Source organism: Triticum aestivum, chromosome 3A (assembly GCF_018294505.1).
Source record: "Triticum aestivum cultivar Chinese Spring chromosome 3A, IWGSC CS RefSeq v2.1, whole genome shotgun sequence".
NCBI lineage: Eukaryota > Viridiplantae > Streptophyta > Magnoliopsida > Poales > Poaceae > Triticum > Triticum aestivum.
In genome coordinates, this window is record NC_057800.1 from 376,891,045 (window position 1) to 377,035,223 (window position 144,179).

Consider the following 144,179-nt stretch of genomic DNA (forward strand, 5'->3'; position numbering starts at 1 on the left):
CATTTATTTAACTTATGCCAATTTTTGCAGGGGCTAGATATATTATTCCAGAGCTCCTTTATAATTGGCATAATATTTGGACATATATTAATATATATAGAAATATATTTCCAATGCAAATATTTATGCATTAATTCCAAATGCCCAAAATAAATGTCCATGAGCCACTAAAAATATTGGTTTGATTTTTATCTCTGTCCAATATTTCCAGAGAGCAACATGAGCATTTTCTTGGACCCTTTTGGAGAAATTTTTATTTGGGTCATTTTCAAATGATTCTGAGGGTTTCACAGATCCCCATTTCAAGTTTCTGATGAAAGAGTAAACATGATGCAACACTCTAATGCATGACTAGCTAGGGTGTGACAACTCACCCCCACTCAAAAGAATCTCGTCCCGAGATTTGGGTTCCTCCGGGAAGAATGCGGGGTACTCAAGTCGAAGACGATCCTCCCTTTCCCAAGTTGCTTCATCCTCAGAATGGTGCGACCATTGTACTTTGATTGGAACTCCATGGATGATATTGAAAAGCAGATTCTTCATGATGCCAACGACCTCTTCTTCAATTGAGTCATGGCCTTTGACTGGACTCAACGTCTTGGTCAGAATGCGATAGACAGTCCGTGGTACATACAACAATTCCTTCACGAGGAATTTGGTCCTTGGGGCTTGACCGAGCTTTAGCGGTTTCATTAGCACTTGCATGTAGTGATCTGAAAGCTCATGTTCATGATAGATCAGCAGCGCACCTTAATGGGGAGGACTGACAGGCAAGGCATGAAGCAATTCAGAGGTTGGTGCTTTGAAGTGAGTGTTATCTGTCATCCAGTCCAACTCCCAAGAAGTCACATCTTCAACATTTCCTCTGATGTGCAGCATCGCGTAGAACTGAAGAATTAGTTCTTCATTCCATTCTACGATGTCGGTGCGCAGCCCAGATTGATGAAGAACACTAAGGACTGGTGTGAAGCAAGGCAGTGATTCCATATCCACATGAGGAATATATGCATGATCAAATACTTTGTCCTTATCAAAAAGAAGTGAAGAATAAAAGTTAGCTTGGCTTGCAGTCTAGAAACGCTTCCTTCGCAGATGAGCAGTGTCATATGGATTTTAATCTGTGAAGAATACATGCTCACGAAAGAAGTCATCAGCCTTGAATTTTTGCTTCTTGGATAAGGGATTCTTCGGCTTGGGCTGAGGAGTGCCAGTCAAGGTCATCACAGCCTCAGGAATCACATTCTTCAGAACCACAGGCTGAGGAATTTCAGTTTCTGCTTCAGTAGCAGCATGGGTCTTCAATTCTTCATCAACATTAACACCAGCACTAGTGGCTGGAATTTCTGCACGAATAGAAGGAGTGGAGTGATGATCTGTAGAACCCATTTGAACTTCAGTGTGCACTGGGGACTGAGGGACTTGATGCAGTGGCGTGAAGAGCGGAGAGTTGGGGTGCTGACTATCCCAATAATCATCATTCAACATTGTAGTGGAGCACCCAATGTCCACGCCTTCATATTCTTCATTCAATTCTTCAATGTCTGCCTCTTCAGCTGTGAACCAAGGCATAGGCGATGAGATGACTAGGGTTGAAGGGATATTATCCGCTTCAATTTCTTTGTCCAACTGCTCTGAAGAAGTAGCAGAAGGAACATCTTCATCAAATCCGCTTGGGATCTCATAATCCTCACCAAAGGGAACGAGTTCCTTTGATGGCATGCTTCAAACTGGAATAGCATCAATTGGATTCTCAAAAGAGCTTGTCAATTTCTTCATATTCTTTGGTGCTGAAGAATCTGATGGAGCAAATGCTTTCCTTTTCTTCACTGCTGCTCACTCCACAGCCTTGGTTTTCTGCACTTCTGATGTAGAAGGAAGAAATGGACTTGGCGTTGGTGTAGGAGGAGTAGAGGAAATTGGTTCAGTAACCTTAGGTGCAACTGATGCAGTTGCCCTAGCATTTTCAGTTTCTCCAGGCACAGCGGTTGAAGCTTTAGCTGGCCTGGCTTGTTCTTCAGGTGCAACACTAGTGGTTGCCCTGGCAGTTTCATCAGAGGCTGGAATGGAGTCATCAGCCCTGGTACTAGCAGTTTCATCAGCAGCCTGATTTTCATTAGCGATGCTGGCATGTTCTTCAGTCGGCTGAGTAGAAGAGTCAGCCTGAGGAATTTAAATGTGCGTTTGAGTAGCAACATTGGAGGTCAATGTCTTTGCTAATTTCACAAATCTGACTTTGGCTCCCTTCCAATCTGCATGGTAGGCATCAAATTCATCACTAAGGTTTTTGATTTCAGATTGAACAACCACAAGTTCATCAGTTGTCATTTTGACAACGTTCTTCTTCAGAAAGCGCTCCTTCTTGTACTGCGCTTTCTTCAATTTCCTGACCTTTTCAAATTTCCATTTTTCCTCGCCTATGAAGGCGGTCAGCATGTGACTTTGGCCAGGAGTGAGGTTGACGTCAAGCATAGGAGTGTTGGGATCCTTGTGCCAGAGGTCAATGAATCGAGGATCAACTTTGGATGCAAAAGCAGAGGCACATCTGTGCATTTGGCTCTAGCGTCCCTTTGTTGTTTGTCTCTGGTGATTTCGGTGAGTTCATCATCATCAGCTTCATCATCAGTGGACGGTACTTGGAAGACGACCTGCTTCTTTTGAGGACTTGGTCTAGTTCCTCGTCCAGCAGTGGCCTTGGTCTTCAGCAATGTGGGGCCTATTGAAGAACTTGCAGGGGTTCCTGAGGCAATTGATTTTCCTGTGGTCCTTTGACATGAGGTGATATGCACAGGTGTTGAGGACTTTGTCGGAGGAGCTGAGGCTTTTGAAGCTTGAGGAACTGGGGCAGCTTGAGGAATTGGCCGTGAGGGCTTTGCAGAACTGGGTCGTGAGGGCATAGCTGAGGAGCTTGGCCATGAGGGCATTGAAGAAGAAGCACTGGGCTTATGTGCGGTCTTCTTAGGCATAGCCTTCTTGGGCTTGCTAGCAGAGGCCTCAGTAGAGGCAGCAACAGTATCTTCATTTAATTTCTTCAATGCCTCTTTTGCCATTTTGGCCAGTTTAGCTTGACGCTTGGCCCATTCAGCGGGAAATTCCTCACCTCGTCTGATGCTAGAGGGATCAGCAACTTGGCCTGGTGCCAATGGGGGTCTTGGTCATGGAGGGTGTACATTGAATTTCTTCATGTACATGGGAGTGACATAGTGATATTCCCTCCATTCTCTGGCACATATTCTTTCAATCTTTTGAATGCGCACCTTGCGCTCATTCTTCGTTTCCTTTCCATGAATTACCTCATCTAGAGTGCAATACCCTGCATAGATGTCATCAGGGATTTCAAAGGTAGTGTTGACTTCCAATTTCTTGCCTCCCTTCTGAGGTTTCTTGCCATCTGCCATTTTCTTCAGCTGAGGATTTTGAACTATTGAGTTCTCTGAAGAGGTATGCAGTTTTTCTTCGAGGAACGCCGCAAATGAGTTAAGTTGATGAGAACCTAGTGATTCAGAAGCGGACATGAGTACCTGTGAACAGAGTATAGGTGCGAAGAATTTGGAGAGGTCATATGCGTTCTCAGAAGTTTTTGCAAATAAGAACAAGTTTGAGGAATTTGACCAGATGAGTCTTGAGGAATTTCACTAAGCGTTCTTTGTCTTAGGTTCCAGAGTTGTATAGATTGAAAATCCACACAATTGAGGAATCTTGAAGAAAAACATGGCTTAGGGAGACAGATCAAGAACAAATGTTTGTGTGAGGTGTTTAGAGTGAAGATTGAAGAATAAACACCTTTTGAAGATTTTGAAGAAATCACTAGAATTAATAAGGGCAGTAAAAGTAGCTTTTAATTACCCTTGATGAAGAACACGACAAACTAGGAATGTAGATGGGAAGTTCGTTAGTCCAGATCTTCCACGCCCTAACTTGGCAGAGGAAGAAAACTACGATGGTGGTGGAGTGAAGAAATCCGCGGCCGGCGCGAGTACGACGATGACGAGGTCGAGGCAACAAAGCTCTTCCTCACCGGCGACGATGGTAGTAGCGGCGGCGCTAGGTTTTGAGAGCTCGAGCGAGGGAGTGAGGTCGAGCCGAGTAAAAACAGACTGAGGAAGGGAAGGGGGTATTTATAGCCACAGTGAACAATTGCTCGCCCGAGGAAAATGGACGAACGTGCCCCCTGACCTTTCTCATCCTTGTGACATGTGTCACCCATGTACAGAGAGGTGGAGATCGTGGGTGAATAGATAAGTACTATTGTGGGATGTGGAACGGTTTAGGCGGCAACAGCCAAAAATTAGATCAGAATATTTTAAAGTTTTGTTCGCAAATTCTTCAGCTGACAAGGACACAGTGAAGATTTTGAATGGGTTTCAAATAGAACGCTCATGAAGAATTTGTGAACAGACTGGGTTGAGTATAGCATAGAGGGGGAAGGGTCCGATCACATTCACTTAGAAGAAAGATCAATTGAAGAAATAGCTATAAGTGAAGGTTGTAGAGGACATAAACTCATATATAATATGTATAGTCAATGAAGAAAAACGACAGAGAGAGTGAAGACATTGCAAAGTTGAAGAAATCAGCTGAGGTATTTCAAGACTGAAGAAAAACTCAAATTGAAGATATTCTTTTGTTGGTGGCGTGACCCACCGTATAAGAATGCTGATTTCAGACACCGCGTACAATTGTCGTAGGGCTCTGAGAATAAAATTCTTCATTAATTTCTTCACACTTAGAGGGCTAGCCTTCATTGATTGAATAAAAACATTACTTCGTGTGTTGCACATCTATGTCATCAATTTGCATAAGTGTTAGCATGTGTGTCCTTTTCAATGGACATTCGAAGATTCTAAGATATTTAGCTCACACCGTAACTTGCTAAATCTCTTCTCATCTAAGGGCTTTGTGAAGATATCGGCTATCTGTTCTTCAGTCTTCACGTGCTCAATGGAGATGTCGCCCTTCAACACATGATCACGAAGAAAATGATGACGAATCTGAATGTGCTTTGTCTTTGAGTGCTGAACTGGGTTATGAGCAATCTTGATGGCACCCTCATTGTCACAATAGAGTGGCACATTCTTCACATTGATGTCGTAGTCCTTGAGAGTTCTCTTCATCCATAGCAATTGAGCACAGCACGAACCAACAGCAATGTACTCAGCTTCAGCAGTAGAAAGTGATACGTAGTTATGTTTCTTCGAAGACCAACACACCAAGGATCGTCCGACGAAATGGCATGTGCCTGATGTTGACTTGCGGTCCACACGATCACCAACATATTCAGAATCTGAATATCCAATGAGATCAAAAGCCGAGCCCTTGGGATACCATAATCCAAGTGTTGGAGTGTGAGCTAGATATCGAAGAATATGCTTCACAGCCTTATGGTGTGATTCCTTCGGTGTAGCTTGAGAACGGGCACACATGCAAACACTAAGCATAATATCTGGCCTAGATGCACATAAATACATTAAGGAGCCAATCATGGAGCGGTATACCTTTTGATCAAAGTCAATACCATTTCCATCACTGCATAGATGGCCATTTGTGGGCATAGGCATTTTGACGCCTTTGCAATCTTGCATGCCGAATTTCCTCAACACATCCTTGAGGTATTTCTCCTGAGATATGAAGATGCCATTTTGTTGTTGACGAATCTTAAGACCTAAGAAGAATTTCAGTTCTCCCATCATAGACTTTTGATATTCTTCACTCATCATATAGGAAAACTCATCACTGTAATGTTGGTCAGTACAGCCAAAAATGATATCATCAACATATATTTGACACACGAATAATTCATTGTCATAAGCTTTAGTGAAAAGAGTTGGGTTAAGTGAACCGGGTTTGAAGCCTTTCTTCATGAGGAATTCCTTCAAAGTGTCATACCACACCCGAGGGGCCTGCTTGAGGCCATAGAGGGCCTTATTGAGTCTGAAGACTTTGTCAGGATGCTTTGGATCCTCAAAACCGGGGGGTTGAGCAACATATACTTCTTCCTCAAGCTTACCATTGAGGAATGCACTTTTCACATCCATTTGATATAAGATGATATTATGATGGTTAGCATAAGGAAGTAATATGCGAATAGCTTCAAGTCTAGCAACAGGTGCAAAAGTTTCATCGAAATCAATTCCTTCAACCTGTGTGTAGCCTCGAGCTACAAACCGTGCATTATTCCTCACCAGAAGGCCATTTTCATCTTGCTTGTTGCGGTAGATCCATTTGGTGCCGATGATATTGTGCTTGCGAGGGTCTGGTCGCTTGACAAGTTCCCACACATTGTTGAGCTTGAACTGATGTAATCCCTCTTGCATCGCTTGAATCCACTCAGGCTCCAGAAATGCTTCATCTACCTTAGTGGGCTCTGTGATAGAGACAAAAGCAAAGTGCCCACAAAAGTTAGAAAAATGTGAAGCTTTTGAGCTTGTGAGATGACCTGGTGCTTTGATGTCGTTGATGATTCTCTCAATCTGCACTTCATTAGCAACGCGAGGATGAGCTGGTTGACGACGAGGAATTTGCTCAGCTTTTTCTTCAGAGCTATTTTCTTCAGGTGCACCAGCATGATGTTCTTCATGTTCTGGAATGACTTCTTTAGCTGATTCTTCAGTAGGAATGACATCCTCAGTAGCCTTGAGCTTAATGGACTCCTCAGGTGGTATTTAATCTATGACAGGAGGTAGGTGCTCTCTTTGCAAGCCATTAGTCTCATCGAACCGCACATCTATAGTTTTAGCAACCATGTGGTGATAGGTGTTCAAGACTCTGTAGGTGTGCGAGTCCTTACCATAACCAAGCATGAAATCTTCATGTGCTTTTGGTGCAAATTTAGAATTGTGATGCGGGTCTCTAATCCAACATTTAACACCGAAGACTTTGAAATTACTCACATTGGGTTTCTTGTCCGTGAGGAGTTCATATGAGGTCTTTCTGAAGAATTTGTGAAGATATACCCTATTGATGATGTGGAACGCAGTATCAATTGCCTCGGGCCATAAGTGATAAGGCGTCTTGTACTCATCAAGCATAGTGCAAGCCATCTCAACAAGAGTCTTGTTCTTGCACTCCACGACGCCATTCTGCTGAGGAGTATAGGTAGAAGATAACTCATGAGTAATACCAAGTTCATCAAGATAGTCATCAAGACCAGTGTTCTTGAACTCAGTTCCATTGTCTCTTCTGATGTGCTTGATCTTCACACCAAAGTTGGTTGAAGCCCTCGAGGAAAATCGTTTGAAGACTTCCTGCACTTCAGTTTTGTAAGTGATGATATGCACCCATGTATAATGAGAATAATCATCAACAATGACAAAGCCATACAGAGATGCAGCATTGGTAAATGTGGCATAATGAGTAGGGCCAAAGAGATCCATGTGAAGAAATTCAAATGGATGGGTGGTAGGCATGATGGTCTTTGAGGGATGCTTGACCTTGGTCATCTTTCTGGCTTCACAAGCTCCACACAAATGGTCCTTGAGGAATTTGACACCCTCGATGTCGATCACATGCTTCTTCTTTGCGAGCATGTGCAAGTTCCTCATGCCAGCATGACCAAGTCATCGATGCCATAGCCGGCCTTCTGAAGCTTTTGCAAGTAGACATGTAGCAGGTTGTATTCCTGTAGATAAATCAACAATTTACAAATCTCCTCTCCTAAAGCCTTCAAAGACTTTGGAACTGTCAACTTCCATGATCACAACACAGCGATACTTGCCAAAGACAACAACCATATCAAGATCACAAAGCATTGAGACAGACATGAGGTTAAACCCTAAGGACTCGACAAGCATGACTTTGTCCATGTGTCGATCCTTTGAGATTGCAACCTTACCTAGACCCAATACCTTGCTTTTGCCTTTGTTAGCATAGGTGATATGCTTCAGATACGATGGAGATAAAGCAGTGTCCATCAATAAGCTCCTGTCACCAGTCATGTTATTTGTACATCCACTATCAAGGACCCACACAGAGGCTTTGGGTTGATCATCCTGCAGATCAATTGGTGCATCTTACGATCTCATATACTTCATCAGTGAAGAATATGACATCAGTTTTATCGGATCAATTTCATCAAGCGATAGAACAGGTAAAGTAGTATGAGGACATGAGAAATGAAAATTCATTTCTTCATGCTTAGCTTGCATACTTTCAAGCATATTTAGGTCTCCAGCAAATTCTTCAGACGTTTAGGTTCGTCTGGAGACCTGACCTTGCATAAGAATTTAGTTCTTTTTCTTCACCACCTACATCTGGAGGGGTGGCAAAGAGTTCATCATTCTGCGAGTTCCATAAGACAAAGGTGACATAGATGCCAATCCACTTCGTTTCACATAATAGGGGTTAGGGTAAGCAAATGAGTAAGGAGAGAAATTCTTCGAGGATTTATGAACATAATGATTTGAAGAATAATGCACATATCCATAACCCTTAGCCTTTCCCTGAGAACCAGAGGTGTTATCACAATGATGTTCATATGAGGACTTTGATTCATATGAGGAATGTGGTCCATATGAGGACTTTGGTTCTTATGAAGAATTTGATCTGGGGTTCCTATTCTTCACAGGTGGTGTCATGATGACATTCACATGAAGATTTTCAAGGCACCTTCTGGGAACCCAGATTTTCTTCATATGAGAACCGTTCCTATAGTTAGTGCCAACATATCTAGCAAATACTTCACCATTCTGATTTCTAAACAGTTTATAATTGGAGTCAAATGACTCATCAGAAGAATATGAAGATTCACATGTAAAACCAGATAAAGCAGATGGATCCACTGAAGGTCCCTTTTAGCAACCCATGAGGTTTTGGGATACTGCTCAGGCTTCGAGTAGGTCCCATCAGCATTGAGTTTCCTCTCAAAGGCGATACCCTCTTTTCTAGGGTTCCTGTTGAGGATCTGCTTCTTAAGAACATCACAAAGAGCCTGATGCCCTTTGAGGCTTTTGTACATGCCCGTCACATACAATTCCTTCAGCCCTGCATGATCAGTGATACTAGCAGCATCCTCAGATGAGGAATTAATGATTGCAGAGACAGTTGAAGAATTTGCAGCAATATAAGCATTTGAACTTTTAGGTGAAGAATTAGCAGATTCATGTTCAATGCACTTGAAACATGGAGGATTGAATTCTTCCTGAGTAGCGCTGATTTGTTGAGCAAGTTATGAATCAGCTCCTTCTGAAGATCTTCATAACTCCCCCTTAGCTTCTCAAGATATTTCTTTCTTTGAAGAAATTCATAAGAAAGCTTCTCATGATCAGATAAGAGAGTGTTATGATGACTCTGAAGATTATCAAACTTAGTCTAAAGTCTCTGAAGACTTTCAGCGAAAGATTTCGACTGATTCATTTCTTCAGCCAACATATCATCGCTCTCATCTAGCATGTTTTGAAATTTTTCCAAAATCCTTTGTTGTTTAGTGGCAAGGGAAGCAAGTTTGGTATAGCTGGGTCCAAATTCATCACCAGATTCATCATCACTAGACTCAGATAGATAACATTCAGTTACCTTGGCACCTTTTGCCATAAGGCATGGTGCCGGGGGACTGATCCACGAGCACCTATGGGACCGGCGGACCGAGTCCCTTTCGGTTCGGCGGGGGCGAGGGTCGCACGAAGAGCGGATCGAGGCGAAGCACACGAGCAGTTTACCCAGGTTCGGGCCGCACGGATGCGTCAAACCCTACTCCTGCTTTGTGGTTTTTATTGAGTTCTTGCTCGGGAGCGCCGAGTGCTACAGTACACCCCAGCAGCTAACGAGACCGAGCGTGAGTGTTCTCTTCCTCCCCTCCCCCTTCGTTGCGCACGGGCCTCCTTTTATATGCTCAAGGGGTCACCGACAGGTGGCAACGTAGACAAGGGCAAAAATGGAAAAGTGTTGCGGTTGGTACAGCTACCTGCTACAGTGTATCATACCTAACCCTGATGGCAGGGGACCAGGGCATTAAATGCCCGTCTGCGTCGCCTAAATAGTGCAAAAGGGACCGCCAGGGACGCCACCGCTCGCCACGATGGCAATCTTGTCAGTGCCGCTTGCCACCGCGCACCGCTGGCTGCACAGCCTCCCGCCACATACGCCTGGAAGGGTCCCAGAGCGACACGTTGGTGGATGTGCTGGAGCGCGGCCACAGAGTGGTGGCTTGCCGCGGCAAGCGCCTTGCCGCGGTCGTTGTCTTGTCGCGTCCGGGAGCTTGTCGCTCACCGGGGCTTGCCGGGACGCGTGGCGCGTCAGGGCAAGTTCCTTGAGATACCTTGGTTGGCCTTCCCGGCAAGCTCCTCTTGCCGGGGTCTTGTCTCCTTGGCTTGGATACTTTGTCCTTGAATGGCTCCAAAGGAACCACGGAGGACCTTGGCGGTCACCCGGCAAGCCTTGCCGCGGGATGCTGCGACTGCCCGTGCACAAGTTCGGGATACTAAGGTACCCCTACTTTAGTACACCGATAGGAGCCCCCGGGCCTGGGCCATACACGGTGCCGAGCGCTGTTGGGCCAGGCCCAAAACAGGGCACGGGCACGCGCGGCCTAGGTTACGCCGTATCTCTCCCCGTATCCACCGCGCCCTTCCCGAACAGCACGCGTTGAATGCGGCGTCGTGGGAGAGATCGTGGGTGGTTTCTTTATTCGGAAAGGCAGAACGTCCGCCCCCTTCCTCTTTATAAGCAGGGGAAACAGGGGTAGTTCGCCCATTCGCCGGTTGCTACTCCAATCTCGGAAATCTCCGCCGCTCCCTCGTCTTCCCAAAGCTGAAAGAGAGCAGCGCCCCGCCCCCCATCGCCACCAGCACCACCAACGCCGTCGACCTCCTCCACCACTTCCGCCATGGCTCCAAGAACCGACAAGGGGAAGGTTGTGAAGTCGACCGAGGCGCAGCGGCTTGCGGCGCTGCGAAAGGAGCGGGCAATCTTCCCCCCAAGCTCGCTGCGAGGGAGCTGAAGGAGAATTACTACCTCTTCTAGTCGACAGAGACGCGAGCGCACCCGCGCACGAAGGTATTTCCAGCCGCCGCTTGGAAAACGGCTCCAAATGGATATCCATTCTTCGCCTTGTTCTTCTACTGCGGGTTGTACCCGCCTTTCTTTGGGTTTTTCTTCTTTTGATATTTTTCTCTTTTCTTGGATATTTGCTTGACTCTTTTCCCTTTCCGTCAGACCCATCTGCTGCGGAGCCGATAGAGACCGAGGTTGCCGCCGACGACGCCGCTGCCACCGAAAAAGTAGCCGGTGCTGATGATCCCGCCGGCGCAGAGGCCGCTAAAGCTGCAGCCGCAGAAGAGGGCGGGGGGTCTGGCAATTGCACTGACGGCCCTGAGGCCGCAGGAGCGCCAGACGCTACGCCAACCGCCGATCCCTCCGCTGCTGCCGCAGCGTCAGGCTCTGAAGAGCCCCAGCCAGGCATCTACTTGAAGGCCGGTGATGGCGTCTTCATCAACCTCCCCTGGGCGTCAAGCTCCAGGGCGCCGGTCGAAGGAGAGAGCTTCGACGGAGAGGTGCTCGCCTCCGTTGGGCTGACGCTAGTTGATGCGCCGAGCAGCAGCAGCGGCGAGCCTGAGGAGGAGCGGCTGCTGCGGAAGCTGTTGTCACTCTACCGCGCGCAGCAAGCCAAGCTGGAATCCCGCGAGGCGCTTGTTGCGAAGGAGGGAGTGGACATCGAGAAGCGCGTGGAGGAGCTCCGGGGTCTCAACCAGGAAGCTCTCCGGTCCCTGGCAGAGGAGCGGGAGCAACTCGCCGAAGAGCAGAAGGCCTTCTTCCTCAAGAAGGCCAAAGTTGAAGAGCAACAGCGGCTTGCCGCTGAGAAGCTGTCTGCGCAGGAGGGCGAGCTGGTGCAGCGGAAAGTTAACCTCGACAGCCACGAGGAGGAGCTTGCCGTGCGCGAGCAAAAATTCGGCGGAGCCCTTAAGCAAGAAGAGGATGCTGCCGCAGTTGCCGAGGCCGCCAAGAAGGAGCTGGAGACGAAGGTGGCGCAGCTGGAGGCCGATCTCAAGGCGAGTGTTGAAGAGCTTGCCGAGAAGGGCAAAGAGCTTAGCGCCGCCAAGGACTCCAACGCAGATCTTGAGTTGAAGCTGACCACTTTGACCAAGACGCTGGACGGCGCCAGGGAGCAGGAGGTGGCCTTGAAGGAGGAAATCAAGGCCGACAAGGCGCTGCTGGCGAGTGCTGCCGCCGCCCAGAAAGCTTTTAGGGAGAATGTGGAGCACTGGACGGAGGGTCTCGTGAATGTTGCCGCAGACATTGACAGGGAGCTGGCGCAGCTGGGGATGGAGGATCTCGGGTATCCCTCCGACGAGAACCTCCAACCCAGCGCCAAGCTCATCTTGTTCTTCAAAGGCGTGGCGGCGGCCCTCCAGCGGCTTCGGGAGAAGATCCCAAAGCAGCTGGCCGACGAGTCGCGTAAGATCTACGCGGGAGCTCTTCAAAAGGTGTTGGTGAAGGTGGCCTTCCGCAACCCGGGCCTCAACCTCACCAACGTCCTCAAGACCCTGCCGCCGGATGCTGATCTGGAGGCGCTCAAGACCCTTGTCGCACCCATTGTGGACAAGGTGAGCGGGATCAAGAGGATTGAGGGCGATCGCGTAGACTAGGCCGCCCGTTTTCTTCTTTTCTTGTCGCTGCTGGTCATGTTATGAGAACAATCTGTTAGAGCCGCGACAAGCTACCTTGTACTATAACTCTATTCCGGGTAATGATTGCAATGTTATTCCCTTTACTTGGTTCCTCCCTTTGTATGTTTTTGCCCTACGCTTTTTAGGGAACTTGCCGGTGCAGGCACCTTAGCCGCGAGCGCTGAGTGCGGAACGTCAGCAGCCTGCCGGCGGTGCCGCTACCGACAAGAAACCTTGTCGCAACTAGTCGCAGCTCACTTAAGTTGTTGAGCGGACTCGAAACAAAATAAGGGCGCAACTAGCTACGAGTTGGTTCCTCCGCGCACAGGTTTTCCATACAAAGTGCGATCGTTCAAGGGAGATAACTTAAAAATTTAAAAAATCTGATTGCTCAAACTTTGGCAACTTAGCTTTTCTGTCGTTTGCTTCCCGGTAAGGCGAAACTTTCTTGAACGACGCCTGGTCCATACCATTATCTTCTCCTCCCCCCCCCCAGCAAACTTGTGGGCGAGGGAACCTTCCTTTCCTTGAGAAAAAAGAAAGAAGAGAAAATAAAGATATGGAGCCTTACAGCTCGTTATCGCTTACCTGGGAGTAGATGCTGCACAAAGTGTCAGATCACATATGCAAAAAATAGAAAGCGTGATATTGACAAGATGTGCGGAGCACATGAGCTTTACTTATGCACGGGGTCTGCGCCCGGCTTTGTACAAAGGATTACATGCAACAGCGGCAAGACTTGTACAAAAGGTGTTTGCCGGAATAGGTTCCGGCAACCGCGCCTTACGGGTAAAACTTACGAAGATGCTCAATGTTCCAGGAATTGCTCACTGGAATGCTATCTTCGGTCTCAAGGCGGACAGCGCCAGGCCTAGTGACTCGTTTCACCCGGTAAGGGCCTTCCCACTTCGGCGTCAACTTGTTGGAATTCTTGGCAGACTGAACACGCCGAGGAACAAGGTCGCCTTCCTCGAGACATCTGGCGTTAACTTTGCGGCTATGGTAGCAGCGCAAAGCTTGCTGGTAGCGAGCAGCTCGTATAGCAGCCTGAAGACGGTCTTCCTCAAGGAGTAGCGCGTCACCTTGTCGCAGCTGCTCTTGCTCAAGCTCATCATAAGCGAGCACTCGAGGTGACCCGTATACGAGTTCCATGGGGAGAACTGCCTCTGCTCCATAGACTGGAGCGAAAGGTGTCTGGCCAGTGGCTCGATTTGGCGTCGTCCTGATCGACCAAAGAACCACCGGCAGCTCCTCGATCCAGTTTCTTCTACACTTGTGCAGCCTGTCGAAAGTTCTGGTCTTGAGCCCACGCAGCACTTCAGCATTTGCCCTCTCCGCTTGACCGTTGCTTCTCGGGTGAGCAACAGAAGCGAAGCAGACCTTGGCACCAAGATCTTGGACGTACTGCATGAAGGTGCGGCTCGTGAATTGCGTACCGTTGTCGGTGATTATCCTGTTAGGGATCCCGAAGCGGCAAACAATCGACCTAAAGAACTTGACTGCTGACTGTGCTGTCACCTTCCTCACTGCTTCCACTTCCGGCCACTTTGTGAACTTGTCGATTGCAATGTACAAGTACTCAAAGCCCCCGACTGCTCGGGGAAAGGGGCCGAGGATGTCGAGCCCCCAGACCGAAAATGGCCAGGATAAAGGGATCGTCTGGAGAGCTTGAGCTGGTTGGTGTATCTGCTTGGAATGGAACTGGCACGCTTCACACTTGGTTACTTGTGCAGTTGCATCCTGGAGGGCTGTCGGCCAAAAGAAACCTTGCCGGAATGCTTTGCCGGCAAGTGCTCTTGCGCCAATGTGGTGACCACATATGCCTCCATGTATTTCTGCCAACAGCTTTTGTCCGTCTTCCCGGCGAATACACTTCAATTTCACATCGTTGAGTCTTCTTCTGTACAGTGTGTTGTGGACAAACTGGTACATACTTGACTGCCGGGCTACTCTTTCCGCTTCTTCTTGCTCTTCGGGAAGTTCTCCTGTCTGGAGGAAACGGACAATCTGCTGTGCCCATGCTGGAGCTTGTGGCTCGACAACAAGGACTAAAGGCAAATCTGCTACTGCGGGAACATCCGCTTCAACGACGAGAACCTGCGGCTCCGCTGGAGCTTGACGTTCCCCGGCAAGCTTGCCGGAGCAAAACTTGTCGGGAGCTTCTGCTTCGACGGAACAAACCCTAGGGCTTGCCGGAGCAGACTGCTCCTCAACGCTTTTGGCGTTGATCTTGGCGACCTTCTTGGCGGCGGCTTCGGGAAGCTCTGCCGGAAAATAGTCACCAGAAATCAACTTCCTCTTCTTGCTCTGTCTAGTTGATGGCGTTACAGACGGTTGAGTCAGCCTGAGCACAAAGATCCCTGGTTCCACAGGTAACTTAAGTGCGGCGCACTTTGATAGGCCATCGGCAATGGCGTTCTGAGCTCTTGGAACATGCTCCATCTGTAGGCCATCAAAGTGCTCTTCTAGTTTTCTCACTTCATCAATATAGGCTTCCATCAATGGACTCTGATAACTCTTGTTCACTTGGCGGACGACAAGCTGTGAGTCACCCCTGACAATGAGCTTCTTGATCCCAAGGTCTGCCGAGATCCTGAGACCGGCAAGCAAGCCTTCATACTCTGCAGTATTGTTTGTTGCTTGCTCCTTGGGAAAGTGCATCTGGATTACGTACTCGAGGTGCTCTCCGGTGGGTGCGACAAGCAGCACGCCAGCGCCGGCGCCTTGCAGCGAAAAGGCACCGTCAAAGTACATCAGCCACTCTTTGCTTGCTTCCTCAACGGGGATGCTCGTTTCTGGAATTTCTTCATCTGGTGTTGGCGTCCATTCTGCTATGAATTCTGCCAATGCTTTGCTTTGGATAGTTGAAGTACTCTCAAACTTGAGGCCAAAGCTTGACAGTTCCAGTGCCCACTCAACAATCCTGCCTGTCGCTTCTGGATTCTGTAGTATCCTCTTCAGCGGAAAACGAGTGACAACTGTGATCTCATGTGCTTAGAAGTAATGGCGCAGCTTTCTCGAGGCCATGAGAAGGCTGAAAAGCAATTTCTGCACGCCAGAGTACCTTGACCTAGCTCCCTGCAGAAGGGAACTGACAAAGTAAACTGGGCGCTGTACCATTCTCTTCTGTATCTCCTCGCGTGTCTGCGCAGATCCATCCTTGTCGGGACCAGAGCTTGCCGGGGAAGCCCCCTGCTTGTCGCTGGATGCGCCTGTCGTGGTTGCTGGCTCGTCATCTGCCTCCCTCTCTGCTACTAACGCAACACTAACCACTTGATTGGTTGCCGCTATATACAGCAGCAACTTCTCTTGTGGCTTAGGTGCGACAAGTGTTGGAGTGGAGGACAGGTATCTCTTCAAGTCTTGCAGCGCAGCCTCCACTTCCGGAGTCCATTTCATTGGACCTGCCTTTTTCAATATTTTGAAAAACGGCAGGGCGCGCTCAGCAGACCTAGAGATAAACCTGCTGAGAGCAGCCACACAACCGGCAAGTCTTTGTACATCCTTGACGCGCTTTGGTGCTTCAATCTGCTCAATGGCCTTGATCTTGTCGGGATTGGCTTCGATTCCCCGCCGAGACACGAAGAACCCGAGAAGCTTGCCAGAGGGGACTCCAAACACACACTTCTCGGGGTTGAGCTTGAGGCTGATCTTGCGCAGATTTGCAAAGGTCTCGTCTAAATCTTGAATCAGAGTTGCCTTGTCCTTGCTCTTGACCACTATGTCATCCATGTAGGCTTCCACATTTCTGTGTATTTGTGGCTCAAGAGCGACATGGACTACTCTTGCAAATGTTGAACCAGCATTTTTTAAACCGAAAGGCATCCGTATGAAACAGTACGTGCCACATGGAGTGATGAATGCGGTCTTCTCCTCATCCTCTTCTGCCATGAAGATCTGATGGTATCCTGAGTATGCGTCAAGAAATGAAAGCAAGTCACATCCGGCCGTGGAGTCAACAATCTGGTCAATGCGCGGCAAAGGAAATGGGTCTTTGGGACAAGCTTTGTTAACATCGGTAAAGTCAATACAAAGTCTCCATTTCCCGTTCGCCTTGCGCACGACTACAGGATTGGCCAACCACGTAGGATGGAGCACTCCTCTGACAAGGCCTGCTGCTTCCAACTTCTTGATCTCTTCTGCGATGAATTCTTGGCGCTCCACTGCTTGCTTCCTGACCTTCTGCTTGACGGGCCACGCATGAGGACAAACGGCAAGATGGTGCTCAATTACTTTCCTGGGAACACCGGGGATGTCAGACGGTTGCCACGCAAACACGTCGACGTTCGCCCGCAGGAAAGCAATGAGCGCGCTTTCCTATTTAGGGTCGAGAGTGGCACCGATGGTGAAGGTACCACTAGTGTCGTCCTCCTTGGCGGACACCTTCTTGGTCTCTGGCGGAGCTGCCATTGTCTTCTTACACTTGCCGGTGGAGCTCGATGGTGCGTCCTCGACGGCAGCGCAGCACTCCGAAGAGGTGCGCTTGCCGGAGTGGGCATCAGAACTCTTGCCGGACTTGGTCTTCTTCTTCCCCCCGGGAGCTTCAACGGCAGGTGACTTGCGATCTGTTGCGGCTGCCGCTTCCCGGTAGATCTTGTCGGCGCAGATAAGAGCATCCTTCTTGTCGTCAGGGACAGAGATGACGCTTATCGGGCCTGGCATCTTCAGCATGTTGTATGCGTAGTGAGAGGTTGCCATGAACTTGGCGAGTGCTGGACGGTCGAGAATCCGATTGTAAGGCAATGGAAAATCGGCAACGTCAAAAGTGACCCTCTCAGTCCTGAAGTTCACCTCGCTGCCAAATGTTACTGGCAACGTGACCTTCCCCTTCGGCTTGCTCCTTCCCGGATTGATTCCTTGGAATGTGCCGGTCTCTTCAAGCTCGCTGTCAGGGATCTGGAGTTTCTGGAGTAGAGCGGAGGAGATCAGGTTCAAGCCGGCCCCGCCGTCAACTAGCATCTTAGTGACTTTGAGGTTGCGGATAGTTGGTGAAACCAACATCGGCAAGCACCCGACCGCAGTTGTGCGATCAGGGTGGTCCTCAATATCAAAGATGATAGGCGTGCTGGACCATTTCAGAAGATTGTGTGACTCGACAGGTGGTTCCGCCGCATTGACTTCCCGCACCCACTACTTGAGTTGGCGGTGCGAGGTATGCAGAGAAGCACCGCTGTCAACGCACAAGACCTCTGTGGCTTTCTGGAACTCCTGCTCACTGGTCTCGACATCATCCATGTCTTCGTCGTCGTCGTTGTCTTCATCCTTGTCGCGGCCGCGGGGAGGTCTGTCTCCTTGCCGCTGCTTGGCCTTGCCGCAGCGTCCTCCCCGGCCGGCACGCTTCTTGCCGGATTCTCCAGCGCCTCCTTGGGCCCTCTCCTTGTCGCGTCGCTCGTATTCAGCCTTTTGTTGCTGGACAAGCTGTTCGACCTTCTTGCAGTTCTGGAGGTCATGGCCCTTGGTGCGGTGGATCTTGCAGTACTGCTTGTCGGTGCCGTCCTGCTTGTCGGCGACCGCCACAGTCTGGCAGTTGGTGCATGCGCCAATCTCCTTGCCGGAGCTACCAGCTTTGCCTTTCTTGGTGCCACCTTCGTTGCCGGACTGCTCAATGACTAGCACATCTTTGCCTTTCTTCTTCCTGTTGTTCCGCCGCCGATTTTTCTTTGCCGGGGCAGCATCCTCGCTGTCAGATCCTCCTGCTCCTGTATTCTCTCCGGGGAGTTTCCTCCCTTCCTCAGCACGTGCACACTTGTCAGCCAGGGCATACAGCTCACTGACGTCTCTGATCTTGCACATCGCCATCTCCTCCCGCATCCTGCGGTTACGCACGTTCTGATGGAACGCGCTGATGACCGCGGCAGGGTGGACATCTGGGATGTTGTGCTATACACGGCTGAATCTCTGAATGTACTTGCGCAGGGGCTCTCCTTCCTTCTAGGCGAGCAGATGAAGGTCACTCTCTTGGCCATGGGGTTTGTGGCCGCCTGTAAAGGCGCCGACAAACTGATGGCATAGGTCTGCCCAGGAGGATATGGAGTCGTCCCGCAAGTGCATGAGCCAGGACCTGACGTTGGGCTTGAGCACCAGCGGGAAGTAGTTGGCAAGGATCTTGTCGTCCCGCCCCCCGGCAGCCTGCACCGCGATGGTGTAGATGCTGAGGAACTCCGACGGATGCGACTTGCCGTCGTACTTCTCTGGTACGTCTGGCTTGAAATTCTTCGTGTTGGGCCACTGGACTTGCCGCAGCTCATGAGTAAACGCAGGGCAACCTACCGCGTACGGCAAGTCGCCTGGTTCCCCTGGCGCATGCATGTCGACAGAGGGCCAAGCGCGCTAGTCTGATTGACGTCGCGCTTCTCTTCGGCGCTCGATGCGAGTACGAGCGTCTTCTTGCTGTCGTTCGTGAAGAACTTGGCGCTGATCGCGACGAGCTCGTGGATCTGATGACGCGGTGGAGTCGCTGTCGAGGTGGATCCGGCGAGTCGGCGATCTTGGCCTTCGGGGCGGAGAGTGCACAGTGGTTGCACCCCCACCGGTCTTGTCGCCACCGGCTCGTGCCTGGCTGACTTGCCGCGGCTGCGACGTGCTCGGCTGCCGTTGAGTGTCGCCATTGGCGAAGCCGATGAGACTCTGAATGGTGGCCCTCCAGTCGTCGATCTTGTCTGCCGTTGGAGGGTAGTCCAGGAGCAGTTGAGCTCGCGCCAAAGCTTCTGCTGTAGTGGCGGGTGGCGGTGGCGAACGGTGCGAGGAGCGGGATATGCTCGGACTTCTATCTATGTTAGAAGGAGCAGTATCCCGTCCAGGCGACCGTGCCTCGCTCGTGCCAGCATGTTGGCGTGCATGCTGGTCTTGAGCACTCCGAGATCCACCAGCTCGATCTTGCTCCAGCAAACGCATGGTACCGTGAGTACCATGACGCTGCCGGTCCCGTGCCTCCTGAGATGGGCGCAGTGCATGTACAGACGCCGAGGTCTTGGAGTGCGCCCGGTCGTTGTGTGAGCCGGCTACGCCGTCGATGGGCAGCGCGACCTTGTCCTTGGACCTGGCAGCACCGTGAGCTCCCTCGTCGACGCCCGTTCTTCCACCGGCATCTGCCCCATCAGGTGTTTGCTCCGGCAGTGGTGGGTTCGGCGCGGACGGAGCAGCCGCCTCCAAAGCCTTCTTCTTCGGCGGCATGTCGATGAAGATGATGAAGATCTAGCTCGTGTGAACGCCGGATCTGGTTCAGACAACCTCGACCCCCCTACCTGGCGCGCCAGAGATGCCGGGGGACTGATCCACGAGCACCTATGGGACCGGCGGACCGAGTCCCTTTCGGTTCGGCGGGGGCAAGGGTCGCACGAAGAGCGGATCGAGGTGAAGCACACGAGCAGTTTTCCCAGGTTCGGGCCGCACGGATGCGTCAAACCCTACTCCTGCTTTGTGGTTTTTATTGAGTTCTTGCTCGAGAGCGCCGAGTGCTACAGTACACCCCAGCAGCTAACGAGACCGAGCGTGAGTGTTCTCTTCCTGCCCCCCCTTCGTTGCACACGGGCCTCCTTTTATATGCTCAAGGGGTCACCGACATGTGGCAACGTAGACAAGGGCAAAAATGGAAAAGTGTTGCGGTTGGTACAGCTACCTGCTACAGTGTATCATACCTAACCCTGACGGCAGGGGACCAGGGCATTAAATGCCCGTCTGCGTCGCCTAAATAGTGCAAAAGGGACCGCCAGGGACGCCACCGCTCGCCACGATGGCAATCTTGTCAGTGCCGCTTGCCACCGCGCACCGCTGGCTGCACAGCCTCCCGCCACGTACGCCTGGAAGGGTCCCAGAGCGACACGTTGGTGGATGTGCTGGAGCGCGGGCACAGAGTGGTGGCTTGCCGCGGCAAGCGCCTTGCCGCGGTCGTTGTCTTGTCGCGTCCGGGAGCTTGTCGCTCACCGGGCCTTGCCGGGACATGTGGCGCGTCGCGGCAAGTTCCTTGAGATGCCTTGGTTGGCCTTCCCGGCAAGCTCCTCTTGCCGGGGTCTTGTCTCCTTGGCTTGGATACTTTGTCCTTGAATGGCTCCAAAGGAACCACGAAGGACCTTGGCGGTCACCCGGCAAGCCTTGCCGCAGGATGCTGCGACTGCCCGTGCACAAGTTCGGGATACTAAGGTACCCCTACTTTAGTACATCGACACATGGTGAAGAGGATGATGATTCCGGATTGAAGGTCATAGCCTTTCGCGATTCCATGAATTCCCCGGACTAGGGATCATGATGAGTTTGATGACCTTCATAGACCTCAGATAGACGGTCCCAGATGAGCTTCACATGGCAGAGATGCATAATGTTCCTGAACTGATTTTGCGACAAGACGGAGCGGATGATGTCTTTCATCATGAGGTTAAGTAGAGTGTACTTGGGAATATCATCAGCCTCCGCCATCTTGCATAGGTCAGTAAGACCAATCTCAGTGACGGTCCAAAGTTCGCTGTTGTCGAATTTCGGGTTCCGGGAAAACCCTTGAGGTTCGAACACTGGGACGCGCACGAAGATCTCCCCGCCTCTAGACCACACACTCAACGATCTCACGGCCTAGCTTCGACGGACCCAAAGAACACAGGACAAAAGATTTATACTCGTTCTGGCCACCGTTGTGGTGTAATACCCTACTCCAGTGTGGTGTGGTGGATTGCCTCTTGGACTATGGATGAACAGTTACAAGGGAAGAACAGCCTCATGAGGAGAGGTGTTCTTGTGCTTGGTGAGCTTGTGTGTTTGAGGATGATCTGGATCCTCCCTCTTCCCGTCTTCCTATGGTGGCTAGTCCTATTTATATTGGCCATGTTCCTCTTCCCAAATATTGAGCGGGAAGGGATCCCACAACGGCCAAATTCGAAGGGAGACAACAAGTACAAGTTATCCTGACAAAAGTAGTCATCGCCTGCCAAAGGCTCTGGTGGTGACGCCGTCTTGGGTTCCACGGTGACCTCCATCCTACCGTTCTGCTAGTCTTGGTCTTGTTGCACCGATATGGAAACCTTTGCCTGATGCCTTGGAACTCCTTGCATGCGCTTGCCTCCTTAGCACCAAAGAGGAAGCGAGGACACTGCACCTGCTGGCGCCCACCTGGCGCCCGCCTGGTCTCGATCATCATGGCTTACGTCATTGGAACGTCGCAAGGTTCGCCTTGCCTTGATCTCTCTGCCCCTCGCGAGCCAGCCTGGTGAGGCCACCCCTGAGGAGGTCTTGTGTCATCCACCTCGCGAGGCTTAGCTCCTCACGAGGGTCTTGGGTGTTTGCTGGTGAAGATGGGCCGTACGGGGCCGCTGGAGGAGCCACGTCATGGGCCGCAAGCAGGCAAGTCAGGGGACCCCCATTCTCAGAACGCTGACAATAACCCCCGGGCCCAACGCGCGCTCGGGCTTGGCTTCGAGGCAAAGCCAAAGGGCAAGTACGGAGCGCCACAGGCCCCAATAGCCTGCGGCCTTGGTTGACGCGTGGTGACTGATTAGATGTGGGTGTCTCCACTTCCCCACGCAGCCTCGGCAACTGCCCGACTTGACAAAAGACTGGCTAGGGCTACTCTCGTCTTCATTGCTTTCCTCCGCCTTGCTCCAGATCCCCTTTCTCGCCCCTGCTTCCAAAACCTCCAGATCTGCTCTGATCTCATTCCAAGCTTCCGTCCAATGGCGCCCCGAAAGACCAAGGTTGACTCGTCGCCCGCCTAGTACGAGTCGGGCCTGGAGGCGCCCAACGTGGCGAAGAACCTTTCCATCACGCAGCTGCTGACGGCGGGGGAGAACAACGAGAAGGGGGAGACCGTGCTCCGGGCAGGCTCTACCGTGCCCGAAGCCCCGAAGAGCTTCTTCTACCCCTTCTTCATGGGCAGCATCGCCGCCGGCCTAGTTCCCCCCTTCCCTGACTTCTTCTACGCGGTCCTCCAGTGCTACGGGTTACAGGCTCTTCATCTCCATCCCAACTCCATTCTTCTCTTGTCCATCTTTGCCTTCTACTTTGAGGCATACATCGGGGTGATGTCGTCCGTGGCATTGCTGTGCTACTTCTTCTACCTCCGGATCAATGAAGGCCACACCACGGGGTGCGCCAACTTCATCGCAGCCGGCAATGCCAACGCGATTTCGAAGACCGGGAAGAAGGCCGATGTCTTCAGGAGCAAGTGGGTTATGATGTATGCCAAGTGTGTCCACCCACTATTGAAGCTGCCGTCGGGGATGCCCCGGCCTGATGAGGGGTGGTCCTGCACCAAGCTTACCGACGAGGGGGCTAAGCTGGTGCTAGAGAAGATGAACACCGACCTGAGGCCGGGCAACACGAAGGTGGGGAAACTGACGGGGGCCATGCTCCTGAAGGAATTCTTGGTGCAGCGGGTGGCTCCTCTCCAGGCACACACGCGCCCCATGTGGATGCTTGTGGATAGGGAAGACAAGCTCCGCTTGAGCCCGAAGGCCTTGTCCGACGAGGAGCTAGCCGCGGCCCTCCATCTCTTGGTCGGAGATGACCAAGAGTATCCGCCGAATCCCCACGCTCCCTTGTTCCACCGGAAGGACGGGGCGCAGGTCGTGGGCGCCATGCCCACCTTTGACGGGGGCGGCCTAGTGCCACCAGCGCCTTCTGAGGTTCCTGCGGCGACGGTGGACGTATCTTCTGGTGAGTCCCGCAAGGAAGGAGAGGAGGAGGAGGATGACGACGAGGAGCACGACCCAGAGGTAGCCCCCGAGGAGATGGGGGAGACCTCCCCCTTGCGCAAGGCTGACATCCTCCGCTTCCTGCCCGAGGACGATGGAGAGGATGATATCCTCCTAGAGAAGGGGGAGCCGCCCGTGGTTCTGACGAAGAGCAGGTCAGCGTTGCTTTCTCGAGACGACGCTCCTGCCTCACTGTCGCCTGGAGCTGCCTCCGACCCAGCTGCTGCCCCTGCTTCTGCTCTCGGAGCTGGTGCGCCCGTGCCTCGGGTCGCAAAGCTCTCTGGCTTCATGCTCCCGAAGCAGAGGGACTATGCTGCGGTGGACCAGTAAGCGTTCTCATCCCGCCTTGTTCTTTCTTCTGATGCTTGCTTCTGACTCTTCTTCTTCGTTATGCAACTAGGCATGCGGCAAAGAGGGGAGGGGATGGCGAGGTGGTACCGCTTGAGCCAAGGTCGCCTCCTGCGGCCACACCCTTCTCCATGAGTGAAGGTGGAGACGGCGCTCGTGCTTCTTTAGCCCGATCATTCTCGCGAGGTTGGGTGGAGCATCCTCGGGAGAAGTCAGCCCCCGAGGCCCCGCTGGTCCCGGAGGTGCCGACGTCCGGCTCAGGTGCTGGGGTCCCAGGGGCTCAGGAGCCTCCTACCTCCCAGGCCATGGTGATGACGACGCCTCTTCCTCCTCCTTCTGTCGTGCTGCTGACCCCAGGTTCCTCCGCTTTTGCTGACGTCCTGGAGCGGGCCCTTTCTGAGATGGCCCGACTGCGAGAAGATCTTCAGGGCGCCGAACCCCTCCTGGCGGCTGGTCGCCTGGAGCTGGTCTCTAGCCGGCTTCATTCTGACATGTCCATTCGGGCGGCACTGAGACAGGCCGCGGCGACCTCCGAGGGGTAGAAGCGAGCAACCGCTCAGGCAACAGCTACTCGCGAGGCGGGGCTGAAGGATGTCGAGACCGCCCAAGGTCGCTACCAGGTGCTGGAGGCCGAGCTGAAGATCCTGCGTGAAGAGCATGCTGGAGATGCTCATGGCTGTAAGGCGGAGGAAGAGAGGATGAAGGCCAGGGAGGACGCCATCAAGGGTCGCGATGCCGAGCTAGAGCAGCTGGCGCAGGCGCATGCCGCTGAGCGCGGCCGGCTGGAGGAGCTGGAGCGAAAGGTGCAGGCGGAGAAAGACGAACTTGATGTCGAGGCAAAGGTTCTGGCCGAGGACCGCGCGGCCTTCGCGCTCCTCGAGAAGAGGTCTCACAAGGCTCTGAAGACACTCTATGAGAAGGGCTTGGAGAAGCCGCTGGCCACCGATGAGGACGTTCCTGCCCAGTTGCTTCCCTACTTGGTCGAGGCGCTTGAGGAAGTCGTGAGCGGCATCGACCCCATGGCAGAGGAAGAGGCTCGCGTCCTTTCTTCAGCCGTGCTGACGTGCATCTTCAGCCACCTCCATCTTCGCGATCCTGCCGCCCGCCTTGACGAGCTGCTGGAGCCTGTGGCCGACGAGCACTATGCAGCTGCCGCCGCAGCTGTGAAGGGTCAGGTGGAGGCCCTGATGCAGAGGTTCTGCGCCTTCGGCCCCGCGCCTCTGACCAGCGGTACAGGTGAAGGTGACGCCACCCAGGAGGGGGTGCCTCTTGCGGGCGCCGACGGTGTCCAGGGATGACTTGCTTGCGGCTCCTTTCCTGTTTAAACTCCTACATCATGTATCGTGCCTCGTGGAGGCGTTTAAACTTGTGCTTGATACTCGGAGAACAATATGTCTTGTAATATTTGCTTTGAGATTTTGTGATTTCCTTCCCATTTGCTTTAGTTTCTATGTCGGCAGAGCCCGACCCTGCGCATACCTCAGCCGCCATTGGGCCGACCAGATCACCAGGATGGACCAAGGAGTGAGGGGCTACGTGATCAGTTAGGCTCCTGAGTCGCGATGCTCAGGAGTCCCCCTTGATGTGCAAACAACTTGTGGAAAGGAGATGCAAGGGTAGGTCTAGTGTTCTACGTCGGTAGGGCCCGACCCCGCGCATACCTCAGCCGCCACTAGACCGACCGAATCACCAGGACGGACCAAGGTGTGAGGGGCTACGTGGTCAGTTAGGATCCTGAGTCGCGATGCTCAGGAGTCCCCCTTGACATTCAAACGACCTTCGTACCTTAGCTCCGCTTGGGAGAGCGCATGACGGCCAGGTCCGAGGGACCTGGCGGGGTGGCATACGCTTGGGCGTGACCCGAGCGCAGCCCCCGTGCCCAGCCCCCTCGCGCGACTCTCTCGAGGGGAGGTGTTGCGATGAGGCCAGACACCAAGCCCGGAGGCTCCCTAAGGTTGGTACGACCGTGAGGCCGCCGTCAGTTGTTTATCACCAGGACAGACCATGGCGCTTCCGCACATGCACGGGCATAGCCGCTCCTCGGCAGTGTCGACTGCCATCGCGGAGCATGGTGCTTCCACTGGTACGTGGGAGGGCCCCCCCTCTGAGTGGAGCCCCCGGGGCATGTACAGCCCCGCCCTGACACGTGGCTTGCACGACAGGGCTGGAGGAAGTGTATCTGGGCACTCGTGAGCCAGCGCAGGACTCACGAGGCCCTACCTCAAGGCGGGTTGCGCCTGGTCTTGGTTCTTGATGGCTGTGGCGTTCCTGCGAGATGGTTAGACAACCCGCGCCGAGTGGATTTCCTGAGGCTATCACACAAGAAGGCCAAGCACCAACGACCCCAGGAGGTGACATGAATGGGGCAGCCCACCAGACAAAGCTCAGCCGTTGGATTTATCGACGCTGCAGGGACAGGCCCGAGCACAGACATCGTGCCTAGCCTGCTTATGCGAAGGATCCTGAAGAAAGACAATCGGCGTGTGGCTCCCTTCGTGGGTGACAATCAAGCAGTTGATAACCATAGGTAGATAAAGCATGAGAAGCAAACTGGCTCAGGTAAATGCAGGAACAATACATGCCACTGGGTTGGACCTGAGCGGCCTGGGGATGATGCTGCCCGAGGGGCACTCCCAGCAGAGTGAACTGAAGATACAAGTAGATACATGCCGCAGGGGCAGACCCACACGGCCTGGGAATGATGCAGCCCAAGGGGCGCTCCCAGCTAAATGAACTTGGAAAGATGTCACCTGATTTGGTTGCTGAAGGGGTGTTGGGGTAGCTGAAGATGCAAAGCGAAGAAGTCGCCCCTCATGAGCCGTCGAGGCCCTAAGCCTCGGGAGGCTCTGGAGGCTCGGGTGGCCTTCGAAGGACCGTCTCCATCTCTGCCAGGACTACGTGATGCCTGTCCTCCTGACCCGCCATGATGCTCCGTAGGTTGCGCTAGAAGGCAGCAGCCACGCTCGGCAAGCCGAACGACATGCGAACGTAGTTGTGAGGTGGACCCTCGTAGCGTCCAACACGCGAAGGCCAGAAGCGCTCCTGAGATGCGGCCCGGTTGAGCCCAGGGATGTCGATGCAGGCGTGCAGCTCACCACCCTCGCCTGGGTGGGGAGCAATGCCAGGTGGGTGGCGGTCGCCGTGTATTGCTGTTGCTTCCTGAAGTTCCTGAGATGCCTCGTCGATGAAGTCCTGAGTGCCAGGTGCTCTTCGCCTGGCGCCCTCCCGAGGGAAGCGTGCCGCGAAGCACGCCTCCACGTGGTGTCCGAGCGCCTCCCTTGTGATGCTGGCCAGATCTGAGGCCCTCCAGAAGAGAGCCCCTGAGCCCTGCCAGAGGACAGCGTCGGGCGCGCCTCCCTATGCGAGGGAGGGAGGCGCCCCAGGCGCAAGTGTAGATCCTAAAGTGGTGTCGCTCCCTTGGGGTCCAGTGTGGAGCAGCTGCTTCTTGTTTTTGGGGTTGGCCTCAGGAGGGTATTGCGCTACGTTGCTGTCGGGGTCTTCGAGTGATGCAGCTTGGAAGGCGTGCTCGAGGGAGCACACCGTGTCTCTTTCTTCGCAGGGGATGGAGATGATTCCACCGCTTCCGAGCATCTTGAGGACGTTGTAGCCATGGTGGGCGACTGCCATGAATTTGGCCAGCGCTGGGTACCCGAGGATGGCATTGTACGACAGACGGATGTGGGCAACGTCGAAGTTGATAAGATCGGTGTGGTAGTTGTCACGCTGACCGAGGGTGACAGGGAGACGAACTTTCCCTATCGGGGTGGTAGAGCCGTCAGTCACTCCTGAGAAAGGCTTGGTAGGCTGTAGTTGATCGTATGGCGCTTGAAGGCTCTCGAAAGTCTCGATGGACAGGACATTGAGCCCTGCGCTGCCGTCGATGAGGGTCTTGGTGACTTGGACATTGCTGATGACGGGCGAAGAGAGCATTGGGAGAATGCCGGTCGTTGTCGCACACTTGAGCTGGTCTGCCGAGCTAAAGGTGAGGGCATACTTGGACCATCTGAGCAGGCGCGTGGCTTCGAGCATAGGGAGAACTGCGTTCACCTCACAAGCAAACTGCTTGAAGACTCACTGAGAAGCTGGAGCTTGAGCTCCGCCTAGGATACATGCGATAGCTCGCGGCTCTTGGAAGCCCCCAGCCCCCTCGTCCTGTTGATGGTCGTCGTTCCTTCTTGGCGGCGGCAGCGGAGGGAGACCAGGGTTGCCCTGAGGATGGTCCTCACGAGGCTGGTCCCTCCAGGTGCCCTCACGAGGCTGATCCTACCAACGATCCTTGCGAGGTTGGCCGCGCCACTCCTGGCGGGGCTCATGGTCGTCCCAACGTCCTCCACCGCGTCCACCTCCTCGGCCGTAGCCCCGGTCGTTGTGCTTGGGGCGTCGACCTAAGCGTCCATCTCGAATGGCCCTGAGCTCTTGACAGTCATTAGTGTTGTGCGTGCGCATGTTGTGGAAGGCGCAGAACATGCGGCTGCCCTTGGATGACTCGGGAAGATCTCGGATGTGCTTGGTGTCTGGTTTTGCCGAGAGCATGACCACTCCCTTGCGCTTCATATCCTTGACCTTGGCCTTCTTCTCCTCTGGGTCCGTAGTAGGGAGCTCGAGGAGGGAGAGGCACCCCTCCTCAGCTCTTGCACACTTGGTCGCGATGTCAAACAGCTCCAAGGTCGTGCACAACTCTTCATGGATGGCGAGCTCCTCCTTCATCTTGATGTCGCAGACACCGTGGGAGAACGCCGAGATGATGGCCTCGTCCGTTACCTTGGGGATCTTGATTCACGCGCTATTGAAGCGTTGGATGTATTTCTGCAGGGTTTCTCCTGGTTGTTCCTTGATGCGGCGTAGGTCACCCGCGACCGGGGGGCGGTCGCGAGTGCCCTGGAAGTTGGCGATGAAGCGGTCGTGCATTTCGTCCCAGGAGGAAATCGAGCCTGGGGGCAGGTTCAGGAGCCATGAGCGGGCACCGTCCTTGAGAGCCATGGGAAACCAGTTCGCCATAACCTTTTTGTCGCCGTAGGCCACTTCGATGCTCAGCTCGTAGAGCTACAGAAACTCCGCAGGGTCAGGGGTGCCATCGTAGCGAGGAGGCAAATTTGGCTTGAACTTGCACGGCCAGACGATGTCGCGCAACTCAGGAGTGAAGGCACGACAGCCCGACGTGGACACCGAGGCCCGTCGTGGAGGCAGAACTTGGTCGTGGTGCCCCTGCGCCGCCACGGCACGCGGCGCATGGCCTTGTCGCAGCAAGCAATCCTGGCGCAGCGGAGCAGGGAGTGGTGGAGTGTTTCCTTGTGGACGGGGAATCTCTTGGCAGCTTCTTTCTTCATGCGCGGGCACGTGGTGCTGTGGGTCGCGCCGCTGGGCCGCGCATCTTGGAGCAAGGATGTCGTCGTGACGCGGGGGAGGCTGAGGTGCTCCCTGAGCCGCACGCCTCGGCGCAAGGGTGCCATCTTGTTGCGGAGGAGGCGGAGGCGCTCCGTGAGCCACATCGCACGCAGCTGGGGGCGGGCGAGGCAGCGAGTGGGATGGTGTAGGAGAGCCTCCCGCGGCGCTGACGAGCTCGGCGATGCGGTCCAGCCAGTCCTCGTAGAGGTCGTCGACCGGATGGTAGCGCAGGAGCTCGCGCACCATGAGCAGCGCGGCCTGTGCATCCGTGGGCGCACGACGAGCATGAGATGACGAGCCAGCCGGAGTCAGCGACGGGGTGGCAGTGTGGCCGTCTCGGCGCACGGAGGGATGCAGCAAAGAGGCTTGCTACTCGTTTGCTACCGGACCGATGACGGCATTGGCGGCGGGTGAGGGAGAATGGCGGGGAGGCCCGCCTACTGGGGCTGTCTGGGCGACGCGGGCGGCGAGAGCGGCCCGGCGCCCCGCTCTAGCCCGGCGAGCGTCAGCCATGAAGTTGGTGGAGTGATGAAGCGTGGATCGATGAATAAGAAGGCTTCAGCGCACCCCTACCTGGCGTGCCAAATGTTGGATTTCAGATTCCGGCAAAACCCTTGAGGTTCGAACACTTGGGTGCGCACGAAGATCTCCCCCCTCTCTAGACCGCACACTCAATGATCTCACGGCCTAGCTTCGGCGGACCCAAAGAACACGAGACACAAGATTTATACTGCTTCGGGCCACCGTTGTGGTGTAATACCCTACTCCAGTGTGGTGTGGTGGATTGCCTCTTGGGCTGTGGATGAACAGTTATAAGGGAAGAATAGCCTCCTGAGGAGAGGTGTTCTTGTGCTTGGTGAGCTTGTGTGTTTAAGGATGATCTAGATACTCCCACTTCCCATCTTGCTATGGTGGCTAGTACTATTTATAGTGGCATTGGTCCTCTTACCAAATATTGAGCGGGATGGGGTCCCACAATGGCCAAATTCGAAGGCAGACAACTAGTACAAGTTATCCTAACAAAAGTAGTCTTCGCCTGCCAAAGGCTCTCGAGGTGACGCCGTCTTGGGCTCCACAGTGACCTCCGTCCTGCCGTTCTACTCGTCTTGGTCTTGTTGCACCGATATGGAAACCATTGCCTGATGCCTTGGAACTCCTCGCCTGCGCTTGCCTCCTTAGCACCAAAGAGGAAGCGAGGACACTGCGCCTGCTCGCACCTGCCTGGTCTCAATCGTCATGCCTTACGTCATTGAAACCTCGCGAGGTTCGCCTTGTCTTGATCTCTCCGCCCCTCGCGAGCCATCCTGGTGAGGCCGTGATACGTCTCCAACATATCTATAATTTTGGATTGTTCCATGCTATTATATTATCCATCTAGGATGTTTTATATGCATTTATATGCTATTTTATATGATTTTTGGGACTAACCTATTAACCTAGAGCCCAGTGTCAGTTTCTGTTTTTTCCTTGTTTTTGAGTTTTGCAGAAAAGGAATACCAAACGGAGTCCAATTGACATGCCAATTTTTGACGATTTTTTATGCACCAAAAGAAGACCCCGGAGTGAAAGAGTGGGGCCAGAAGAGTCCCAGGCCGTCCACGAGGGTGGTGGCGCCCACCCCCCAGGCGCGTGGGCCTGCCTCGTGGACGACTCGGGCACCTCGTTGACGTTAGACCGACGCCAAAAATTCCTATAAATACAAAAACCTCCAGAAAATAACCTAGATCGGGAGTTCTGCCGCCAGAAGCCTCCGTAGCCACCGAAAACCAATCTAGAACCGTTCTGACACCCTGCCGAAGGGGGGGAATCCCTCTCCGGTGGCCATCTTCATCATTCCTGCACTCTCCTTGACGAGGAGGGAGTAGTTCACCCTCGGGGCTGAGGGTATGTACTAGTAGCTATCTGTTTGATCTCTCTCTCTCTCTCTCGTGTTCTTGATTCGGAACGATCTTGATGTATCGCGAGCTTTGCTATTATAGCTGGATCTTATGATGTTTCTCCCCCTGTACTCTCTTGTGATGAATTGAGTGTTCCCTTTGAAGTTATCTTATCGGATTGAGTCTTTAAGGATTTGAGAACACTTGATGTATGTCTTGCATGCGCTTATCTGTGGTGACAATGGGATATCACGTGATCCACTTGATGTATGTTTTGGTGATCAACTTGCGAGTTCTGTGACCTCATGAACTTATGCATAGGGGTTGGCACACGTTTTCGTCTTGACTCTTCGATAGAAACTTTGAGGCACTCTTTAAAGTTCTTTGTGTTGGTTGAATAGATGAATCTAAGATTGTGTGATGCATATCGTATAATCATACCCACGGATACTTGAGGTGACATTGGAGTATCTAGGTGACATTAGGGTTTTGGTTGATTTGTGTCTTAAGGTGTTATTCTAGTACGAACTCCATAATAGATCGATCAGAAAGGATAACTCTAAGTTGGTTTCGTACCCTACAATAATCTCTTCGTTTGTTCTCCGCTATTAGTGACTTTGGAGTGACTCTTTGTTGCATGTTGAGGGATAGTTATATGATCCAATTTTGTTATTATTGTTGAGAGAACTTGCACTAGTGAAAGTATGAACCCTAGGACTTGTTTCCTAGCATTGCAATACTGTTTGTGCTCACTTTTACCACTTGCTACCTTGCTGTTTTTATATTTTGAGATTACAAAAACCATTATCTACTATCCATATTGCACTTGTATCACCATCTCTTCGCTGAACTAGTGCACCTATACATTTTACCATTGTATTGGGTGTGTTGGGGACACAAGAGACTCTTTGTTATTTGGTTGCAGGGTTGCTTGAGAGAGACCATCTTCATCCTACGCCTCCCACGGATTGATAAACCTTAGGTCATCCACTTGAGGGAAATTTGCTACTGTCCTACAAACCTCTACACTTGGAGGCCCAACAACGTCTACAAGAAGAAGGTTGTGTAGTAGACATCAAGCTCTTTTTTGGCGCCATTGCCGGGGAGGTTAGTGCTTGAAGGTATATCTTTAGATCTTGCAATCGAATCTTTTAGTTTCTTGTTTTATCACTAGTTTGGTTTATAAAAGAAATTAAAAAAATGGAATTGAGGATACCTCATATGCTTCATCTTTTTAATGTCTTTCATGAAAATAAGGATTCCAATAATTGTGCCAAAATGCTAGAAAAATAATGTATTAAAATGTTTGGCACTAAATCTTTGGATGATGAGCATGATTGCAATGCTGTTAGTATGAATTCTTTGAATATCCATGATGCTAATGATATGCAAAGCCACAAGCTTGGGGATGCTATGTTTGATGAAGATGATATTTTTTGTCCCCCAAGTTTTGATGAGCAAATTTATTTTGATGATGGCATGCCTCCTATTTATGATGATTATATTGATGAAAGTGGGTTTGGAAGAGTGTCAACTTTAGGAAATAATGATCCCACTATTTTGGAGGGTGTTGAATCTTACTGTGATAATTATGAAATTGGGTTTGGAGAGGTCATGACTTTAGTTAATGTTAATCCCACTATTTTGGAAGAGTGTCAACTTTGCATACTTGTAGATCATGAAAAGAATGCTTTATGTGATGGTTATATTGTTGAATTCATTCATGATGCTACTGAAAATTATTATGAGGGAGGAATATATGCTTGTAGGAATTTCAATAATATCAAGTTTCCTCTCTACATGTTGAAAATCTTGAAGCTATGCTTGTTTTGCCTTCCTATGGTAGTTGATTATTGTTCTCATAAGTTGTTTGCTCACAAAATCCCTATGCATAGGAAGTGGGTTAGACTTAAATGTTCTATTCTTCATGATGCTCTCTTTATGTTACAATTCTTATCTTTTATGTGAGCATCATTGAAATCATCATGCCTAGCTAGGGGCGTTAAACGATAGCGCTTGTTGGGAGGCAACCCAATTTTATTTTTGTTCTTGACTTTTGTTCCTGTTTAGTAATAAATAATTCATCTAGCCTCTATTTATATGTGTTTTTATGTTTTAATTAGTGTTTGTGCCAAGTAGAACCTTTGGGGAGACTTGGGGAAAGTCTTTGCGATCTTGCTGTAAAAAACAGAAACTTTAGCACTCAAAAGTTTTGCTGACATGTTTTACTGGAGAGTGAGATTAGGTTGATTCTTTTTGAAGATGATTAATAGACAAATTCCTCACGTCCACCAATTTATTTCCGATTTTTTTGAGTTCCAGAAGTATACGTTTGATACAGATTACTACAGACTGTTCTGTTTTTGACAGATTCTGTTTTCTATGTGTTGTTTGCTTATTTTGATGAATCTATGAGTAGTATTGGAGGGTATGAACCATAGATGAGTTGAAATACAGTAGATATTACACCAATATGAATTTATAATGTGTTCACAACAGTACCTAAGTGGTGATTTATTTTCTTATACTAACGGAGGTTACGAGTTTTCTGTTGAGTTTTGCGTTGTGAAGTTTTCAAGTTTTGGGTAAAGATTCGATGGACCGTGGAATAAGGAGTGGCAAGAGCCTAAGCTTGGGGATGCCCAACGCACCCCAAGGTAATATTCAAGGAAAACCAAGAGCCTAAGCTTGGGGATGCCCAAAAGGCATCCCCTCTTTCGTCTTCATTCATCAGTAACTTTACTTGGAGCTAAATTTTTATTCACCACATGATATGTGTTTTGCTTGGAGCGTCATTTCATTTTATTTTGTTTTGCTTGCTGTTTGAATAATATCCCAAGATCTGAAATTAAATGTTAGATAGTCTTCATATAGTTGCATAATTATTCGACTACTCATTGATCTTCACTTATATCTTTCGGAGTAGTTTGTCATTTTCTCTAGTGCTTCACTTATATTATTTTGAGAGTCCTTTAGAACATCATGGTAATTTTCTTTGGTTATGAAGCTAGTCCTAATATGATAGGCATCCAAGAGGGGTATAATAAAAACTTTCATATAAAGCGCGTTGAATACTAGGAGAAGTTTGATACTTGATAATTGTTTTGAGATATAAAGGTGGTAATATTAGAGTGTGCTAGTTGAGTAGTTGTGAATTTGAGAAATACTTGTGTTAAAGTTTGCAAGTCTTAATCAAGAAATTTGAGGGACTTGACAATCTGACTGTTCCCTTTACGCATGAGGAGATCGACAAAGTTGTTAGAGAAATGCCCGCTGACAGAGCCCCAGGTCCGGACGGATTCAATGGTTTATTCTTAAAACGTTGTTGGCCAATCATCAAGCAAGACTTTTATAACTTGTGCAATCAATTCCACAATGGGGAACTTAATTTGCAAAGTATTAATGATGGTTTCATCACGCTTATCCCCAAATTCGGCTCTCCAGAGTCTATCAATGACTATAGACCGATCACGCTTCTCAATTGTTGTCTCAAAGTGGTCACAAAAGTATTGGCTAATAGACTCCAAAAAATCATCCTCAAAATCGTGCACAGGAACCAATATGGATTTCTCAAAGGACGGACTATACAAGATCGTCTTGCATGGGCGTACGAATACATATATCAATGCCAATCATCCAAAAAAGAAATCATGCTTCTAAAATTAGATTTTGCAAAAAGCTTTTGATACGATTGAGCATGATGCAATGATTGAAATTATGAAAAGCATGGGATTCAATGATAAATGGGTGGGCTGGATTCGGTGCATCTTCTCCTCAGGCAAATCTTCGGTCCTTCTTAATGGCACTCCTGGCCGTCAATTTCATTGCAAATGCAGGGTGAGACAGGGGGATCCTCTCCCCCCCTCATTTTTGTTCTAGCGGCTGACCTCTTGCAAGCGGCTATAAATGATGCTTTTGCACGCAATTTGATCCAGCTGTCGTTCCCCTCCTCGTGCCAAAATGATTATCCTGTAATTCAATACACCGACGACACCATCCTGGTACTGCCTGCATGCACCCAACAGGCTACAACTATTAGGGATATATTAAATGTCTATGCAACGTCCATTGGGTTGAAAATAAACTTTCATAAATCAACTCTAATCCCAATGAATTGTGACCCGGCAAAGACTCAGGAAATAGCCAATATATTTGGATGCACCATAGGCAAGTTACCGTTTACCTATCTGGGCCCTCCACTTGGCACTACCCGACCAACGGTCATTGAGCTCATGCCGCTGGTTTGCTCTATTGAAAGAAGATTATCATCCACTCTTAATATGATATCCTACGGCGAAAAGCTATCACTACTCAATTCGGTAATTACCTCTTTGATCATATTTGCTCTTTGTACACTCAGATTGTCAACCAAGATCATTGAACTTCTGGATAAGATCAGACGGAAATGCTTGTGGACTAAAAAAACTGAACAGGGAGATAAATGCAATTCCCTAGCCTCCTGGAGCATGGTATGCCAACCTAAGGATTGTGGAGGGCTAGGTGTGATCGATCTAAGAACACAAGGAGATGCCCTCTTGCTCAAATATCTACACAAATTCTATAATGGCTGGGATGTGCCCTGGGTTCAGCTCATTTGGGAAACATATTACTCGAACCACATACCACAGGCTTCTGACACGTGTGGCTCCTTTTGGTGGCGGGATGTTGCAAAGTTAATGCCCATTTACAGGTGGATCTCCACAATCCAGGTGGAAAATGGCAGGAATGTTCTGTTCTGGAAAGATTTGTGGACCGACAACATAATTGCTGACAAATACCCTCGAGCATTCTCTTACACCATCAATGAAGATATCTCTGTCAATGATTTCTTATCCATTACGACACTCTGCGAGGCGTTCCACCTACCACTCTCGGAATAAGTGCACGCTGAAATTCGTCAACTTCAATCTGACTTGGCCACGACTGTCTTATCTGATGAGCAGGATGTTTGGTCATATGCATGGGGATCAGCACAATTCACGGCGCACAAGTACTACACATTCTACTTCAGGGATATTCGGGCGCATCAGGCCTTTGGATGGATTTGGAAATCAAGATCCACCATGAAAATTAAGGTTTTTGGTTGGCTGTTATTGTCAGATCGCCTCAACACTAGGAATATGCTTAAACGACGACATTGCAACATTGGTGAGGATCACAACTGTATTCTTTGTGGGTTACGAATTGAGGAAACTTTGGAGCACTTGTTCTTCGAGTGTCACTTCAGCACTGCTTGCTGGACCAGCCTTGGTCTTTCCTGGCCACAAGGAAATTCACGTCTACAGAATGTTACCTTGGCCAAACAAAACTGGGATTGACCTCTTTTTATGGAGATGTTCTTACTTGCAGCATGGAGTTTATGGAAAGAACACAATAATAAACATTTTAGAGGGATTGTACCAACAAAAAATTCTTGGGTGGACAGATTTAAGAAGGATTTCTCTCTCCTTACCTATAGGGTCAAGGAAAAGCATAAACATCTCATCCCTATCATTCTTTCCTCAGTAGCCTAGCAACTCTCCCACCCCCCAAAATGGGGGGTCGACATATGTAAAGATACCATGTAATCTGTACAACATCGTATTAATACAATCATAACAATAGGAGGTTCCTACTGTCCAAGGTTCAAAAAAAAGTTTGCAAGTCCCGTAGCATGCACATATGGTGAACATTGTGTAACAAATTTGAAACATGAGGTGTTTTTTTGATTGTCTTCCTTATGAGTGGCGGTCGGGGATGAGCAATGGTCTTTTCCTACCAATCTATCCCCCTAGGAGCATGCGCGTAATGCTTGGTTTTTGATGACTTGTAGATTTTTCAATAAGTATGTGAGTTCTTTATGACTAATGTTGAGTCCATGGATTATACGCACTCTCACCCTTCCATAATTGCTAGCCTCTTCTGTACCGTGCATTTCCCTTTCTCACCTTGAGAGTTGGTGCAAACTTCGCCAGTGCATCCAAACCCCGTGGTATGATACACACTGTCACACATAAACCTCCTTATATCTTCCTCAAAAAATCCACCATACCTACCTATAATGGAATTTCCATAGTCATTCCGAGATATATTGCCATGCAACTTTCCACCGTTCCATTTATCGTGACACACATCATCATTGTCATATTGCCTTGCATGATCATGTAGTTGACATCGTATTTGTGGCAAAGCCACCATCCATAATTTTTCATACTTGCCACTCTTGATTCATTGCCCTGCCCGGTACACCGCCAGAGGCATTCATAGAGTCATACTTTATTCTAGTATCGAGTTGTAATCATTGAGTTGTAAATAAATAGAAGTTTGATGATCATCATTAATAGATCATTGTCCCCAAAAAAGAGAAAGGCCAAATAAAAAAAGGAATGCCCCAAAAATAATAATAATAAGGGGAAATGCTACTATCCTTTTTTTCCACATTTGTGCTTCAAAGTAGCACCATGATCTTTATGGTAGAGAGCCTTTTGTTTTGTCACTTTCATATACTAGTGGGAATTTTTCATTATATAACTTGGCTTGTATATTCCAACAATGGGCTTCCTCAAATGCCCTAGGTCTTCGTGAGCAAGCAAGTTGGATGCACACCCACTTAGTTTCTTTTGCTGAGCTTTCATACATTTATAGCTTTAGTGCATCCGTTGCATGGCAATCCCTACTCCTCACATTGACATCAATTGATGGGCATCTCCATAGCCCGTTGATTAGACACGTCAATGTGAGACTTTCTCCTTTTTGTCTTCTCCACACAACCCCCATCATTATATTCTATTCCACCCATAGTGCTATGTCCATGGCTTGCGCTCATGTATTGCGTAAGGGCTGAAAAGGCTGAAGCGCGTTAAAAAGTATGAACCAATTGCTCGGCTTGTCATCGGGGTTGTGCATGATGGGAGCATTTTGTGTGACGAAAATGAAGCATGGCCAAACTATATGATTTTGTAGGGATAAGCTTTCTTTGGCTATGTTATTTTGATAAGACATAATTGCTTGGTTAGTATGCTTGAATTATTATTATTTTTATGTCAATATTAAACTTTTTTCTTGAATCTTATGGATCTGAATATTCTTGCCACAATAAAGAAAATTACATTGATAAATATGTTGGGTAGCATTCCACATAAAAAATTCTGTTTTTATCATTTTCCTACTCGAGGACGAGCATGAATTAAGCTTGGGGATGCTTGATACGTCTCCAACATATCTATAATTTTTGATTGTTCCATGCTATTATATTATCCATCTAGGATGTTTTATATGCATTTATATGCTATTTTATATGATTTTTGGGACTAACCTATTAACCTAGAGCCCAGTGCCAGTTTCTGTTTTTTCCTTGTTTTTGAGTTTTATAGAAAAGGAATACCAAACGGAGTCCAATTGACGTGCCAATTTTTGACGATTTTTTATGGACCAAAAGAAGACCCCAAAGTGAAAGAGTTGGGCCAGAAGAGTCCCGGGCCGTCCATGAGGATGGGGCCGCCCCCCAGGCGCGTGGGCCTGCCTCGTGGACGACTCGGGCACCTCCTTGACGTGAGACCGACGCCAAAGATTCCTACAGAAACCTCCAGAAAATAACCTAGATCGGGAGTTCTGCCGCCAGAAGCCTCCTTAGCCACCGAAAACCAATCTAGACCCGTTCCGGCACCCTATCGGAGGGGGGGGGGGAATCCCTCTCCGATGGCCATCTTCATCATCCCGGTGCTCTCCATGATGAGGAGGGGGTAGTTCACCCTCGGGGCTGAGGGTATGTACTAGTAGCTATGTGTTTGATCTCTCTCTCTCTCGTGTTCTTGATTCGGAACGATCTTGATGTATCGCGAGTGTTGCTATTATAGTTGGATCTTATGATGTTTCTCCCCCTCTACTCTCTTGTGATGAATTGAGTTTTCCCTTTGAAGTTATCTTATCGGATTGAGTCTTTAAGGTTTTGAGAACACTTGATGTATGTCTTGCATGTGCTTATCTGTGGCGACAATGGGATATCACGTGATCCACTTGATGTATGTTTTGGTGATCAACTTGCGAGTTCCGTGACCTCATGAACTTATGCATATGGGTTGGCACACGTTTTTGTCTTGACTCTCCGGTAGAAACTTTGGGGCACTCTTTGAAGTTCTTTGTGTTGGTTGAATAGATGAATCTGAGGTTGTGTGATGCATATCGTATAATCATACCCACGGATACTTGAGGTGACATTGGAGTATCTAGGTGACATTAGGGTTTTGGTTGATTTGTGTCTTAAGGTGTTATTCTAGTACAAACTCTATGATAGATTGATTAGAAAGGATAACTTTGAGGTGGTTTCGTACCCTACAATAATCTCTTCGTTTGTTCTCCGCTATTAGTGACTTTGAGTGACTCTTTGTTGCATGTTGAGGGATAGTTATATGAAGCAATTATGTTATTATTGTTGAGAGAACTTGCACTAGTGAAGGTATGAACCCTAGGCCTTGTTTCCTAGCATTGCAATACCGTTTGTGCTCACTTTTACCACTTGCTACCTTGCTGTTTTCATATTTTCAGATTAGAAAAACCATTATCTACTATCCATATTGCACTTGTATCACCATCTCTTCGCCGAACTAGTGCACCTATACAATTTACCATTGTATTGGGTGTGTTGGGGACACAAGAGACTCTTTGTTATTTGGTTACAGGGTTGCTTGAGAGAGACCATCTTCATCCTACGCCTCCCACAGATTGATAAACCTTAGGTCATCCACTTGAGGTAAATTTGCTACTATCCTACAAACCTCTGCACTTGGAGGCCCAACAATGTCTACAAGAAGAAGGTTGTGTAGTAGACATTAGGCCGCCCCTAAGGAGGTCTTGCGTTGTCCGCCTCGCGACGCTTAGCTCCTCGCGAGGGTCTTGGGTGTTTGCTTGTGAAGATGGGTTGTATGGGGCCATTGGAGGAGCCACGCCGCGGGCCGCAGGCAGGCAAGTCTGGGGACCCCCCTTCCTAAAACACCGACAGTTGTTCATCGCCGTGAGGCGATTCTTCATCATGGCCATCCACTTGGGATAATGATGATCGTCAAAGATGGGGCATGTTACTATCTTCATCCTATGGTCGACATAACTGAAACTCCAGGCGGTTAAACCAAAATCACACAGAATAAGGGAGTACGTTGCTCTGATACCAATTGAAAGTGTGTTAAGTCGACTAGAGGGGGAGTGAATAGGTGATTTTTATGAATTCTTCACTGAGGAATTTCAGGGTGAGGAAACTCCTAAGCGAAGAACTACTTGCAGCGGAATAAGTACTCAGATGCAGACATGACATAACATAAGTATGGACATCATGATGAATAGAAAACAAGCACGGAGTACAAAAAGCGTTAGCACAGGATAAAACAGAATGAAGACAAACGGACTGAAGAAATTGGACTGAGGAAAGTGAGAATGTCTTCAGTCAAAGTCTTCAAATAGATATGAACAAGCACACAACACAGTAATGAGGAAATGAAAGGGTTGAGGAAATAGACTCAGTTAGCTCGGTGAAGACACTGATTTGGTGGACCAATTCCAACTGCTGTGACAATCGTACGTCTAGTTGGAGCGGATAGGTATTCAAACCTAAGGACACACAGTCCCGGACACACAGTCCTCACCATATTCTCCTTGAACTAAGGTCACACAGACCTCGTCCAATCACTTGTGGTAAGTCTTCAAGTGACTTCCAAACCTTCACAGACTCGGTCACTTGGCGATCCACAATTTCTCTTGGATGCTCTAGACCATGATGCCTAACCGTCTGGAGGATGCACAGTCCTCAAAGGTAACAAGCGTCGGTTCCACACAGGAACAATCTCTTCAGTGATGCTCAATCACTTTGGGTTTGTATGTGTTTGGTTTCGGGTTTTGGGTTTTTCCTCTCTTGATGATTTTCGCTCAAATTCCTCGGACGATGGGATGCTCTCAATGACAAGTGTCAGTTTCTCTTGGAGCAGCCAACCAGCTAGTGGTTGTAGGGGGTGGCTATTTATAGCCTAGGGAGCAGCTCGACATGATAAGACATAAATTCCCTTCAATGATATGATCGTTAGGTGAGTAGATATTTTGGGACAGCTAGCGCATAGCACAACAACGGTCAAAAATTTGAGGTTCAAATTCCTCAAGGCTATCATGTTCCTCACTCGTAGGCAATCCGCACTGGCGACTTCCTAACTCCTCAGTCAGGTAAATTCCTCAGAGACCAGAAGAACTACGTCTCTGTCACTGAAGAAATTGACTGAACTGTATGAGATTTCAAATGGCTTCACTCGAAGGGATTGGTAGGTGTAGGATTTTGAGTTGAGCATCACCTTGAAACCTTTCCTTAGTTTTACCTCGACCCCCTTTAACAGTATGGTGTTTCCTATGACTCAAGAAAGAGAAAATGAAACTACGAAAACAAACTTCATGCTTCATGTTCCTCGCATGAAAATCAAGTCTTCACGGTCACACCAATTTCTTCACTTTCAAAGTCTTCAGAAAGTCTTCAGAAATCCAAGGTCTTTAGTTGAAGACATTCATTTTTAGGGGTCGACTTTCTCTGTAAATATCAAACTCCTCATAGACTTATAGTCCCGTGTACACTCACAAACACATTAGTCCCTTAACCTATAAGTCTTCAATACCCCCAAATCACTAAGGGGAACTAGATGCACTTACAACAATTATAGTGCCAACTTTTAGTACATAAAACATAGAAATTTCTTTCTGAAGTCAAGTGCCAAAATAGGAGTCACCATGTTCATCAAGTCTTACAATAGCAACCATTGTAAATCCATGGTTTGTGTTCAGTATGACATCCTTGCAGTCTTGATTTATGTAAAGGGAAAGATTGTGCACTACATATTCGGTTGCATAGCAAGGGACGCGCTGCAGTAAATGGTAGGATTGTTAAACAAAATATGTTAACATGCAAATATGGGCCCAAATTGAAAGCACTGTACAATAGTTGAAATAGAAGGACAAAAATCAATAATTAAATAGATAGGGTAAACATGATGTCATGGAACTATGAGAGTAATCGAATGAACGATACATCATTAATTTTCCTAATATAGAAAGAACAGGGGGAAAATCCCCTTTGACGTATATGGTGCATGTGGCACCTTTTATCCAAATGTAGCAATATTTAGTATATGTTCAAGAAAGTAGGCCATGCCAACCGATTTAGGGTCAGATTGAACATACCGCACGCATCCTCAAGTCATCTGGTATGGTGAGATGGAATGTCTGGCGGAGGCTGCATGGTCCTAATGTGTCCGCGCACTGTACACACTATGAACGAAAGAAAACCCTCAAATGAGCTCGAATAAAAATGAATTCACGGCGATTTAGGCAGGGTGATTAAAGGAGGCAGATGAATTGGGATAAGAGATAAGATAACATCTCCTTAACTTAGTTACCTTGTTGTCCATGAGAAAGAACCCTCATGTCGGGGAATACAAACATGAGTGTGTATTTTCCCCTGACTCGTGCATGAACGAATAAGTTTACGGGCAAGGGGGCAAGACCACAACTCCAAGATCAGATTGAAGCACAAAATACTAGCCCTTTGGAGGATCCAACATGTAGATCAAGAAGACCAAGAGGAATCAGAGAAGCAAGACGCGCCAAGGAAAAAGCCTCCCTTGCCGAGCAAGCGAGCCTGGCGAGGACGGGGTTTACCCCGAAAGCAAGCTTTTGAGGCATCCCGGCAGGCCTACCGGGACTTACGGAGACAAAACCAACCCACCGCACCACCTCATCACGACCCAGGTCATTGATTAGTGCGGTGTCGACCTCCAAGGCGATTAAGTGGCTGCTATCCACCACTTGGCAGCCACTTCCTATGGAAAACGCCTACAAGTGACACCCGTCCTGCGACATGTCAAGCGACCAAGCGCAAAGCTGGCAAAACAGCCCGGCAGCCCCTATCGGGCAAGCTGTGATGTGACGTTGAGCGGCGCATTTAATGCGCTCTATTAGCCTGCAGAGTTAGGTATGGTAGAATTGTTTGATCCCTAATCAGTACATAATGACTGATTTGCCACTGTGGTAACCCCTTCTATCTATAAAAGGAGGCCCAAGGCAACCATAGAAGGAGTTGGATGATTTAGACCTCCACACACTCAAACGTACGTAGCCGCTCTCGCCCTAAGGCAACCCTGCCGGGTAAGCGAGTTGCGTTCACCACCATTCTTTCCACATCAATCCACCAAAGCAGGAGTAGGGTTTTATGCCTCACGGCGGCCTGAACCTGGGGAAAATGACCCTTGTGATCTTTGTCGTGCCGTTTCACGTTTTTCCGCTCTTTGTGCAATGTGCCATCCCCCCGCCGAACCAGAAAGGGGCTCTTGGTCCCATAGGTGGTCGTGGTTTCCCGCAACATCTTTGGCGCGCCAGGTAGGGGGATCACTTGTGCGAACCCGAAGGCGTGAGCAGCGCGTCATATCCGTTATGGCTCTACCAAGGTTGTTCCTTTGGAGCCAGTGGCATCCAGAAGAATGTGGGGACAGAGCAGGGGAGTGGGACCATCCCGCATCTGCTTTGTTAAACATTTCACCATACCATGGTCGCGGCCGTGGTAAAGATCGATGCTAGCGGTGATAGGCCCTTTCCCAGGTGGCCTGGGCGGCGCGACCGCCGCTCGTGTGCTGGTCGGAAAGAAGGGGCGAGGTGCGCGGGGGCGAGGTTACACTTTTCTCTCTCCCTCTTCGGCAATTGAGCTACTCTTCCTATGGCATCGTCAATGTCGATAAGGACCATGCGATACTCGGTTCTACATTTACCCTGCTTAGGGAAATCCTGAGTGAAGCACCAGTATGAATCCATTGATTGGTGTCCCGGCAAGTATGCTCCGGCAAGGCCATCCACACTGGTGTGACTCCCGTGCTAGCCGCTATCAGACTGTTCAAAAAGAGTGGAGGAGAAGAAGAGGGAACGGGAAAGCCCGACACCATATTTCACCACCCGCCAGGCACGCATGATATGAATTGGTCCCTGCCGGGAACCGGAGCATTGTTTGCATGACCTCGACCTTTCCGGACATCGCAAGCACGCCAAAGCGTGTACGGCCAGAAGGGACGGAAAGGAACAAGGAAAAAAGCTAGGTACACGCAATCATTTCCTCTTGATGAATTCTAAGTTTTTGCACCCGCTTATCCCTCGGCTTTAGTAAGTGTTCGTACTATGAAATCCTTCAGGTGATGGTACCTTGGCTAGCTCTTTGTCTGCACTCCCATTCTGTCTAGAGCCTTGCTCACAGAACGAGTGGCTGCGTCGAGAGCTACCAAGGAAAAACTTGCCGGGACGCATCCACGCCAAGATGAATGTTAAGGGCTAGCCCCTTACGACAATTGCGGCAACATTATACTGGCAAGCAACCAGAACATACATAAGGAACAATAGTACAAACACAAGCATACAAGCTCAGAGGGATAAACACACATCTAAAGTTAAGCAAAGGACATCAGTTCCACGCAAACAGAAAATAGTACGGTACCTAAACACAAAACATATGTCATGTTTTGTTACAGGGTAGCAAGAGAGCAACAACGATCCTTCACTTCGTCTGGCGGCTGTGTGAAGTTGTGGGGACACAAAGGGCCTTGGTGGCTAAGGGGGTGGTTGTGACATCGGCGCCCGCCGGCGACCTCCGGAAACCATCGTCAAGATCAAGATTTGGATGGCGGCAGGCGATATTGCTCAAGACAATGAGGAGGGCGTTGTGGGCGAGCTTCCGGGACTCGATCGCAAAGCACTTGGCCATTCCTTCCTTGTGCACCTTCAACTTGTTGATCAACTCACTGAAGAAGATTCCCATCTTGACGCTAGGGAATTCATGCCTGTTGACTGAAAAAGCCGGCCCATCCATGCCCATCACAATGGTCTGAGCAGCAAGGCGCATGGCAATATCAATTAGGCTCCTGATCCAGAGGTTGACCTGCTCGGTTTGGTTTGCCCGCTGGTCTTCTGCCTCCTTCCGGAGACGATGTGCATTGTCCAGGTCCTTGGACAGTTGGTGCTGGCAGGTTCCGCTGGACTCTGCTGCGCTTTCCAAGGTGCCGATCCTAGCTTTCAGATCCGTGATGGTACCATTGGCGGTGTTAAGGCTTTGGGTCCTGGAAGAGAGCTGTGACAACATGTCGGTCAGGATGGCCTTAGTGTTCCGTGCTTCCTCCTTGAGGGCCTCCACCTCCTTCGTGATCCCGACAAGCTCTTCGGTCAGCTTGGTCACCTGTTGGTCAAGATCAGTTCTGGCAGCAGATGCGGCAGCCAGATCGTAAGTGATCTTCTTCAACTGAGCAACAGAATCAGTCGTGAGGACATCCAGGGCAGCTTTGTGCTTTCCCTCCAAATCTTTGGTGCGTTGCTGCACAAGGGCCTCCAGGTCATCATCTTTGGTGCGTAGGGTGGCTCCAAGTTTCTCCTCCCGAAGGGAGATCTCTTGCTCTCTAGCGTCTAGGAGCGCCTTATGGTCCGCCAGGCATTCTTCGCGAGCCATGACATCTTCCCTCGTCATCGGGATTGCCTCTTGCTGCCTCATAAGCACCTTGAACTACTTACCATGCCATTCGCGCAACTCCGGGCACTTGTCCTTCAGCTTCTGGTCCATGTTGCTACTAGTCTCGCGCCACTCCTTGAGCACCTGCCACTTCTGGTCATGTCGGGCTTGCATCTCCTTAACCCCTGCTTCCATGGACTCCAGGAAAGACAAGTCCATTGCAACGGCAACCGGATCGTCCGCTTCTCCAATTCCTTAGTGCAACGGCGCCAGGATGCGTCGAAGCTCTCCGTCGAGCTCTGTGCCCATCACCATTGACAAGCCGGAGGCTCTAGTCTTAGACTACGCCAGCACCAGCTAACTTGATGAGGGTGGCGAGGTCCCCATAATGGTCCTTGAGGAGGGAAGAGGATCCATGGTTTGGAGAGGAATTTTCCCCTCAACACCAGTTCCACCTCTGGGGCGTTCTTCGAACCATGCTCCACCACCACCAAATAATCTTGGGTCCTCTCGACAATAGGGCTCTGCCCCTTCGCAGTGGCAACCTTGGCGGCCTCATCCACAGCCACTCGCCCTATGCTGGCTACCTCTTCCAATAGTTCTCGCTCGTCATCCTGGAGGACTGCAGGAGAGAGGACGAGCAAATGACCAAAAAAAGAAAATAGATAGAAAGAAAGCAGAAAGTTCAAATTTCCAGGACAAGAGATATGAACACGGAAGAAAAAATAAGAGCGGAAGATAAGTACCTGGAGAAACCTGCCAGGCAGGGACCTCAATTTCCTCGGCAACGTCAGTTGCCGGGCCATGGTCTCCACTTCCTGCCGCGGCAGTTGCGGCATCACTCCATGCGGTCTCATCCATGGAAGACCTCGCCAGGGGTTCGTCGACTGGGTCAGCAGGGGGAACCTGCCCCTCCAGGGGGATTCATCCTGTGCCATCCCACCGCTCCCTCCTGTTGGGAGAACAGGAATCTCATCTCTTTTACCTATGGTGGAGGGGACCAGCTCCCCACCGCCAGGCCGGGGGCTGGGCTCGAGGCTCAGGGCAGGATCCTCCATGTTGCTCCCTATCAGTGTCAAAACCGGCGAATCTCGGGTAGGGGGTCCCGAACTGTGCGCCTAAGGCTGATGGTAACAGGAGGCGGGGGACATGATGTTTACCCAAGTTCGGGCCCTCTCGATGGAGGTAATACCCTACTTCCTGCTTGATTGATCTTGATGATATGAGTATTATAAGAGTTGATCTACCACGAGATCGTAGAGGCTAAACCCTAGAAGCTAGACGATGATTATGATTGTTGTTTTCCTACGGACTAAACCCTCCGGTTTATATAGACACCAGAGGGGGCTAGGGTTACACAGAGTCGGTTACAGAGAAGGAGATCTACATATCCGAATTGCCAAGCTTGCCTTCCACGCAAAGGAGAGTCCCACCTGGACACGGTACGAAGTCTTCGATCTTGTATCTTCATAGTCCAACAGCCCGGCCAAAGTATATAGTCCAGCTGTCCGAGTACCCCCTAATCCAAGACTCCCTCAGTAGCCCCTGAACCAGGCTTCAATAACGATGAGTCCGGCGAGTAGATTGTCTTCGGCATTGCAAGGCGGGTTCCTTCTCCGAATACTCCATAGAAGATTTTGAAGAAAAGATTGTGCCCGGCTCTGTAAAACAAATTCCACATACCACCGTAGAGAGTATAATATTCCATAAATCTAATCTGCTGACAACCTTTCATAACGTGACATCCTCCCGTGGCCCGGTCATTACAAACTGTTTTTCCTTGCCTGCCACTGCACGTGTTGCGAGGCGGTTTTATTGGCACGTCTTGTTGAAGCAGAGATCATGTTCCCCTTATCATGGGATTCTCATCAATACGGATATGGGTAACCCAACCGCGCCATCAATTGCAGCGCTTGGGGAATAAGCGATTTTATGGGGCAAGTAGGGAGGCGCACAGTTTCTACCACCTTTATAAAGGGACAAGGATTCCTCTTTTTCACCCACGCCTTCTTCTTCCCCTGCCCATCCATTCTCGCGGACTCGAGCTCCAGTGCCCAAGTTCTCATCTTCTCCACAAAGCCATTCCAAACATGTCCGGAGCAGGAGGGAAGTGGATGGTCTCCTCCGTTATGGAGGATAACATTACAAAGCTCTAGGAAGCCGGATACCTGGCCGCAGACATCGCGCACCGGCTCCCAGACGCGGGGCAGATCATCCCTACTCCAGAACCCCATGAGAGGGTTGTATTCCTGACCCACTTTGTCCGTGGACTGGGATTTCCCCTCCACCCATTTGTCCGTGGGCTCATGTTCTACTACAGGCTGGACTTCCATGATCTGGCCCCCAATTTCATCCTCAACAGCTCGGTGTTTATCATCGTGTGCGAGGCCTTCCTCCGCATCAAGCCCCACTTCGGCCCGTGGCTGAAGACCTTCAACGTGAAACTGAAGGTGGTGGTAGGCCAGCAAGCAGAGTGCAGAGGTGCCATGGTGGGAAAAATGCCCAACGTTACCTGGCTCGAAGGCTCCTATGTGGAGACCGTGAAGGGGTGGCAATCGGGGTGGTTCTACATCACCGAGCCGCGCGACACCAATTGGGTGGCGGCCCCCGAATTTCGATCCAGCATCCCCACGCGGCTCACCTCTTGGAAAGAGAAGGGCCTATCCTGGGGTTCATGGGTGGAGCTGACCGGACTCCAGAACTGTGTAAAAAATATGATAAGAAAGAGAATCAAGCTTGGTCATGCTCTTCTGCCGGATCCTTCCGTGTCAAAGACGGGCATTCAATATGTGGGAGTTCGACCCGGCCAAGCACCAGACGCTGCGAGAGCTTTTCGACATGACGCACAAAGACGTCTGGAAGGTGCTGTTCAAGGCCGCCGAGGTACCTCCTCCCCTTACCAAGGATCATGGACTCAACTCAAAGCGCCATGCCAATCTGGTAAGCTCTTTATATCATAAGATGTTCCTTTCCCCAGTATAATCATGTGAGGGATCTGAGCCTCCACACCATTTTAACAGGACTGGGTAGCGACAGCGGAGCGGATCGATTGTCCGGCCCCATTGCCCGAAGATCCAGCAAGGGCTCTCTTTGTAGAGATGCTGGTTCCAGCGCCCTATGAGGTGCTGGAGAAGAAGGCCAAGAAAAAGGCTGCGGGGACCAGGAAAGGTCTCCGGCGCAAGGTTGTATCGGACTCATCGTCTGAGAACACCGAGGCGCACTCCTCCCACAAAAACGAGGAGGAGGAAGAGGGAAGTTCTCTCCCCCCAACCGGGGGGGACAAGAAAAGGAAGGCCGCCCCATCTGGGGAGGCCGAAGGGCCCAAGAAGGGAAGGACCCTCCTTCCGGACCACTCCACAACAGCCGCTTACAGCGACGAGGAGTGGTTGCCCAGGGACATGCCCCTAGCAAAGTCGTAAGTATCTGTATACTATAATATTTCTGGTATGTTTTGTTTTATTGCTTCTTATCGTGTCAAACATGATCATGTAGTCCATCCAAAGCGCATATGGACGTATCTTGTTCGGATGAGTCTTTGGGCCAGTCGGCGATGAATAGCGATTCACTCCCGACAGCCACCTCCCCCGGCCCACGGACGACATTAAGGTGTTGTCTCAAATGGCATCGGACCAAGGCGACATCCCAGATGCCTGGTGCATGGGGGGTAAGACTCTGATGGGTTCTAATGACGGGGGCCGCAGCAAGTTTGGCCACTGCGCTGGACCCTCCAGTGGTTCCGAATTTTGTCAGGCGACCCCTCGCTAAGGGGGGCGAGCCATCTGTGCAGATGGCCTTTTTCCATCCAGAGGCATCGGACAACTTGTTGGAAGCGCTTCGCGGCGCTTCCATTGATGAAGAGCACCGCACTATCATGAGTGCGGTGGTCGAGAAGGTTCGGTCCGCCAAAAGCGGATTGACCGAAGCCTATGCCAGCCTCCTAACAGGCTTTGAGGTAAGTAATCGAATTATGAGAAAATATCACAGCATAGACAGTAGCCCCTGATGCTCTGTTTGGTGTTCGCAAAGAAAGGCCGAACAGAGGATCAAATAACGATCACAGGAGGCTAATCAGAATATGTCTATGTGAATAAGCAGGCTTCGCTGCTGGCCGCTGTCGCTCGTACTGCGGAGGTCTTCGGACTGAAGCGGGACCTTGAGCGGTCCGAGGAAGAGCTCGGCCTTACCACGAGGCAGCTCGAAGAGAACAAAGGTAAGTGATACCCCGTCTGTATATTGATAAAGAAAAAAGTGGTTATTAGATCATAGGATCATCATGAATTTTTCTAGGGGCCACGACCGAAGTGGCGGCCCTGAAGAAGGCGCTGTCCGAGGCCAAAGACAGAGTGGCCTAGGAGCGCATCGAGCGCGAGAAGCAAGAGGCCCGAGTCGGCGAAGTTCAGCAAGAGCTCTAGGATTTCCACAAAAAATACGAGTCCTTGGAGCGTGACTCTAAGACGCAGGGGTCCGAGCTTGCGAAGGCCCTCGAGAACGCACAAAATGCCAAGGCTGAAGCTCAAAAGGACCTCCAGGAGATTCAGGCAGTCAAGAAGATAGCGGCGGGTAAGGCATTCATTATGAAAAGCAAGCATGTGAAGGAAACTTACCTTTTACTTACCCGAATTCGAAGCTCTCCAGGAGCGTTCGCAGATCTACCCAGTAGCGTATCGGATGCCGCGGAGTTCTACCGGGCCGAGGAAGGGAGCTCGACGGAAAAGTTGTTCTGGTCTCAATATAATGGGACCGAACATCCGATGCCCTTGAGCGACCAGCTGAAGCAACTGGTCGAGCTTCACAAGGCGGCTGAACTGGCCATGAAGGGTCTCATAGTCCGGGTGTGGCCTGGCGAGCCCCTGCCTGGCAGCTACTTCGGCCTAGTAAAGAGGCTTGTGAATGCCTACCCACGGTTTGAAGTCATAAAGTGGTTCGTCTGCATTGAAGGTGCGTGCAGGGCCTTTGCCCGTGCGAAAGTGCACTGGGCGAAGATGGACGCCGAAAAGCTGGTGAAGGAGGGGCCACCGGAGGGCAAGGAGCATCGCCACCCCAAAAAGTATTATGACAGTATCCTGAAGGGTGCTCACCTTGTGGCGGAGGAATGTGCTAAAGATGTAATATTTGAATGAATGTACTCATGTGATCCTGTAATATGAAAACGAGTTCATGTGCGCTATATAACGCTTATCGATTTAAAATATTGCCTTCTGTGCGGCCGTTTATAAAATCTAAGAGTTGGCCAGTCGTCGGCTTCTGCCCCCATGTAACTAGTACTGAGGTGTTTGGGATAAATCTTAAACACTCTTTATCCAAAAAAATTGGTCCTTTAAGGAGGTGTTTAGCGCAGCGAACAAGGCAAATGGACTATACAGCTTTATCACTCTCACTTAGCCATAGAAGTCTACAATTTTAAATTTTGGCGAAGCCCCTAGTATTCGGAAGGCCGAACTTGGGGCACTATATACGCCTAAATTGGACAAGGCCGATTCCTCGCCCGAAGCGGAAAAAATCTTTAAGGATTTGAGACCCCTCGAACAGTGACCAGCTCTCGCCGCATCATGACAGCCAGTTTTCGGCTTTCTCTACTGAGGTGCTCGTCCGGAATAATCGGGAGACAGTCGCAGTAGTTCTCCCAGTGCTACCTTAGCCGATATAGCGTAACGTAAGGTACCAAAACATGGGAGCCAGGCAAACGCAACTATTGACCCAAGACATGATTCGAAGCTAATGCATATAATGCTATAAGTTCGGGGTGCCGCACTGTCGAGAGTGTTCGGACTTTTCTTGCCGTGTTATGGGGTACACTGAAGCCCCTGGCGCACTGGACGTACTAGAATGTACGGGTGCAATTTGTCATAAATAAGCAGATAGGGAAAAAAGATGAAGAAATGCAATAATAAGCTAACGTTGTGCATTGTTATTTAAATGATACGTCAAAGCGTATGTATACAAGTAGTGCAATAAGCAAAAATAGGACTATTTGACATGTCCTATCCAAGGGCAGGATGCGTGTGGGTATGTAAAACAGGTATAGCGATCGTTATCAGAGACCACCTGGGGATTCCCTTGTACGTCAAAGCTTCTTGCTTCCTTGGTGTTTCCTTCCCGTGATGGGTCCGATAATCAGGGTATCGGAGAGGGCCTTCAGAGAATAGGGTCCTGGAAGGAAGAAAATGGTAAAGATGTATGGGTCCTGAGGCGGTTAAGCCGCATTGTGGGTTGTGCCATAGCCGTGCCTCCGCCTATGCCCATGGTATCTTGAGTGTGTAATTATGGATGCGCGACACAAATTTCGCCGCTTGACTGGGACTAGAACGGAGGCTGAATTGCTAGGCAAGCTCAGAACGTGCCGGCGATCCTGTAGTAGGGTACTCTGGACTCGCTTGAAGGTGTTCGGGGGCTTTATCGCCGAATTGGCGGTTTGCCTCAAAAGGCTGCTTTGTACTTCTGCTGCGAGGGCCGCAGTGTGCTCCTCCGTACAGAGCGAGCGTTCTGTGTTCCCATTAACTGTTATAACCCCGCGAGGTCCTGGCATTTTGAGCTTGAGCTATGTATAATGCGGTATCACATTGAATCTGGCGAATGCGGTTCGTCCGAGCAGTGCGATAGCCACTGCGGAAAGGGACGATACCGAATATCAACTCCTCACTTAGGAAGTTGTCCGGGGATCCGAAGACCACTTCCAGTGTGATTGAGCCCGTGCAACAGGCCTCTACACCTGGTATGACACCTTTAAAGGTGGTTTTTGTGGGTTTGATCCTCGAGGGGTCGATATCCATTTTACGCACTGTATCCTGATAGAGCAGGTTCAGGCTGCTACCACCGTCCATAAGGACTCGAGTGAGGTGAAATCCGTCGATGATGGGGTCAAAGACCAGTGCGGCCGAACCGCCATGACGGATACTGGTAGGATGGTCCCTGCGATCGAAAGTGATCGGACAAGAAGACCATTGGTTGAACTTTGGGGCGACTGGCTCTATCACATAGATGTCCCTTAGTGCACGCTTCCATTCCCGCTTGGGAATATGGGTTGTGTATATCATGTTCACCGTTTTCACTTGTGGAGGAAATTTCTTCTGTCCTCCTGTGTTCGATGGCCGGGGCTCCTCCTCATTGTCGCTATGCAGCCCCTTTTCCTTGTTTTCGGCATTCAACTTGCCGTCCTGTTTGAACACCCAGCATTCTCTGTTGGTGTGGTTGGCTGGTTTATCGGGGGTGCCGTGAATTTGACACGAGCGATCGAGTATGTGGTCCAAACTGGGCGGGCCCGGATTGCTTCTTTTGAATGGCTTTCTCCGCTGACCGGATTTAGAGCCATTGAATCCGGCATCGACTATCGTGTCTTCGGTGTTGTCACCGTTGTTGCGGCGCTTGTGTCTATTGCGACGTGGCTTGCCGTTGCAATCTCTGGCATCTGAATTGCCAGGATTTCTTGATGTGTTGTCGCTGCGAGCCAGCCAGCTGTCCTCGCCTGCACAAAAGCGGGTCATGAGTGTCATGAGGGCTGCCATGGACTTCGGCTTCTCTTGGCCGAGGTGTCGGGCGATCCACTCGTCATGGATGTTATGCTTAAATGCCGCTAAGGCCTTGGCATCCGAACAGTCGACAATTTGGTTCTTTTTAGTTAGGAACTGAGTCCAGAATTTCCTGGCTGACTCCCTGGGCTGTTGGGTTATGTGACTCAAGTCATCAGCATCCGGTGGCCGCACATAAGTGCCATGGAAGTTGTCAAGGAGTGCGTCTTCCAAGTTCTCCCAACTGCCAATGGAGTTTGCCGGCAGGCTATTCAGCCAATGCTGAGCCGGTCCTTTGAGTTTTAGTGGGAGGTATTTGATGGCATGTAGATCGTCACCGCGGGCCTTGTGGATGTGGAGGAGGAAATCTTCAATCCATACCGCGGGGTCTGTTGTACCATCATATGATTCAATGTTTACGGGTTTAAGCCCTTCTGGGAATTCGTGATCCATTACTTCATCGGTGAAGCATAGAGGGTGTGCGGCGCCTCTGTGTCGGGCTATATCACGACGCAGTTCGTACGAGTCTTGTCTGCTGTATTTGGCCCGACCGGATTTGCTTTTAGTATATCCAGCGTGACAGTCGTCGTCATGCATTGCCCCCCCCCCCCCCCCCCGTGATCCGTAGATCGATCTTGTATGTCCTGCTTTGTTTTCGAATATGTCTCGCAGGTCCTGCGTGTAGCCCCGGGCCTTGGTGTTTTTGTTTGACTAGCGACGGGGTGCGGGCTGGACTTCGGGCTGATATGCCGCTTTGTCTCGGCCACGAGGTGGCCGGTCAGCCGTATCATACGCTGGTAGTGTAGGCTTTAATGCTTCCTCCTCGAATTGGGGTAGCAACCTGCGCTTTGGGTAACTTTTGGTTGGGTGCTCGGGTTCGTATTCCTCGGCTGGTAGGACCTCGGTCCATCTATTTGCTAGCAGATCTTGATCAGCTTGAAGATGCTGCTTTTTCTTTAGGATTTTTGCTGTGGCTATAAGCCGTCTCTTGAAGCGCTCCTGCTCGACGGGATCCTCAGGCACGATGAATTCTTCGTCGCCGAGGCTCACCTCGTCTTAGGAGAGGGACATGTAATTGTCATCCCCTGATTCTCCGTCTGTCGCCTATTCCTTAGGGCTCGCTTGCCCATCCTCCCGCTTGAAGCCTAGCTGGAGGGGATTGTCTTCATCTTCGGCACTGTCCGCAGCGTTATTGTCTCTTGTGCCGGTATCACTGCTTTTGCTATGGCGGGGCTTAGAGCGGCGTCGATGACATCGGTGCTTAGATTGCTTCTTGAGGGGATTATCCTCCGTTGCCTTATTGCCATTGCTTTTTTGGGGTTGTCCACCATGTATATATCATATGATGAGGTGGCTGTCCAGCGCCCTGTGGGCGGTGGTTCCTGTTCTTCTCCTGCATCGTCGTCCATACCGTCGATGTCTTCGGAGCCGAAATCAAGCATGTCGGTTAAGTCGTCGACAATGGCTATTAAGTGGGTGGTGGGTGGGGAATGAATTTCATCGTCCGCTTCCCACTCAAGCCGGACATAGTTCGGCCAAGGGTCTCCTAACAAGGAGAGAGACCTCAATGAATTTAGCACGTCGCCCAAGGGCGAGTGCTGAAAGATATCCGCGGAGGTAAACTCCATGATCGATGCCCAGTAAGATTCGATAGGCACGGACGCAAGCGGTTCGGAGCCCGTGGCTGCGGACGAATCCAAGGGTCCGATAACATAGGTCTCATAGGAGGTGAAGTCAGTACTCGGCTCTATCGCCGCTAAGTGTGCGGCCTCCATGGCGGGGTCCATCCACCCGTCCTTGGATGGCATGATCTGCTCCGGATTGGGGGTCGGAGTAGCCGCAGGTGTGATCTCCCAAACACCGTCCGACGGCAGAGCTAAGTCATGCTCATCGTGACTGTGCGGCGCACCTAACATGGGCTCGAATCTGTCGAAGATCAAGTCTCCGGGGATGTCGGCAGCATAGTTCAAGCTTCCAAACCTGACCTGATGGCCAGGGGCGTAGCTCTCGATCTGCTCCAAATGGCCAAGTGAGTTGGCCCGTAGTACGAAGACGCCGAATACGAAGATCTGTCCGGGGAGAAAAACCTCACCCTGGATCGCATCGTTGCCGATGATCGAAGGAGCCATCAAGGCTTTATCATGACGGCACAGTGGAACTCAATGTCGGTGTCAAAACCGGCGGATCTCAGGTAGGGAGTCCCAAACTGTGCGTCTAAGGCTGATGGTAACAGGAGGCGGGGGACACAATGTTTACCCAGGTTCGGGCCCTCTCGATGGAGGTAATACCCTACTTCCTGCTTGATTGATCTTGATGATATGAGTATTACAAGAGTTGATCTACCACGAGATCGTAGAGGCTAAACCCTAGAAGCTAGCCTATGATTATGATTGTTGTTGTCCTACAGACTAAACCCTCCGGTTTATATAGACACCGGATGGGGCTAGGGTTACACAGAGTCGGTTACAGAGAAGGAGATCTACATATCCGAATTGCCAAGCTTGCCTTCCATGCAAAGGAGAGTCCCACCCGGACACGGGACGAAGTCTTCGATCTTGTATCTTCATAGTCCGACAGCCCGGCCAAAGGATACAGTCCGGCTGTCCGAGTACCCCCTAATCCAGGACTCCTCACTCCCCTCCAGGTCCAGACTCTTCACAATCTTCAGCGTCCCAGCGCGCCGGAGCCTCTTCGACTGGTGGATGCGGGTTTCCGTATCCTTCTCCACCTCTCTACCATCAACAACAAAAACAAAAGATCAGTAGGCAAATATGATCAAGTATACTGAAGCTATTTGCGAGAAAGGAAATCTTCCTTACTCCTCAGCAATTGGCATGGAGATCAAATTGAACTCCATGGGTAGCGAAGGTGCCCTGTCTCTCTTTTGGGGAGGAGGGGCAAAGCTCTCTGGCAGCTCCAACTCCAGCTGAGGCGTTGGGTTCTCCGATGGAGACGAGTTCTACGAAGAGCTCGAGCTAGAGTGAGAGCTGAATCGACGTCCACGTTTGCCGATTGCTTGGCGGGGGAAGCCTTGATCCCGATAAGATGAGGAGACTGGTGACATGTCACATCCGGCTTGGTGTTTTTGGTGGTGGTCTTCTTCACCTTCTTGGTGACAGGCGCCGGATTTGGGACCACCACTACTCGATTAGAAGCACGTCCGCGGGGACGCTGATCCAGAATTGGCTCAGGGGCTTGGGGTCCAGCCGCTAGCCAACCCGCCTCGGGCTCCGTTACCTCACCAACCTCCTCCTCCTCTTGGAGCTCTACTGCCGCGGTAGCTAGGGCGTCAAGCCTGGCAGTTTCGTCCCCGGCAAGGCCTTCCCCGGCAACCTCTTTCGTGGCCTGCGCCTCGCTGCCACCACGAGAGCAGCCCTCGTCCTCAGCCTTCCCATTACCTTTCTTTGCCTTCGCAACCCTTGCCCTCGCAGCAATCTGGGCAGCCTTGTCCTCCTTAATTCTCCTCTTGATAAAAGCCGCCTCCATGGAGGAGGTGCATTTGTACATACCATTCTCAACCCTGGTGGTCCTCTCCACCAGGGCACTGGACCATGCGAGCTTCTCACCAAGGGAGGGCATCCGCCAATCACCTACCACTCCATGAGCATTGTAGTCCAGCATCCACTTCAATATCTGGTCCTCGGCGAAATTGATGTTCCGAGGGCTGATGGTTGTAGGGAGCTTGAACAACTCGAAGCGGCCAAACAGCTGGTCGCATAGCCAGCATGGCCATAAACAGACAAGTTGTTGGCCAAACTAGGGAGCAACCTCATCTAGTCCCCAGCATCGCCATATAGCCAGGCAGGTCTGTCCCTCTTCTGTAGTGGCGAGATGCGACGGAGGAGGAAATCGGGCCCTACATGCTCGATGGTTAGCCCGGCAACTTTCAGGTTGGTGATCCTGTTGATTGTCGGGCGAAGCCTATAGTCGGTGAGGCCGAGTGCGCTCCATTCTTTGCTGCGCTCGACACACTCTGTTTGTACCTCGCATAATTCTGGGAATGCATCATCCTGGATCTAGCACCAGTCTCCTCTCCACTCATACCACCTCTCGTGTTGCTGGCCAAAGATATAACCCCAAGACTTCCTTGCCGCCTGTGGCATCCAGCTGATGTTCCCGGAGTGATGAGTTTTGTTCTCCACTCGTGGGATGAAATAATGCCGGAACAAATCCACATTGGGGGCAACTCCAACAAAGTTCCCACATAAATGAGCAAAAATGGCCATGGTCACCATTGCATTCAGCGTAAAGTCAAGAAGGTGGAATCCATAGATCATCATCATCACCTCGAAGAATTCAGAAAAGGGAGAGCAGAGGCCACAGATGAAATAAGCACAGAAGAGTCTACACGAATTCAGCGGATCCTCTTTCTCCTCTGCCAAGACATTGGGAGCGCCATGCCCCATCGTGACATCCCTCCCCCACAGTTACCCGTACTTTGCTCACAAAATTGGAGCATCCAGATTCAACGGAAAGAAGACGAGATCTCCCCGCCGCCTCATGTCCAGCTCCGCCGCCCTCTTGCTTCCCTCAGCGGCCACCTCCTTCGCCGCAACCGTCTGTTTCCCTTTCGCTGCAGTTTTCTTCCCCATCCCCGCGAGCATTGGTGCAAAGGGGGAAGGAATCAAGTGGTGGAATGGCGACAGGTGTGGGAGAGAGGGAGAATAAGGGGGAAGTTGTTTGTCTTGAGGAGGAATATGGTGGGAAGGCAGGGCAGGCGATAAGTGCATCATACCGCTCTGCGTTTTCCTATCTTAAGGGGGAAAAGGCGTGGAGAGAGGGTGTGACGCTTCGGAAAGTTACCATTTTACATTAACTGCAACAATCCCACAACCCCCACGACTCGCAGTAATTGCGCGAAGAGGACGTTGGAGTGACTGGTCATCGTGACGAACCGCCGTGCGCAGCCCACTCCTGCCATGTGTCTGTGCACTGTTTGGGGCCTAACCCAACATGCTGCGCGACACGTATGGCTCAGGCCCGGGGGCTTATGTCGGGGAATACAAACAAGGGTGTGTATTTTCCCCTGACTCGTGCACGGACGAATAAGTTTACACGCACGGGGACAAGACCACAACTCCAAGATCAGATTGAAGCACAAAAGACTAGCCATGTGGAGGATTCAACATGCAGATCAAAAAGACTAAGAGGAACCAGAGAAGGAAGACACACCAAGGAAAAAGCCTCCCTTGCCGGGCAGGCAATCCTGGCGAGGATGGGCTTTACCGCCGAAGCAAGCTTTTGAGGCGTCACGCACTGCACCACTTCATCACGACCCAAGTCATTGATCAGTGCCGTGTCGACCTCCAAGGCTCTTAAGTGGCTGCTATCCACCACTTGGTAGCCACTTCCTATGAAAAACTCCCACAAGTGACACCCGTCCTGCGACGTGTCAAGCGAGCAGGCGCAAAGCTGGCAAAACAGCCCAGCAGCCCCTGTCGGGCAAGCTGTGATGTGACGCTGAGCGGCGCATTTAATGCGCTCTGTCAGCCGGCAGAGTTAGGTTTGATAGCATTGTTTCCTATCTAACAAGTGCATAATGACTGATTTGCCACTGTGGTAACCCCTTCTATCTATGAAAGGAGGCCCAAGACAATCATAGAAGGGGTTGGATGATTTAGACCTCCACACACTCATACGCGCCTGGCCGCTCTCGCCCTAAGGCAACCCTGCCGGGTAAGCGAGTTGCGTTCATCACCATTCTTTCCACATCAATCCACCAAAGCAGGAGTAGGGTTTTATGCCTCACGATAGCCCTAACCTGGGTAAAATCGCCCGTGTGATCTCTGTCATGCAGTTTCATGTTTTTCCGCTATTTGTGCAATGTGCCATCCCCCCGCCGAACCATAAAGGGGCTCTTGGTCCCATAGGTGGCCGTGGTTTCCTACGACACCTCCTTACGGCAGATTCCCCAACCGAGCGGAGCTGGGTCGATCGCGAGCAGCGTCGAGAAAGTCAATGGCGATTGGCGGCGGCAAGTGGAAGTGGCTAAATGCGGTGGGGTTTGCCGGTAGCCCGGTGCTACATCTTGAGCTTGCGTTGGTTTTTCCCTTGAAGAGGAAAGGGTGATGCAGCAAAGTAGAGGTAAGTATTTTCTTCAGTTTGAGAACCAATGTATCAATTCAGTAGGAGACAACACATAAGTCACTGAATACCTTCACAAACAAACAAACAACTTGCACCCAACACGATAAAGGGGTTGTCAATCCCTTCATGGTTACTTGCAAAAGTGAGATCTGATAGAGATAGATAAACGGTAAAGAAAATATTTTTGGTATTTTTGGTTTATAGATCGGAAAGTAAAAGATTGCAAAATAGTAAATCAGAAACTACTATGAAGGAAAATAGAACTTGTATGATGGAAAATAGACCTGGGGGAGGCTTCTCTCAAGATAGCAAATAATATGGTGGGTGAACAAATTACTGCCGAGCAATTGATAGAAAATCACAAAGTTATGATGATATCTAAGGCAATGATCATGAATATATGCATCATGTCTATGTCCAGTAGACCGAAATGATTCTGCATCTACTACTATTACTCCACACATCGACCACTATCCAGCATGCATCTAGAGTATTAAGTTCATAAAGAATGGAGTAATGCATTAAGTAAGATGACATGATGTAGAGGAATTAACTCAAGAAATATGATGAAAACCCCATCTTTTTATCCTCGATGGCAACAATACAATATGTGCCTTGCTGCCCCTACTGTCACCGGGAAAGGACACCGCGAGATTGAACCCAAAGCTAAGCACTTCTCCCATTGCAAGAAAAACCAATCTAGTTGGCCAAACCAAACCGATAGTTCGAAGAGAATTACAAAGGTGTCAAATCACACATAAAAGAATTCAGAGAAGATTCAAATAATATTCATAGATAAGCTGATCATAAATCCACAATTCATCAAATCTCGACAAACACACCACAAAAGAGTATTACATCGAATAGATCTCCAAGAACATCGAGGAGAACATGGTATTGAGAATCAAAGAGAGAGAAGAAGCCATCTAGCTACTAGCTATGGACCCGTAGGTCTGAAATAAACTACTCATGCTTCATCAAAAGGGCAATAGAGTTGATGTAGAAGCCCTCCGTGATTGAATCCCTGTCCGGCAGGACGCTGGAAAAGGCCCCTAGATGGGATCTCACCGGTACAGAAGGTTGCGGTGCTGGAAAAGTGTTTTCGTGGATGCCCCTATTCATTTGGGGATATATGGGTATATGTAGGCGAAAGAATTAGGTCAGGAGGTGCATGAGGGGCCCACAAGGGTGGGGGGTGCGCCCTTTGTCCTTGTGGCCACCTCGTAGCTCCTCCGACTTCATCTCCATGTCTCCTGGTTGTCTTCTGGTCCAAGAAAAATCATTGCGAAGGTTTTATTCCGTTTGGACTCCGTTTGGTATTCCTTTTCTGTGAAACTCAAAAACAAGGAAAAAACAGGAACTGACACTGGGCTCTACGTTAATAGGTTAGTCCCAAAAATAATATAAAATAGCAAACAAATGCATATAAAACATCCAAAATAGATAATATAATAGCATGGAACAATAAAAAATTATAGATACGTTGGATACGTATCAAGCATCCCCAATCTTAATTCATGCTTGTCCTCGAGTAGGTAAATGATAAAAACAGAATTTTTATGTGGAATGCTACCTAACATATTTATCCATGTAATCTTCTTTATCGTGGCATGAATGTTCAGATCCATAAGGTTCAAAACAAAAGTTTAATATTGACATGAAAACAATAATACTTCAAGCATACTAACAAGGCAATTATATCTTCTCAAAATAACATGGCCAAAGAAAGCTTATCCCTACAAAATCATATAGTCTGGCTATGCTCTATCATCATCACACAAAATATTCAAATCATGCACAACCCCAATGACAAGCCAAGCAATTGTTTCATACTTTTAATGTTCTCAAACTTTTTCAAATTTCACGCAATACATGAGCATGAGCCATGGACATAGCACTATAGGTGGAATAGAAGGTGGTTGTGGAGAAGATAAAAAGAAGGAGATAGTCTCACATCAACTAGGCGTATCAACGGCTATGGAGATGCCCATCAATAGATATCAATGTGAGTGAGTAGGAATTTCCATGCAACGGATGCACTAGAGCTATAAGTTTATGAAAGCTCAAAAAGAAACTAAGTGGGTGTGCATCCAACTCGCTTGCTCACGAAGACCTAAGGCAATTTGAGGAATCCCATCATTGTAATATACAAACCAAGTTATATAATGAAAAATTCCCACTAGTATATGAAAGTGATAACATAGGAGACTCTCTTCATGAATATCATGGTGCTACTTTCAAGCACAAGTGTGGAAAAGGATAGTAACATCGTCCCTTCTCTCTTTTCTCTCATTTTTTATTTGGGCCTTCTCTCATTTTTTTGGCCTCTTTTTTTCGTTCGGAGTCTCATCCCGACTTGTGGGGGAATCATAGTTTCCATCATCCTTTCCTCACATGGGACAATGCTCTAATAATGAAGATCATCACACTTTTATTTACTTACAACTCAAGAATTACAACTTGATACTTAGAAAAAAATATGACTCTATATGAATGCTTCCGGCGGTGTACCGTGGGATGTGCAATGAATCAAGAGGGACATGTATGAAAGAATTATGAAAGGTGTATTTGCCACAAATACGATGTCAACTACACGATCATGCAAAGCAGTATGACAATGAAGAAGCATGTCATGATAAACGGAACAATGGAAAGTTGCGTGGCAATATATCTCGGAATGGCTATGAAAATGCCATAATAGGTAGGTATGGTGGCTGTTTTGAGGAAGGTATATGGTGGGTTTATGTTACCGGCTAAAGTTGCGCGTACAAGAGAGGATAGCAATTGTGGAAGGGTGAGAGTGCATATAATCCATGGACTCAACATTTGTCATAAAGAACTCACATACTTATTGCAAAAATCTATTAGTTATCGAAACAAAGTACTACGCGTATGCTCCTAGGGGGATATATTGGTAGGAAAATACCATCGCTCGTGCCCGACCGCCACTCATCAGGAAGACAATCAATAAATAAATCATGCCCTGACTTTATCACATAACGGTTCACCATACGTGCATGCTACGGGACTCACAAAACTTAACACAAGGATTTCTCAAATTCACAATTACTCACTAGCATGACTCTAATATCACCATCTTTATATCTCAAAACAATCATAAGGAATCAAACTTCTCATAGTATTCAGTGCACTTTATATGAAAGTTTTTATTATATCCCTCTTGGATGCTTATCATATTAGGACTAAATTTATAACCAAAGAAAATTACCATGCTATTTAAAGACTCTCAAAATAATGTAAGTGAAGCATGAGAGTTCAATAATTTCTATAAAATAAAACCACCGCCATGCTCTAAAAAGATATAAGTGAAGCACTAGAGCAAAATTGCCTAGCTCAAAAGATATAAAGTGAAGCACATAGAGTATTCTAATAAATCACGATTCATGCGTGTCTCTCTCAAAAGGTGTGTACAGAAAGGATGATTGTGGCAAACTAAAAATCAAAGACTCAAATCATACAATACGCTCCAAGCAAAACACATATCATGTGGTGAATAAAAATATAGCCTCAAGTAAAGTTACCGATAGACGAAGACGAAAGAGGGGATGCCTTCCAGGGCATCCCCAAGATTAGACTCTTGGTTGTCCTTGAATATTACCTTGGGGTTCCTTGGGCATCCTCCTTATTCCATAGTCGATCAAATCCTTACCCAAAACTTGAAAACTTCACAACACAAAACTCAACAGAAAATCTCATAAGCTCCGTTAGTATACGAAAATAAATCACCACTTTTGTTACTGTTGTGAACTCATTCTTTATTTATATTGGTGTAATATCTTATGTATTCCAACTTTTCCATGGTTCATACCCCCGATACTACACATAGATCATGAAAATAAGCAAACAACACATAGAAAACAGAATCTGTCAAAAACAGTACAGTCTTTAGCAATCTTTAACTCCCGAATACTTATGTAACTCCAAAAATTCTGAAAAATTAGGAAAACCTAGGAAATTTTTCTATTGATCTTCTGCAAAAAGAATCAGTATTTTATCGCGCTTATGTAAAAAATGAAAATTAATCTCCTGGCCGCAAAAGTTTCTGTTCTTCAGCAAGAACAAATCAACTATCACCGTAAGCTATCCCAAAGGTCTTACTTGGCACAAATACTAATTAAAACACCAAAACCACATATAACCAGAGGGTAGATAAATTATTCAATGCAAAACAGGAACAAAAAAGCAAGAACAAAAATAAAATTGGGTTGCCTCCCAACAAGCGCTATTGTTTAACGCCCTTAGCTAGGCATAAACACAAATATTTCTAGGTATTGTCATCTTTGGTATGCAATCCATAAGTGGCTCTTATAATAGATTCATATGGAAATTTAATTTTCTTTCTTGGAAAGTGTTCCATTCCCTTCCTTAACGGAAATTCAAATCTAATGTTTCCTTCTTTCATATCAATAATTGCACCAATCGTTCTAAGGAAAGGTCTACCAGGAATAATAGGACATGTAGGATTGCAATCTATATCAAGAACAATGAAAACCACGAGCACATAATTCCTATTTGCAACAATAAGAACATCATTAATCCTTCCCATAGGTTTCTTAATAGTGGAATCCGCAAGATGCAAATTTAAGGAACAATCATCAAATTCATGGAAACCTAGCACATCACATAAAGTTTTTGGAATCATGGAAACACTAGCACCCAAATCACACAAAGCATGGCACTCATAATCTTTAATCTTAATATAAATAGTAGGTACCCACTCATGATAAAGTTTTCTAGGGATAGAAACTTCCACTTCAAGCTTTTCTTCAAAAGATTGCATCATAGCATCAACGATATGTTTAGTGAAAGTTTGTTTTGATTGTAAGCATGAGGAGAATTCAACATGGATTGCAACAAGGAAATAAAATCTATTAAAGAACAATTATCATAATTAAATTCCTTGAAATCCAAAAGAGTGGGTTCGTTGCTACCTAAAGTTTTGACCTCTCCAATCCCACTTTTATCAATTTTTTCATCAAGATCTAAAAACTCGGAATCATTGGGACACCTTTTAACTAAAGTTGACTCATCTCCCGTCCCATCTTTATCAAGATTTATATTGGAAAACAAAGATTCAGTAGGAGTCACATCAATCACTTTAAGATCTTCATCTTTATTTAAAGACTCCGGTTTAGCGGCCATCTTATTTACTAAGGTAGCTTGTTTATCAGAAATTTGACATACTAAATTTTCAAGGTGGGCAAACTGGGATTTCAAACCATAAAAATCTTTAGACACATCATCAAGCTCTTTATTCATGTAGTCCGTAAAACTTTTCTGCTCCTTAAGCTCATTTCTAAAGAAACTATTATGCTCAAATTGTAAAGACATGAAGCTCCTAACATTACTTTCAATTTCTTCTAACCTCTTAAAGTGAGGATCAACATTCTTTGCTTGAGCCATAAAGGCAAGCAGACACAAACACATGGTCAAACAAAAGGCAAACGAAGAAGACGAACTGGAGAGGGGCGAAGAAAAGGGAAATCTTTTCAAAAATCGTTTTAGAAGTGGGGGAGAGGAAAACGAGAGGCAAATGGCCAATACTGTAATGCAAGAGATGAGAGTTTATGATGGGTACTTGGTATGTCTTAACTTGGCCTAGATCTCCCCGGCAACGGTGCCACAAATTCTTCCTGCTACTTATTGAGCTTGCGTTGGTTTTCCCTTGAAGAGGAAGGGGTGATACAACAAAGTAGAGATAAGTATTTCCCTCAGTTTGAGAACCAAGGTATCAATCCAGTAGGAGACAACACACAAGTCACCGAATACCTGCACAAACAAACAAACAACTTGCACCCAACGCGGTAAAGGGGTTGTCAATCCCTTCATAGTTACTTGCAAAAGTGAGATCTTGTAGAGATAGATAAATGGTAATTTTTGGTATTTTTGGTTTATAGATGGTAAAGTAAAAGATTGGAAAATAGTAAATTGGAAACTAATATGAAGGAAAAAAGAACTTGTATGATGGAAAATAGGCAATGGGGCCATAGGTTTCACTAGAGGCTTCTCTCAAGATAGCAAATAATACGGTGGGTGAACAAATTACTGTCGAGCAATTGAGAGAAAAGCGCAAAGTTATGACGATATCTAAGGCAATGATCATGAATATAGGCATCACGTCCGTGTAAAGTACACTGAGATGATTTTGCATCTACTACTTTCACTCCACATATCGACCGCTGTCCAGTATGTGAAGTAGGGTGGAACCCTAGATGGCCGATCTTTCACGAAAGGAGAGGATCCCGCGAAGAACACGAAGAACACAAGGGAAAACACGAGGGAAAACATGAGAGAATCACTCAAACCAACAATAATGATCACACATATGCTAGATCCAAGTACACATAGAGATCATAGGATCCAAAGTCAACACGGGACGATACAAAGGGTAACCGGTTCTTCTCCGTGAGGAGGTCTTGATGGGGGGTCTTTTCCGTGAGGAGGTCTTGAATCCAACCTGGATCTTCTCCGAAGAGGGTTGCGGTCTCTCTCAAGGAGTAGATCCATATGGATGGTAAAAGCTCTATCTCAAGTATGAGCTAAACAATGCTGACCCTAACTAGGTGGAGGTGGAGGAGTATATATAGTCTAGGCCACGAAGGGGTAAGTGGGGGAGGGATACAAGGCCATAGGCCCGCAGGTGTGCACAGGCAGGTACCGGTCATCCGGTGGCTCGCGAGGCTCCGATCTTCCGGTACTTGTCGGACGTCCGGCGTTTTGGCTAGGTTGAGGTGGTGCCGGATTTCCGAAGACGGTAGGACATCCGGTCGCTAGAGTGTGTCGGGCGTCCGGTACTTGTCGGTCGTCCGGCCACTGTAGCTTCCGTCGGCTGGCCCTTCTTGCTGGATGAGTGTCCAGGCGTCGGATGTCCGACGTCGTCTGGTCGTCCGGTGGCTGAAGCTTCCGAGTAGCTCCTTCTCTTGCTCCGTTTCCTTCTCGTCCGATGCTCCTAGCTGCTTCATGGTCTTCCTCTTGGTTCCTGATCATGCATAGCATATACGTTTGAGGTAGTAGCCATGTCTCACATGTGGAAAGTGATGGTTTGGAGAGGAGCGAGTTCACCTTGTGTCCAATGGTGTATGTTTGAGGTCTCGTCATGTGTCCTCTTGGGTCTTGGGGAGTCGTCATAGTGTACATGGGGATGACCATAGGATGCTCCGCATCATCTCCCCCCCTTGGGAAAGATCTGACCTCAGATCGTGATCCTCATCACCATGGAAACGGTTGTTGTGGACGGACTTGTAGTTCAAGACATTGCGCAATCCAAGTACTCCAAGGTGTCACCGGAGTGGTATACATGCAAAAAGAGCAAACACAAACGACAGTCGGAAATACAATGGTTAGCGCACACAAAGTGTCCATCATGTAAGAATGAGTCAGTATGGCAAGATTGTTTGTGACAAAGCACATGAAGCTTATCAAGATGATATAGAATGATATGCAAAGCATTCATGGGAGCAAAAGCATTCATTGTGCACACAAATGTATTGTGAATATGATCAATGCAACCACGGTGCAAAATGATGTCATAGTGAGACGGTTTATCAATATTATGAATATGGCAATGGATGCTCAATAAGAATAAGTTATCATGCAATTGATGGTAGGCAATATGATCATGATGTATAAATATGCCATCAAGGAAGATCACAACAAATTCACTAAGAAAGTGCACAAGCTCATATATCATGGATGACATGGGAATACAAGATGCAACAAGGCAATCATAAATTCATAATGTGAGTCAATCCATGCATAAGATGAAAATTTGTCATGTGTATGATATGTCCATCGAGCATGACATGTGTGAGCACAATCAACAAATAAGGAGGTGTTGGTGTACCAATGATCGATGGTGTGGCATGGGTGGAGGTTCGAAGGTGCATCCAATAAGTTTGAGCGCTCCCCAATGTGAAGGTCCATAGAGCCAATATCCAATGTCGCTCCTCCGTTCACGAGATGTATCATGTAGACAACAAGAAGGAAACAACAATGAAAGAATGACCCATCCAATATGCGTATTCGAGGATGGCTCAAAGGGAAGGAGTTCACCTTTATGAGAATGTTAAAAATGTTGGTGTCGCGCACAAAGATTTAAATCGCGGGCTAAAGCATTTCGTGGCTGCTTTTACCAGGCGCTACAAGCGCTACAGCGGGCAATAGCGGCCGCTAAGACATTTAGCGGGAGTCAGAAACAGGGGATTTTTAGTAAAAAAATAGAGTACTTTCAGTATAAATTCAGACAAATGCAGTACAAATTCAAGGTCTCAAGGACTATTACAAACAAGTATCACTAGATCACCATGTAAGTTTGTCTAACAGTGCAAAAACAGAGGTCTGCACCATGCACCATGGACAGCACATTGCGTGTACCAGCTAGTGATGGAGTGAAGTTGGAATCGGGTGTGGTGTAGTGGCGGACAGGCCCTGCACATCATCGCCGGTGACGGTCGCAGCCTGTTACCTGGAGGCTGGAGCGTTGGTCGCCACCTTGCCCGTCGCTGCCTCCGGCCAGCCGAGCACAGCTGTGCAGAGCCGCCCAGCCGCTGCAACTTTCAGAGAGGAGGGAGAGAAAGGAACGAGATCTAACGGAATTACTGAATGACGCTAGGTTTTCCGGATTAATATGGGCTAAGATCTGGCTAGGCCTCTATTTCGGCCCGTTAAAATGGAATCTCAGCCGATCGGGCGAAAATGCAGCAACGGCGAACCAATTTAGCGTTGTTTCGCGCGGCAATCGCGGTCATACGTCAGATCGCAGGAAATTGGGCTTCTTTTCGCGGGGAGGCTCCCCGGCCGTGATTGCGCCGTGATAGCGCACTTTTCTCCCGCGATCTAAAACTTTGGTTGCGCATTGTGTACGCCTCCACATGACCAAGTTGTCTCGTGATGGTACCACCTTGGGAATCCTTCAAAACGGAAGAACATGACAAACACTCTGAAAAACAAATGAGGTTAGCGAAAGTGCAAAACCTATCATTCGTGTGGTAAGATACCCAAAAAGTGTATGCATCATGCTCATCATAAGAAAGTACAAGGGGGCATTTCTAGTATGGAGGCATATGATGCGAGAACAACCAAATACAAGAGGCTCAATCAAACAAGCATGCATCACAAGTAATATGTCCAAGTCTCCACGATCAATAAGCATAGCAAGTTGGCACTCAATACAAGGGTATATGGGAGATGGCACTAATGGAGACAAGAGACAATGATCAAGACAAATCAAGTGAGGGGCATGAACATATATGTCATCAATCCAAGAAAGCAAGTAAGAGTGGAACATGGGTGATGCGACAAAGCAAGCAATCATAGTGATCAAGTGGTGCAAGCTAGTAGTGCCAAGATTTAATGTACTAGATGTAATCTTGGCAAGCATGTCATGTGTGCGAATAATGGTCATGGATAATGCACATGACATATCACAAGCATGAAAACAAGATATGAGAAATGTATCATCATAGTATTGGCAAGAAGTCCTATGTAAATAGCAATGGAACATCATGACTCTCCCAACACAAGAATCAACAATAGCATGAGGCACATGATAAACATGGCAATAACAACAAGGATCTCCACCAAGCATGCAAATACACATAGGAGTATAATGATGAATCATGGGTAAATGCAAGCAAGGGTCACAATTGCACGGCAAAGACATAGATATAGGCATAACATGCAAAGTGAACATGGTATGATGGGCATAAATGAACAAGTAGTATATAGCCCATAGACGTGTGATAACGAAGTAGAAGAGATGCATGTAGTCCTTGCGCAAAAGGAACGGTGGTAAGGATAGTCCACGGGATCCCAAATCGTCGTTGCTCTCAAGAGCTCATTTTGTCAACTCTTGAGATTGAGAGGTTTACGAGTATACGTGAGTACCTATACAAAACAAAGACAAAGGGAAAATTGTGTGTGCGTGGTATATGTACACATCATCCATCATGATGCGCACGTGCTTGTGTTGGTTAGCACAAAATATCCAATGCTCAAATAAATGAGATGCGTGATATAAAAACATGTCATCCATCATCATAGGTTTGTTGTTATGTATGGCATAATGGAGACTCAAATTGTGTAATGCATCATGGGAAATATCTAGAGCATTGTTATTCATGGAATGCATATAGTGCAAGCAATTGTCGAAATCATGCAAAGTATGGAATGCATCAAAATCTCCTAATATATATGAGGAAACTATGGGGGTCTCCTCATGAGTATTAATGGGAACATTACATGGAGAATATTGACAACATCCAAAACAAAGCATATTTAGAACATTGTGATCATGGCATGGCATAGTAGATGAATTGCGCAAATCATGTAAAGGAAGCATGGCAATATCATCACATGAAAAACAAAAGCCAATGACCATCATCTCGTCATCTATGCCATAAGTGCAAATGGGATTTATTTTAATGGGGCATGCATAGCTACTATGTTGAGATTGGAATCATGCAATATGGGAGATCTCACTCATAGCATATGACAAGTTTAAAGGATTATCAAACATGATGTGACCAATAGAATTTTCACATGATATCCTATGGAGCATAGCATCAAAACTAGGCAATTCAACATGCTCATCATCATATTCATCATAAATGGGTGGCATATCGAAACATGACATAGTATGCGATGAATCCATAAGGTGATCATCATCATGCAAGCAATCATTTGCAAGATAGTCCACTAGTGGGACAAGAGAAGCACCATCACCTATGTTACCTTTAGAGCATCGCTCATGTGTTGTAGGTGAGGTTGCAACTTGATGGTACCATGTGGGGGGTGCATCTTCTTCCACCATGGCCATCGTCGTCTCCATTGGAGGTATGGACTCGTCGAGGATATGTATGTCGTCATGTAGGAGACCTAGCACCAAAGAAGAAAACACACTCGGAGTAGAGGTTAAGTCGTGAGAAATCATGGTGGCCTCACATGCCGTGTGAACTACCTCACTCACTAAGTGTTGTGGCTCACTCACTCCCTCTTGGATGCTCTCACTCTCATGGTTGGTGGAGTCACTCAAATGGCTCTCAACCTCACATAGGATGTGTGGCATGCTCTCACGTGTGGGGCTAGTGGTGGTCACACTCATCCTCTCATAGGAAATGCACTCAATGTCATATATGGTGGAGTCACTCATGTCACTCATGGGGTGGTGGCTCTCCTCACATGGCAATTGGGGCATCTCCTGATATATGGGTGTCGGAGAGATGTAGGTGCAAATGTGTCCATGCTCAACTCCTATCGCCGCCTTGGTTGAAGGGATAGTCCCATGCTCAACCTTCTTGTCACCGTCTTGTTGTTGGAGGCCCATATGATGTGGAACCTCGTAGCTCGTCTCCATGACCGAAGGGAAATTCCCATGCTCAGCCATCTTTCTTGAGGGGCTTCCGAAGATGGAAGTGTCGCCCTCGCTTGTAGGTGGTCGCCTCATTGTTGAAGATGTCGATGTAGGCGGACTCACAGGAAGTAGGCAAATATGCCGTACGTCCAAAGGCGAAGATGCCTTGATAGCACTTGGCAAAGATGCTGAAGTGGTTTTTGTAGCCGTAGCGCCGTCTTGGTGGTGCTTGTCTCGCGATCTTCTTTTGTGCTCTTGAAACTTGGCCTTGGCATGAAGTAGGGCTTGTTAGGACTTGTGCATTTGCGCTTGGCGAGCATCTTCATGTTGATGATGTCGTTGTCGTGCTTGAGCTTGTAGTAGATGTCGTTCGTCATCGTCGTGCACATGATGCTTGGAGGTGACTTGCCCTTCATGACGATGTGGATCACGAACGTGATGGTGGTCACCATGGAGATGTGGACGTGGACGAATTGCACTTGCATCGCTTGGGCGCTCTGAAGATGATTTACTTGCTCGTCGTTGCCTTGAGGATGATGAAGGGGAAGAACGTTTGGTCAACAAAGTCCAGATCTCCTCCATCCTTGAATCTTGCTCCTCCTTTTGTGCAGAAAACTTGTTGTCGAAGTAGTTCCTTCTCCTAGCTTTGGAATGTCATAAGTCGGTGGTGATGTTGTCGATGACTTGCATTGCTCGTTGTAGCCCGAAGTGGGTAGTGTTGGTGTTGGAGTCGTTCACACCATCGTTGTTGTCGAAGACCGGAGATGAAATGCCTTGCCTATCCATCACAAGACTCGAGCAAATATGAGTGGGAGAAAGGAGATAACTATACCAAATGTACCTTGACCGATGTTGAGAATGGATCAATGACCACTCAATGATGTAACGAGGAAATATCACAATTGGTACCGATCTCGTCAATTCTCACACCTACACAAGTAAGGCTTATGGTGGAGCTCGGTGAGGATAGTGGCACAAAAAAATTGATGCAAAATGTTAGCAAGAGTCAATAATGTTGAAAGAGATTCACAAATTTGCAGGGGAAACAAGTAGACCAATAGCAATATGTGGCACATGGAAACACACACACGGATAGATAGATGGGGTCGTGCAACCAAGGAATGAGCACAAAATGTGGAATCCACGGAAAACGCTTATGTTGCACAACTCAAGAGAGACGCTAGCATGATTGCTCTATAGGCGGATACGACACTTGTGCACAACCTATAAGATGCAAAAATGTATGAGCTTTCTATCCCAAGTATGCTATGTATGTATGTTCCGGTGGTGTGATCCAAGATGATCGGATATGACAATCTTATATGCAATGTGGTATGATGCTATGGCACTTGCTTACAAGCTTACAAGCTTCTTTGCTCTTTCTCTTTTTCTTAAAAGCTTTATTCTTTCTTTTTGTATGTGTATGGCCACTTTTGCACAATGCACAAACCAAGATAGCAATTGTGTATATGCGAGAACAAACTTGAGGCACACGAGATGATATGATACCAATATGATATGTTATGTATGCAATTGATGTTGTAGATCACTAATGTGCACAAGTAACATTGCCGGCAATACTCGAATGGCTAGTGTCGATAGGCAAGTGACGCAAAATGGGCTAGGGGTTATCAATGCAATAGCAAGGGGAATGTACAATGGTGGGATACCACGATACCAAGATGATACCGATATGGAGGTTACCGTCGAGGGTTTCTCGTTTGTAAGCCACGGCCGGATGATGGTGAAGTGGTCAATGTCGATGATGACCTCGTGGCGATGATGAGTGGCGGTGATCTTGATGCAGACTCGTCCCTAAGTAGCCGAAACACCTTAGGAAATGGAAAAAACGCGAACTCAAAATCTCAAATGACAAATGTCAAATGGTGGTAGCGGAATGCGGTGGTAGTGTTGAGGAAGCTCAATGGGATTACGGAAATGCAATGATGGGTTATGCGAGTAGGCAATGCGGAAGCGGAAGTTATGGGGTTATGTGAGTCAGAGTTGAAGGTCACCATCCGTAAGTAGCCGAAACACCTTAGGAGACACAACTCACAACTCAAACAAAATTGTGTTAAGTTAGAGTGGCAGAAGTGTATGGTGGGAAAGCCTATGCGGAAGTTATGGTGGTGGTTGATGAAGAAGCAATGGTCCCTAAGTAGCCGAAACACCTTAGGAGACTCGAATCACAACTCCAACAACCTCAAATGCTAAGGGTAACAAAATGAGTTAGGTTGCGGAAGTCGGTGGTGGTGTAGCGGATGATGTGGTGGAAGCCCTAGGCAAAGATGCCAAAATTCCAAAACATTGATGGAGTCAAATGATGTTGGTGGTATTTTTTGGGAAGGGGGATGTCAAGAGCTTCAAAACAAGCTAAAGAACGTCAAAACCGGAGTTAGGATGAATTAGTTGTGGCCGAAACAAGAATTAGTCGAAGTCAGTTTTTACAAGTATCGGACGTCCATAAATGGACGGATGTCCGGTCGTCGGACGTCCGGCAGGGCTCAGAAATCCACTATTTTCGTTTTGTTGGGAGGCACCGGCCGTCCGGAAGGTTGCAAACGCCCGGTCGTTCCTGGGGCTCCGGGCGTCCGTAAAAACGTCGGTCGTCTGGTGGGTCGGGGTCAACGTGAGATGCGAGTTTCGGGACGCGATTTTGGGCGGAAAATGGGGATTTTGGGGTCAAAATTGGTGAGTTTCATGAATGAAAGATTGGGAAACTTATGTAGATGTTAGATCCACTCGAAACCAAGCAAATCCATGGATCAAATTCAACAAAACTTCATCAAACCAACGAATCACAAAAAAAATTGGGGCTATTTTTGGTGGGAATTTTCGAAATTGGCGAAGAACACAATAAAATCAAGCTATAAAATGAAGAGGGGAGACTCCGAAATCATGATCAACGTGGCTCATGATACCAAGATGATGTAGGGTGGAACCCTAGATGGCCGATCTTTCACGAAAGGAGCGGATCCCGCGAAGAACACGAGGGAAAACACGAGGGGAAACACGATAGAAAACATGAGAGAATCACTCAAACCAATAAGAACGATCACACATATGCTAGATCCAAGTACACATAGAGATCACACGATCCAAAGTCAACACGGGACGATACAAAGGGTAACCGGTTCTTCTCCGTGAGGAGGTCCTGATGGGGGTCTTCTCTAGGAGGAGGTCTTGAATCCAACATGGATCTTCTTCGAAGAGGGGCCGCGGTCTCTCTCAAGGAGTAGATTTGTATGGATGAGAAAAGCTCTATCTCAAGTATGAGCTAAACCAATGCTGATCCTAACTAGGTGGAGGTGGAGGAGTATATATAGTCTAGGCCACGAAGGGGTAAGTAGGGGAGGGATACAAGGCCAAAGGCCCGCAGCTGCGCACAGGCAGGTACCGGTCGTCCGACGGGTACTGGACATCCGGTGGCTCGCGAGGGTCCGGTCGTCCGGTACTTGTCGGACGTTCGGCGTTTTGGCTCAGTAGAGGTGGCGCCAGATTTCCGGAGACGGTCGGATGCCCGGTCTCCTCGAGTGTGTCGGACATCCGGTACTTGTCGGTTGTCCGGCCGCTGTAGCTTCCATCGGCTGCCTCTTCTTGTTGGATGAGTGTCCAGGCGTTGGATGTCCGGCGTCGTCCGGTCGTCCGGTGGCTGAAGCTTCCGAGTAAGATGACATGATGTAGAGGAATTAACTCAAGCAATATGATGAAAACCCCATATTTTTATCCTCGATGGCAACAATACAATACGTTCCTTGCTGCCCTTATTGTTACTGGGAAAGGACACCGCAAGATTGAACCCAAAGCTAAGCACTTCTCCCATTGTAAGAAAAACCAATCTAGTTGGCCAAACCGAACCGATAGTTTGAAGAGAATTACAAAGATATCAAATCATGCATAAAAGAATTCAGAGAAGATTCAAATAATATTCATAGATAAGTTGATCATAAATTCACAATTCATTGGATCTCGGCAAACACACCGCAAAAGAGTATTTCATAAAATAGATCTCCAGGAACATCGAGGAGAACATGGTATTGAGAATCAAAGAGACAGAGGAAGCCATCTAGCTACTAGCTATGGACCCGTAGGTCTGAAATAAACTACTCACGCTTCAGCGGAAGGGCAATAGAGTTGATGTAGAAGCCCTCCGTGATCGAATCCCCCTCCGGCAGGACGCCGGAATAGGCCCCTAGATGGGATCTCATGGGTACAGAAGGTTGTGGCAGTGGAAAAGTGTTTTTGTGGATGCCTTTGCTGGTTTGGGGATATATGGGTATATATAGGCGAAAGAATTAGGTCAGGAGGTGCACGAGGGGCCCACAAGGGTGGGGGCATGCCCTACCCCCCTGGGCGCGCATCCGTCGTTATGGCCGCCTCGTGGCTCCTCCGACTTCATCTCCAAGTCTCCTGGTTGTCTTCTGGTCCAAGAAAAATCACCGCGAAGGTTTTATTCCGTTTGGTATTCCTTTTCTGTGAAACTAAAAAACAAGGATAAACAGGAACTAGCACTAGACTCTAGGTTAATAGGTTAGTCCCAAAAATAATATAAAATAGCATATAAATGCATATAAAACATCTAAAATAGATAATATAAGCATGGAACAATCAAAAATTATAGATATGTTGGAGGTGTATCACCTGGCGGCGGCGGCTGGTGTAGAGCTAAGTGGTTGCCGCCGTGATAGGCGGTGCCATGCATAGACGTGGAGGAGCTTGTGCGGGTGTGAATGGGGATCGGAGGGGTGGCGGGCGGGGTGAGGGTTTTTGTGACGTGGGGATGGTGAGGGTTTTCTTTTTTCTTTTTTGAATTGGATGGTGAGGGTTTTCTGTCCCACAAAGAATTTCGGAGGCAACAGTTTGCTAGAGCCAACCGTGTGTGATTGACACAATAGGCAAAATGAAAGTCATTGCACATGGTTCCAATTTTGGGAACTGTGTGTGATTGACGTACTACCTCCATCCTGGTTTATTGGTTCCCTTTGTAATTTCGGAGGCAACTAAGAAATGTTTATGCATGTCACCAAAAATTATATCATTGAACACTATGCTCAAATACGCATCCAACGATATAATTTTTGCTGACCTACACTAACATTTTGTCAGTTAAATCTTTGGTTAAAATTTAACATAAATTACAAAGGGGGCCAATAAACCAGGACGGAGGTAGATTCCATCAGCCGAACTGATTGCATCCATATCCCACAGTTAGACATAAGTAAACATAGATTAAACATACTCACACATAGATAATAAGTGTACGTGTACACAAGCATAGTTCAACCATCACTAAATATACTCAAGCGTACATAGTTCGATCCCACATCTCATCCCACATGTCGACACGATCCTGAAGCTTCTCCATGTACTCGGCGTACGCACTGTGCGCCACCCTGCAAGAATACTTCTGCTTGAAGGAGCCAATGGCCCGTCTTCTTGCATGCGCCAGAACACTTTGATATGCATCATGAAGCTTGTGGTTGCAAAATGGGCATCAATAGCAGTTGTTCCAGGTCCTAATACGCCTGTTATGCATTCCCGCATGAAGCTCCCTTAGGATTTGCCTCTTGTACCTCCTTTGGACATCTTCATCCTTGCTGTCCACATCGTCAGACAGCACCTATACAAATAGTAAAACAAATTTGGCATCAAATAAATGTTTACATGCCATGAAGTAGGATTAGGAATTTATGGCTATTTTTTATACATATCCAGAGATTATGGTTCGATTTCTAAGCACAGTCGTCTATGTACAGACCAATTTTGAAGAAAATAATGGCACAAACATATATGTAGGTCATGCAAAAGCAATTGTCAAGTCCTGGCTAGGAATTATTAGGACGAACACTAACCCTACTCGGATTACTAGCATAAATCATTTGCATAGATGAAACAACTAATCACTTGTACCATTCAAACAATCAATACACTACACTGATCTAACAGAACTTACTCAGATTTCATGGATTGGGAGAACATAACCATAGGATTTCTATTCCAAAAAGGGGGAGGCAGGAGTAACCAGATAAACCCTAGGATCTATTTGACACATAAATGGGTATAGATGACTAACTAGTTGTCCGTCATCGTCCGAGTCATCCCCAAAGTGGTCATCAGAGTCGTCGACGGGGTCATTGCCCGAGTCATCACCAGAGTCGGTGTGGAATTTCGCCTCCGGGTGTGGAAGCTCAACGATGTCAAGGTGCAGCGATAACTCGCCGGCGGTGACGGCAACCTCTATCTCCATCTCCACACCGTGCTCCGGTGCTTTAGCAGCCCTGGCATCGCCACTCCCTCCGATGGGGCGCTTCGGCGGCATCCTCATGTACTGACAGCTTTGAGGACTGAGAGGGGCGTCGAGGATGCAAGCGGAGAGAGAGAGGATTGTGTGTGTGGCGAGGATGGGGTGTGGCCGCTCGGGCGCACCATCAATATGGAGTAGTGGGAGAGAGGAGGGCGGCGGTCAAGCCGCTGGCTCGCCTTCCGGTGAGCCCGCGCACCGGACTACTGGCATGCCTACCGTGGTTTCACATAGCTACTCGCACGCCTCCCGACGACATTGCGCAGTGAGCACACCTCTGTCAATTCACACACCTGCATGCACGCCTCCCGGTCTGCCTGCGCAGTGGACTGTTCGCATGCATCCCGTCAACTCATGCCTGCTCGCACGGCACACGGGTCGCGTGGCGGCACATATATTGATTTTCTATTTGGATGATTAATGTTGCCACTTTATTGCTTAACCGAAGCATGGCACGTACCCATTTTTGGTCTAATGCTCACTGTTCGAATAAATAATCTGTTTGGGATATTGGTTCCCAATTATTAATAATCTCCCATTTGTATGTAGAAAAAGATTACATCGAAACTGGTCTCAAATTTGACAAAAAAAGTACAATGCCACTTTGTATTGGTGTCCATATGACAACACGATAAGTTTCATGAACTTCAAATAAGTTTGGATGTACTAGAATTTAAAAACCAAGATCCTTAATGTTTGAAATTTCTTGCACATGGAGTAAACATGCACCCAGTGAGACACATGTCTTTTTGCAATTCAGTTAGGTGCACTATCACGTGTGCATGTAGCTCAAATTAGTTTTTTGCGCATTATACCTGTAGAAAATCAATAAATGTACTAAAATGTCTTAATGATCTCTGTTTTTTTTAAATTAAAACGTCCCTCCTTTGGTAACATATGTTCACCACGGGATAATTTAACATGCATCGTAGTTGCGGTGGATTCGTGGTGTGTGTGTGTGTGGGTGTGTGCGGCTGGGGGTGGCGGGTGGCTCGCAGTACACTACGAGTTGTGAGCCACCGTGTGGATTGGCCATTTTTTTAGGCAGGTGCCACATCAGAGTCGTGAGTTCGTTAGTTAAAACATTACACAACCCTTTCATGCATACATGTTTTGGCCACATGCACACTCTATACTCGCGTGTGACGCTTTTTGTGGGCCCGCGAGGTTGTCGTCTATCACTTTGACGAATAGCCAGCAGTGAGGTTAATTTGACCAGCAAGGTAGAATCTTTTTTGTGTTATGGTGGTATATAGTACGCGTCGAAGAGGTGGGAGGGGACTAGCATATATACTATATGTACGCGTCCGTGAACAAGTACACCTCACTCAGTGTCAGGACTTTTCGGTTTCCGAGGCACCTGCCACATCAAAATTGTGAAATTGGCTATTCAAACATCACACAACACCTCTTTGGGCCACATGCATGCAGGCGGTGGTTATCCTAGCTAGGACACTCACGTGTGACGCTTCCATCTGTGGGCCCACGAGGCCATCATTGATGCATGCATCACTTTGACCTACATCGTGAGAGGTTAATTAATTTCACCATCGAGGAGGATTCTTTTTGGTTGTATTATGGTAGGAGCATATAGTATGCGTCGAAGAGGGGGAAGGGGACCATCATATGTAGTACACTTCATGAACCTCGCTCTGTGTGGGGGCTTTATGGTTTTTGAGGCATGTGGCACATCAAAGTTGTGCATGTTGGGTATCAAACATATGTTTGTGTCACACCCTAGCTAGTTCAAGCATTAGAGTGTGCATCATGTTTAAATTTCTCTTAAATTTGAAATGGGGAAGGCAGAAACCCCCAACACCCCCTGGAAACAACTAGGGTTTACTAAAATTATTTTCAATGAACCTGAAATGCCCTTCTAAAAAGTTCACCCTCCTTGTCTTGGGTTAAAACCTTTGGCAAAATTGGTGCACAATTTTCTAGGTCAACAGAAGGTCATTGAATTAAATCATAAGTATTTGAATTTGGGCATTTAAATGCTATAAAATAATTTAAATGCTCAAATAATCCTGGAAATAAATGTTTGCTATTGGAAATAATCTAAACAGAGCCCAGAATTATTTTCAGGATTTTTGGAAATGTTTTAGTATTTTAATTAAAGCCCAACAGTTGCAGTTAAATAGAAAAACAGAAACAAATAAAAAAACAGAGAGAGGGAAGCTACCTGGGCCTTACCTGTGCTGGCCCAGCCCACCTGGCTCGGCCCAGCCGACTGGCCCTGCCAGTCGTCGTCCTCCTCGCGCCAGAAGGACGCGGAGCGCGTGGCCGGCGCCCGCGGCCACACGCCGGCCACCTCCTGCTTCCGCCGACGCCTGGAGACGCCTAGGGGTGCCACGCGACCCCCCACATCCCCCTCTCGTCCTCGCTCACTCTCCCCCTTGTCTCCCTCACTCTCTCCCGCGATGCCCGAGCGCATTCCTCGCCGCCGTTCGCCGTAGACAACGCCAGAGCCACCCCCTCTCCCCTCCGACAAGCCAAATCACTCCGCCATGACGCCCTCGCCCTCCCCACCGAGCCACGCTTCTCTGGAGGCCCTGCATCGCCGCTATCGCGCCGTCTTCAACCTCGGTACCCGCCGGACGCCGTTCATCGATTCGCCTCGCTCCGGTCGCCCCCGAGCCCACTAAGCTGCTCATCGACCTCCCTGTGAGCTCCGCCGCCTTCCCACTCTTCTTTCCCATGCATTTGCACCCTTTAGACCATAGTTCCACCTCTCCACTCGAGCTCATCGCCGGCGTCGCTCCGGCGACCATTTGGTCCTCCCGTGCTATGCAACGTGCTTGCCGCATCGCGTAGTGCCTTGCTAGCGCCTCAGTTTCCGTGTTTGCACGTCGCAGCCCAAACCCCGCACATGGCCGAACTCCGGCCGCCGCCTTGGAGCTTGCCGTCATCGTCTCCGGCCACCGTAGGCCCGGCCTCCACCACACTAGATGCGCGACTGCAAGAGCTCGCCAACGAGCCCAAGAACGGCCTCGCCCGTGCCCTGTGGGCGTTTTCCGAGCTGCGCCACCGTCTCGGGCCTCGCCAGCGTCGAGTCGCCGGCGAGTTTGACCCAGTTTGACTCCTGGGTGGTCCCAGGTAGACCCCCCTGAGTCTATGACAGGTGGGGCCGGTCTGCTAACTAATTTAGGATTAGTTTTAGTTAATTTTAATTAAATCAGTCACTGACATGTGGGCCCAGGCCCCACTGGCAGCTAATTAGTGTTAATCTAATCCTGTTAATTAGCTGGGAGGCTGACAGAAGGGGCCCACCAGTCAGGTTTGACCTCGGCTCGCGCCTTTGACCTGCTGAGGTCAGCATGACGCAATGCTGACGCAGTAATGCATTTTCTGGATTTATTTTTATTCAGGAATTTCCAGAAAATAGTTAAAACTTCTAAAAATCATAGAAAATCAACCATAGCTCCAAATGCAAAGATTTATATATGAAAAATGATCAGAAAAATTCAATCTATCCATCTGTAATGGTTGCATGCATGACAAAACAAGTTTACCTTGCTATTTAAGCAGAATAAGGAAATGCACTATTAAGACCATGTTTAATGAGCTAATATTTGAATCTTTGATTCAAATGAGTTCATTCCTTTCTGTTATAGCTTGCATTAGGCCAAGACACATTCATATTGCCATGTCATAGCATGCATCATATTGTTGCATATCGTCATGTGTTGATGTGTTCCGATGTGTTCTTCGTGGTAGGTTCTGCCTCCGAGGATATTCACGAGTATCCAACTGAAGGGCAGTATCCCACTACCACTCCATCAGGCAAGCAACCATTGATCATTCCGATACAAACCCATGTTCTCGCTTCTGCTCTTGTTTACTGCATTAAGACAACGCGATTCAAACTGCTGTGTGCTACGGTAGTTGAACCCTTATCCTCTGCATGACCTGTCATTGCCACAGTAACTAGATGAAACCCACTAGCATGTGTAGGAGTTGATTGAGCCATGTATGTGATTCCTACCTTGCTATGCCTGCTATGCTTAGAGTTGTGTCAGGTCTGGTTCATCTGGGTGATGGGCCAGAGTGAAATGCTTATGCCGGTAATGTGAGGGATGTGTTGAACATGTTTTGGTAAAGGTATCGATGAGAGGCCATGTAGGAGTACATGGTGGGTTGTTTCATTGAGGCCGTCCCTAAGAACTGAGATCTGTATGTGTGATTTAAGATTCAGCTACTACCATGCATTGGGATCCTTAATTGACCCTCTCGGCTTCTTAACCACCCTAGTACTCTGTCCAGGAGTTGCAAATAGTTTCTGGTGTTTGTAGGTTATGTGTTGGCGGCCGTGCGTAGCGCTGACCCTAGGGGTGGGCTATGTTGCGGTAGATACACCGTGGCACGGTGTACCGAGTCACCCGTTTGGTGTCTCGGGATCCCTGTTCACATCGTTCGGGGCCGTATGTGGAAACCTCGGCCGGACTCCCTGCGGATGGAACCTGGATAGGCGATAAACCTGGACTAGAGACTTAAGTGTTTAGGTAGGCCGTGGCCGACACCCTCGCTGGGCTTCCGCTTGAAGGTTGCCGAGTACATGTCGTGTAAACGGCGGTAAGTGGTGAAAGCGTGTATGAAGAAGTACACCCCTGCAGGGTATAAAACTATTCGAATAGCCGCGTCCGCGGTAAAGGACTACTTGGTTGCCTATACAGTTCATAGACAAGTTAATGGGTACTAATAAAAGACTCAAGATAAGTGTGAGTACCGAGGATGGCCCTCTCGTAGGATGACGAGGGAGGATCCCCGGTGGAGTATTGTGTTGGTGAGTAGTGGACTCGTGTGCGAAAACTATTTTACTGGTGAAGTTCCGTAGGATAGCTTAGCCAAGAGTCAAAGCTGGCTTGCTGCATTAACCCCACCACCTTCTTGAGAATAAGCATGTATAGTAGGTTCTGATGTAAGACTTGCTGAGTACCTTTGTACTCATGTTTGCTTAATTACTGTTTTCAGACGACAACACCGCCCCCTCCGATGGGTTCTACGTAGACCTTGACGTCGACGAGTGACTAGCCACCCAGGTGGTGATCCTGGCCATGGAGGGCCCTATGTAGATAGACAGGCTTCGAGAAGCCTTCTTTCTTTCTAGAGTCTGTACTCAGACTAGTTGCTTCCGCATGTGCTTGTATGTTTGTATGACTTGAGTGTCGGGTCATGTGACCCCTATCTGTATGAACATGTTATGTATGGCTCCCTGGAGCCTTTAAATAAAGTACTTGAGTTGTAGAGTTTTGTTGTGATGCCATGTTGTATGTACTCATATCGGGCATATTGTGTGTATGATTGAAATGCTTGGTATGAGTGGGATCCGACAATCTAGTTGTTTATCCTTGGCAGCCTTTCTTATGGGGAAATGTAGTCTAGTGTTCCTCGAGCCATAGTAGTCCGCTACAGCCCGGTTCACCGGAGTCCTGCTAGCCTAGCACTACTGTTCAGGACACTTGACTGGCCGGCATGTGTTTCACTTCGTTCCTATGTCTGTCCCTTCGGGGAAATGTCACGCTGTGACTTCCGGAGTCCTGCCTAGCCTGCTACAGCCCGGGTTCCCCGGAGTCCTGTTAGCCCAGTGCTACAGCCCGGAATCAATCGCTGATGACCGACATGCTCGATGTGATTCATGTATGCCTGTCTCCATAGGTCTGTGCCGCTTTGGGTTCATGACTAGCCATGTCGGCCCGGGTTCTCTGTCATATGGATGCTAGCGACACTATCATATACGTGAGCCAAAAGGCGCAAACGGTCCCGGGCCATGGTAAGGCGACACCCGTGGGATACCGTGCGTGAGGCCGCAAAGTGATATGAGGTGTTACCGGCTAGATCGATGTGACTTGGAATCGGGGTCCTGACAGCGTTGGTATCAGAGCTGGACTGCCTGTAGGTTCGTTGAGCCAAACTGGTCGATGTCGAGTCTAGAAATGCTTTAGTTATATGTAGGGGAATTGATTGTGGGAGGGAATGTAAGGCTCTTTTACTCCTTTACCATATGCCTCTGATTTGAGTCATTCTCTTCTCATTCAACGTGGGTTAAGGACTAGGCTCTCTCCTTCTATCAGGTTCACGTGTTACTAATCCGTAGTAGTTTATAGGATTGATGTTACAAGCCCCAGTTCAGTTTCTACTATTTTAGTATGTTGCTAATTGGATCAGAATCTTGATATGATGTTGTTGAGTGGTATTGCGAACTGTTTATGGATGTCTCAAATCTTTTTCTGAGCATTTACAGCTGTTATGCTGTCCAATTTTCCCTAGAAATTCTAATGTCTTTGCATTGTGGTTGTGCTTTCAGATGGCCAACCGTGTTCAAAACCAAGTGGTTCGCCTGACCCGGTGCCTCGACGTGCCCGGTCATACTGCTATGCTAGTCCGGGTAATGATCGAGACGGGCTACCGTTGGTATCCCGAATACACCGTCGAAGAGCAGTTCCGTGACTTTAATCAAAGCCAATATCTCTGCACCGTCAGGATATTTCCTTCTTATCCTGGATCTACCGAGCCCCTTCACTGTTCCTATGGACTCGGGGTTACTGTTGAGATGGCTGTGCAGGATGCTGCCTATTCCATGATGACCATCTTGCGAGTCCGGACTGGCCTGCTTCGGAACACCGACTTCCGTTACATGCCAGCTTCACTTCCGGGAGCGCAAGGGTATCTTCAGGCTATCTATGCTGACTCCACTCAGGAGGACTCATTAACTCGTACCACTGCCGAGATGCTCGAAGATAAGGACCGAGAGAATCGGGCCTTGAGGCTGGAGCTTTTCAATACCCGTGCTGATCATTGGGCCACATTGACTCGGTTTGCACCTGCGGTGCAAGCTGGATGTATGGATACAAGGGATCTGTATCCTGTGAGATCAGCTCTGCCAGACATGGTGGATTGGCGTGATGTGGGAGGCATCACCCCACCCCGTGGTCCCCGCAGGCCACCGTTTGTTGGTCCAAGACCTCATCCTAGCCCCTATGGTCCACAGGCTCCTCAGGACCGTCTGTTCCCGGATGGTCACGTTGAACTTCCAGGCTATGGAGGTGACTTCTATGAGGACTACTACGGAGCTGTCTGAGTTAGTAGTAGTACCACTAGTATTGTAGTAGTTGTATCTCCACTGTCCTGCGAGACTTGTGGAATATGACTTTGTGTGTAATCAAATCCGGAGGTGTAGACAAATACTGTATAGGAGCTTGGAATGCCTCCGATGTGATGTAACGTCTTTCATCATAGTTGTACTGTAGCCTGGGCTTGTACTAAACTATGTATGATGTGTATGACCGTTGGTATATATATGGCAGTTTTATATTACCATGACATACGGATGAACATCTCTGCATTCCGCGTTATCCATTACATTCTGCACTCCTTGCTAAGTTTGAGCCATCCTTATCTAAACCATTGTCTTGTTTTCTCCTAGGATGGTCAACACCCGCAGCAACCCTGCTGCCTCGGAGCAGGGGGAAGCCAGTGCAGCTAGAGGTGAAAATCTGCCTCACCCGCCTTCTCTGGCCGAAGTAATGCTGGAGGCGGAAAGAAACAAGCGTGAGACTAACCGCCTGCTAGAGCGGATTGAGCAGAACACTGCACGCCACCCACGAAATGACTTGGTGTCAATCAATGACTTTATCAAGCTGTACCCACCAAAGTTTAACCATTCCGTCGAACCCCTCGACGCGGATGACTGGCTTCGCAGCATCACTCACAAGCTATGTTCTGCCAACGTAGCCGAAGCCGACAAGGTTACCTATGCTGCCTATCACCTCGAAGGCCCTGCTAGCCTTTGGTGGGAAAACTTCGAAGCTATGCGCCCGGTCGGCCAAGTTACTACTTGGGCTGAGTTCAGTGAGGCTTTCCGCGAGCATCACATTCCGGAAGGTCTCATGGATCGCAAGAGGGAGGAGTTCTGCAACTTCACCCAAGGAAGACTGACTGTGGATGCTTATAGTCGTGAATTTGGAAATCTGGCACGCTATGCTCCCGAAGAGGTATCTACTGACGCTAAGAAGCAAGCAAGGTTCCGCAAGGGACTTAGCCCTGAGCTTCGCCGCGATCTTCGTCTGCACGAGTGCACCTCCTTTCAGAAGTTGGTCAATAAAGCCATCAGTTCTGAGACAGGCCAGACTGATTATGATGCTTCACGCAAGCACTCCCGTGACTTTGGCTCTTCATCCGGCTCTGGAGCTCAGAAGCGCCGGGTGTGGATCCCAAGCATGGCACTGCCACCCAGGTTCATCCCGAGGCCATCCTTTGAGGCGCCTCGTCCCAACCAGCAATTTGCACCGCCCAAGCCCTATGGTGGCCCCACTGCTAATGCTGCTCCACGCGCCAATGTGGTGACATGCTTTAAGTGTGGAGAGACGGGTCACTATAGCCGAGAGTGTCCCCAGAACAACAAGCCCAATCAAACTGGAAAGTCCGTTGGCCGTGGTAAGCCCGCGGGAAAAACATTCTACGCCAAGCCGGCCACCACTGCACGTGGCCATGTCAACTATGTTTCAGCCGAGGAGGCTCATGAGGATCCCAACGTCGTCCTTGGTATGCTCCTTGTTAACTGCCATCCGACATCTGTTCTTTTCGATACTGGAGCATCTCATTCATTCATATCCGAGAGCTATGCTCGATTGCATAACACGACATTCTGTGACATGCCCACTTCCATGGTAATTCAAACTCCGGGTTCCAAATGGCAAACTTCTAGAGTAAGTCATGGGAACGAAACTCTTGTCGATAGACTTGTCTTCCTTGCATCCTTGATAGCTCTCAAGTCCATGGACATAAACATCATCTTGGGTATGGACTGGATGTCAGCTCATTACGCTAAGATTGATTGTGCCACTAGAACCGTTCAGCTTACTCACCCATCGGGCAGGACAGTCAATGTCTTAACTCGAGTGGCCAAGCGCCAGCTTTACTCCCTAAATGCCAACCCCCTTCCAGACCTTGAGGATGTTCCGATAGTCCAAGACTTTCCGGATGTCTTTCCAGAAGAAAGCCAGGTGTTCCACCTGACAGGGATGTCGAGTTTGTGATAGACCTTGTTCCAGGAACCGTACCAATTTCTAGAAGACCCAACAAGATGGCACCCTTAGAACTAGCCGAGCTTAAGAACCAACTTGATGAGTCCTTGAAAAAGGGTTTCATCCGTCCTAGTTCCTCTCCTTGGGCTTGCCTGTCCTCTTCGTCAAGAAGAAGGATGGAACGGATCGAATGGTTGTGGACTACCGCCCTATCAACCTGGTCACCATCAAGAACAAATACCCGCTTCCTAGGATTAACGATCTATATGATCAGCTCACTGGATCCTCAATATTTTCCAAGATGGATTTGAGGTTGGGCTACCATCAAATCAAAATCAGAAATGGGGACATTCCCAAAACGGTCTTTGTTACTCGTTATGGCCAATACGAGTACACCGTCATGTCCTTCGGTTTAACCAATGCCCCAGCTACCTTCTCTCGGTTAATGAACTCGGTTTTCATGGAGTACTTGGATAAATTCGTCGTGGTATACCTCGATGACATACTCATCTACTGAATATATATGTAACCCATTTATCGTTAGGTTAACTAGGGCCATATTTCATATATATGAGGCTACATAGCAACATGCACTATACTTAATGTCTAAATATGCAATCCTAGGCTACATAGCAACAAGGAAGAGTGTTACCTTAATGTTCTGATGATGTCTAGATATACGTAGAAGAGCAATAACAACAACAACAACAACAGCAACACAACCCTGTTTGGATATTCAAATTAGCTAGAGGTTAGAGTTAGTTTCTCGCTCATGACTAAGCCTGAACTAACTCCATCCAAAGAGGTGTTTGGATGACAGGGTTAGATTGACAATAAATGCACTAGGAGAACTAGCTCCAATTAGCACATATTGGGTTGGAAGTTTTTTTTGGGTGGGTTAGATGCAAGTAGCTCAAATCAGTCCTCATGTTTGGATATACTTTAGGGCTATTTGAGCGCGAACTAGCTCAAACTAACTCTAACCCATGGATACAGCAGCAGTTAATCAACCGATAATTTATAGGAATGCAATAAACTCCTTCCGGCCCATAATATAAGATGTTAATTAATCTAATGTGTGACTATATTGGATGTTTTAAGATATTATAAAAGAGTGTTCTACTACATCATTGTGCAATTGCTATTTAGCTTCTAATATTAACTTGGTGCCTTTTAGTACATATGTCATTGGTAAAGATCCGCGCTTCGACCCTTTCTGCGTATGGGGAAATGAGATATCAATGAACTAGCATCAAGTGAGGAAGCTGGTAAAGATTGTTAGTAAAATGGGTCAAAAGATGGCAATTAAACTATTTGTTTACACTTTATCCAAGACAACAACGAACTGCGGGATGGTAAGTAAGAACTCTGCAGCCTTCTTTTTACTGCCCATAATGAGTTGTGTTACTCCCTCCGTTCCAAATTACTCGTCGTGGTTTTAGTTCAAATTTGAACTAAAACCACGACGAGTAATTTGGAACGGATGGAGTAGATGACAATGTCTGAATCTTTTTCCTTTGCATTGGTTCCCAAAGCAATTTACTCAAGATTACCTCTCAAACTACATGATTGGTGGGAATGCAAAGGTTAAAGTATTTCTACCAGAACACGATGATTATCTAGATGTTTTCATGAAGACCCTGAAGGATGGGCAGTCGGCCATCACAAGGGGTTGGACTAGAGTCTTACGTGCCTTCTGCATGGATGAGGGCACAATATGGGCATTCCGCTTCACCTTGTTCAGCAACCAGAATATATTTTGCCTCTTTCTTTACCGCCTTTAATAGTACAAGTATACAACTATGGTTCATCATTATTTATTTGGTTCTTATGTAATTCTTGAACATATGTACCTATGATTCAAATAATGCATTGGTTGTTTAAACCTGATGGATATGAATAAAGCTATAAAATACATTCAAATCCGGTACAATTTGAAATAGCAGCATTTAAATTACGGCGAAATTACGCTCTCCAGGTCATTATGGCTTGGTTGGTAAAACACAAATGTTTGCGACATACACCATAATTCGACACGGTTCACATAGAGGAAACGTGTGCAAGCATGCACACAGTTTTCGTTTGTAAAGCGTGTGCTATGTCAGACAATATCACAAATGGTGCGGGCAAACTAAACGTTTGTGATAGTTGCCTTATCGTACACGATTCGCAACCATGAACTGTTTTTGATGAAGTATGCATCGTAAATATTGCACCAGAAAATAGCGTGTCCGATAGTTGTCGTGTACGACGATGTTACGACGGTCCGACGTTTCGTAATCCTGCCTGACACTCGTACGATGCTTAGCTAATCTTCTTAATTAGTTATTGCATACGGTTTGGGAAAAGAGAATGTGTGTGATTGTCTGCTTATCATACACATTCTCTAATAGTGAACCGTTTGTGATGTGTCGCACATCGTAAACGTAGCACCACAAAATACTGACAAAGATGGCAATGCGAGCACAAATGAGTAGGAGTACTGTATATGCATCTTGGCTCCCTATCCCCGACGGTTTCTGGGTCGTGTGGGAAGGACCCCCCTATCGCCCACACTCACTTGGCGATGGTTCCAAATGTCGTCACGGAAAGGGGTTAAAACCATTTGTATAGCACCGACGCGTACCAGTGTGTCCACCATATACACCATATGAGATGAGATGAGAGTTTTCAAAAAAAAACTTGACAGACCGACAGTCAACCCATAATGAATAATAATGATCTAATTTAGTTTTTTAGTACATATATATTGAATTTTACAAGTTTAATCTTTGAATTATGACCATAGGAAATGTCTGACGATGAAGATAGGATCCCGGAGTGCGACAGGCCTCACCTGGTAGATGGTCGACACTTTAGTGTTAAGCTCGATGAGACCTTCAGTGTTGAAATGGTACGCGACGACAAGTCTTTTTTCGTAATTAAGCATGACTTATGCTTCTTCCACATGTAATTTTCATCTTTTACAATTTGATTAGTTTATCTGATGCCATGCAAGACGCTATGTCTTGGAGCATCTGAATTTTGAAGATCATGAAAATATGGAGACAAAGATAGTTCATCTAAGGACCCATGATGGTTATGATTTTACTGTAAATCTATACAATTCGAAGAGCGTATCCCATTTTTGTTGCTCGAATTGGGAAGCACTGTGCAAGGCATGTGATTTTCAGGAGGGTATGTATGTCACCTTCGATCTTGGTGATCATGATGATGGCATTTGGGTCCTTGTTGATACGCTTCCACTTCTACCTCTATGTGAGTTTCTCAAACATATTAATTAAGTAATTTATATTGTTTATTTCAAAATAGTTGACAACTTATTTCAAAATAGTTGATAGCTTATTTTCATTGGCAGCTTATTTTCATTCTTCAAAAAATGTATGGAAGATGGTAGACAGAACCTACTACATTGATGGCGCTAAATTAACTTATGACGAGAAAGACCATCTTACCTCATTTATTATTGATGTTGAGAATTACAATATCAATAATGAAACTCCTGCACATTATGGTCAATATGTGCCACTAGTGCACGTGTTGAACTACGGTAACAACCATGGAGATGGCATGGTAAGATTTTTTACTATTACGACATCCGTGCATATTTTGCATATATTCTTCTAAAGATAAACTACATTTCTAACTACAATGTTATTATTATGTTTTTCAATAGAAAATCCCGAAGGATTGTGTGCCTGGTCTGATGTTTTCGAAAGGTCGACTTGATGTTATTAGGTTACGGCCAGGTCATCCTAGGCTTCACCACTGTTCATACCGTATTTCTAAGACCGATGAAGACATGACAATCAAATAATGGAAATATGTATGGACAATCATAGGGAGCTACTTGGAAGCAACATTGTGCGAAGCGCAAGAATTGGAGACAGGATAATCTCCATTCTCCATAATGGAGCGTCAGGACCACTCTTGTTTTATGCTATTTTACCTTAGAGAGGGTAGTAGGTCCTAGCTAATACTCATGATCATGTTATAAGAACAATTAAATAAGGTTGGTTAGATGAATAAGATGATGATGAGTATGACTTGTTATTATGATAACGAGTATAAGTTGCATCATCAAGTTTATCATTATGATGATGCATGATGCTAAGTTGTTATATTAGTACTTCCGATATGTGCACCACATGTTGCCTCCAGTTGAATCTAATCCATGTTCATTTCACCCACTAATATATATAATAACTAATCATGGTCATAAAATCATATGATGAAAGTACTATATATAAAACCTATACAAATACAGTGACAATAAGCTGCATTTTCAAAAATATAGGAAAATTTAGCAATAGCGCTTTTCATAAGAAACACTACTACTACTTACTATTATTAGTAGGCTGTTTTTGATCAAGCGCTACTGCTAATTAGGTATAGCAATAGCGCTGGAAAACTAGCACTACTGCTACTAGTTAGCTGTAGCGCCTTAGTGGTAGCGCTTGTACAAGCGCTATTGATAGCTATAAACCCAGCGCTACTGCTAGGGTTATCCCTAGTAGTGTTGTAGGATGTAAGTGGGTGTTCAAGAAAAAGCTTAGACCTGATGGTACGATTGAAAAGTACAAGGCTCGGCTTGTGTCTAGGGGGTTATATCCAGAAAGAAGGTGAAGACTACTTTGCTACTTACTCACTTGTGGCTAAACTAACCACTATTCAGGTACGACTATCACTGGCTGCCTCACATGGTCTTCTCGTTCATCAAATGGATGTTAATACGACTTTCCTCAATGGAGATTTGAAGGAGGAAATTTACATAGATCATCCAGATGGTTTTGTAGTACTTGGTCAGGACGGAAAGGTGTCCAAGTTATTAAAGTCTTTATATAGCCTTAAACAAGATCCTAAGGAGTGGCATGAGATGTTCAAAAGAGCATTAACTGTTGCAGGCTTTGTAGTAAACATGGTGACAAGTGTGTGTACTATCTCCATGGTGGGGGCGAAGAAGTTATTCTTTGTCCGTATGTCGATGACATGCCTGTTGGGAAACATTGCATGGAAAACAAAAAAATCTACGCACACGCAAGATCTATCCATGGAGTTGTATAGCAACGGGAGGGGAGAGTGTGTCTACATACCCTCGTAGACCATAAGCAGAAGCGTTTAACAAAACAGTTGATGTAGTCGAACTTTTTCGCGCTCCAACCGATCAAGTATCGAACGTACGACACCTACGCGTTCTGCACATGCTCAACTTAGTGACCTCCTCCGCCTTCTTGATCCAGAAAGATGGCGATGTAGTAGATGAGTTTCGGTAGCACAACGGTGTGGTGACGGTGATGGTGAAGCTATTTCCATAGGGCTTCGCCTAAGCACTGCGAAAATATGACTGGGGGTGTGGACGGTGGAGGGGGCGCCGCACAAGGCTAAGATAATGTTCTGGTGTGGAAGGTGGAGGGGGCGCCGCACCCTCCCACATATATGTAGGTGAGGGTGGAGGGAGCAGCCAGGAGGTGACCCAAGTAGGCCGAATCCTACTTGGGGTCCTCCCAAAAGTGGCGCCCCTTCCTTATTTGGAGTGCAGGAGGGAGGAAGGTGGATGTGCCCCCCCCCTTTCCTTTCTCTCCTGAGGAGGGAAAGGTAGGAGGGGCCACTCCTCCCCTTTCCTTCCCCTAGGGCCACCTAGCTAAGGGCAGGGGCGCACCAGCCCCCTTGTCGGCTAGTTTGCCTGCCTTTCGCCCATAAATCCCATACACTTGACGGGGGTGCCCGGAACCCCTTCCGGTGACCCGATGAGTTCCTGGTGCACTCCGAAACTATTCTGGTGTCCGAATAGCATCGTCCTATATATCAATATTTACCTCTCGACCATTTCGAGACTCCTCATCATGTCCATGATCTCATATGGGACTCCGAACAACATTTGGTCACCAAATCATATAACTCATATAGCACTATATCGTCAACATTAAGCGTGCGGACCCTACAGGTTTGAGAACTATGTAGACATGACCGAGACACATCTCCGATCAGTAACCAATAGCGGAACCTAGATGCCCATATTGGCTCCTACATACTCTATGAAGATCTTTATCAGTCGAACCGTTATGACAACATACATAATTCCCTTTGTCCATCGGTATGTTACTTGCCCGAGATTCGATCGTCGGTATCTTCATACCTAGTTCAATCTCATTACCGTCAAATCTCTTTACTCGTTCTATAATACATCATCCTGCAACTAACTCATTAGTCACTTTGCTTGCAAGGCTTCTTATGATGTGTATTACCGAGAGGGCCCAGAGATACCTCTCCGATAGTCGAAGTGACAAATCCTAATCTCCATCTATGCCAACTCAACAAACACCTTCAGATACACCTGTAGAGCATCATTATGATCACCCAGTTATGTTGTGATGTTTGATAGCACATAAGGTATTCCTTCGGTATTCGGGAGTTGCATAATCTCATAGTCGGAGGAATATGTATTTGACAGGAAGAAAGCAATAGCAATAGACTGAACGATCAATATGCTAAGCTAACGGATGGGTCTTCTCATCACATCATTCTCCTAATGATGTGATCCCATTACCAAATGACAACATATGTCTATGGTTAGGAAACCTTCACCATCTTTGATCAATGTGCTAGTCTAGTAGAGGCTTACTAGGGACATGGTATCTGTTTATGTATTGACACATGTATTTAAGTTTCTAATCAATGAAATTCTAGCATGAATAATAAACCTTTATCATGAATAAGGAAATATAAAATAACAACTTTATTATTGCCTCTAGGGCATATTTCCTTCGGTCTCCCACTTGCAATAGAGTCAATAATCTAGATTACATTGTAATGAATCAAACACCCATGGAGTCTTGGTGTTGATCATGTTTTGCTTGCGGAAGAGGCTTGGTCAGTGGGTCTGCTACATTTAGATCTGTATGCATTTTACAAACTTATATGTCTCCATCCTTGACCTTTTCACGAATGGATTTGAAGTGTCTCTTGATGTGTTTAGTCTTCTTGTGAAACCTGGATTCCTTTGCCAAGGCAATTGCGCCAGTGGTTTCACAAAATATTTGTCATTGTACCAGATGCACTGGGTATTACACCCAGATCGGATATGAAGTCCTTCACCCAAACTCTTTTATGAGTTGCTTCCGAAGTAGCTATGTAGTCCGCTTCACACTTAGATCCCGCCATGACGCTCTGCTTGGAACTACACCAACTGACAACTCCACCATTCAATATAAACATGTATCTGGTTTGTGACTTAGAGTCATCCGGATCAGTGTCGAATCTAGCATCGACGAAACCATTTACGACGAGCTCTTCATCACCTCCATAAACGAGAAACATATCCTTGGTCCTTTTCAGGTACTTCAGGATCTTCTTGACCGCTGCCTAGTGATCCACTCCTGGATTACGTTGGTACTTCCCAGCCAAACTGATGTCAAGGCACACATCAGGTCTGGTACACATTATAACATACATGATAGAACCTATGGCTGAGGCATAGGGAATGACTTTCATTTTCTCTCTATCTTCTGCAGTGGTCGGGCTTTGAGTCCGACTCAACTTCACACATTGTAACACAGGCAAGAATCCTTTCTTTGACTGGTCCATTTTGAACTTCTTCAAAACTTTATCAAGGTATGTGCTTTGTGAAAGTCCTATTAAGAGTCTCGATCGATCTCTATAGATCTTGATGCCCAATATATAAGCAGCTTCACCGAGGTCTTCCATTGGATTTTTTTTATTAAAATATCCTTTTATGCTATCCAGAAATTCTATATCATTTCCAATCAACAATATGTCATCCACATATAATATCAGAAATGCTACAGAGCTCCCACTCACTTTCTTGTAAATATAGGCTTCACCATAAGTCTATATAAAACCATATGCTTTGATCACCTCATCAAAGCGTATATTTGAACTCCGAGATGCTTGCACCAGTCCATAGATGGATCGCCGGAGCTTGCACACATAGTTATAGAACCTTTAGGATCGACAAAACCTTCTGGTTGCATCATATACAACTCTTCTTTAAGAAATCCATTAAGGAATGCAGTTTTGACATCCATTTGCCAAATTTCATAATTATAAAATGTGGCAATTGCTAACATGATTGGGACTGACTTAAGCATCGCTACGGGTGAGAAGGACTCATCGTAGTTCAACTCCTTGAACTTGTCGGAAACCTTTTGCGACAAGTTGAGCTTTGTAGATGGTGACATTACCATCAACGTCTGTCTTCTTCTTGATCCATTTATTCTCAATGGAAAATCCACCAAAGTCCATACTTTGTTCTCATACATGGATCGTATCTCAGATTTCATGGCCTCAAGCCATTTATCGAAATGTGGGCTCATCATAGCTTCTTCATAGTTCGTAGGTTCGCCATGCTCTAGTAACATGACTTCCAGGACAGGATTAACGTACCACTCTAGTGCAGAACATGCTCTGTTTGTCCTACGAGGTCCATTAGTAACTTGATCTGAAGTTTCATGTCCATCATCATTAACTTCCTCTCTAGTTGGTGTACTCATCACGGGAACAGATTTCTCTGATGTGCTACTTTCCAAATTGAGAGAAGGTAGAATTACCTCATCAAGTTCTACTTTCCTCCCACTCACTTCTTTCGAGAGAAACTCCTTCTCTAGAAATGTTCCATTCTTGGCAACAAGGATCTTGCCTTTGGATCTGTGGTAGAAGGTGTACCCAATTGTTTCCTTAGGGTATCCTATGAAGATGCATTTCTATGATTTGGGTTCGAGCTTATCAATCTAAAGCCTTTTGACATAAGTGTCGCAACCCCAAACTTTAAGAAACGACACCATAGGTTTCTTGCCAAACCATAGTTCATACGGTGTCGTCTCAACAAATTTAGACGGTGCCCTATTTAACGTGAATGCGGCTGTCTCTAATGCATAACCCCAAAACAATAGTGGTAAATCGGTAAGAGACATCATAGAACGCACCATATCCAATAAAGTACGGTTACGACGTTCACACAGACCATTACGCTGTGGTGTTCTAGGTGGTGTGAGTTGTGAAACAATTCCACATTGTTTTAAATGAAGACCAAACTTGTAACTCAAATACTTGCCTCTATGATCAGATCGTAGAAACTTTATTTTCTTGTTACGATGATTCTCCACTTCGCTCTGAAATTATTTGAACTTTTCAAATGTTTCAGACTTGTTTCCATCAAGTAGATATACCCATACCTACTCAAATCATCTGTGAAGGTAACAAAATAACGATACCCGTCGCGTGCCTCAACACACAACAGACCGCATACATCGGTATGTATTATTTCTGATAAGTCATTAGCTTGATAGAGCACCAGAAGCTCGAGGGGACGAGGCGCTACCATCACCGGTGGGCTGGTCAGGTACCTCTTGAGGTCTTGAAACGCCAGGTCGTCCTCCGGGGTCCACTTGAATGGGCCCTTCTTCTTCATCAGCTTGAAGAATGGCAGGGCGCACTCCCCCAGCTTGGAGATGAAGCGCCCCAGTGAGGTCACGCACCCAGCAAGCTTTTGCATTTCCTTGAGGGTTTGCGGCGGGCTCATATCTTCTATCGCCTTGACCTTCTCCGGATTCGCCTCGATCCCCTTGTGCGAGACGAGGAAACCTAGCAGCTTGCCAGAAGGGACGCCGAACGCGCACTTCTCCGGATTGAGCCGCAGGTCCACCTGGCGCAGGCTGGCGAAAGTCTCCTCTAGGTCTCGAATGAGGGTCCTCGCCTCCCGAGACTTTACCACGATGTTGTCGACATAGGCCTCAGCGTTCCTCCCGAGCTGCTGGCCCAGGGCAATGTGCATCGGCTGCTGAAAAGTTTCCCCAGTGTTGCGCAGTCCGAACAACACGCAGGTGTAGCAGTATACCCCACACGGGGTCAGGAATGCCCTCTTCTCCACGTCCTCCACCACCATCTTGATCTGGTGATAACCTGACAAAGCATCTAGAAAGCACAACAGGTTGCGCTCGGTAATGGAGTCGGTGATCTGGTCGATGTGCGAAAGTGGGAACGGGTCTTGAGGCAGGCTTTGTTGAGGTTGGCGAAGTCGACACACATACGTTCCTTCCTGCCTTTCTTGGGCACAATGACAGGGTTTGCCAGCCACTCCGGGTACCGAACCTCGCGGATGACACCCGCCGCTTGTAGCTTGCGGGTTTCCTGGACGATGAAGGACTGCTTCTCTACGGACTATCGTCGAACGTTCTGCTTCATAGGGCGCACATTGGGGCACACCCTTAAGTGATGCTCGATTACCCCCCTTGGGACCCCCACCAGCTGCTTGGGCTCCCAGGCGAATACCTCCTTGTTCGCGCGCAGGAATTCACCAGCGCCTCTTCTTGGTCAGGGTTGAGGTTGGCGCCTATGGTGAAGGTGGCTCCTGAGGCCCCGTCCTCCTCGACCGGCACTTGCTTGGTTTCAGCCCGATCTTGAGGTAACAACTGCATCTTTTTTGCCGGCGCAGCCCCCTTAGCCCCCGGGTGGCTCCGTCGGCCGGGCGCGCTGCCGCGACGGCCTTGAAGGAGAGCTTGAGAGCTGTCAAGGCTTCCTTGGTGTCCCAAGCCACAGTGAGAATGCCGCTGCTCCCCGGCATCTTCATGAGGTTGTAGGTTGGGTGGGTCGCTGCCATGAACTGAGCCAGGGCAGGGTACCCGAGGATGGCGTTGTACGGGAGGCCAATGTGGGCGATGTCAAAGTCAATCAGCTCGGTGCGGTAGTTGCCACGGGTACCGAAGGTCAATCGGAGGCGTATTTTCCCCAGGGGGGCGGTGGAACCGATGCTGACTCCAGAGAAAGGCTTGGTAGGGTGGAGTCGGCCATATGGTACGTGAAGCAAACTAAAAGCTTCCACAGAGATCCAATTGAGGCCAGCTCCGCCATCGATGCACTACAAAAAAAATACACTTCCGTGATGATACGTGTTTGTCACAGTAGGACACATTTTCTGTCATGCATGTACATCCATGACAACTTTATGACAGAATCAAGATAGTCATACATGTGCTGTCGTAGAAGTGTTCCATGACATTACCAAAATTATCATCACAGAAGTGTCCACTTCCGTGATGATAAATCGCGCGTCACAGAAGTGCTTTCGTCAAGGGTGACCGACACGTGGCATCCACCGTAACGGAACGCCGTTAAGCTATCTGGTCCGGTTTTGGATCCGATAACCCATTAACATCCTGGACCAATGGGGATTTTCCATGTGTAAAATTCTGATTGGCTGATGGAAACACGTGTCAGCCCCGCGTTGGCACAGGTGTCACTCATCCAATGGGCGATATGCGCCTACGATATGTTGACACGTGGACCGGCCCAAAAGTTGCCCATAAAGTTTAAATGGGCCGGCCCAACTAAAGGCCCACAAGATTTTGCGGTCCATAATGGGCCGACCCAGCAAAAGGCCCACGAGATTTTGCGTATCATAATGGGCCGGCCCAACTAAAGGCCCATGAGATTTTGCGGGCCATAATGGGCCGGCCCAGCTAAAGGCCCACAAGACTTTGCAGGCCATAATGGGCCGGCCCAGCTAGAGGCCCAACATTCTTAATTAAGGCTCGTACGGCTAGTGTCAAATCGGCCCATCAACGGTCTGTCCTAAACTTGTCATCATTGCGGCCCATGGTCACTTCTGGCCTGTTAACAGCCCGCTAAGTATATGGGCCGAATTACGGCCCGGTGTATTTCCGACCTGTTAAAGGTCCTGCTTCATTTGGGCCCATTTACAGGCCATTGAAACTTTCGGCCCATCAACGACCGTGAATGATTTGGGTCACATTCGGCCTGTTAGAGGCCCACTATAGATTTGCGCCACTTCCGGCCTGTTGTGATTTTCGGCCTGTTAACGTCGGACAAAATCCATGGGCCATATGTGGCCCAACGTCACATCGGGCCCATTAACGGCTCATGTAAAAATGACGATAATATAGCCCGACCGAACTTCTGACCTGTTAAAGGCCCGTGTATTAGGTCGGCGCCTTTACGGCCCGTCCGAATTTCGGCCTGTGAAAGATTCGCATCGTAAATGGGCCACCATTTCGGCCAGCTAAGACCAGTGGGTTATTTGGCACAATCAAGGCCCAATCTCACTTTCGGTCTTTCAAAGGCCCATCTTTTTTATGGGCCCGAGATATTTACACCTGTAAACAGCCTATTGTTACTGAGGGCCCAAATTATGTTTAGGCCAGTTAAAGGCCCACTATGGGCACAGGCCTACCATTAAAATATGAAATCTTATGCTGATTTAGGCCCAGATATTTTTAGTGGGCTACATGCAAATTTTAGGCCATAATCATTTTTAGCCCAATTGGAATAGGTCCGACGAATGTTGGCATGTTGGGCTCCTACGAAGCTTTCGGCCGAATACATTACTAAGATAAACCTACACTATACAAAAATAGCGTCGTAATTATTGCAGCCTTTGGCAGCATCATAAATGATGTATCACAACAAAATAAATTCCAACCATAGAACAAAAGGCCTGTTGGCATAAAGTTTATAGTCCTTGCAGATAAAAGCACCATCAGATGTATAGAAGCATAAATCATTTGACCTGAGTGCTAATGTTTCAGGCTGTAGAATCTGATGGAGCAGCACGATCTTTACCTTTTTCCGCCATTGCTCTTGAACAACGAAGCGAATGTATGATAGTCTGGTTTCAAAACCATTCATATCTTGACGAAATTTGTCAACCACTATTCTTGTTTCCAAAACGACGTCCATTAGGGATTGGACTTGTGTCTGGAGCACAAATATATCACTCTGTCTAGCAGGAAGATTTTGTTCAGTAGGCGATTTGGACAAGGTTACCTTGACAACCAACCCAGAATTACGCGGGAAGGTGCTTTTTGCACTGTTAGTGGAGAGATACTGACGCACTGCAGCAAGAGGTGACATTGTGCCCGTGGTAGCCTCGTCACCTTCAGGTGGTTGTGGCTGTTCAATCATTTGTTCCATAGCTTCCTAAAAGTTTGAACTTGTAGATTAGTGTACCAGATAAGTTACTAATGAGACCAAAACAAACAAAGTAGGTTACACGTTTATACATAACTTATTTTGGTTAACTACTGTAATACATTAGCATGTATTGTAGTTCCAACTACATAATAAAATCACTTTCGAAACATATGTCCATGTAGCATGCCTACTATATTGTCTATTTCCTCACATTCGTTGACATCTAAGGATAAAGAGACATGGTTTAAAGTAGGATGAACATAGTATGGCATCATTCATATCATGGGCAAACAGATATAAAACAAACAGGCTATTTTATCATTGTGTGCACACGTGAACATAACAACTAGAATACAGATCAAGACCAAAAGAATATCCTTCATCTCTTTTAAACCATGTAAGGTGAAATGATACGTTAAGACAATTGTGTATAAAAGTGAATAGAGTAACTAACATTGGCTGCAAACCAAGTAGTTAATGAACACATCAGAGTACCAATCAGTTCAAAGGCAGGAGGAGTAAGGTCTTACAACAGCGGCTTGAACTGGTGTGCTCATGCCCTTCATCTTGCTGGTGTGGCAATCCTTGAAGATTTGCACTGCATTCAGTTCACGTTATTTTTGGTCCGCACATGCTTTCCTCTGTATTTGGAACAAGTCAATATAGGTACGATAATATGGCACAGAAAAAAGAAGGAAGTAGCAGCTATTTACAAGAGCCTCGCGGTGTGCAATATAGCTACGAGATCCTGTTGTCTGTTGGAATTTCACTTTAGAACGGTTGGTCTTGTTCTTAAAATAGTTAGCCTAGAAGAAGATACACTTGTAAGGCACATACATAAATACAAGTTCAATATGTGGCCTGATCAAATACATATAGCCTACCTGATACTTTGGATCAGACCAGTGTTTAACGAGGGCTCTCCGGTCTTCATCTGAAATATATTCCACTGGTGATGTTTGGGCGATTTCATTGTTAGCCTTGCCTTCAAAGTGAGATTTTCTAAGGTGGTACCGATACTGCCGCAGAGCAGACTGAAAAACATGAGTGCATGCTGATACGTCTCCAATGTATCTATAATTTTTTATTGCTCCATGATATATTATCTACTGTTTTGGACATTATTGGGCTTTATTATCCACTTCTATATTATTTTTGGGACTAACCTATTAACCGGAGGCCCAGCCCAGAATTGCTAATTTTTTTGCCTGTTTTAGGGTTTCGCAGAAAAGGAATACCAAACGGAGTCCAAACGGAATGAAACCTTCGGGAACGTGATTTTCTCAACGAACAAGACCCAGGAGACTTGGACCCTACGTCAAGACACCAAAGAGGAGGCCACGAGGTAGGGGGCGCGCCTACCCCCCCCCCCCAGGCGCGCCCTCCACCCTCGTGGGCCCCCTATTGCTCCACTGTCATACTCCTTCCTCCTATATATACCTACGTACCCCCAAACGATCAGATACAGAGCCAAAACCCTAATTCCACCGCCGTAACTTTCTGTATCCACGAGATCCCATCTTGGGGCCTGTTCCGGAGCTCCGCCGGAGGGGGCATCGATCACAGAGGGCTTCTACATTAACACCATAGCCTCTCCGATGAAGTGTGAGTAGTTCACCTCAGACCTACAGGTCCATAGTGAGTAGCTAGATGGCTTCTTATCTCTTTTTGGATCTCAATACAATGTTCTCCCCCTCTCTTGTGGAGAACTATTCGATGTAATCTTCTTTTTGTGGTGTGTTTGTTGAGACCGATGAATTGTGGGTTTATGATCAAGTCTATCTATGCATAATATTTGAATCTTCTCTGAATTCTTTTATGTATGATTGTTTATCTTTGCAAGTCTCTTTGAATTATCAGTTTGGTTTGGCCTACTAGATTGATCTTTCTTGCAATGGGAGAAGTGCTTATCTTTGGTTCCAATCTTGCGGCATCCTTTCCTGGTAACAGTAGGGGCAGCAAGGCACGTATTGTATTGTTGCCATCGAGGATAACAAGATGGGGTTTTCATCATATTGCATGAGTTTATCCCTCTACATCATGTCATCTTGCTTAAGGTGTTACTCTGTTTTCATTAACTTAATACTCTAGATGCATGCTGGATAGTGGTCAGTGAGTGGAGTAATTGTAGTAGATGCAGGTAGGAGTCGGTCTACTTGTCTCAGACGTGATGCCTATATACGTGATCATACCTAGATATTCTCATAACTATGCTCAATTCTGTCAATTGCTCAACAGTAATTTGTTCACCCACCGTAGAATACTTATGCTCTCGAGAGAAGCCACTAGTGAAACCTATGGCCCCCGGGTCTATCTTCATCATATTAATCTCCCAATACTTAGTTATTTCCTTTGCTTTTACTTTTCTTTTATTTTACTTTGCATCTTTATCATAAAAATACCAAAAATATTACCTTATCATATCTATCAGATCTCACTCTCGTAAGTGGTCGTGTAGGGATTGACAACCCCTTATCGCGTTGGTTGCGAGGATTTATTTGTTTTGTGTAGGTACGAGGTACTGGCGCGTAGCCTCCTACTGGATTGATACCTTGGTTCTCAAAAACTGAGGGAAATACTTACGCTACTTTGCTGCATCATCCCTTCCTCTTCAGGGAAAACCAACGCAGTGCTCAAGAGGTAGCAAGAAGGATTTCTGGCGCCGTTGTCGGGGAGTCTACGCAAAAGTCAACATACCAAGTACCCATCACATACCCTTACCTCCCGCATTACATTATTTGCCATTCGCCTCTCATTTTCCTCTCCCCCACTTTACCCTTGCCGTTTTATTCACCCTCTCTCTCTATCCTCCCTCTCTTTCTCTATTTGCCTCTTTTTGCCCGCTTGCTTTTTGTTTGCTTGTGTGTTAGTTTGCTTGCTTGTCACGATGGCTCAAGATAATACTAAATTGTGTGACTTTACCAATACCAACAACAATGATTTTATTAGCACTCCGATTGCTCCTCTTAACGATGCCGAATCTTGTGAAATTAATACTGCTTTGCTAAATCTTGTCATGAAAGATCCGTTTTCCGGCCTTCCTAGTGAAGATGCCGCTACCCATCTAAATAGCTTCGTTGATTTGTGTGATATGCAAAAGAAGAAAGATGTGGATAATGATATTGTTAAATTGAAGCTATTTCCTTTTTCTCTTAGAGATCGTGCTAAAGCTTGGTTTTCGTCTTTGCCTAAAAATTGTATTGATTCATGGAACAAGTGCAAAGATACTTTTATCTCTAAGTATTTTCCTCCCGCTAAGATCATCTCTCTTAGAAACGATATTATGAATTTTAAGCAACTTGATCATGAACATGTTGCACAAGCTTGGGAGAGAATGAAACTAATGATACGTAATTGCCCTACTCATGGTTTAAATTTGAGGATGATTATACAAAAATTTTATGCCGGATTGAATTTTGCTTCTAGAAATCTTTTAGATTCGGCCGCGGGAGGCAATTTTATGGAAATCACTTTAGGAGAAGCTACTAAACTCCTAGATAATATTATGGTTAATTATTATCAATGGCATACTGAAAGATCTACTAATAAAAAGGTGCATGCGATAGAAGAAATTAATGTTTTGAGTGGAAAGATGGATGAACTTATGAAATTATTTGCTAGTAAGAGTGTTTCTTATGATCCTAATGATATTCCCTTGTCTACTTTGATTGAGAATAATAATGAATCTATGGATGTAAATTTTGTTCGTAGGCACAATTTTGGTAACAAAGCGTATAGAGGAAATTTTAATCCTTGGCCTTATCCTAGTAACCCCTCTAATAATTATGGTAATTCCTACAACAATTCTTATGGAAATTATAATAAGATGCCCTCTGATTTTGAATCTAATATTAAAGAATTTATTACTTCGCAAAATAATTTTAATGCTTTGATTGAAGAAAAAATGCTTAAGATTGATGAGTTGGCTAGGAACGTTGATAGAATTTCTCTTGATGTTGATTCTTTGAAACTTAGATCTATTCCACCTAAGCATGATATCAATGAGTCTCTAAAAGCCATGAGAATTTCCATTGACGAGTGCAAATAAAGAACCGCTAGGATGCGTGCTAAGAAAGATGCCTTTATAAGAGCGTGTTCTTCTAGTTCCTATGAAAATAAAGATGAAGATCTAAAAGTTATTGATGTGTCCCCTATTAAATATTTGTTTTGCAATATGAATCTTGATAATGATGGGACTGAATATGATCCACCTTTACCTAGAAGGCGTTCCAAGAATTCGGAATTGTTTGATCTTGATGCTAAAATTGATAAAAGTGGGATTGAAGAAATTAAAACCCTAGATGTTGCTAAACCCACTATTATGGATTCCAAGGAATTTAACTATGAAAATTGCTCTTTGATTGATTGTATTTCCTTGTTGCAATCCATGCTAAATTCTCCTCACGCTTATAGTCAAAATAAAGCGTTTACTAAACATATCGTTGATGCCTTGATGCAATCTTATGAAGAAAAACTTGAATTGGAAGTTTCTATCCCTAGAAAACTCTATGATGAGTGGGAACCAACTATTAAAATTAAAATTAAAGATCATTAATGCTATGCTTTATGTGATTTGGGTGCTAGTGTTTCGACGATTCCAAAGACTTTGTGTGATTTGTTCGGTTTCCGTGATTTTGATGATTGCTCTCTAAACTTGCACCTTGCCGATTCCACTATTAAGAAACCTATGGGAAGAATTAATGATGTTCTTATTGTTTTAAATAGGAATTATGTGCCCATAGATTTTATTGTTATTGACATAGATTGCAATCCTTCATGTCCTATTATTCTTGGTAAACCTTTCCTTAGAACGATTAGTGCAATTATTGATATGAAGGAAGGAAATATTAGATTAGAATTTCCATTAAGGAAGGGCATGGAACACTTTCCTAGAAAGAAAATTAAATTACCTTATGAATCTATTATGAGATCCACTTATGGATTGCCTACCAAAGATGGCAATACCTAGATCTATCCTTGTTTGTTATGCCTAGCTAGGGCGTTAAACGATAGCGCTTGTTGGGAGGCAACCCAATTTTATTTTTATTCCTTGATTTTTGCTACTGTTTAGTAATAAATAATTTATCTAGACTCTGTTTTGGTTGTGTTTTTTGTGTTTAATTAGTGTTTGTGCCAAGTAGAACCGTTGGGAAGACTTGGGGAAAGTCTTGTTACACTTGCTGTAAAAAACAGAAACTTTAGCACTCACGAGAACTGCTGCCATTTTTATTTGGAAAGTGCTATTTAGTTAATTATTTTTGAAGATGATTAATAGATAAATTACTCAAGTCCAGCAATTTATTTTAGAATTTTTGGGGTTCCAGATCTTGCGGTAGCGACAGATTACTACTGACTGTTCTGTTTTTGACAGATTGTGTTTTTCGTGTGTTGTTTGCTTATTTTCATGAATCTATTGAAGGAAATATGCCCTAGAGGCAATAATAAAGTTATTATTTATTTACTTATATCATGATAAATGTTTATTATTCATGCTAGAATTGTATTAACCAGAAACATAATACATGTGTGAATACATAGACAAACAGAGTGTCACTAGTATGCCTCTACTTGACTAGCTTGTTAATCAAAGATGGTTATGTTTCCTAACCAGGGACAAAGAGTTGTTAGTTGATTAACGGGATCACATCATTATGTGAATGATCTGATTGACATGACCCATTCCATTAGCTTAGCACCCTATCGTTTAGTATGTTGCTATTGCTTTCTTCATGACTTATACATGTTCCTATGACTATGAGATTATGCAACTCCCGTTTGTTGGAGGAACACTTTGTGTGCTACCAAACGTCACGCTTAAGGTTTCGATGACAGTTATATTATGAGTTTATGAGTTTTGATGTACCGAAGTTAGTTCGGAGTCCCGGATGTGATCACGGGCATGACGAGGAGTCTCGAAATGGTCGAGACATAAAGATTGATATATTGGGCGGCTATATTCGGACACCGGAAGTGTTCCAGGGAAGTTTCGGATAAAACCGGAGCACCCGGGGGTTACCGGAACCCCCCGGGGGGTTAATGGGCCTCATGGGCCTAAAGTGGAGAAGAGGAGGGGCTGCCAGGGCAGGCCGTGCGCCCCCTCTCCCCCTAGTCCGAATTGGACATGGAGGGAGGGGCGGCGCCCCCCTCTCCTCTCTCCCTTCCTTCCCCCTCTCCTAATTGGACAAGGAAAGGGAGGAGAGTCCTACTCCCGGTAGGAGTAGGACTCCTCCTGCACGCCTCCTACTAGGGCCGGCCGCACCCCCTCCCCTTGGATCCTTTATATACGAAGGCAAGAGGCACCCCATGGACACAAGTTGATCCACGTGATCATATTCTTAGCCGTGTGCGGTGCCCCTTCCACCATAGTCCTCGATAATATTGTAGTGGTGCTTAGGCGAAGCCCTGCGACAGTAGAACATCAAGATCGTCACCACGCCGTCGTGCTGACGGAACTCTTCCCCGACACTTTGCTGGATCGGAGTCCGGGGATCGTCATCGAGCTGAACGTGTGCTAGAACTCGGAGGTGCCGTAGTTTCGGTGCTTGATCGGTCGGGCCGTGGAGACGTACGACTACATCAACTAAGTTAATGCTTCCGTTGTCGATCTACAAGGGTATGTAGAGCACACTCTCCCCCTCTCGTTGCTATGCATCACCATGATCTTGCGTGTGCGTAGGAATTTTTTTGAAATTACTACGTTCCCCAACATCTATGGCTAGTAAAATAGTTTATAAACCGTAGAGAAGTTGGAATAAAATAGGTTTAACACCAATATAAATAGAAAATGAGTTCATTACAGTACCTTGAAGTGGTCTTTTGTTTTCTTTCGCTAACGGAGCTCACGAGATTTTCTACTTTGAGTTTTGTGTTGTGAAGTTTTCAAGTTTTGGGTAAAGATTTGATGGATTATGGAACAAGGAGTGGCAAGAGCCTAAGCTTGGGGACTCCCATGGCACCCCCAAGATAATCTAAGGACACCTAAAAGCCAAAGCTTGGGGATGCCCCGGAAGGCATCCCCTCTTTCGTCTACTTCTATCGGTAACTTTACTTGGAGCTATATTTTTATTCGCCACATGATATGTGTTTTTCTTGGAGCGTCTTGTATAATTTGAGTCTTTACTTTTTAGTTTACCACAATCATCCTTGATGTACACACCTTTTGAGAGAGCCATACATGATTTGGAATTTGTTAGAATACTCCATGTGCTTCACTTATATCTTTTGAGTTATATAGTTTTGCTCTAGTACTTCACTTATATCTTTTAGAGCACAGTGGTGGATTTGTTTTATAGAAACTATTGGTCTCTCATGCTTCACTTAGATTATTTTGAGAGTCTTAAATAGCATGGTAATTTTCTTAAGGACGTCGATAAGTGCCACACGTGTGGCAGGAAAGGAGACGCGCCACACGTCTCTAATGAAAATAGATTGCCACGTCATCGCATGCATGCATGCGAGAATCTTTTTGGATTATCAGTTTTTAAATTTTTTTATCTCTTAAATGAAAAATCCGATTTAAGATCTATTTTCACCACTAAATCCCTCACAACGAGATCTTCAAAACTAGATCTCATATCGATATATTTCGGCAAAAAAAAATTTGGTTAAAAGTTGCCATGTCTATTGCACATGAATTGCCATGATATTTACACTGAAGTTGCCATGATATGTTTTAACTATTTTATTTTACATTCAAAAGTAAATTTTAACATATTATAAAATGGAGATCAAGAAACTAGACTTGCCATGCACCATAAACTAAAAATGCCATGATACATGCACTTAAAATTGTCATGGTTCAATAAAAAATATTTTCATGGTCAAAGTACTGGAATTGCCATCATCAAAAAACTAAAATTGCCATGATCTACAAACTAAAAATGCCACATGGCAACTTTAGTTTAAGCACTATGGCAACTATAGTGTAAACATCATGGCAACTTCTGGGCAAAAAAAATTCATCGAAACATATCAACATGGGGTCTAGTTTTGAAGATCTCGTCGAGACGGATTTAATGGTGAAAACGGATTTTTAGTTCGCTTTTTTATTTAAGAGATAAAACATTTTTAAGCCGAAAACCAAAAAGATGTATGCTGATGTCATCTATTCATACGTGGAAAAATGAGTGGTGATGGAGGCGTGTGGGCGATCTGCAAACGCACACACGTGTGGGCGTTAGTTTTTCCGTTTCTTAAATAATCCTAATATGCTTGGAATTAAAGAATAGTAAAAGAACTTCCTTATGAGTGTGTTGAATGCTATGAGAAGTTTGATGCTTGATAATTGTTTTGAGATATGAAGATGGTGATATTAGAGTTATGCTAGTTGAGTAGTTGTGAATTTGAGAAATACTTGTGTTAAAGTTTGTGATTCCCGTAGCATGCACGTATGGTGAACCGTTATGTGATGAAGTCGGAGCATGATTTATTTTTTGATTGTCTTCCTTATGAGTGGCGGTCGGGGACGAGCGATGGTCTTTTCCTACCAATCTATCCCCCTAGGAGCATGCGCGTAATACTTTGCTTTGATAACTTGTAGATTTTTGCAATAAGTATATGAGTTCTTTATGACTAATGTTGAGTCCATGGATTATACGCACCTTTCTCACCCTTCCACCTTTGCTAGCCTCTCTAATACCGCGCACCTTTCGCCGGTATCATACACCCACCATATACCTTCCTCAAAACAGCCACCATACCTACCTATTATGGCATTTCCATAGCCATTCCGAGATATATTGCCATGCAACTTTCCACCGTTTCGTTTATTATGACACACTGCATCATTGCCATATTGCTTAGCATGATCATGTAGTTGACATTGTATTTGTGGTAAAGCCACCATTCATAAGTCTTTCATACGTGTCACTCTTGATTCATTGCACATCCCGGTACACCGCCGGAGGCATTCATATAGAGTCATATTTTGTTCTAAGTATAGAGTTGTAATTGTTGAGTTGTAAGAAAAATAAAAGTGTGATGACCATCATTATTAGAGCATTGTCCCAGTGAGTAAAGGATGATGGAGACTATGATTCCCCCACAAGTCGGGATGAGACTCCGGACGTAAATATAAAAGAAGAGAGAAAGAAAAGAGGCCATAAAAAAGGCCCAAATAAAAAAATAAAAAATAAAATGAGAGAAAAGAGAGAAGGGACAATGTTACTATCCTTTTACCACACTTGTGCTTCAAAGTAGCACCATGATATTCATGATAGAGAGTCTCCTATGTTATCACTTTCACATACTAGTGGGAATTTTTCATTATAGAACTTGGCTTGTATATTCCAATGATGGGCTTCCTCAAAATGCCCTAGGTCTTCATGAGCAAGCAAGTTGGATGCACACCCACTTAGTTTCTTTTGTTGAGCTTTCATATACTTATAGCTCTAGTGCATCCGTTGCATGACAATCCCTAATCACTCACATCGATATCTATTGATGGGCATCTCCATAGCCCGTTGATACGCCTAGTTGATGTGAGACTATCTTCTCCCTTTTTGTCTTCTCCACAACCACCATTCTATTCCACTTATAGTGCTATATCCATGGCTAACGCTCATGTATTGCGTGAAGATTGAAAAAGTTTGAGAACACCAAAAGTATAAAACAATTGCTTGGCTTGTCATCGGGGTTGTGCATGATTTAAATATTTTGTGTGGTGCATATGGAGCATAGCCAGACTATATGATTTTGTAGGGATAACTTTCTTTGGCCATGCTATTTTGAGAAGGCATGATTGCTTTGTTACTATGCTTGAAGTATTATTATTTTTATGTCAATATTAAACTTTTATCTTGAATCTTTCGGATCTGAATATTCATACCACAATTAATAAGAATTACATTAAAATTATGCCAAGTAGCACTCTGCATCAAAAATTCTGTTTTTATCGTTTACCTACTCGAGGACGAGCAGGAATTAAGCTTGGGGATGCTTGATACGTCTCCAACGTATCTATAATTTTTGATTGCTCCATGCTATATTATCTACTGTTTTGGACATTATTGGGCTTTATTATCCACTTTTATATTATTTTTGGGACTAACCTATTAACCGGAGGCCCAGCCCAAAATTGTTGTTTTTGCCTGTTTTAGGGTTTCGAAGAAAAGGAATATCAAACGGAGTCCGAACGGAATGAAACCTTCGGGAACATGATTTTCTCAACGATTAAGACCCAAGAGACTTGGACCCTACGTCAAGACACAAAAGAGGAGGCCACGAGGTAGGGGGCACGCATACCCCCCCCCCCCCCCGAGGCGCGCCCTCCACCCTCATGGGCCCCCTGTTGCTCCACCGACATACTCCTTCCTCCTAAATATACCTACGTACCCCCAAACGATCAGATACGGAGCCAAACCCTAATTACACCCCGTAACTTTCTGTATCCACGAGATCCCATCTTGGATCATGTTCCGGAGCTCCGCCGGAGGGGGCATCGATCACGGAGGGCTTCTACATCAACACCATAGCCTCTCCGATGAAGTCTGAGTAGTTCACCTCAGACCTACGGGTCCATAGTTAGTAGCTAGATGGCTTCTTCTCTCTTTTTGGATCTCAATACAATGTTCTCCCCCTCTCTTGTGGAGAACTATTCGACGTAATCTTCTTTTGCGGTGTGTTTGTTGAGACCGATGAATTGTGGGTTTATGATCAAGTCTATCTATGAACAATATTTGAATCTTCTCTGAATTCTTTTATGTATGATTGGTTATCTTTGCAAGTCTCTTCGAATTATCAGTTTGGTTTGGCCTACTAGATTGATCTTTCTTGCAATGGGAGAAGTGCTTATGTTTGGGTTCAATCTTGCGGTGTCCTTTCCTGGTGACAGTAGGGGCAGTAAGGCACGTATTGTATTGTTGCCATCGAGTATAACAAGATGGGGTTTTCATCATATTGCATGAGTTTATCCCTCTACATCATGTCATCTTGCTTAAGGCGTTACTCTGTTTTCATTAACTTAATACTCTAGATGCATGCTGGATAGCGGTCGATGAGTGGAGTAATAGTAGTAGATGCGGGCAGGAGTCGGTCTACTTGTCTCGGACGTGATGCCTATATACATGATCATACCTAGATATTCTCATAACTATGCTCAGTTCTGTCAATTGCTCAATAGTAATTTGTTCACCCACCGTAGAATACTTATGCTCTCGAGAGAAGCCACTAGTGAAACCTATGGCCCCCGGGTCTATCTTCATCATATTAATATCCCAATACTTAGTTATTTCCTTTGCTTTTACTTTGCTTTTATTTTACTTTGCATCTTTATCATAAAAATACCAAAAATATTATCTTATCATATCTATCAGATCTCACTCTCGTAAGTGGCCGTGTAGGGATTGACAACCCCTTATCGCGTTGGTTGTGAGGATTTATTTGTTTTTTGTAGGTACGAGGGACTGGCGCGTAGCCTCCTACTAGATTGATACCTTGGTTCTCAATAACTGAGGGAAATACTTACGCTACTTTGCTGCATCATCCCTTCCTCTTCGGGGAAAACCAACGCAGTGCTCAAGAGGTAGCACATGCTTGTTTAGTTGCATCATATTTCGGATCCAACTTGAACCTCATCTGTTGAAAAAAGAATGTGAGTCTTATTAGGAGGAAGCTAGAAAGTATGGGACAGAGCAAGACAATATTACTAATTGTGATGAATAACATTACTTACGGATAAATGGTCAAGGAAGGTGTTAAACTGGGTATTGTCTTTCTCATTCCTGTACTGGATCCACGTTGGGAGGATATGTGCATGACACCTAACGGCAACGGCTGCCTCTGATACTAACTTGGCTGACTCTGTAGCATCACGTGGCCTTTTTAAACCTGCCTCAAAATGGATCTCCATTCTTCCTCCTTTAGATTTTGTTAATCTATCAAGCATTATCCCTGATGTCTGTTTCCGCTTGCGTCGTGGTGCTAGTTCAACAACGAATATGGAAAGTGTTAGTGTACATCAAACTATGAGAGTACATATAAAGGAGCATGCAACTGCAACTTGACTTGGTCAGGTACCGTCTTGGTGTTGATGCTCATGAGGTTTATCTGATCTTGCCAAGTCCTGTTGTGTCAGCAGTGCTTCAGAAGTAGTGTTAGGTGTGAAGGCAGCTTGGGAACTGGCCAGATCCGGAGCAAACAAACGAGTAACTCGTTGAGATGCTGGTACAGTTGAAGCGGATGCTGTAGATGGTGAAGTAGGTGATACTGTGTTTGTAGATTTAGCCGGTGGACTTGGACCTTCTACTGCACTATAAGTACGAGCAGAATCTGGACGGCGGATCCTTTTCCATTTCTCCCGACGAGTAACACCAGTCCCTACTATATTATTTTCCTTGCTCTTTTTTGACTTTGCCATGTGAAGTCGTACCCACAACACAAAAGAATAAAATCGCTCTTCAGAACTCACTGATGCATGATACAAACAAGCACTACTTTGATGTAAGACAACCATATGAGGATGGAATATGTAAGAAAAACAGGACGGCATGACATATTCACAACTGCGATGTGTAAACTAAGCAGAAGGATTTTCAAGAAAATAGAAGTAATGCAAGCTAGACACCATATGAAAGATGCAACCAATATTACTCTGCCAAGTTAAAAGTGTCTTGTCATAAGTGGCAATTCGAAAAATTAGAAGCAGTACAACATAGAAATCAATGCAAGATGCAACCACTATCAAACTTCCATGTTAAAAGCATCCAATCACGAGTGGCTGATGCGGGATACACAACAACAGTACTTTGATGTAAGAACATGGTATGATAGATAGATGCAGTGTATTCTAGACACATAATGCCATGTCATATGCACATGTATATAGTATAAACTCAGCAGGTGCAATTTAATCAAAATAGAAGAAATACAAGCTAGACAACATATGCAACATGAAACCAATTATCACACTATCAACTTAGAGCAAGCACCTACGATGGTGGAGTACGGGAGATGAACTCATCATGTAGACTTGGGCCTTCAACTTCATTAGCAATAGCAGTGGCAAATCTAGAGAGTCTCTGTTTGCGTCGGTGCGGAGGACCACGAACATCCCCTAACTTACTCTTTTCCTTCCTATTTTCTGATATTGCCTTATGAAGTCAAAACCACAAGAGGATGAATAAAATTAGCTCTGCATAACTGTTTGATGCATGATACAAACGAACACTACTTTGATGTAAGGCAAGCGCATGATAGGAGGATGGAATATATACAAAAAAGACAGCGTTTCATATTCACACGTACGATAGGAGGATGGAATATGTATGAAAAAATAGTAAGCGGAAGGCATTTCAACAAAATTAGAAGAAATGAAAGCTACGCACCATATGAACATGCAACCAATATCACTCTATCAGGTAAAAAGTGTCTCGTTGTAAGTGCCATTTCAAGAAATTAGAAGCAGTACAAGCTAGAAGGCAATGCAAGATGCAACCTACATCACAGTCCCAAGTTAAATGTGTCTTATGGGTAAGTGATCATTGCAGGTATAAGTTGTAAGCTAGACAGATGCAATTCAACATAATCAAAAGCAATACAAACTAGACATCATACGGAAAACGCAACCACATATAACAGTTCCAAGTTAGAGCAAGCACATGTGATGGTGGAGTAGGGGAGATGTGTTCATCATGTACACGTATGTTCTAGAAACAGGAACACGTGTCATATTGACAGGCATTATGTGTAAAGTAAGCAGATACAATTCAACAAAGTTAGAAGCAATACAAGCTAGACATCATACGCAACATGCAACCACATATAATAGTGCCAAGTTAGAGAAAGCACATGTGATGGTGGAGTAGGGGAGATGTGCTCATCATGTACACGCATGTTCTAGAAACAGGAACACGTGTCATGTTCACAGGCATTATGTGTAAAGTAAGTAGATGCAATTCAACAAAGTTAGAAGCAATACAAGCTAGACATCATACGCAACATGCAACCACATATAATAGTGCCAAGTTAGAGCAAGCACCTGTGATGGTGGAGTAGGGGAGATGTGCTCATCATCTACACAGCTGCGTTGATTGTCTAGCCTTGCGTTGTCTTGTGAATCTTGTTGGGAGGATGGCGGAGTAGAATATGTAGAGAACCTCCATTTTCAGTTGCTCGGAAGGACCACCGTCATCTAATGCCTTGCCAATTTCCTTCAGCTTTATTGATTTTGGATTGTGAAGTCAAACCGACAAGAAAAAGGAATATAATTCGCTCTTCAGAACTCATTCATGCATGATACTGACGAATACTACTCTGATGAAAGGCAAAGCCATGATACGAGGATGGAATATGTACGAAAAATGGACGGCTTGACATATTCACACCTATGATGTGGTAACTAAGCAGAAGGCACTTCAACAAATTAGAAGCACTGCAAACTAGACACCATATGAAAGGTGCAATCAATATCACTCTGCCAAGTTAAAACTGTCTCGTCATAGGTGGCGTTCATCAAACTAGAAGCAATACATGCTAGAGATCATATTCAAGACGCAAACCAATATCACACTGCCAACTTAAAGGTGTTCCATCATAAGTGACTGATGCAGGATACACAAGAAGAGTAGTTTCATGTTAGAACATGGTGTGATAGACAGATATAGTATGCACCAAAAACAGGAAAGTGTGTCATATTCACACGTATCATGTGTAAGCTAAGCAGATGCAGTTTACACTAATTAGAGCAATACAAGCTAGACACCATATCCAACCAAATATCACACTACCAAGTTAGAGAAAGCACCTTGAATGGTGGAGTAGGGGAGCGGAGACTTGGACCTTGTAATGCACTATCGGTACAAGGAGAATCGGTACAGATGCTCCGTTTACGTTGCTACAGAGGACCACCATCATCGCCTTCCTTCCTCTTTCATGATTTTGCCTTGTCAAGTCAAACCCACAAGAAAAAGGAATAAATTTTGCTCTTCAGAACTCATTCATGCATGAAACTGACGAACACTACTCTGATGAAAGGCAATGTCATGATACGAGGATGGAATATGTACGGAAAAATGGACGGCTTGACATATTCACACCTATGATGTGGTAACTAAGCAGAAGGCACTTCAACAAATTAGAAGCACTGCAAACTAGACACCATATGAAAGGTGCAATCAATATCACTATGCCAAGTTAAAACTGTCTCATCATAGGTGGCGTTCATCAAACTAGAAGCAATACATGCTAGAAATCATATTCAAGACGCAAACCAATATCACACTGCCAACTTAAAGGTGTTCCATCATAAGTGACTGATGCAGGATACACAAGAAGAGTAGTTTCATGTAAGAACATGGTGTGATAGACAGATATAGTATGTACCAAAAACAGGAAAGTGTGTCATATTCACACGTATCATGTGTAAGCTAAGCAGATGCAGTTTACACTAATTAGAGCAATACAAGCTAGACACCATATGCAACATGCAACCAAATATCACACTACCAAGTTAGAGCAAGCACCTTGAATGGTGGAGTAGGGGAGCGGAGACTTGGATCTTGTAATGCACTATCGGTACAAGGAGAATCGGTACAGATGCTCCGTTTACGTTGCCGCAGAGGACCACCATCATCGCCTTCCTTACTCTTTTCCTTCCTCTTTCTTGATTTTGCCTTGTCAAGTCAAACCCATAAGAAAAAGGAATAAAATTTGCTCTTCAGAACTCATTGATGCATGATACTGACGAACACTACTTTCATGTAAGGCAGTCGCATGATAGGAGGATGGAATATGTATGAAATACAGGATGGTGTGACATATTGACATGTATGATGTATAAAGTGTAAACTAAGCACAAGGTGCTTGAACTTGTTAGAATCAATGCAGGCTAGAAACCATATGAAAGATGAAACCAATATCACTCTGCCAAATTAAAAGGGTGCCCTAACAAATGTATTTGACCAAATTAGAAGCAATACATGGCAACAGGCTAGAAATAATATGCAATATGCAACGAATAAAGGTGACTCGTCGTAAGTGATTGATGCAGGATACAGCAGAGAGGTAGTTTCATGTAAGAACAAGGTTAACACATAGATGTAGTGTGTGCTAAAAATAGGAAGGCATGTCATATTCACAGGTACTCCCTCCGTTTCTTTTTACTCCGCATATAAGATTTGGTCAAAGTCAAACTACACAAAGTTTGACCAAATTTATATAAAAAATATGAACATCTACAATATTAAAGCTATATAGTATGAAAATACATTTCGTGGTGCATATGATAATATTGATTTCATATTGTCAATGTTTATATTTTTTAATATAATGTTAGCAAACTTTACAAAGCTTGACTTTGACCAAACCTTATATGCAGACTAAAAAGAAATGGAGGGAGTATAATGTGTAAACTAAGCAGATGCAATTTACCCTAATTAGAAGCATTACAAGATAGACATTGTATGCAACATGCAACCACATATCACACTGCGAAGTTAGAGCAAGCACATGTGATGGTGGTGTGGGGGAATTGCGGTCATCAACTAGAGAGCTACGTTGACTATCTTCATTTAGCCTTGTTGTTTCTTGAGAATCATGTGGGGAGGATGACACTGCACTCTTTAAACGAGTATGGCATCTCACAGTAACCCACTCGGGTGACTGTCTCATCATAAGTGATTGAGGAGGGATACAAAAGAGCATTAGTTTGATGTACGAACATGGTTAATAGACATATGTAGTATGTATCAAAAACAGGAAGGCATGTCATTATCAAAGGTATAATGTGTAAAGTAAGCAAATGCAATTTGACCAAATTGGAAGCAATACAAGCTAGACACCATATGCAACATGCAACCACATTTGACAGCGCGAAGTTAAAGCAAGCACCTGGGATGGTTGTCTGTGTCAATTGAGATCATCAACTGCAAAGCTACATTTACTGTCTCCAACTACTAACATTGCAACCTTTAGAGCGCTGAAAAGCTTAGTGCCTATCTTCGAATTACACTGGAGCGACTTCTGTCTTTTCTTTTCAGCATTCATCAACACTGCGTCACAGTTTGAAATACCCATGCATAAAAAAACAATAGTGTGAGTATGGGTTAAGTGTGTGCACAATTAGTACAGTGTAAAGGTGCAAATAGCAGGTCGGTGAGAAATAAATGACGGGAGACATATGATAGCTCTACAACATGCATGGCACACTAAATTACTACAGGATTCTATGAAAATAACATTTGACTGAAAACAAATAGGTTAGTCCATTTTTTCTGCACCATGTGATGTACAAAGAACGGGCATATCGCCTTCATCTACCTCCAGCCAGTCAGTGTTGACGATCTTCCTTGAAATGGCAGCGACCACCGGTCTAGGCCCCTGCCTGCGCCCTCCCCTCGACCTCACCGCACCGCCGTGCTTGGCATCTCCCCCAGCCATCCATTCAAGCCCCGCTGACCTCCAGATCGGGTGCAAGCAGCTCCTGCGCCCCACACCCCTATGATAGACACTAATGCACCGCTTCCCTGGCAAATAGGCGGACTAGGTGCTTCGCGCGCCTAAGCGGGTGCTGCTTCTTTTAATTGCAGTTTGACTGACCCTGAATTGAAATCCAGGCAGGCTACTGAGCTCTAGCAAAGGTGAAATAGTAAAGGGAGGAAACCTTGTGCATTTAGTATCACGAAGAAGATGCAGCAAGAAGCGCTCAACTGGTTTCTTTTGTGGGATGAATACGGTGTGAGTAGAGATGTAAGGTTTGCACGAATAAGGGAAGAGGAGTACCTTTTTCTGCTGGCAGTGATGTGTCCTCCTTCTATTTTTCCAATGATCTTCTTGTGGTTCGCTTGAAATGAGAAGTTGTGGAGGACGGTGCAGCCTTGGACGAACCCATGGCCAAGTTGTTGAGTGTGGTGTGGTGGCCGTCTATCGGCAGTGGGGAAGCAGATCCAAGGCGGCGAACGACGGCGTAGCGGGAACAACTCTGGTGCGGTGGATGGTTGCGACAGTGGAGCGACAGCAGTGAGGTGCAGGACGGAGTAGTTCTGGTACGGCGCACGTCGGCGTTGGCGTCGTGGAGGCAGCTCTACCTCGGCTTCAGCTGCTAAGTCCTTGAGGGCATTGCGGTTGCGGTTGCATTAGACGATGACGTCGGGGTACCGGCTCCGGCGTGATGGAGGAGGGAGGCGGTGTATTGAGCGCTATGGGGTGGAGGACGAAGGAGGCTGGGGTTTCGCGGCTGGTGGAGAGGGCGTTTTGGCGCCCACGGAGTATGAATGGGGAAACAGCTGGAGGCGGGGAACTCAAGGGGAACAATGTTTCGGTTTGGGACGCGCTTGTTTGAAATTTGGGAAAAGTTACAAACTTTGCCCCCATCTAAAATTTCGGACATGCTGCGGGTTGGGGGTAGGACAGTAATCTCAGGTGTCCCAAATGTGGCCGGGATAGTTTTCGGCCGAGCTCATGGGTCTTTAGGTGCCCACGGCGTATGAATGCCTCTCGGAGGCAGTTGAGACTGGCCTCTTGGTGAAGTTACAAACCTACCCCAGTTTAGACCTTTGGACATCGGACCGATAGGCTACACGGGCCAGAGTCAGGACAGTAATTTTGTACCACCAAACATTAGTCTCGCGCGGTTTCAGGTGACCAGAGGCCTATTTGGCGCTTCGTTCAATATTTGGGAGCAGAAGCATTAACGTTTTCGGTTCTCTTGAATTGAACATTCAGGATTTGTCGAACTTCACAAATCTTTACTCTTGAAAATCCTAAAGCTACGATTATTTTGGAATGGAGGTGGTACATTTGAATATACATTGTACACGAGTATATATTAAAAAATATGCAACTTACCTCAGTGCATGCATGGTTCCAGATATAATCTCCTTGGTTGCAAAAAAAGTTAGACATGTGTATGAATATATATAGCATGTTCAAACGCACAACAAAGATCGATGCCCCTTTTTACATCTGATTTACAAATGCCATTTTCTCGGGTTCAAATAGATGAATGCACTTCCTATGAATTCGAATCTTCGAAACCCTCTTTATGTTGAATTCGACATGTATTCTATTTCGTAGCTAGCAATTTGGAATGTATCCATGCAAGTGACAAATGTATAAAGTGCTTCACACTAACAACATGGAGTGCACTAATTAATGTTTATATATGAATTGCAAAAGCATCCATTGCCTGTATTTCAAACCGCTCTCGCTCTATGGGTCGATAATATGAAATAAACACATGCACATGCTAGAATTCAATAGAGTATGGGTGTCTGATAGACCGATTTTCGTCCATACGCAATTTGCAAAATTCATGATCTCATCCAAAAATAATAATGCCATTTATATTTAATTTTAATGCGTAGAACCGCCTTTTACACATAGATCCACTATGCCTCGGCCCGTTCTCACAAACGCGCTATATATCTCTCTATCTACCGCATAAGTGCACACACTTTATATGCATCGGCATTTCTCTTTCACACATGCTCACAATCTCTCTCGGGGTGTCGGGGAGTCTCACGCACATGATCTCTCTGTACCTCTCTCTCTCTCTTTCTGACTACTATGTACCACTCTTTTCACTAATCTCAGTTGGAAAACACTATTTCTCTCACATGCATATATACACACGCACGGTCTCCACTAGCCCTCTATACGCACACACACACACACACACACACATATATATATATATATATGCCTACGTGTCTCCCGCACGCACATTATCTTTAGGCCTCTCTCGCACACATTGCCCCCACCCCAGACACACCTCTCTCTCTCTCTCTTAGTAGTTGTAGCGACCAGACCTCAAACAGTCTGATCTCTGTGCTCCGGTGTCATCCCTAGATCAGTAATGCTGACACCACACAGTACTCGGAGGATTTATAACAGAGTAGCAATCACACACTTATTACATCGAGTGCCTCCATAGAGAACTTATTATAATAAATATGGCTTAAGGCCATCTAATAACGATAACAGCGGAAGGCTTGGAAGATAAGTGAGTCCATCAACTCCAACGACATCACTGAGTATAGAACCACGACCTAAAACTCCTTAATCGTCGTCTGAAAAGTCTGGAACATTAACGTTGCAGCCCGAAATGGGTCAGCACATGGAATATGCTGGCAAGGTAACACATAGAGAGTAATGGAAGGAAACAGCTATACTATATGCATACTTGGCTGGTGGAAAGCTCTATGGTTACAGTTTTGCGTAAAGCCAATTTTTCTCTACTTCAAAGGAATAAATTTATTTAACTATCATGGTAGTTGTTAAACATTGAGAATGGTTGACAGCATCCTCAATCCCAATTAATCAACATCATTATCAAAACCCAACAAAATTAATTTAGAGTAACATGTTGAGATTCACATGATAATCCAGGTGCTAGATACTCAAAACGTCCATAACCGGGGACACGGCTAACCATGATTAGTTTATACACTCTGCAGAGGTTTGCGCACTTTTCCCCACAAGACTCTATCGCCTCCGTTTGGTTTCTCGCACTACATGGTGTTTGAGAAACGGATGACCGAGACATAGTCTTTCAGAAGCGCTAGCACCTTACGACCGGGTAGACCGTACCACCTACATCCCCTACATCTGCTAGTCTACCACTGTAAGAGTTCGCACGACTTAGTCAACTATGCTAGAGCCCATAATAGCTTGTGGCTGCACACGGAAGTTTCTTGTATGAATAATCTCATGATCCCTTTGAGCCTGGGTGGCGGTCCAAAAGAAAACAGGCAAATCCTGGATTACCCAGGTGCCTCAATCCACCCAGATGTGTGTTTAAGTTGCCACCTTAGATGAACCATTAATTAACGAACTCACACCTGTCATGGATATCACTCACCCAATCCACGTCTACTAGCATAGCATGGCATAATAAGCAAACGTAGAAATAACTTCCCAAAGGTTTGATAATAAACAGGTAATAGGTACTACCTCAACTACTTCCCAAACCCACAATTTAATTAGATCCTAATCATGCAATGTTTGAGGATTGATCTAATGCAGTAAAACTGGGTAGTAGAAAAGGTATGATCAAAGTGTTACTTACCTTGCTGATGATCCGGGAAACCTAGCGATTCGAAGTAACAAGCGGCGCACTCCGGGTACTCTATCGCAAACAAACAAGCACACAATAAATACTCATCTAATGCACGGGTAAAACTCGAATAAGAGATCTAACCAGAAGGTTCAACTTAAGAACTCCGGTTTGCAAAAAGAATCAAATCGAACGAGGCAACGAAAGTCAAACGGCGAAAGAAAACAACTTCATTCTACTAATCTGTATCTAAGTCAAATTTTACAGTAGCAAAAACTTGTTTAAGTTGGTTAAACGGATAGAGGGTTTCGAGACGAAACTCCAGGCGCTTGAATCGCCTGATTCCGATAAACGAGCGAAAAGTTATACTAAAACGAAAATTGGATTAGAAATCGTGATCAGAAAAATTGCGGATTTAATCCGAGAAAAAGAAAAACGATGAACTTTCGCTAGAACGAACGAACGGATGAACGCTCGCTAATTAAATAAATCGGAAGAACCGATCTATTTAAAAAAACCTAAACTAAAAAACCGACAGAAAAACCGAACGGTTTTTCAAAAAAAATAAAAACGGCATGGATTTCGAGGAGACCTCGGCGGCGGCGGCGGCGGGGCGGCGCGGCGCGGCGGCGGCGGGGCGGCGCGGCGCGGTGGCGGCGGCTAGCGGCGGCGCAGGCGGGGCGCTCAGGGCGGCTAGGGTTTGGGGTGGCGGCTGGGCCTCGGGTTGGCTCCCCCCGGGCTTATAAAGCCTTGGCGGGCCGGAGTCCCGGTCGGACACGGCCGTAGGTCAGTTCGTTTTTTTAAAAATTACGCGCAGAAGAAAAATAAAATAAATACTAAACGGACTCCAAAAATCCCGAAATAAATTTTCCCGTGCTTCTAAAATCAAGCCGCACAAGGTGAACATTTATTTGGGGCCTAAATGCAATTTTGAAAACGCACATTTTTCCTAAATTCAAATAAAATAACGAAAAACTCCAAAATAAAATCTTATTTGATTTTATTATTAAATCCTCAATATTTCTTTATTTTGGGAAAGTTATTTTATTCCCTATCTCATATTTTTGTAATACAAATAATTGATGATAAAAGAATAAAAATCAAATGATCCTATTCTCAAAATTTTGAGAAAACTCAAATATGAGAATAAAGAATTTCCCAACTCTCTCCGTGGGTCCTTGAGTTGCGTAGAAATTTCTAGGATCAAACCAAGAGCAAAACAAAATATGGTATGCAATGATGATCTAATGTATAACATTCCAAATTGAAAATTTGGGATGTTACAAACCTACCCCCCTTAAGATGAATCTCGCCCTCAAGATTCTGGTTGGCTAGAAAATAGGTGAGGGTGGTCCTTGAGCAAATCTTCCTCTCGTTCCCAGGTGGCTTCATCCTCTGTGTGGTGGCTCCACTGAACTTTGCAAAACTTAATAACCTTGCTGCGAGTGACTCGGCTGGCAAACTCGAGAATCTTAATTGGTTTCTCCTTGTAGGTCAAACCATTATCCAACTGAATTGTTTCCAATGGCACTGCGTCTCTCAAGGGTATGTCAGCCATCTCCGCTTGACACTTCTTCAACTGAGAAACGTGGAACACATCATGAACTCCTGACAATCCTTCAGGCAATTCCAAGTTGTAGGCCACTTCTCCCATACGCTCCAAAACTCGATATGGTCCTACAAATCGTGGCGCTAACTTTCCTTTAACCCCCAAACACTTTGTTCCTCGAAGTGGGGATACTCGAAGATAAGCTCTATCTCCAACTTCGTAAACAGTCTCCTTGCGTTTAGAATCTGCATAACTCTTCTGTCTGGACTGAGCTACCTTGAGCCTATCGCGAATCAATTTCACCTTCTGTTCAGACTCTTTAATCAAATCAGGTCCAAACAACTGGCGGTCTCCAACTTCGTCCCACGACAACGGTGTCCTGCACCTCCTTCCGTACAAAGCTTCGAAAGGGGCCATCTTCAAACTAGATTGATAGCTGTTGTTGTAAGAGAACTCTGCATATGGCAAATTGTCGTCCCAACTAGATCCGTAATCTAGCGCACAATCTCTCAGCATATCCTCCAAAATCTGATTGACTCTCTCGGTCTGTCCATCTGTCTGTGGATGAAAAGCGGTACTGAATTCTAGCCTGGTACCCAAAGTTTTGTGCAACTGCTTCCAGAACTTTGAGGTAAACTGGGTTCCTCTATCTGATACGATACTCCTCGGAACTCCATGCAAACATACGATCATGGTCGTGTATATCTTTGCCAACTTAGCACTGGTGTAAGTGGTCTTTACCGGGATGAAGTGAGCTACTTTCGTCAACCGATAGACTACAACCCAAATCGAGTCATAGCCTGAACGAGTCCTGGGTAATCCCGTGATAAAATCCATGCCTAACTTATCCCACTTCCATTTGGGTATCGGCAATGGTTGTAACAATCCTGCTGGCTTCTGATGCTCTGCCTTTACTCTCTGACACACATCACAAACTGCTACATACTCCGCAATATCCTTCTTCATTCCGGTCCACCAGAAAATGTCTTTCAAATCCAAATACATCTTGGTATTTCCTGGGTGAATCGAATATGGTGAACCGTGTGCCTCTTGCAGAATTAGATTCCTAATCTCCGGGTCATTGGGCACATAAACATGGTCTTCAAACCATAGGGTGTCATGCTCATCCTCACGAAATCCTTTAGCCTTTCCTTCGCTTATTTTCTCCTTTATAGAGGCAATCTCCTTGTCAGTCTTCTGAGCTTCTCCGATTCTATCCATAAAAGTTGACTGTATCTCCAATGCTTCTACATAGCCTCTCGGAACTATTTCCATACATAGTTCACGAAGGTTCTCTGCTAACTCCCTTGGTATTTCTCCCGTTATTAATGTATTGACATGGCTCTTACGGCTTAATGCGTCAGCTACTACATTAGCCTTTCCGAGATGGTAATGCAATCTCATATAATAATCCTTGATGAGCTCCAACCATCTCCTTTGTCTGAGGTTTAACTCCTTCTGTGTGAAAATGTATTTCAAACTCTTATGGTCCGTGTACACCTCACAATGGTTTCCAATGAGGAAATGTCTCCATGTTTTCAATGCATGCACTATGGCTGCTATCCAAATCATGCGTAGCATAATTTAACTCCCGAGGTTTCAGTTGTCTTGAGGCATATGAAACAACTCTCCCTTCCTGCATAAGCACTGCTCCAAGTCCTCGACGTGAAGCGTCGCAATACACCTCATAGTCCTTGGTCTGATCTGGCAAAATCAACACTGGTGAAGTAAACAAACGTTTCTTCAACTCCTGGAAACTAGTCTCACATTCCTCAGTCCATATGAACTTGGTATCTTTCTTTAACAACTCTGTCATAGGCTTCGCAATCTTTGAGAAATTCTCAATAAATCTCCGGTAGTATCCTGCGAGTCCCAGAAAACTCCGTATCTCACCAACCGTAGTCGGTGCTTCCCACTTGGTCACGGTATCAACTTTAGTGGGATCTACTGCTATTCCTTCTCCGGATATAACGTGTCCGAGAAATCCTACTTCCTTCAGCCAAAACTCACATTTGCTGAACTTGGCATACAATTGATGTTCTCTGAGCTTCTCAAGTACCATTTGCAAATGTTCCTTATGCTCCTCTTCATTCTTCGAGTAAACCAGGATATCATCAATGAACACCACGACGAACTTATCCAAGAACTCCATAAACACTTTGTTCATCATGTTCATAAAGTATGCAGGTGCGTTAGTCAGACCAAATGACATAACGGTATACTCGTACAACCCATACCTAGTGGTAAAAGCTGTCTTAGGTATATCCTGTTCCCGAATCTTCAACTAGTGGTATCCTGATCACAGATCAATCTTGGAAAATATCTTAGCTCCTTGCAATCGATCAAACAGATCATTGATCATTGGTAGTGGGTACTTGTTCTTGATCGTTACTTCATTGAATCCTCGATAATCAACAACCATCCTTAACGATCCATCCTTCTTCTCCACTAGAAGTACTGGCGATCCCCAAGGCGAAGAACTTGGGCGAATATATCCTTTATCCAGTAACTCCTTAATCTGCTAATTTCCACCAGATCCTTTGCAGGCATCCTGTATGGTCTCTTTGATATTGGCCCTGTGCCTGGCAATAGCTCAATCAAAAACTCAATATCTCTATCTGGTGGCATGCCTGGCAACTCCTCTGGAAATACTTCAAGGAAATCCCTTACCACTGGTACTTCCTCTTGCACAACTCCTATTAAGCAATTTACTTGAGTCCTCTTTGGCACATGTCGGGATACATACTTGATCCTTCTCCCTTCTGGGGTGGTAAGCAAAATTGACTTACTAGCACATTCAATATTCCCCTTATACTTTGATAACCAATCCATGCCTAATATCACATCCAATCCTTGGGATTCCAATACTATTAGGTCTGAGGGAAAAACATAGTTACCAATCCTTAATGGTAACCGATCACACCATCGACTGGCCATATATTCTGCTCCAGGCGAGGTTACTAACATGGGTGACCTAAGGGCTTGGGTTGACAGGTTATACTTATCCACGAATCCCCTTGAGATGTATGAATGCGATGCACCAGTATCAAAAAGAACGAGTGCAGTAAATGACTTAACCAAAAACTTACCTATTACTGCATCAGGCTGAGCTTCAACCTCCTCCACACTAACGTGGTTCACCTGTCCCCTGTTGAAAGGGTTCGGCTTCTTGCCAGAGCTTCCATTGCTATTTCCATTTTGTAATTCAGGACATTCATTGGCATAATGTCCGGTCTTCGAACACTTAAAGCAAGTGACTTGGCTCAGGTCTTTCTTGGTTGGGGTTGATGGGTTGGTGCGATTCTGGCCGTTGCTTCCTCCATTACCATTACCATTCCTGGTGCCATTGTGATTGTGCGAGCTACCTCCTCCATGGGTATGCTGAAAATGTCCTCCCAGTCTAGGGGTAAAACATGGCTTCTGCTGAGCTCCTGAATTGTACTTTCCTTGTCCATACTTCCTCTTGCGGATCTCAATTTGCTGCTGCTTGCCTTCAATCATAAGAGCACGGTATACCAACTCCTGGTAGTTGTTGAAGGTTGCTACCATCAACTGCATGCTCAACTCATCATTCAGTCCTTCCGGAAACTTCTCCTGCTTAGCTGCATCCGTAGCAACGTCATCTGGGGCATAACGTGCTAATTTACTAAAGTCCTCCACATACTGGCCAACTGTCCTTCCTCCTTGGCGCAAGTTGCGAAACTCACGCTTCTTCATGGCCATAGCTCCTACTGAAACATGGGCAGTATGAAAAGTCTGCTGAAACTGGTCCCATGTGACAGTGTCGACAGGGAAGGTGGCTGTGAAATTCTCCCACCATGATGTTGCGGGTCCTTCAAGCTGATGAGCGGCAAACTTCACCTTCTCCGCATCCCTGCATCCTGCTGTGGTCAACTCTCTAGCTGTCTTGCGGAGCCAATCATCTGCTACTATCGGCTCGGTGCTACTGGAAAACACCGGCGGATTCAGCCTAAGAAAACGGGCTAAGTGATCAATAGGTGGTGGTGGTGGTGGTGGTGGTGGTGGGTTGTTGTTGTTGTTCCCCTGATTCTGATTCTAGACTAGCAACTGCATCAAGGTGTTCTGTTGCTGGATCAACTGGGTGAGCTCCGGTGGGAAGGTAAATCCGGGGTCACGTCTCGAAGGCATCTGAGGGTTTAGAAAAGATGAGATTTAAGAATAGAGGGGGTCTAAAGAGAAAACACTACCCATATGCACATGAGGCAAAAGCAAACAATTCACTTCATTCAATCAAACAAGGGCTTACAATCGATCTAACTATCGCAAAAGTGCTCGGACTACTATATTTACATGGTGGACTACTACTACTGATGAGGTGGTCTACTAGAAATATTCTTCGGTTGCAGACTCCATGATATCTGCTCCGGCTTCATCAACATAGTCATCCTCACTATCATCTAGGTCTGAGTCGGTGTCGTCAATGATGATGTAGTCTTCCAGGCGAATCTCCTTGGGTTCTTCGTCTTCATCTACTGGTGTGGGGCCTCCCATAAATATCCCGATCTTCATTGTTAGGTCGGCATTCTTATCCACCAATACTTCAATTTCCTCTTCATAATCTTCACTTGTAGCCTTGAGTTCTTCCTCTAGTTCCTTGATTCTTGTCCTCGCCTTCTTTAGATCTATCATGTCGGAGCACATCTGGTTCTCCTGACATTGAATGTGCTGGTTTAATTCCTGGATAAAAGTTGCAATGGATCTATCCTTTCTGGTGCTGATCATCTCCCAGTGCACATCTCGGCGCCCACAAATCTGGTAGATAGTATCCTTGAGATCATTGCGGTAGACTTCTCCAATGCGTCCCATGGCGATGTGAGCTGCCATGCTCTTTCCTAGATTCCAAGTTGGTGCATCAAAAGAAAACTCTATGGGCTCAGTGACTGGCATGAACGTTCTTCCTGGAACTTGAACTTGAATCATCCAGCGCTCTTCTTCAGGTAAAGTGGCGTTGTAGGTTTCGGTGAAGCTTGGTACTCCTATGTTCAGGTATCTAGTGACTTCCTTCAAGTGACGTCCAGAGGGTGTATCGTCATCCGGTTGCGTGAACTTGTCCCTTGCATCCGCCATCCTAAAGAGTAGAAAAGATGAGAGGTCAGAAAAGAAGAGAATGAATAGTGATCTAGGTCTTTAGCTTAATGGTCGTGTCCTACAGTCAGTGTGTGCTCTGATACCATCTCTGTAGCGACCAGACCTCAAACAGTCTGATCTCTGTGCTCCGGTGTCATCCCTGGATCAGTAATGCTGACACCACACAGTACTTGGAGGATTTATAACAGAGTAGCAATCACACGCTTATTACATCGAGTGTCTCCATAGAGAACTTATTACAATAAATATGGCTTAAGGCCATCTAATAACGATAACAGCGGAAGGCTTAGAAGATAAGTGAGTCCATCAACTCCAACGGCATCACTGAGTATAGAACCACGACCTAAAACTTCTTAATCGTCGTCTGAAAAGTCTGCAACATTAACGTTGCAGCCCGAAATGGGTCAGCACATGGAATATGCTGGCAAGGTAACACATAGAGAGTAATGGAAGGAAACAACTATACTATATGCATATTTGGCTGGTGGAAAGCTCTATGGTTACAGTTTTGCGTAAAGCCAATTTTTCCCTACTTTAAAGGAATAAATTTATTTAACTATCATGGTAGTTGTTAAACATTGAGAATGGTTGACAGCATCCTCAATCCTAATTAATCAACATCATTATCAAAACCCAATAAAATTAATTTAGAGTAACATGTTGAGATTCACATGATAATCCAGGTACTAGATACTCAAAACGTCCATAACTGGGGACACGGCTAACCATGATTAGTTTATACACTCTGCATAGGTTTGCGCACTTTTCCCCACAAGACTCGATCGCCTCCGTTTGGTTTCTTGCACTACATGGTGTTTGAGAAACGGATGACCGAGACATAGTCTTTCAGAAGCGCTAGCACCTTACGACCGGGTAGACCGTACCACCTACATCCGCTACATCTGCTAGTCTACCACTGTAAGAGTTCGCACGACTTAGTCAACTATGCTAGAGCCCATAATAGCTTGTGGCTGCACACGGAAGTTTCTAGTATGAATAATCTCATGATCCCTTTGAGCCTGGGTGGCGGTCCAAAAGAAAACAGGCCAATCCTGGATTACCCAGGTGCCTCAATCCACCCATATGTGTGTTTAAGTTGCCACCTTAGATGAACCATTAATTAACGAACTCACATTTGTCATGGATATCACTCACCCAATCCACGTCTACTAGCATAGCATGGCATAATAAGCAAACGTAGAAATAACTTCCCAAAGGTTTGATAATAAACAGGTAATAGGTACTACCTCAACTACTTCCCAAACCCACAATTTAATTAGATCCTAATCATGCAATGTTTGAGGATTGATCTAATGCAGTAAAACTGGGTAGTAGAAAAGGTATGATCAAAGTGTTACTTGCCTTGCTGATGATCCGGGAAACCTAGCGATTCGAAGTAACAAGCGACGCACTCCGGGTACTCTATCGCAAACAAACAAGCACACAATAAGTACTCATCTAATGCACGAGTAAAACTCTAATAAGAGATCTAACCAGAAGGTTCAACTTAAGAACTCCGGTTTGCAAAAAGAATCAAATCGAACGAGGCAACGAAAGTCAAACGGCGAAAGAAAACAACTTCGTTCTACTAATCTGGATCTAAGTCAAATTTTACAATAGCAAAAACTTTTTTAAGTTGGTTAAACGGATAGAGGGTTTAGAGACGAAACTCCAGGCGCTTGAATCGCCTGATTCCTATAAACGAGCGAAAAGTTATACTAAAACGAAAATTGGATCAAAAATCGCGATCAGAAAAATCATGGATTTAATCCGAGAAAAAGAAAAACAACGAACGTTCGCTAGAACGAACGAACGGACGAACGCTCACTAATTAAATAAATCGGAAGAACCGATCTATTTAAAAAAACTGAAACTAAAAAACCGACGAAAAACCGACGGAAAAACCGAACGGTTTATTGAAAAAAATAAAAAACGGCACGGATTTCAAGGCGACCTCGGCGGCGGCGCCGCGGCGGGCAGCGGCGGCGGTGTCCGGCGGCGGCGGGGCGGCGCGGCGCGGCGGCGGCGGCAGCTAGCGGCGGCGGGGCGGCGCGGGCGGGGCGCTCGGGGCGGCTAGGGTTCGGGGTGGCGGCTGGGCCTCGGGCTGGCTCCCCCCGGCTTATAAAGCCTTGGCGGGACGGAGTCCCGGTCGGACACGGCCCGTAGGTCGGTATGTTTTTTTTAATTACGCGCAGAAGAAAAATAAAAAGAAATACTAAACAGACTCCAAAAATCCCGAAATAAATTTTCCCGTGCTTCTAAAATCAAGCCGCACAATGTGAACATTTATTAGGGGCCTAAATCCAATTTTGAAAAATGCACATTTTTCCTAATTTCAAATAAAATAACGAAAAACTCCAAAATAAAATCTTATTTGATTTTATTATTAAATCCTCAATATTTCTTTATTTTGGGAAAGTCATTTTATTCCCTCTCTCATATTTTTGTAATAGAAATAATTGATGATAAAATAAAAAAAATCAAATGATCCTATTTTCAAAATTTTGAGAAAACTCAAATATGAGAATAAAGAATTTCCCAACTCTCTCCGTGGGTCCTTCAGTTGCGTAGAAATTTCTAAGATCAAACCAAGAGCAAAACAAAATATGATATGCAATGATGATCTAATGTATAACATTCCAAATTGAAAATTTGGGATGTTACAGTAGTTGGCGGATATGATTCCTTCATATCTTTCGGTAGGATATCCCTGACTGTTAGGCTGGATGGTAATACGAGGCAAAGTTTTAGCCTAGTTCAGACCCTTGCAGTTGAGGAAAAAGCCTACACTTGGTACTGAATATTAGTGATAGGGGTGTGTACAAAGTACATGTGAATACCAGGCATTGTGCGTGTGTGTATACTATCGGCGAACTTGCCCCAAGATTCTATAACATACTGGGGGCCTAGGGTTTCAAATCGTATATAGTCGGCTTATCACCAGTGGGGATAGAGTCCTCCGCGACTCTGGTAGCTAGCTTTGTGTTGTACGCCGAGTCCTCCACATGGTTCTTCGTATAACGTGTCTCGATCCAACCTATGTGGCGTCGGATGGAACCGACCCATGAGTCCTCATGTTGACCCACCACAACTAGAAATGATGTGCCCACCACACCACACACGCAATCGGCCACTAAGAAAATAAGCATATACACTAGTACAATGTTATACATGAAAGTTAATTGCATGGTGCATCCAAAAATATTTGTTCTGCATTGTGAATATTTATATATTCTCCTAAAATATTAGTCACATGAAAGAGAAATGAAGGGCATATCTATCCTTGTCTCCACCGGACATCCCCTCTTTCTACACCACTTTCACGTACGCACACAAACTATCTCTCGGCCCTCTAAAAGTATGCATGCCCACGACACATTCACGCATGACGGTCACTGTATTTCAAGCTAAAGCACTATACGGTCACTGGACTTCAGAATATGCTCATTACGATCACCGTATACATTCTCGTGGTGATCATACGGTATCTAGCTCATGATACGTCTCTGTATTTTCTTGATGACATTGATGGACTTTGCATTTGATGTGTGCTCCATATTTTGTTGACGACACTTACGGTCATTGTATTTGAAGCGAAAGCACGATATGGTCACTGGACTTCAGAATAAGCTCATCACGGTCACCACATACATTATGTCGTGCTAACCAACATGTGGTTGGATGGTTAGGAGGACAGTGGTTTCTCGAGCCCACCAGGGTTAAAGTCTCGGTGCTCGCATTTATCCTGGGTTAATTTCAGCATTTTTCGGTGATGTGCGTGGGAGGATACGTTCCACTCGACTACGAGGCACCTATGGTGACTTCGTCAATCTCAAGATCATATGCTGGCTCACTCTCTCGAAGGTGCTCATAGGGCTAGGGTGTGCGTGTGTACGCTTATAGCGGTGAGTGCTTGTGCGTATATATGAGCCCTTGCGTCTGTACCGTGTTAAAAAAATACATGTCATGGTTATACAGTCACTGGCTCACCCGTACAACTCCGTATTTTGTTGATGACACAATCAATTGACCAGTCGAACGTTCCACGTGGCGCAACTAGTGTCGCACCATCGGGGCGCGTAATCATGGGGCCCACCTGTCATCCCATATATGAAAGAAAGAAATGGTAGTTTGAGTGTGTACTATGTTAATAAAATACATTTTAGGGTGATCATACGGTCACTGGCTCACCATACAGCTCCGTAATTTGTTGATGACACGATCAATTGACCAGTCAAACGGTCCACATTCAGCAGCGCACATTACCATAGGGCCCACCCGTCAGAGCGTATATGAAGGACATAAATGGTAATAAATTAGTGGTCGGTGGGTACTCGAAGTCGTGAGACCACTGGTTGGCAGTCGCCGGCGGTGGGGGTGCGTTGATTGGGCGGTGGGGTGGGGATCGCCGGAGAAAAAGCTTTGCACGGGGGGCGGGGGGGCTAGAGGGATGGCCGGTGCGGCGGCGGACCGGCGGTGGGAAGTGGTTTCGGGGCGGGCGGGGCGGCGTCGCGGCGCGGGCCGGCCGCGGGCAGCGGGGGCCGGCGGTTCGGCCGGTGGTGGCTGGCGGCTCAGGGGGTGGAGTTTGATGATAAACTGTAGGCCCTTGATTTTGTATCCAACGGTTGGAAAATCTAATGAAGAGAGATGAAAACGCCAGTCGACTGACGTGTAGCCTCACCCCGCACGTACACATGCACGCACGCAAGACACGCACGCATGCCGGCGTGCAACACTGACACGTACACATAACGAACGCACGCACACATGCAGGCGTGCAACACTGACACGTACACATGCACTCACGAACACACGCATGTACGCACACATGCATGCAACACTGAAACGTACCCTTGCATGCACGCAACACTCACACGCCTGCATGCACACAGCACACGACACAAGACACGCACTCAACCTATACGTGCATGCACCCTTTGTTAAGGACATGGATTGTTACAGGTATTAATCAATCTTATCTGTGATAAGCAGGACATTGATGTTTGCAGCGCTCTTTATGAATCACAACGTATCGAACGGGCTATCAACATAGTAGGCTTATCTACATGAAAAGGATGACGTCACACTCAATGAACAATCGTCGGTTTATGAAATGCCCGCTTCTGACCGCCCTCGCCCACCAAAGGTTCCTCTGCTGTGCGCTGCCTGCGTTGGGTCACTGACATGCAGGCCATGTACCCAAAGAGCCCACACGTCAGTGGAAGAATGGCGCGGTGTCCTACGTCATAGTCAAGGGCGCCACTCGCTGCACGCCCAACTGAACACGCCTCCTTGCCGCATTCAAACGCCTCCATGAAACCCGCCCGTGTGGAAGCCGAGAAACCCACTCTGGACACACGTTCGTTCATGACCGGGCCGACATTAAACGCAACGCCGACGGAGCTCCTCCCGTCTGTCATCTATTTAATCTCCTATTTAAATGAGGCCAAATACCGGCCAAGAATCGCACACCTCCGCCGCTCCCCTATCTCCTCCTTCACCATTTTGTCCACTCTTACAATGGCTTACGAAGAGTAGTTATTCCGCACAAGCCATTTGTCTAGGTTTGTATCTCTCTCACACACCCACGTAGGTGGGGGACGTGCATGAAGAGAAGAGGTGCACGCACGGCGCACATACTCCCGTCTCTTTCCCAACCACACCCGCGCGGGTACATGGTGGAGCTCATTTCTGTATGAAAAGGCATCCCACGTGGTAATTTGACCGTGTACTGGTTGTCCACTTGGTGGAGGGAGGATCGTCTACCACAGGTGAACAAACAAATTGCGACCTAACACGTTATGTTAAAAAAGAGGCAAACCATGTGGGGCCTACCTTAGAGGCAAGGCTCTATACTCTGGAGTACTTTTGATGTGTCCCGTCAACTCGTAGAACGAGGAGAAGCTTGCTTAGTACGCCGTCTCCCCCGCGCACGGGCGGTGTGGCTCGCAGGATGAGGTGAAGCTTGCTTACTAGTAGTAGTACTGTACGCCTTACGCCCACTCCCTCGCCCATGCGCGCGGTGGCTCGCAGGACGAGGAGAAAATTTTACTACTCCCTCCGTTTACTCCTCGTCCCTACTACCTTGGTTAGACAGATTATCATATTGTTTGGAATATATATGTTCTTTAGTACTCCCTCCATTTACTTATACAAGGCCACTATAAAAAACACATTTTGCATCTATACAAGGCCACAAATAGTAATCGAGACAAAAGTTACTACTCCCTCCTTTCCAGTTTATGGATCAATTTCAAAATCTCTCAAACCAGGGTAGACGGTGAGTGGTCGAATTAATTTCGTACTCCTAGTTTGCACAAGTAATTAGTACGCTCGTTTTTCTCAAGAAGTTATGTTTACCGAGGCATTAATTAGAATGAATGCATGAATGACCACTAAATTTCCATGAACTTCTACATGCATTGGTGAGTTTTCTCTTGACACTGCTTGCATTGGGTGATCTAACGCACCTCGAAATCCAACATGTGATGGTACTACTACTAGTAGTAGAATTGAGACTTATAAAACGGAAAAACGAATGTTTTTTAGATGAGCCCTATAAACCCTAGTGGGTACGTACTCCGTAAAATCAGATTTTCCCAAAACTCAGTCGCTCAACCTTTATTTGCTTGTTTCCCTTCCTGCCTCCTTGCCTCGAACAGACTATACCAAACTCCCTTGCCTGCCGCATGGGAAAAGACCCGCCCTCGCCTTTTTTTAGTCCGGGTTTGTATCGATGGATCACGCGAAGCAGCAAAAACCCAAGCCGTGTCTTGTACTCCTCCATCGACGCTCGCTTTCATGAATTTTGTACTTCCTGTCGCCAACATGTGAGACATATAGCAACTGGGTTGACGTGTCAAGCACCAAATAATAGTGCAGAATAGTAGGGGGCGCACCCCAGTCGTACCGCCCCAGTAGTAGTAGTAGTAATGAGCAATGAGACGTCAAATCACAATGCGGCACCATCCCAGACAGACGAAGCAACCATTGCTTTACACTTTGGTTTGCCATCATCTCAAACCACGTAGTATTGCTTTTGCCTCAAGAGGGACACGCGCATCACCTTGGTACATCATGACACGTGGGACTGCATGACAGGCCATGCTCCCCCGCCGATCGCTCGGTAAAATCACCTCATTTTTACTACTATACTTCCTCTGTATCGGTTTACATGGCATGCACGTCGTTCTAGGTTGAGAATTTAATGGGCTATATATGTGATGAACAGTATATGTTTAGAAACTACATCCACTTAATAATCCAATGATATACTTTTTGTGACATAGTAACTCAGATTTAGTTAGTCAAATGGATGACCTAGAACTACGTGCATGCCATGTAAACCGAGACGTCTAAAAAACGAGATGGAGAGGGTTGTTCAGACGTATCTTTTTAGATCAATATAGTCGGGATTCACCAAGGAGCAAAACCAAGTGGTAGGTTGCACCTGTCATGTTGGCGTAGCGACTCAAGCAGGGTCAGTCCGCACACGAAATGGCGACACACTTAACAGGACCCCTTTGGCCGACATGTGGCTCATCCACCGTCTTGTTCCACGTGTGATGCACCAAATTACAGTTCGGAGCAGCGGTTGGAATTGGAGGCACCCCGGTCGTAGCACCGCAGTAGTAGAAAATGAGCGATGAGGGGTCAAATCACAAAGCCCCACCTTTCCCGCATTAAGTTGGAAGGACGAAGCAACCATCATTTCACTCTAGGGTGCAAGATCATAAAGAAAAGAGAAAACCAATGATGCGTGTGGCAGCCCCCTAGGTCACCCTAGGGTAGGGGTCTCCACTACAGATTTTTTTTGAAAGCGCCTCCACTACAAATCGGCTTCTCCCTCGTCCTCTTGAAGAAAACCGATGATGCGTGCGGCGGTAGTGTTTGTAGGAGTACTACTAGGGCGTGCGGGGCCACGTCGTAGTAAACGGGAGAGGGATTGAGTTTGAGTCGACGCCTTAAATATGTGTGGGCCACTTGGTTTTAGGGGAACGAGGCAACATTTTGGGTTCTGGGACCAGTGGAGATATAGTAAGTACAAAAAATTGTGGACGTAGGTTCGACAGAAAGGCAATGATGCATGGGCCATGCATTTTGATATACCCAGGGCCGCGTGAAATTTGCTACTCTACTCAAAACTGGTAAGGTACACATGCATTGAACACATGAGATTTCAAAACCAAATTATGAATGTAAAGCTTTGTGACATATATGCATGATGTAGATGTTCGTTTAGTTCTTATAGTTCATCTCATTCAAAATCAATTAGTTTTATAAAACTGTTAAGATTCATGGGGTTATGCATTGTAAACCATAAAGTAAAAAACAAATAATGGCAATTCATTTATAAAAAAATCAGTTATGGTACGGAAGATTCTAGAACAAAGGAGAAGTGCTTGTGTTTTGAGGTTTGTGCATTATGCTTAAGTTCAACCATGGAGTCTTCTAAATTGTACATGTGGTAGATCTGGTGGAATGTTGATGATATCCAACGGCCAGTAGTGCTCGGATTTTCCATCTCTGCACTGTCGGATTAGCTTCATCTAGCGACCATCTTTCAAGTTATTCGCACACTATATAGTTCTTGTGCCATAGTTGCATTCCTTGGAAAAAAGCTACTAGTGGGTTGTACTAGTTATTGAAAAATAGTAAAACAGAGCCACCTAGGCCTTCTCACAGTGACTTGACAGTCTCAACCATTAGATTTACTCATTAACGCACTAGATCGCTCCGTTGTCCCGCTAGACGCCGCTAGGATTTTTAATGTTGCCACACCACGCGCGTCCCAGCCAGCCAACGTTAATGGGTTGCTGCTCCCGAGATTGACCTCGACGCATTCTCCAAAGTCGGGCTGAGAAAACTGCGCGGTCCATACTTTTCTGGCTGGCCTTGCACGCACGAGAGAAGACCCCTCCCATCTCAAAAGAAAAGAAAGAGAGAGAAACCCCTCAGAAAAAACAAGAGAGAGAGAGAGAGAGATCGTTCCCGGCCGCTCGCCTTCCCGTATTCTTGTAACCGCTCCCAAAGTATAATCCCACCTAATCGCAAATTACGCTAGCACACCATTAGATCCATCGTAGGTCTCATAATCGCAAATGACGCAGCGCATATATGCATTTCTCGATCTCTCGATTTCTAATTAATTTCTAAGATCTTTTTTTACCAATTCATAATACTAACTCCGTTCCTAAATATTTGTCGTTTAGATATTTCAAATGGACTATCATATATGAACGTATATAGACATGTTTTAAAGTGTAGATTCACTCATTTTGCTCCGTATGTAGTCACTTATTGAAATCTCTAGAAACACAAACATTTAGAAACAGAGGAACTAGTACATATCAATGTGAATAATTAATAAGATGGTCGCATGCATCATCCAGATGCAGAGGATGGGGGTCTATCCTCCTTTTCAAAAAGAAAAAACATATCATTGTGAAGAAGCTTTGTGAGTGAATGTCTTCAGAGTCATTTGAGCGATTGAGCGACGCGGCGGTGGCACCGGTGAAGAAGCTGCTACCAGTCATCTCCAGTGTAACTTTGATCGGCCTGAGCTCCTAGGCAGAAAGCATCAGGTTCAGGTGTTCTACCGCTGATTCAAGCCCCTTTTCTCCACTAATAACACCAATCTCTACAACTACTCCAACGATAATGTAAGCAAATACTCACCTGAACTAACTCTTGCACATTGTTAGCAAATGATTGTGACCATGCATATTTGCATCAATCTCTCGGCTGGGTTCAATGGACTGCAAGTATGAGAAGGGCATCAAGGGTTGATGTCATCTTCAATTGTATTGTTTCTTATCTTCAAATAGTCGGGCGCAGTAATGCGCGCCTTTATGTTCTAGTTTAGGAATAGAAGATGTATACATGGAAGTTGTAGGGAAAGAGATGACATGGAGTATCTCAATTCCTATGAGTAGGGATTAGAAAAGAGATGTCATTTGGTTGACATCATAGGAACTTTTCTATTGAATCTAGAGATCCCATGTATCTCAATTCCTATGAGGAGGGATTAGAAAAGAGATGTAATTTGGTTCATATCATAGGAACTTTTCTATTGAATATACGCTAATGTTTATTTTCCTTTGAAATTATGGGAGTATAGGAATCCATTCATATGAACCAAGTGGCTCTAAAGCTATAGAAATGATATCATGTTTATTTCCTTTGAAATGTGGAGTATATGAATCTATTCCTATGAACCAATTGGCTCTAAAGGAAAAATCCTATAAAAAATCATATCATATAGAATTCCTATGATATTCCTCCACACCAAAGGATGGTTGAAATTGCTGCAGGTGATACGATGGTCTTTCTTTGTAGACTCCTCCCCCATCTTTATAGTTACCTCTCGAAGATGAATGAAATGATATATACAGGGTATTCTACATGTGTAATTTGGTACACGAAAACTCAGTAAAAGTTTGCGAGGTTCGAATTTTCAATAAAGCTATATGCACTTCATTTTGGAACGGATGGAGCATACGGCAGTTGCTAACACTCACGTGGAAGATTTGTGTGTAGGAGGAGTGGCTGTTCTGTTAAATGACATGGCAAAACTGACACTGTCGGATGCCGATCTAACGGTTCTTACGGCATTCGTCAGGAAAAGTCTTGTGGCGAACGTTTGTCGGATAATGATTTACGGACACATGCATTGCATTGATATGTGCCCCCCCTCTCTCTCTCATGCACACGCACCCTCCCGAGTCCTCTCGCACCCACCGTCTATCTATAGGTACACGTCACACACATATGTGCTCTTCACACCCTACCCTCAGAACTTCTAAAAAACAAAAGACGTCGCGCACATTTTATTTTAGCTCACACGTCACACACTTATACTATTACTCTTGTGGCGAATGTTCTTTGGGAATAGTATATTGTACTCTCACGAAGAGAAGCGGTGCACGCACACGCTAGTTCTCTCACACCCACTCGTGGGTACACATAGGAGCGCATTTTTTTGAAGCTGGTACAACAAAATCACTCCAATATATATATATATATAAGCAGGAGCCTTAGCGCTTGCTTTACTAGGGTTCCTCTCGTTCACTCTCTCATGCTCTCCAGATCTAAGCAAGGCATAGGTGGCCACACTCTCTCTTAGCTCATGGCTGGTCACAAATCCGGCCGGACAACCTCGACCGGGGCAGGGGTATAGGTGCATCGTTCACGCTGTCGTCGGCGGCGAGGGAGGAGACCTACGGCTGCCCGCGCGTCTCGATCGGCGGCCGTGTCATTCTCTCTAAGAGAGCACCAGCTCTGGAGGGCCTCCGACCCCTTCTTCCCCACTGCGGTATTGTGGCCAAGATGCGGCCTCCCGATGCCGTCTTTGCCACATGCCGACGACCCTTGGGTATATATTCCTTCGAAACCTGCCTTGCTCTACTGCCCCAGCTCCCCACTTGGCTTCGTGTGGATCTTTTTCTACTTCCATCTGTTGTTCCAAAGCCACCTAGACATTTACTATTATTAGAGGTAAAGCTAGTTCATACAGTCGACTCTAAGAGTTGGTTCAAACAGGGAAGAAAGTGGGAAACCTATAGCATGAATCTAGGACTTGGTTCTAAGAGGAAACGGGGGAAAGTAGTAGATAGTGGCTACCCAACCGGTCCATTGGTTGAAAAGACGAAGAAAGCATGGTGGATGACGAAGGGTGGGGGGAAGTGGACCTATCTCTTGGTTGAAAAAGGAAAGAAAGTGACGGGTGTTGGGGGACAACGCAAATGAGAATGAGCAGGTCTAGATTTCCTGTGCTCACATAGGAAAATGTCGCCGAGGAGATAAAAATGGGATAAATGCAGACATGCTGCCTGAGTGTTTGCCGCTCTCGGCAACCACATCTGCCTCACCACTTTATGCCCCTAATGTCCCTACGCCCATATCGCTACCGTTAATGTAAAATCACATGAAGCATTAAGCAATGCCACCTAATGTCACTAATAAGTAATGGTCTAGTGTCGTCGATAAATTGAAGCAATGCCACCACCATTTTATGAAGTACTTCCGTCTTGCTTTATTTCCCATGAATTGTGTTTTTGCAGTTATACTTAAATCTCACACCGCTAACATTGCTTCATCCCAGTGGAACTGCACAAATTTGATTACACATTTACTGATCATGTGCTACTCTCATGATAGTAATACTAATGCTATTGTTCTCCATACTAATCTAGTGGCAGCGTTGATGTGATGCGATGCTACTTACTTAAGGACACTTTCATACTGTCAATCTAGTGCCAATTATAACACAATAGATGCTGTTGTTAATCATACGCCACTGCAAATATATGTCACTGTTTAAATAATCATATTTCGTATTTGCGCAAACAGGGATGTCTGTCTCCATGTCGTTTCGGGAAGTCTGTCTCCGTATCGTTTCTATCCGCGCAATCAAAAGCACACACCTTAGTTTTAGTAGAACTGCGCAAAATGGGATGGCTATCCCTCATTAACGTCGTCTAACCACCCATCTTCCAGGTATTCCTACATTGGTAGTTACTAGGTAGAATGACCAACGCAATATAAAAGAAGTTGATTCGTACATTTTACTTCCTGGTTGCAGTGTAGGGACGAGCGAAAACAACTGCATCCTAGTCCGTGATGCACTTTCTACCAGTTCATCCATGGACCGAGGACTAGCTGGCACGGCTGCACGACAGTCTTTTGGACAGGTGCGCGGACAAGAGGCATTGTGGTCTGCTTATTTCTGCAAATAGTGGTGCTTAAATTTAGTGGAATGCACAAGAATTTTAGCTGGTCAGTACACTACATGGTTCAGTTCAGCATTCCAGCTGAGAACACAATTATAATTGGTTATTCTGGAATGAGAGAACCTAACCCTGGATGGTGGCAACAAGAAAAAACCAGAGTGAACTCCAGGAAATTTAAGCCTGCCGGGAGGCCCTTTGCTCAAAGAAGCCTTGCTTGTTTTTTCCTGATTTTTAAACCTTCTCACAACTTTGTCTTTTGTTGTGAACTAGTATATGTTTGTTATGTTCTATGAATCATTGAGATGTATAAAATTGCTTAACTTATGCTTTTCAAGTTTTTTATGAAGCTGAGTTTAATGTGAGTGTTCCACATGAACACTGGACTAGAGTGTGAACGTTTGGAATTTACATTGTGGCCTCAGTTAACTGCATGAACCACAGTAACAAGATACATAGTTGCTTATATGTCAGACAGCAGATTGTTGATTGTTAGTTGGTCGATAGCCTAGTGTTGAAGCGAGCTGAGCCAATGTGTCGTGTTTTGCACAACTGGTTACAAGTGGGGTAGCACCAACAGTGTTTACAAGTACTTATGTATACGTCGTCACACAGTTCTCAAATAAGTACTCTATTTCATCAAAACACACACTGCTCGTATGATAAAACTAGTGAGGACTCATCTATTTCAGACAACAAGTAGCAGCAGTTCCCATAGACGGTTTCAAACAGAGTACTAGCCCCAGAGGGCTCGATAACAGGCAAGGTTCGGATAATTAGACAGAATCCGAATTACTATTAAACACTAGCTGGGGCAAGTATTTCATGCCTCGATCTAATTTTGGCTGGACACAAGACGGACCTTGCCATGAACATCATCGAGGACGTCCGGCAGCAGCTCAATCCTGTGAACCTTCATGAAGACAACCTTGTGGCCTTGCCACTCATAAACTTGTTTGTGGAGGCATGCCATGTCACCTTCGTGCGTAAGCTTGACAAGAAAAGTATGCATCACAAACGAAGGAGTACCTTTGAACTTCTTGTGCTTCAGTACACCATGGACAACACGCCTGACAACAGTGAGGCTGGAATACAACTCTTCTTTGGTATAAGCGCAAATGGCTTCCAGGATCCAACAGCCTAAAAACTCTATTTTCCCAGTGCGTATATTCAGGTCATCCGCCTCGTAGCGAGTGACATGTACAACCACACAATCCTTGTCTACATGAGGGCTCTAATTGAAACATAAACAAATTTTGAATTACTTTCCAGTATAAGAAACACAAGTTATTTAAACCACTATGTATAGCATGGCATCGAAGCTAATAAAATTTTGCATTATTCATCACCACATACTTAGATGAAAAGCCACAATCGAGATTGGAAAAGAAGATAATCACCTTGGGCAGCTCAGCGGGTGGGACATATCCTTGAAGGGGGAAAACTGCACCTGCAGTGCCACGGGGGCTGTAACCTCAAACGGGGCATTGACCATCTCAGTAGTGGTCATGAGCGTATCTGGGGTCGGCTCGGTGGCTGCCTCCATCTTCTTGGAGCTCTTTGTCTCGTGGGGATCAGCCTCCCGCGTCTGCTCCAATATCGGCAGATCTTTGCCTGGTTCTCCTTGGTCCATCATGAAACTGACGAATACTAGGAGACTATTGGAAGGAAAACACAATCACAATGACAATGAAACAAAAAAGAGAGTGAGGATCGGTTACTACTTTGCAAAAGATCTTTTTTTTTTGAATGAAAATATACCAACATCACGGATCCGCTTACCTTCCCTTCATTGGGAGAGAAGAACAGTGGCAGATGCGAGTGTTGCCTTTCTTGACGACGGTGAGGGAGAAGGGGATTCAGCGAAGAGTGAAATGATGTTGCTTCGTCCATCAAACTTAGACTGCGGGGAGGTGGGGTTTTCTGATACGACGGCTCGTTATTGCCGCGCTACGACCGGGGTGACTCTCCGCCTGCATACTGCCTTCTAATTTGGTGGATGGCATTTGGTCCCGCGTGCTGCGGGGCCCGCATGTCGGTGAACAAAAGTATAACGTCATTCAGTAGAGGGAGACATTTCGATGACCTAGGAGGAGCCAGAAGCGGTATTGTATCCACTTTACTAGTAGTAATTGTTTTTCTGGGTAGCTGTAGAGTGTCTCCACTGTACTAGTAGTAATTGTTTCTCTGCGCCCAAGACAAAACAGCCCATCCACCCTAGTAAATAGTAAAATCAATTCAAAAGTCCATATATTTACTGAATGAGAGGCGCTACGCACACCCAACACACCGCCCCCCAAAAAACTTGGGTATTCTTCTTCCTCCTCACTCCCACCCACCTCACGTCAGCTCGCTCCACTCGTACCCCGAAATTCCTCACCTCACTCCTACAGAAAACTCCAGCTCCCCTTCTTCCTCACTACTACAGAAAAACCGCAGCTCCCCTTCTTCTTCACTCGCACTACAACTAGGCTTGTCATTCGTTACTCTGCTCAAATCCGTGAGCGCGACGTGACGCCCTCGAGAAAAATGAAGTCGGCTAACCCCAGCGCCAAGAATACGAGACTCCTGCCAGCGGTGACGCCTGTTGTACATCCCACACCCGGCAACACGGGGAGAAGCGGTGACCCCGCCCCCACCGGATCCCAGGAACCCGTAGAATCTCGGGTGGACCGCATCAGCGATCTCCCGGACGCTGTCCTTGGGGAGATCATCTCGCTTCTCCCCACCAAGGATTGCTGCCGCGCCCAAGTCCTCTCAATTCGGTGGCGCCCTCTATGGCGCGTCATGCCCCTTAATCTTGACTGTCGTCAGCTATCTCTCTTCAATGATTTTGAAATCCCCATAGCCATCATCTCCTCCTACCAGGGCTCCGTCCAAAGCTTCTGCATCCCCTCATGCTACCTGAGCAAGCATACCATGCCCTGCACGGTGGACGCCTGGCTGAAATGCCCTGAATTCACAGAACTATAGCTGCTTGAGTTCTACTATTCCCCTGGAAATCACCTATCAGATACCGGACGCCATCTACGTGTGCCCTCAGCACCGATGTCCATCTCGCGGTTTTCCTCCTCTCTCCACACCGCCACCTTTGCGTTGTGCGACCTACCAGACAATCTGGTACTAAACCTTCAACTCCCATTTCTCAAGAAACTTTCACTTGTGCAGCTTCGTATATCGGAGGCCTCATTGCACAACATCATCCACTCTAGTTGCCCTGCCCTGGAGTGCTTGGTGCTTGTTTTCACAGTTAGAATCGGTTGTCTCCAAATAAAGTCGCCTAACCTTGTAAGAATTGGAATTTGTTTTGACGGAAGGCAGCTCATCATCCAAGATGCCCCTTCACTTCAAAGGTTAGTCCTTGATTCTAGTTATTCACTGTTGCAAATAACCGTCCTCTTTGCGCCTAAACTGGAGACCTTGGGTGTAATACATGATCTTTGTGCTCATTTCAATATGGTGCTTGGCTCCACAGTTTTTCAGGTAGTTTACATTATCATCTACACTTGTAACCATAAGCTGCATTTTAAATTTCTGCACATAAGTTATATGTCATCTTGGAGTACACATTTTGTACTAATATTATGTTCTATGCTCAATGAAGAGTTTCTCCATGGATGGCCTATCAATGGTGCTGGATTCTGTCAAGATCTTATATATCCAAATGAATAGTTTTGATCTGAACAAGATTATTGGCTTGCTGCAATGTTTTCCATGTCTGGAGAAGTTGTATATAAATGTGATAATTTCACGCACATTGGAAGCCCGCATATAGTGCCTAGAATAACCTTTCAGTTGTTGCTCTTTCGACACTCTTTTTTTAGACCTTAATTGTTTTCAATCTTCATGTTTATTTAGGAAACAGGACGGGGTAAGAAAGTTATAACCAATCGGTGGATTCGTAATCATCGGGATTTTCTCACTTCTCATGAGATTCGATTGAAGACAATAACGCTAGAACGATATGTAGCCAACCGTGCAAACACTAGATTTGTCACATTCTTCCTGTTGAATGCGAGGTTACTATTGTCCATCAGGCTTAAGTTTATCAGCAGCATGGTTTTGACAGATGGGTATGTGGAAGAGAAAAAAAGGAGTTTCAGGTGGGAAAAGGAGCTTCTGTACGTGTCGGGCTTCTATTTACAACATATTGTGGTCATAATCCAGTAAATTTTACGACCCAGGATGTTCATTCTATGGACCTGACCGATCGATTTGACTGTGACTGCCGAAAACAGTGCTGGAGTTAGATGTTGTTGCCCTTTTCAAACTGGGTTTTTTTGTAAACCTAATAAACAATTAACCCTCGTGCTTTTGTACAGTTTGTAAGCTGGAGTTAGATGTTCTTGCCCTTTCCAACTCGGTTGTGACTGTCATATTTTCTTTGAAGCAAGGCAATGGCTTGCCAGTCGTTTAATTTAGAGTGAAATATTGTAACACCTAACAAATCCCAACCAAGGGAAATAACATCACTCTCGCCGGCTGCTTGAGCTCACTGTGCATTACAGAAACCAAGTGATTAGCCCCCACCAGCACCCACAAACTTATTTCGAACTAGCACATCAAATGGGCTGTGTATTTTCATAGGAAAGGCTGCATGACCGTGACAGATTTGGATTCTAACATTTGGGACCCATGAGGAAATAGCCTATCCAAGGTGTTGTCGACTTACTAGCCAGACAACAAATGATTCTGCCTACCAGCCGTTGGATTGACATCCAACATCTGTCATGTATCTTCTATCTCTTGTGTTCTTATTTCTCTAGCCACCCAAACCAAACCACCCCGTCGGCTCCGCCTGCTCCCGCCTCCCATGGCTGGTTGCGCCTCCGCCACCCTACCGTACGTACCTCCAACGTTGGCCAGTCCCTCCTCTATTCCCCCACACGTCATGTTATTCTCCGGCGACGTCAGCCCCAACACGCACCCGCACCCGAAACCAGTCAACCCCCGTACTCCCCCTCCGCCTGCGACTGGACCGACGCATCTTCCACGGCTCCTGTTCGTTCCGTCGAGGCCTCGCCGTCGTCCTCCGCCTTGCGGCCTTGGTCGCTCGCCGTGCCATGGTGCGTCGCCCTCATGTTATCAAACTTCATCAACCAACCGAAGAGGAACAAGGGAGAAATGACGGTATGTGGAGAGGATAGACAGTAGGGGAAACCACCAGTGTCATGGCAAGTAGCACAGCAAGTGCCTCTATATTACAAGCCC